We start from the raw sequence: 125,724 nt of genomic DNA, 5'->3' as shown, positions 1-125,724 counted from the left end.
GGACATCAAACGGAACGTACAGACGCCCAACTGGACACTGTGGGGGAGGGGGATCCGTACGTGACGCCCGCTCGATGTCCGCGTCCACCTCCCATACCACCGGTGCCACCAGGCAAGAAGCTGGAATTATGGGAGTGGGATCCGCGGACCTCTCCTCCGTGTCATACATCCGGGACAGTCCGTCTGCCTTAACGTTCTGGGAACCTGGTCTGTAGGATAGAGTGAAAACAAAGCGGGTGAAAAACATGGCCCACCTCGCCTGGCGAGGATTCAGTCTCCTAGCTGCCCGAATGTACTCCAGATTGCGGTGGTCAGTCCAAATGAGGAAAGGGTGTCTAGCCCCCTCAAGCCAATATCTCCACGTCTTCAGGGCCCTGACAACAGCCAACAGCTCCCGGTCCCCCACATCATAGTTTCGCTCCGCCGGGCTGAGCCTCTTCGAAAAGAAAGCACAGGGGCGGAGCTTTAGTGGCATACCCGAGCGCTGAGACATGAACGCTAAGGACTATGAACGCTAAGGAGGGATCAGGATGAGCCAGCACGGGAGCCGAGGTAAACAGAGCCTTCAGCTGACTAAATGCCCTGTCCGCCTCAGCTGACCACTGCAGCCGCACCGGTCCCCCCTTCAGCAAGGAGGTAATGGGAGCCGCTACCTGACCGAAACCCCGGATAAACCTCCGGAGGTAGTTGGCAAACCCTAAGAACCGCTGCACCACCTTTACCGTGGTTGGAGTTGGCCAATTACGCACGGCTGAAATGCGGTTATTCTCCATCTCTACCCCTGACGGGGAAAGGCGGTACCCTATGAAAGAGATGGACTGTTGGAAGAACAGACATTTCTCAGCCTCGACGTACAGGTCATGCTCCAACAGTCGACCAAGCACCTTGCGCACCAGACACATGCTCGGCGCGTGTAGTGGAGTATATTAGAATATCATCTATATACACCACTACACCCTGTCCGTGCAGGTCCCTGAAAATCTCATCCACAAAGGATTGGAAGACTGATGGAGCATTCATTAACCCGTACGGCATGACGAGATATTCATAGTGCCCAGATGTGGTGCTAAATGCCGTCTTCCACTCATCCCCCGCTTTAATACGTACCAGGTTGTACGGGCTCCTGAGGTCCAATTTTGTGAAGATGACTGTGCAATGACTCTGTCATACTGGCTATGAGAGGTAGTGGGTAACTGTATTTTATCGTGATTTGATTCAAACCTCGATAGTCAATACACGGGCGCAAACCTCCATCCTTCTTCACAAAAAAGAAACTTGAGGAGACAGGTGAAATGGAAGGCCGAATGTATCCCTGTCCAAGAGATTCCCATAGCCGCCGTCTCCTCCTGTGACAGAGGATACACGTGACTCTTGGGAAGTGCAGCGTCTACCAGGAGATTTATCGCACAATCCCCCTGTCGATGGGTGGTAATTGAGTCGCCTTCTTTTTACAGAAGGCGAGTGCCAAATCGGCATATTCGGGAGGAATGTGCATGGTGGATACCTGGTTTGGACTCTCCACCGTAGTGGCACCTAAGGAAACACCTACAAACCTCCTTGAGCACTGACGGGACCATCCCTTGAGAGCCCTCTGTTGCCACGAAATAATGGGATCATGAGAGGCCAACCAGAAAAGGCCCAACACAACAGGATACGCAGGAGAGTCGATCAGAAAGAGACTAATTCTCTCCTCATGACTCTCCTGCGTTACCAACGGAGTGGAGCTGTGACCTCCCTGATTAGCTCTGACCCCAAAGGACGACTATCTAAGGCATGTACAGGGAAGGGAACATCAACAGGAACAATAGGGATCCCTAAACTAAGTGCAAAAGTACGGTCAATAAAGTTCCCAGCTGCGCCTGAATCTACTAGCGCCTTATGCTGGGACCACTGGGAAAACTCAGGAAATGCGATATACAACCACATGTGTGTAACAGGGAGCTCTGGGTGAGGTGTGTGCCTACTCACCTGAGATGATCCACCAGTGCTCCGCCTGCCACCTCTACTCCCTGGAGAACCTCACCAGCACCGACCAGCAGTGTGTCCTCTGCGGCCACAGGTGGTGCAGGGAATGGTTCCCCCTCCGGTCCCCCTCATAGCAGCACCTCCCAGCTCCATCGGGGTAGGATCAGAGGTGCTGGGGGATGGAACTGACGGACCCCGATCCGGACGTCCGCGGGAGGCCAACAGGTTATCCAACCGGATGGATAGGTCTACCAGCTGGTCCAGGTTAAGGGTGGTGTCCCTGCAGGCTAGCTCCCTACGAACGTCCTCTGGTAAACTACACCTGTAGTGGTCGATCAGGGCCCGCTCATTCCATCCCGCGCCGGCGGCCAGAGTTCTAAAGTCCAGGGCGAACTCTTGAGCGCTCCTCATCCCCTGTCTTAAATGGAACAAGCGTTCCCCCGCCACTCTCCCTTCAGGTGGCTGATCGAAAACCGCCCGGAAGCGGCGGGCGAAATCTTCGTAGTTGTCCAACGTCGGGCCTTCTCTTCCCCAGATGGCTTTGGCCCAGACCAGTGCTTTTCCAGTCAGACAAGAGATGAGGGCGCTCACTCTCTCGCGTCCCGAGGGGGCCGGCTGAACAGCTGCCAGGTAGAGTTCCAGCTGGAGTAGGAACCCCTGGCACCCGGCAGCCGTTCCATCATACGTTCCCGGGAGCGAGAGCCGAATCCCACTGGATCCTGATGAAGGTGGTGTGGACATCTGGGTCGGTTGTTGTGGGAGCTGGAGAGGTGCTGATGGGTTGACCGGAAAACCCCCTCTCTCCCATCGTTCCATGGTTTGCAGCACGCGATCCATGGCTGTACCCAGACTCTGTAACATGGCCGCATGCTGCTGAACACGCTCCTCCATTGGGAGAGGAGGGCTGCCTGTACCTGCTGACTCCATTTGATGGTGCGTTATTCTGTGAGGGTGTTGGTGAATGGAGAAAGGTGGAGTCAGGCGCAGGACACAGTGATGAGTATAGTCCGACAGTTTACTCAAAAATTAAGAATAATATTCCAACACGGAAAACACAAAAATCCAAAACACAAAAATCCAAAACACAAGAACACGAACCCACATGACAAACAATAACGCACAAAACAGAGAGGGAAGCCAGAGGGTTAAATAAGGAACATAAATAATGGAATAGAAATCAGGTGTGTATAATGAAGACAAAACCAAACACAAATGAAACATGGATCGGTGGTGACTAGAAAGCCGGTGACGTCGACCGCCGAACGCCGCCCGAACAAAGAGAGGGACCAACTTCGGCGGAAGTCGTGACATTTAGTGTTATTAATATCACATTAAGGGGCTGACTTGACCTGAAATGATGGATATCAATCAATCAATCAAATGTATTTACATCAGCCGATGTCACAAAGTGCTGTACAGAAACCCAACCTAAAACCCCCAAACGGCAAGCAATGCAGATGTAGAAGCAAGATGTACCATTCTTATTCTTCCCATCATAACTAGCACTCTTCCCATTGAGTTGACAGTTTAAAAATGACTGTACAGTGTAACACTTCATTATTAAGATCAGCCAGTGTCTGTGTTTCAGTAAATCATGCATTTCAAACAGCTAACTTAGCTGAAATTATTCAAGATTCTATTTTTGGGGGTTTGTTCTAGGAACCCTTGATTACATTGCTTGCATTCAACACTTCTAATATACAGGACCTCCCAACGGAACAAAGGTTCATGTAAAGTATGTTTCATGCTTTAACCTTGTGCTCTGGGTCTGAATGAGTGAGTTGGCAAGCTGGGCCAGTGCGCATGGTGCCTTCTTGGGATTCAAGGCAAGGGAAGATGCAGCATATTAGCATAGTTTGCCAGTGCACAAGTTATGGTCATTTTTTTGTCAGTATTATAAGGCACCGATGAGATCTAGAATGGTCATTTGGTTTGATTGTCAATGAGGTTGTCCAAGAGATTTATATTTAGGGTGGATGAGTGCAGAGCGTTGGGACTACTCTGCCAGGTCTTGGGTACCTTGGTCGGGCTTGAGAGAGAGCCCAGCCTTCCTGTTGAGGTAAGCTCAGTGCGGGAGAATGCATACATCATTGTTATCATGCAACAGCTCTTCAGTACTCATCTCTGTTATGCAGTGGCAACCCATCATTCAGGGCAGGTGGGGCTCGTTTAGCTAAAAAATATATATATATATTATTAAACAAATGTTTTGCCTGTTTTACATGTTATTTTGGCATTCATACATGTCAAGAATTAGTTTGCCAACAATGTAAAAAATATAAATATTTGTGTTAATAAAGCTGCATACAAACTGCAGCTGTTTCAGCCTTGCTCAGTGCTTTCTGTGGTGGTGGGGCAGCCAGCGGTAAAATACGAAGCATAGGGGTTGCTAATGTTCTCTAGTTGCACCGTGATTGTCTCAGTGTTCTGTCACTCATGGGGACACTACGTCACCGCAAAATCTACGGGTAGAGCTCGAAAATTCAATCCCATTTGGGTGCTGCCATAGAGTTACAGTGGGAAACAAAGTATGTGAACCCTTTAGAATTACCTGGATTTCTGCATAAGTTGGTCATAAATTTTATCTGATCTTCATCTAAGTCACAACAATAGACAAACACAGTCTGCTTAAACTAATAACACACAATTATAATTTTTCATGTCTTTATTGAATACACCGTGTAAACATTCATAGTGCAGGTTGGAACAAGTATGTGAACAGGTTGACCCTCCTTTGGCAGCAATAACCTCAACCAAACGTTTTCTGTAGTTGTGGATCAGACCTAAACAACAGTCAGGAGGAATGTATTTTCTACCGTAGCATTGATTGGACAGATCATGTCAACATCATACTTTCAAAATCTTAGCTAGCAAGCTAGACAAGCAGTCATCGTCATGAATCAAGTCGACAATCTACTGGCAAATCCTTTTCAATCCTTGTCATATGAAGAGAAATTATAGATAAAATGTATCGGTGCTCATCGGACATTGGACATAAACATTACACAACAAGTTGGAAATCACAAATTCAACAATGAGTGGTTTGGAACGAATCAGTGTCAAGAGTTGCAAAGCAATCACTAGCCTGCTATTCAGTGGAGTGGGTGTGTGGTCATTAAAGGTCTCTTTTCCAAGCTTAAAAGGATAAACATTCAACACCATGGGCCAGAAAAGGTTGAATACATTGGCAATGTTGTCAATCCAGGATGATTTCTGCTGCGTTCAAAACAACTGGAAACAGGGAAATCATATACATATGCAACCAAGGTTAATCCTATTCCACCAAGTAGCCATCTCGTTATGGCTCGGATAACACTACATTAAATTGCTCCTATACCTGCGCACTGTAATTACCACATTGTGCACTTGTGAAACAATAGCGGAAGTGCATAACGATGGCGCCCCCCAGGCACTTAACGCAAATCCTCGTTTTGTTAAATTCGCCGTAGTTTACGTTACTTTTTTGTACGGTCATTAGCACAGTATTATCCCAATTTTAGCTTCAAGACACCTGCAATTAGAACAACTGAAGAAGTAGCCTAGATTGTGCTGATTTATTGGCACATTGAACCATATCGCGTGCTCTAGATTTAAAAACTCAGTAGATAGTGCTAAAATAATTAAATGAGAGGGTTTACTCTGCCCAAAATCTGCCTATGTTAAGAAGATCCTTAATTATTAAGGCAAGTGATGAGTTTTGTATGGGGGGCAATGAGAGTGTACTGCTATTTTGATCTAACAGAACTTTCGTAAAGCTTAGGTTTTTAGGAGTGTACTGATAAGTGTGATGCACGTGACATCCTGGCAACTTTGAGAAAGAAAAAAAAACTTTATCGGAGTTGTCCCTGTTGAAATTCGAGACGGTCTAATCATATTCATGAGGCTAGCATCTAATTCTACATTGAATACAGGCGGTTGATGTCAACAACCCTCATCGATTATTCAAACAATGAGTTGTAACCTCTAATCCAAAGTGAGGTATATTTGTCTGGGAGCTTGACAGCCTGCCGTTCCGCTCTGTGGACAACGAATCCCGTTGTTAGGGCGGAGACACAAGCATCTCGTCATTACAGTATATCCAGTATCTCTGATGACCTCATATCTGAATTCTGCGATCTTTATGCATGTTCGCCATTGTTATTAGACAGAGCTACTGCATGAGAGCTACTTCATGTAAAGTGCTGCTTTTCCTTTTGTAAAGGGCATGCAATATGTGATATGCCAAATTTGCTAATCTGTCCATATTAAGATTTCCCCTAATGACAATCAACGTCTAGAGAAATGGAAAGTTTCAATGACAGTGCCCATGGCAACAGCATGAACTAAACCTGTAAACCAGCAAATTAAAGTCCTCAAGCCTGTGAAGCTAAATGGATGTTCTGTATTCACTCCCAGACCAGTTAACTCTTGCTTTAAACCAATATACTGACAGCTTGACAAGCTCAACGGCAATACAAGGATTACAAGCGTGTTTAATATGTTCAAATGTGTTAAAACGTGTTCTGACATTGAACAGGGACATAATCATTTTTGCTGAAATGATTGAATTAATGCTCAATGCGTTGCAGTGAAAATGTATAGATGTATTTTTTAATAACATTAATTATTTCAAATTAACCTGTAAATCTTTGAAAATTACAATTAAAATATTGAAAAGAAAATTGATTGTATGCATTATGTTTCTTATTTATACCAATATTCTACTGTATTTTGCCTGCAATTACACATGACTGTGCATTGTTGCTGTGTTTGACATTGCTTTTACTTTGTCTTTGCATAGTGCTATGACAGGTTATCAAATTATCAACACCTGATGGAGATAAGCCTATGAAAGATGAATGTATAAGCCTGTGAAGGGTCAAATCAAGGGCATGTATGAGCCGCCTCGTGCCCTTCACATCTACAATATGCTGTTTTATACAACAGGTGGGTCTAATCCTGAATGCTGATTGGTTAAAACCTCATTCCAGCCGGTGTCTATTCCACAAGTTACCTCCGGCTAAATCTATGACATTAAAATGCCTATTTACTCTGTTCCATCTAACTGCGCAATCTACTGTCCCATCAACCCAGCCAGGCAATTTATAAACTTGATCTCCACTATAAAAAGCATTTAGACATTATCTCACATTTCTTTAAGACTAACATTTAGTTTTCAACAGCGGAGATTTGTATCTCCGACATTTGCAACTTTGTTTCAATATTCAAATTCGATCGCCAGTTTTCGCATAGTAATGAACGTATCAGGAGTCGAGATCAGACAGACAGACAGGCAGGCAGCGTTTCTCAGCCATTCGAAATCATGAATCAGCATCATTTTTATGGATATATACAAAGAAATGTCAATAGAAAACAGGTCAAATGAATCAAAGTGCCGCTAGTTTGCAGTCTTTCCATCTTCACTTTGAAGTGATTATGTTAGCTGTGCTGTTGGCTAGCTCCTCTGAACAACAGTGTCCTGACGAGAGCACATTTTCAATGCCAGGTGAAATCGCTCATTGTTATGGATGTATCCAAATAAATTTCACTAGAAAAAGCTTAAACAAATACAAATACAGCTACGTTGTTTTCTGGCTGCACTGTCTGACGTGACTGTAAATTAGCCGTAGTTAGCTAGCTAGCAGGCAAGGGATAAGAATGTTGTCAGCCAGTATGGCAGTAGAACATTTAGAACGAACGATTGGGTCTCGTCCATAGATACCGAGACTGGGTCGCGTCTCTGGCAACCGAACCGATAGAACGACCAGTCAGCTTCGGTAACAACCCAAGATTTGTGTCGGGACTATATCTTGTGGTAGTAAGAATAAATTCATCCGGCCAAAAATGTTTTATGAAAATATGTAAATCATTATTTGAATATGTTGGTAACCCATTATATAAAAGTGATAACGCCCTCGAAGCCGGTGTTTGGAGGAAATAATGGCACGGTTTGCCGGCCCTCGAGGAAGCGCCAATATATATCCTCCTAACACCGGCTTCTCTGACATTGTCATTTAAATAATTCACACTAAGGTCATCAACAACTTGCTGGCATCCTGTTCCTTGAGGGAGTGCTGTGCTTGCATTATGCATGTTGACACATGATAGCTTAATACAAAACACTTTAAAAAGGTATAAAACTTGATACATGCTGAAACATGAGGTGATAGCGGCGGATGAATGGCATGACAACGGGCCTCAGGATCTCGTCATGGTATCTCTGTGCATTCAAATTGCCATCGATAAAATGCAATTGTGTTCGTTGTCCATAGCTTATGCCTGCCTGCCCATACCATAACCCCATCGCCACCATGGGGTACTCTGTTCACAACGTTGACATCAAATCTGAAATGTAAAAAATGTCATCAGCAAATGATGCTTCTTCATCCATGAAGAACACACTTCTCCAGCATGCCAGTGGCCATCAAAGGTGAGTATTTGCCCACTGAAGTAGGTTACGACTTCAGTCTGGTCAAGACCCTGGTGAGGACTACGAGCATGCGGGTGAGATTCCCTGAGACGGTTTCTGATAGTTTGTGCAGAAATCCTTCGGTTGTGCAAACCCACAGTTTCATCAGCTGTCCGGGTGGCCGTTCTCAATTCTTTAAAGCGACGTTGGAAGTGGCTTATGGTAGAGAAATGGCAAAAGCTCTAGTGGAGCATGCCAATTGCACGCTCCCTCAAAACTTGAAACATCTGTGGCGTTGTGTGACAAATCAGCTCATTTTAGAGTGGCCCTTTATTAATCCCAGCACAAGCTGCACCTGTGTAATAATCATTCTGTTTAATCATCTTGATATGCCACACTTGTCAGGTGGATGGATTATCTTGGCAAATGAGAAATGGTCGCTAACAGGGATGTAATTTGTGCACAAAATGTGAAATATCAAAAGAGAAATAAGCTTTTTGTGGGTATGGAACATTTCTGTGATATTTTATTTCAGCTCATGAAACCAACACTTTACGTGTTGCATTTATATTTTTGTTCAGTATAGATGCAAGCATCAATAGCAAAATACTTGGTCAACATGTACATTATGTCACCTTGATGAAAAGTGATACAGTATATCCTAACACTGTCCTATTGCAATGAATAGGCTACTGCACATGTACGTGTGAAAATAAAAATGTAAAGATCTAAAGATACAATATGTACATTTAACAGCCTGACCCTGCCACGTTGTGACTGATGGATGGAACAATAACCAATTTGACAAAAAATGGTCCCAGTATTTCTTTTCAAATCTATAAACAACAACATGACGTTAGAGCGAAAGGACACATAGTGATTGATGACTATCACTGCACTGCTCAATAAATGAACCCCTGTGACATCTCCGCACCGGGCCCCTCCCTCCCCGAGCCGTTAACGGGGATGTAACTGCGCGCTCTAATCTCTGACCTGAAAAAACTAGTTATTTCCGTGGCTACGGACACGGTAATCTGTCCAGTCCTCAACGAGGTTTTGGCAGGAGAGTCAGAGAAGAGCTACCTTCAGCACCTACAGTATCTCACTGGTAAGTCAAAGAGAAATGCGCTCCGCCAGGGTAGACTTAACTGCCTCCAGGTTAGGTCTATCTCATTCATGGAAGTCGGTCCATTTGTGCTTCTCGGTCTGAATTGAAAGATTGCTGCCACGTCCTAGAATATAGCTGGTGGGTTTTCATATTAAAAAGGTAGTTTCAACATAATATTTTTTTGCCTAATGATAGGCTATTCTGCGCGTGGATGACATTCAGATCAAAAAGGTCCATAGACGTACAACTCAAGTTAAATAATGTATCTGTAAAAACATTTTTGAGATTGTATTACAATCAGAAAAGTGTAAAATAAGATGTTTTTAACAGGCTAATTCGAGTGATTGCGCAGGTGATGCTGCAGCCAACTTGGTCCATCGAGGGGCTTTGAGTGCACAGAAAAAAACACTGGATGTGGGACGTCCCAGCGAATGTCGGTGTTTAAATACAAAAGAACACTCCGTCCTCTCGCATTTTCCCACGGCGTTTTCTACCAGTGTTGTCCTTGCATTGGCCGGACTGCCTGCATCCCTAAAGGCAAAACTACCTGTGGCTTGAGTTGTTATAAACTTTCAGGTAAGGCAGTCCAGCTTTAAAGACACCATCTGAGAACTGTCTTTAAAGTTTAAACTTACCAATAATTTAAACTAGCCTAAAGTGATGATCAATAGATTTACAACATCGTTTAGAGATTTTTTGTCTGATAGCAAGGATTGATACTAAGGATTTTATACTCTGTATTTATTTAATTCTGGGGGAAATACTCATTATATTGTATTCTGGAATTGTGTGTACCATAACAGATGTCTGAAGCTGCATATCTATCTTATGACGTGGTGTAATTCTATGTTTACACTGAACACTGTATTGTTCCATGGATGTACTGAACCTGCATTGATCTGGAAGTACTGATGTTGCTGCTTGTGCTGTATAATGCCCACATAATGACAACACATTGATGTGGGTAGACAGAGGACTTTACAGTGTGATGTCAGGGAGACAAAGGAATAAAAGCATGACAGCTGGCTGTGGGAGAGAGACTGAGAGGGACCAGACAGGGACAGAGCTTAAATCTTTTATCATAGTTGGTAGTAGCCAGAATTCTAGACATGAGAGAAATTGAATAGTTATTCAACATTTTGGCTTTAGCATATACTTTAAACAAATATATCTTATGCTTGTCATGTGGCTACTGTATTACCTGACTGAGTGACAGATTTTACAGATAATTTGTCTGACAGTCTTAACAGGTTCAGAGCAGTTTTCATTTGTCTATCATGGTTTTGTCTATTTGGATATCAATGGAACGGACTTCCAAAGAAGATAGTTGGGAAGGAAATGTGAGAGGTAGTGATGTCAAATTTGCTTCATACTTTCAAGATTGTTCCCTTTGTTTGTCTAGTTTCACATAGGAAAATCATCTTGCTTGTTTGTTACCATGTTCAGGATATTGTTTTTTTTTGGTCTAACAGCTACACTTTATTTCCCAAGGGTTGTTTTACATGTAGAAATTGATTGTTAATTCTGTCAAGTGCTCTGTTCCATAAATGATTGAATCCTGTCCTTGGCTTGGTTGGCCTCTTACACTGTGACTATTCCTGGCAAGGTCAGGGTCTACAGATCAGAAGTTTGTAATCTCTTATATAACGGAAACGAGGCAAAGCTACAGGGTAACTTGGCTGCATAAACTAGGCCTACCATAGCAGTAATCTTTCCCAAACAGTTTTGGTTGATCAGCCAAGTTACCTAATTCAGAACAGAAAAAAAAAAAAAAAGTCAGCTAACCTCTGTAGATATTGCATCTACAGCTGGTTTGGATGTTCACTCTGAGTTCATCTCAGAGTAATAGAGAATAATGGATGCTCAAGGACTTTACCATTGTCTGTCTATGTCAATCATCTCTCAATCAGATAACTAATGATTTAGCAGCCTTGTTAGACAGACAGCGGTGTCAGACTGTCTGGCATTATGGTGTGCTGTACACGGGCCAATGGAATACAGATCTGTTTAACATTGTGTGGCTGCAGACAATGTGTTCATTTCTCATGACTCTGAGAAATGTCATAATCCAACAGGACATTGTGAGAGTATGGGTGTGGATACAGAAATTATTATTTTTGGGGTTCGCAATAGCACTGCAGAACATATGTGAGTAGGAATCTAGGCAACATTATTATACTCGATACTGAAAACTGGTGTTTAATGACATTCCTCTGTTTTTTCCCATTGTTACAGAAATCCCTTTTAAAGAAGCAGACATGGGTCGTAAAGAAGCCGAATTTGACTGGAAGAAGACCACTGACAACATTCAGGAGGTGTTTGACTTCATGGAGGTTCTTGGATCGTAAGTACAGCCCACACCCACCTACCTACCAAAGGACATTTTTTCCTGCCTCATTAGAACATGCATGTGACCTCATTGAGGAAAGAGAGAGCGACCCTCATGACTATCCACTGGCTGAGGTGCATATCATGCAGTAGGTTTGATTGGATTACCATGAGACCTACTTTACAGGTAGGTGTCTTATAGACAAGTCACTGTGGCAGCGCTGAGGGTATCAGTCCTAGACCTTCTAATAACATCTGGTACATCAGATGGCTCATCAGATCATTCACAAAATGGCCAATAGAAGTCGTCTATGGAGCCATCTTTTGCTTGATATTCATTCAGTTTCAAATCCAAAACTGGATTTTGATTGGCTTTGGTACAATCTTGACAAAATTCCACAAGAACTCTTCAAAGATTTTTCCCCCAGCCGTTTTTGATGGCGTTGTAGAAAATGTGAGTTATTGTAACCAGTTGTGTAAAGTACTTTACGTAAAAATACTTTAAAGTACTACTTAAGTAGTTTTTTCGGGGTATCTGTACTTTACTATTGATATTTTTGACAATTTTTACTTTTACTTAAAAAATTATTTTACTCCATACATTTTCCCTGACCCCCAAAAGTACTTGTTACATTTCGAATGCTTAGCAGGACAGGAAGATGGTACAATTCACAAACTTTATCAAGATAACATCCCTGGTTATCCCTACTGCCTCTGATCTGGCAGACTCACTAAACACAAATGTTTTGTTTGTGAATTATGTCTGAGTGTTGGAGTGTGCCCTGGCTATTCGTAAATTTAAAAAACAAGAAAATCGTGCCGTCTGGTTTGCTTAATACAAGGAATGTGAAATTATTTAATACTTTTGATACTTACAGTAAGTATATTTTAGAAATTACATTTACTTTTGATACTTAATTATATTTAAAAGCAAATACTTTTAGACTTTTACTCAAGTAGTATTTTACTGGGTGACTTTTACTTGTAGTTTTCTATTAAGTTATCTTTACTTTTACTCAAGTATGACAGTTGGGTACTTTTCCGACCACTGACTGTAACTAAGTAATTTGAGTAAATGTAACTAACAGTTTCAAACTATTTAGATAGTTTGTGTTGGATAAATATTTTATATGTGCATTGATTTTGCACCAGTCAAAATAGCCTCATTTTAGTGTGTCAACCACCATGACTTAATCCATGGGGTCAATCAAATGTTCTTGACTGAGCTGTCCTGTCTTACTGAAACTGTCATGTTGAGAGGCTTAGGAAGCGGTGGTGGTGGATAATGAATCTGGGGCTGGGCCAGAGGTAAATTAAGGTGTGTAGGCTACTGCTGCCTAGAGGTCTGACGTCACTGTACTGTGGGAACACAGACTTGGCTGGACCGAGGATTGGATATGCAGATAAGAGAGGAAGCCATGTAGACGAACAACATTTGTGTGAACACATGTTTTGGAGAACATCGCCTCTTAACTAAGAAGGGATGTTCTTTTGGAATTTTCCTGAATGGAATCTTGATGTTAAAGGCAAAAATGTATGGCAGAATGAAGGCAAGTTTACTTATTGTTGCATGATAAGTGATGTAGGTGTAACTTGTTCTCAGCAGAGACCTACTTCAAAAAGTGGCAGATCACATCTGGGGAAAATATCACAAAACAGAAACGTATAAAACAAGTAAAATATAGTGAAAGCATAATGCAAGTATAAAAGTAGCATTATTTTCTCAGAATTATACAACTCTCTTCTCTTAGGGCAGGGTGATAGCTTTGCCTAGTCAGGAGGGGTTAACTTTGTTCTGCTGGTGTCAGGCTAAGGGTGATCAGGTGAAGGGCAGACTGACACTGATAATCTTTCTCTCAGATTGGAATAAGGATCAATGAGCAGAAAGAACAGGTAAACGGATGGAGAAAGCTTGGACAGGTGCTCTATAGATCCGATTACTGTACTGTGAAACACCTGTATGTAAACCAATCTCTTGTTTCCTCTCTATAGGCCTAATTTATTTCATTAGCATGCACACACAGAGTGGTTTCTAGACTACGGTGCTTGACGATAAACATATCACCCTAACAAATGAGCGCAGAGCAGTCCCTACTGTATTTCCTTCTTATGTTCCATCACAAGGATCTATCTCGGGGAATTAGGGAGATCCATTGGATGAGGCTTTATAAAGCCGAAACCCACAGAACACAACAAAAACACAGTCTAGTTTCCTGGCAATCTGACATACAGTACAGCACAGAGGCTTGCAGTCTGTTGTTACACACCCGTTTCTCATGTAGATATCATCCCTATCCTGATCGTGGCTTATTTCAGCAGTTAATGGTGTATTCTGTCTGTCTTTTGTGTTTTCAAACTGTACATGAGGAAACAACAAGCTGACAACAAGTCTGACAACAAGCTTACTAATAGCTGTCTTGCATCCCAATTAATTTCCACGGATGCTGTTTGATTGATAATATCCCTTGTGGGTCATAAGGAGAATCATGGGGTTCTCTGGGAGAAGATGCTGTGTAGTTTGGGAGAACATAAAGACGTCAGCATGTCTGACTTACGTCCTGGGGCCTACCTCTGTGCTCCATTTGAATTTAATGAGACAATGTGAGATAGTGTGAGACACAGCTGTCATAATAACTCTGCCTGCGTCCATGCTGTAAGACACGTTGGGACTTGGGACTGTCTGCTGCAGTTGAAGCAATCTCTGCTAATTATCTTTAGAATTAAGTTAGTTCAATCATTTAACCTTGCAGTGCTCTCATCTTGCATATGTGTTCCTTTATACCTTCTTCAGTGGCGTAACCCAACAAAAAGGGGGCAGCACTTTTGGGGTACAGTGTCTTCTGTCAGCCTCGCTCTCCAGGTTGTGTATGATCCAATATATGATCTGGCCGCTGCTTGGGGTAGAGGTCTATTTGTGATGTCTGCATATGCTCCGTTTGTCCACACCTCAAGCCTGCCTGCCAGTTTCTGTTGCGTAAGGGATAATCAGGCTAATCCCAGACAATGCGGAAGATAGCTCGGAAACTGTAGAGAACACTAAATTGAGTGAGCCCTTAAGCCACTCAATCCCGTCTTATAGGCCTTAATAGGACCTTTTTCCACAGTATTCTGTTTTGATATCCTGCACCTCTCTCTGCTCTAAAATCAAAGGGTGCATGTAGGCCACCTGATACCCGAAGAACAATAGAAAACATCAACGGTGTATTGCAAACATTTATAACCTACTGCAGGTCCACGATAACTGTAGCCTACATCACAGCAAAATGTAGCAATTTTGATGAAATTACAGAAAAAGAGAAGATTAATGTCAGAAAATACATCTCAGTATCTCATTTCACATACAGTATCACCTCAGTTTTATAACATCACGCCCATGAGGGCCTGACTAACGGTGCCCTTCATATTTTCTTATGGAAAATGTCAGTCTTCCTAATAGGGTAATAAGCTGATTTCCCAGATCCTATGTAGTAATTGCACTATTATAATAATGGAACCAACCCTTTGCCTATGTGTTTGTGTGTTCATCCAGGGGGGCGTTCTCCGAGGTGTTCATGGTGAAGGAGAGGAAGACAGGCAAGCTGTTTGCCATGAAGTGTGTGAAGAAGAAGCAGAAGAGTATTCAGAATCTGGAGAATGAGATTGCCGTGTTGAGAAAGTAGGAGTTCAAAACGTTCAATTGTCATTCAGCCCCATTCCAAATTGGATGACTCTTCCATACAGCTACTGTATGTTTCATTGTATTTTCATCTCACATTCTAAAAATTACCTATATTTTCTCACTCCCAGGATCAAACACGATAACGTTGTTGGGTTGGAGGATTTCTATGAAAGTCGCTCTCATTATTACCTTGTCATGCAACTGTAAGTTCAACATGTTTTACCTTCTATTACAGTAGAATGTAGAAAATATTATGATAGTTATTTCCTATAAAACCCTTGTGTACACAGAAACTCCACAAATAATAGTTATTGCCCATTGCTTTAATGACAGCCACAATGTTCTGCCTGTCTGAGTTTGGGATCAGACAGCAACTTAGCACTCAAGTCACATGGAGAAGCATAATGCTGAATGTTCCCAATGCTGAGCCTGAACATGAGCAGAAGCTCATGGATAGAAGAGCATATGTCATCCACAAATGTTAGGCTGAGCAATGTTTCCGACAATCAGTTCATGGTTAAGGTTAGGTTGAGTCAGCTTTAAGGGCTCAAGGTTAATGGCTGTTGTTGTTCTCCCGGTAGCGTTGCTGGGGGTGAGCTGTTTGACCGTATCCTGGACCGGGGGATGTACTCAGAGAAGGATGCCAGCAGGGTCATCCAACAGGTGCTCCAGGCTGTACAATACCTCCATCAGAATGGCATCGTACACCGTGACCTCAAGCCGGAGAACCTGCTGTATTACAGCCAGGATGAGAGCTCCAAGATCATGATCAGTGACTTTGGCCTGTCCAAGATGGAGGACAACGGTGTCATGTCCACAGCCTGCGGCACTCCAGGATATGTGGGTAAGGAAGGAGACATTTGGCCTCTACGGATAATTAACTGTGTGTATGGGTGATACACTGGGTCAGAAGAACCACACTCAAACACATAAGGGAGACAACAAAGACATTACAAAACCTAATAACCTGTCAAATACCATACAACACTAGTTGAGGTAAATGAACTGAACTTGGAGAATTGTTCTTACTTACTCTGTTTCCCAACCTCCAGCCCCTGAAGTCTTGGCCCAGAAACCCTACAGCAAGGCAGTGGACTGCTGGTCTATTGGAGTCATCACCTATATCCTGTGAGTATTGCTCTCATTGATGACCTCCAGATATGTCAATATTGGACCAGGTCTCTCTTGGAAAAGAGATGTTATCTCATTGAGAAAAAACGGTATAAATAAGGTAAAATAAAAAAAGATATAGTCTACTGTAAGGTATAGTTGATTGCATGTAAAGACTATGTATCTGACCAGGTCTTTGCAGGCAAGAGTGCATTTTTGGTTTTCAAGCTCGTTAGTCTAATCAAGGGTTATCTTTAGCATGATGAAGGCATAGTCATGCTAATTCATTAGTGGCACTGGGCCGTTCCCTCAACATATACTGTTACAGTGGTGGAGTTAGAGCTCCACCTTGTGGACATTTAACACAGAGACAAACACACACACACACACATTATCATTTCGTAAAGACACAAACTTACACAGCATTATTATTTGGTTTCTCTAGTCTCTGTGGATATCCCCCATTCTATGAGGACACTGAGACGCGACTGTTCTCTAAGATCATGAAGGCACAGTACGAGTTTGACTCTCCCTTCTGGGATGACATCTCTGAATCAGCCAAAGATTTTATCCGCAACATGATGCAGAAGAACCCGAAGATGCGCTTCACTACAGAGCAGGCTCTCAGGCATCCCTGGTGAGTGTCATGATCAACAACATTATTGCTTCATCTATTTTGTCTGTAACATCTACAACAACATATTCTCTGTGGTGTCCAGTGTGAGGTGTATTCAGGCTAGCCTGGAAACAGTTTCAGTTTCAATGACAGGAATGCCAGACTGAATTAGTGAGCTGAAACAAAGGTGAAATATAGCAGGATTTAGTCTAGATTACGTGGCTAGATTCAAGCTTAAACCTGTCAGGAGATTACAATGTTCTTTTCGGTTGTCTCTCCTTCAGGATCATTGGAAATACAGCACGGAGCCAGGATATTTACCACTCTGTCAGTGTACAGATCCAGAAGAACTTTGCCAAGACCAAGTGGAAGGTGAGCCTTCCTCCCATACCGCTCAGAAAGGGTTCTGGCTCTCTCCCCCATTTAAGACATAATCCCAGTGTGTTGTTTGTGTGTACGACACATCTGATCTCTTTCCTGATTAAGGGCCATGAAATACTGTAAACATCTAGGTGTTATTCAACATCTCTGATTACTCATAATCAAGTCAATATCAAGACCACTATAAAACTTCTATGCCCAAGCTTTTCCCAAATAAAAGCATATCGCCTCACTCATGATGATGGCTATCACCATGGGAGCGCATACAGTACTTTTTCTCTTAGCATGTTTCTCATCAACTGTTGTCGGTGTGTCGTTACAGCAAGCCTTTAACGCCACCGTGGCCATCAATCACATGAAGAAGCTGCAGCTGGCCCACTCTGAGCTGGTGGTCAAGGCGCAGACCCTCAACATGCCTACCATCCAGGTTATCGACGTTTCCTTCCCCGCCAATTCCCACAACCCCCTGGATCCCGATAGGCTGGAACCCAAAGGGAACCAAATTACCCTACCAATCAGCTCCAGAGACACGAAGAGCCACCAGCCCTTAAAGATCAGCCAAAGCGAGCCGGCACACGCCCATACCCTCGCAGAGACGGGCAAATACGCCTACCACTCTGAGCCTGCGAACCTTAATACGTAAGGACTAACCCGAACTCCCATATTTTCCTAAAAAGACAACTAGCCTCCATTCACTGTGCCTGAATGACCATTAAACAGTGGGGAATTTCCCAGATTTAGCCTTTGCACCATCCTCTGTAACTATCTGATGGATGACTTTGCGTCCCCTTGTTTTAGGTACAGGGCAACGGCCAACCGCAATGGCCAAGTTCTCCAGACTGGAGTGTGCTCTGTCATGTGAAGGATCTTTGGAAGGACTTTGCGTGGAATTTTTTTACTAGGTAAATATTGAACTATTACACATTACTCTTTATTTTAGTGCTGTAACGAGGTTGCGTTATGGTAGCTTATTTCTTATTAGTAATAGATATAGATCATCTGAAGGTGGGATTGTGTTTGACTAACTGTGTGTCCCTCCTCTCAAGGTCAGTCAGCTGACTTGGTCATGTCTGATTCCTTCCTGTGGGCCAGCCCAGGCACTGATACTGACAAGTGGATTCTCAGGATGGCCAGTGAGATCCAGAATCCGCCCGGGTTTCTGAAAATAATTCTGAATAGTGCCTAGAAACCTCCTTGAACACATTCTGGACATACTGTACACCGACAGACGTTCACACACATACATGTATATAACAAGGTATTCCATGATGTCCAGAATCCCAGGGAAGAGGGGCACTATGCTCACTAGGGACTGGGCGATGTATGTATTATACCATGGAGAAACAATTATTCACATAAGAATTTGTGTTAATTTGTGTTGATGTCAGGGAAAGGTTTGTTTGCGTCATGATGCGATGTGATGTGGAGCAAAGTTGAAAGTTGAAAGACAGCTAAAGAAGAAATAGGCCTACTGTGTACATGACTATAAGACTGATTTAAGTGGTTGTGCTGTTCCATGGTGTGGAGAGATGTTTGAAACAGAAGGCAGGTTTTGAGGTGGAATATATGACCAAGCAGGATTTTATCACTGGTGGGGGAAGTTGATGGGGAGCATTGAGTAACTAAACAATAGTGGTATCCATGTGCTTACTGTCAACTCATTACCAGTGTAAATACCACTCTTAATAACTTGCCAACTCACCAGCACTCATATTAACGAAAGTTGAGATTGTAAATCTAATTTATCCTTGTGCTGAAGAGATTTGGATAATATTATTATGATTCTATTACTGTATTGATAATATTATGTCTCCTTTTAATACAAGGAGGTGAGTTGCTTCTGTCCCAAGCTCAGCGGAGCTTGCTGTTGGTGTTTTGTAAATATTCTAGATTGGGGTTTTTTTCTCTGTAGCTTCATTGTAAATAAATAAAATATGTACACAAACAATCCTATGTCTTTGCTTTTTTCCCCTCTCTCTACGCTCGGTCACGTGACGCAATTCACTGACCTAGATCAGGGCTTCCAAACTTTTTTCCCCAGCACCCCTTATAAATCTGTTATTGAGATAGCCTATATTAAATAGAACACCAGCTTGATTTAGTTTAATCTGAAGTCTCAGAATAGATCATACAGTATGGTCGGCTGAGCTGCAGGGGATAACACCAGGGGTTATTGATGAGACTGGATCAATGGCTTAGCCAGATAACTTCATATTATGAAACAAGTCTATAAAGAGGTGTACACATTCTTATTGTTAAATTAGCTAAACCCACTCACTTGGCTAAACTATAATTAAGCAATAAGGCCCGGGGGGGTATATGGCCAATATACCATGGCTAGGGGCTGTTCTTATGAGCAACGCAGAGTGGCCATATACTGCAAACTCCCAAGGGGCCTTATTTCTATTATAAACTGGTTACCAACGTAATTAGAACAATACGTTTGTTTTTTGTTATACCAGTGGTATACGGTCTGATATAACACGGCTTTCAGCCAATCAGCATTCAGGGCTCGAACCACCCAGTTTATAATTAGTAATTAATTTCACAGGGGCTACAAGTGAAGGAGAAAGTGGTACAGCAGCAATACAGGACACTTCTTTTATCAGAAAACACATATGAAAGATGTTATTTGTCCCTATTACACTGTCCACCAAATCCCCCTTTTAAGGTAGCTAGCTAATGCAATGTGAAAGTACTTTTTCCTCTCATGTGGTACAGATGAGAAGGTCCTCACATGAGTACTACATGCAGCGTGTTAGCTTTCTTACCCACCCGTCCACCCCACCAACCACAAGATAGTTGACTTGGAGCACAGATAGCCGAGACAGATTGCCTATTCAGGCAAAAGAGCGTGGCACAGAACCCAGAAATATGGGGCAAAGGTCCCCAAACAGTCTAGCAGTTTTCCTAAAGTAGCAAACATGCCAGTCCAAAGCCACAGCTTACTGAAACAGGGAGTCTGTGTAGTCAGTGTGGTTCTCACCTCACACGTAATGGTCTTCCTGAAAGCGTAATTGCAGCCATATTACGCACCATCACTTCAAGGAAGTTTGCCATGGTCAAGAACCAGAAAGAGGGGAAAGGTTGAGTCTACTTTGCAAATGGCATGATAATACAGAACATGAGTGGGAATCCCAGGATTCCAGATAGTGGTATGTAACAATGGTATTTTATAGTGGACTTTACAACCTTGGTCTGACTGGCAGTCACATTTTGAAGAATGTGAGTGAGACTGGAGTGTGAAAAGTAGCCTGTTTAACAGTCATCAAGGTCTGAAAATGTGACACGTATTTTATTATTGCCATTTCAGTATTGCCGAAATGACAACACATGGTACTCTGTGACTAGTGACCAGATTATTTCACAACAGAACCAGACGACTGCCTTCCTCCTCTTGTCCTGCTTTGGGAAATCATGTCAAAGGGCATGGTGCTTCGCTCGCTCGCACACACACACACACACACACACACACGCTTATCTAGAGCAACTTACAGGGGCAATTAGGGTTAAGTGACAACACTGGACATAAACCAACCAACCACACATGATGGTCAATGTTCAGCAATATGTGTAGTGTTAGTCTTAGCTCTCTTTATTCTTCATTGTGGAGTTGTCAATTCCCTAATATAAAATAATAGTAGACATGTTGCAAAGACTCAGGAGATAGAGTATTGGAAGTGGGTTCAGGTCGAGCATAGCTACTGCTGGTATTTGTCTTATTGTTTCACAAAATACAAGTTTCACTCTTAGGATTAACTATCTGCCTAGTTCAACTTCAAAGTTTTGCAGGTAGATGAGACCCACAAAATGGGTCAGATTTTCACCTTTGACATAATTTGACTTTCTTTATTTGATGACACATCAGCAAACATTGGACTGCATTGTAGAACTTACACTCATTGCACTGTTTAGAACCAGCAAGATTGATGGGTTTCTGTAGTTGTATGAAGTAGCATCATAGACTATCACGCTGACTAGATAGTGGCTGATGAGTGATGAATGCTTTTCACGTTATAAGACTGCAGTAATATAGTAGCCTATACAGCACTACTACACTTATTAAAGATGCATTCCGGGATCCTAAGCACTTACAAATCTGTAACATATTGTACGAATTGGAATTTGTAACATATTGAACGAATTGGAATTTGTAACATATCATACGAATTGTATCCTAAGCACTTACAAATGTGTAACATATTGTACGAATTGGAATTTGTAACATATTGAACGAATTGCATAACAACTAAAAATGTCAGGACGTAACATATCCTACGAAATGGATGATGTACAGTTTTCGGGGACCGTTTTGGCTTGTGAGCACTACTTTCAAAACAACTGGCTGAAATGATACAAAACCTCTACAAAACCACACAATTGTACCTCTGTTTCATTACTAAAACACATGTAACTCACGTGATATTACTTGCACAATATATTTTGGCAAGATGGTTTTTTTTCAGTGACCTTGCCTTTGTACCGACTCTTGGCTGTTTCCAAAACAACCCTGGACAAATGCCATTATAGAGTGCATCAGATATTGAAGACATTGACTCAAAGCAGTTGACTCCAACACTGCACTTCCTCAACACCCATCATCATGAATATTCATCATTTGACACTTTGTGGGAGTTGATGTGGATCTCATTGTGTATAAAACCCAGCACCTCTCATTGCATCTTTGCTTGGGGATGCTTGACTAAGACGAAATCTAAGGAAAGCATTTAACAGGTCCCTATACACGTAAGTACATTTAAATATTTTCAGCTCTGTTCTGTGCAGTCTTCATTCAATCTTATTCAGAATTGAAGAGTGTAATCTACATTGTCTGAATATTTTAGATATTATCAGTGATATATTATTTAATGCATTATGATTATCATAAAATGTACAGCGGTCAGTACTAATAATTACGCTAATTCGTTTTAGTTTAATTACCACATTTGCAGAGCCATTAAACAGCCTATTAATTATGACATTTCCTTTTCCCTCAATAGACTGAACTTAAGACAATGGAGACCATAAACGAGATCATTCCATTCGCTAAGGAGATGCTGAGCCAGAGGCCCAGTCGAGGCATGATGAAGGTGTACCTGCTGGGCTCTACCCTGGCGTTGTTTGGAGTGGTCGGTGGGCTGGTGGAAACGGTCTGCATGCCATTTTGTGAACAGGAGCCATTAGACGAGGAAATGATCAAGCTGATCACAGAGGAGAAGAAGAGGCAAATGCTGGAGCCAGAGATAACCACTATCGAGCCTGATGTTGTGGATGAGTTGCAAACGGAGATTGATGCTAAGAAGCCACTGGAAGGTCGTCAGAGGAGGGCGTCTATCAGGTCACATGCCTGTTGAAGATGCACTGCAACACCCTCTCATGTTACACACACTAATGAAACCAACACTCAGAACACAAAATGTGGTGAAATAAGCTGTCAACCAGGCAATCAAAAGAGATTGCACTTGGTGATTTTTGTCATGATAATTTGGCCATGTTTAGGGACCCCTTGACTTATTATTAATGAGAAGAGAAGAGGCTGAATGGATGGATGGACGGACGGATGCAACAACAAGCTACAGTGATGACTGGCTGCTGGGCAGCAGAAGCTCTGTGACTGATTGAGAATTTGTATTTTCTTTTGGCTTCCTAATAAACCTATTTTAGGTTACCACTGGGTCATGAACTGGTTAATGTCAAACAGTGCTGTGAGTAGTCTACTGTAGCCTATCTAATTATGTATATAAACCCTCGACTGTTTTAAAGCCACTGCACAGCTATTTTTGTACTCCATTGTAAAAATATTTTGGAAGCTATAGAAATGCATTTATAAATGTGTACATTCGTTTTTGCTAAGTATATTCTATTACATACACATTGATGCATACATTTCAATTGTATTATGTGAACTGAACATAAAAACAAAAAATAAAGACATTAATAAAAACATTTTACTTAAAGGAGTTTTTTTCTACCGGAAATGATGCGAGTGTTTTGTTTTTCTGTCTGTCGTGTGCCTAGCTAGCTAGGCGAACACTTTTGTTGTCAGAAAGGTGTGACTTCGTGAAATAACTATTTGAGAGCAAATAAACAACCTACCGTGCAGATGGCGGACCCTGCGGTGATGGCGGGTGGTTTCAGTGCTATAGTAGGGGTAAATAAGATTGTTTGTAAGCTAACTTGGCTACAATGTTAGCTATCATCAGGCTAGCTTGTCAACATAACGTTAGGTTAACTACAATGGTTGTAAATCGCCTGTCTCTGTTCAAATTAAACTAGCACATTAAAATACACAAGACATTTTTCCAGAATTTTGCCTCCTCAAATGACATCCATTAGCTAGCTAAGTTTAAACGAATGTTTATTTTTTTTACTAGGCAAGTCAAGAACAAATTCGTATTTACAGTGAACAGTGGATTAACTGCCTTGTTCAGGGGCAGAACGACAGATTTTTACCTTGTCAGCTCGGGGATTCGATCTAGCAACCTTTCGGTTACTTGCCCAACGCTACTTCCCGCCCCCGTTGTTGACTTGCTGTTCACAGTCATGTCATGCCATTTGCAAACTGGTGTCGTTAATCCTGTATAAGCGTGTAGGTAGCTAGTTGGCTAACCATGAGAGAAAGTGTTTTCACACTGACATCTGTATGTTTTACAGCGTTCAGGGTGTGGTAAGGCGACGTCCAGCCCGGCAGAGAATTACCAGCTTGCCCGGCGTCGCACCCTCCAAGTGGTGGTGAGCTCTCTGCTGACAGAGTGTGGGTTCGAGAGCGCAGAGAAGGCCACCGTGGAATCACTGACTGAGATGATCCAGAGCTGTATGTAACCATTGTGTTTTGTTGTTTTTGAAAATGTAATTCATACATGTTTTGGATTAAACTAATAACCCTTTGCTGGCTTGAATTAAACAACAAGCCATGTCAAGTGACTAGGCCTTCATGAAATCACCACAATTGTCTGTATTACTGACCTCTCATCTGTGTCTATTCCCTGTACTTTTTCAGACATATCTGAAGTAGGTCGTTGTGCCAAGGCATACTGTGAACACACAGCTCGAATCACGCCCACCCTCTCTGACGCTGTGGTCACACTCAATGAAATGGGTTAGTTTAACCTAAGGAAAGATGCAAAATAATTACAGCTTGAATTAGGATTGGGCGGTATACTGTATTTTATGATATACCGGTATTGATGCAGGGACCAGTTTGGGTTTTTACTTTACCGGTATTTGAATGTTCGGTTTGTTAAATGTGATACGCCATGTGTAATGTCAATTTTTATAGTTTACTTTGCTACTTGAGTCATCTCTCTCCGTGCCACTTTCCACACAGACCTAGCCACGCCCCTGTCACTCAAGGAGCACATTTGATGTTCATCAACCCCGAGACACTTGTGTTCAGTCTGCGTGGTCAATTCAGCACATGCAACAATGTTGATGACAACAATGCAGTTTTCAATTTGCTTCTTAATATAAATCCACAAGCGTCCTATAATGACACTATTAGTTTTTGTTTCTTACATCAGCAAACAGCTAGTTTGTCTTTTCTTAGCAAGTTGCCCTAAATCTTGTGAGACACTAATTGTTAGCCGCTAATAAATGTACTGAGTAAGAGCAAACGTAGCTAGCTAATACAGCTTGATAATACCAGTGATGGTGTAGACCTAAATCAGCATGTTTGTGCAACAGTATCTTCTAAATCAAAGAGGAATATGCAAAGCAAGAATATGTTAGCTACATGAAGTAGCTAAGAGAAAACATTCAATGTAGCCAAAGCTTTTAGGGTCCAGTAGGAAACGCTTATCAACACTTTAGTTCCTACCCTCTCACAATAACTCCTCCCTGGCATTTTAATTCATTGTCATCTCAAAAAACACTATATTCAAAGTGCCCACTTATATTCTAACTATAGAATTAGAATAGTCATTCTATTTCCATGATTCCAACAGTTTTGCTCTAATTGGCCAGTCAAATCGCAATTGCAACATTTGGTTAAAAATAAGTCCTAGATTATTTATTATTTGCCCATATCGTGCAGCCCTATGTGGCAGTGTGGACCTTATCTCAATTGAAAAGTGGTGTAAAGTACTTAAGTAGAAATACTTTCAAGTACTACTTAAGTAGTTTTTTTTTTTGGTATCTGTACTTGACAACTTTTACTTTACTACATTCCTAAAGAAAATACTGTACTTTTTACTCCATGCATTTTCCCTGACACCTAAAAGTTCTCATTACATTTTGAATGCTTAGCAGGACAGGAAAATGGTCCAATTCACGCACTTGTCAAGAGAACATCCCTGGTCATCTACTGGCTCTGATCGGGGGACTCACTAAACACACATGCTTTGTTTGTAAATTATGTCTGAGTGTAGGAGTGTGCCCCTGGCTATCCGTAAATAAATAAAAACAAGAAAATGGTGCCATCTGGTTGCTTAATATAAGGATTTTGAAATTATTTATACTTTTACTTTTGATACTTAAGTATATTTAAAACCAAATACTTTTAGACTTTTACTCAAATAGTATTTTACTGGGTGACTTTTACTTGAGTAATTTTCTATTAACGTATCTTTACTTTTACTCAAGTATGACAATAGGGTACTTTTTCCACCACTGCAATTGAGTGCAGGAAATACAGAAATGATAAAAGTGCTGAAATTTGTTTTGGTTGAATTGAGCAGTATAAAACAATCAATGGAGAAAGACAATCAGTGAATTGAAATCACTTAATGTATGCGTTGCCACCCTAGGATCACTCACTACTCATAAAGCAAATGTAGAACTTTTATTATTCATAAACTAAAAATACCGTCATACCGTAAAAAATTGTTTTTAAATACCATGATATAATATTTTGGCCATATCGCCCAGCCCTAGCTTGAATATGAAATCCCTATTTAATTTGTCTTCATTAACTTATTTGTTTCACTTACCACCACAGGTTTCAATGTGGACACTCTGCCAGGGTATGCCAAGAGATCACAGAGGATGGTTATAACTGCTCGTGAGTCTTTACTGTTAGTAGACCCTCAAGAGGCTGGTATTTACCCTGCACCTTAGAGGCTGCTGCCCTATATACATAGACATGGAATCACTGACCACTTTAATAATGGAACACTAGTCACTAATAATGTTTACATACTGCTTTACTCATCTCATATGTATATACTGTATTCTATTCTACTGTATTTTAGTCAATGCCACTCCCGACATTGCTTGTCCTAATATTTATATTTCTTAATTCCATTCTTTTACTTTTAGATTTGTGTATTGTTGTGAATTGTTAGATACTACTGCACTGTTGGAGCTAGGAACACAAGCATTTTGCTACACCCGCAATAACATCTGCTAAATATGTGTATGTGACCAAAACTATTTTATTTTATTTAGACTACAACTGAGGACAAAACACAAGAACACTATAGAGCAAGCTAGTAACTGGTCTTAGAATGAAAGTAGAAAGACGCTTAACTGGCAATCTGTGTGTATTTTTCAGCTCCAGTGACGAATGCTCCTGTGATCCCAAAGGCCTTGATTGCTGGACAGAAACGCACTCATCCCTCCCACATCCCCAGCCACTTCCCTGAGTTCCCCGATCCTCACACTTACATCAAAACTCCAGTGAGTCAACCACACTTCTTAGTTTTCCAAGCCAGAAACATACTTGATTTAGTATTTTTTACTGACACTTTTCCGAGTGGTCTAGTGAAAAGATTTTTAAGATGAACAAATTAGTGAGTTTCCTCGGTTGTCTTTCAATCAGACGTTTCGGGAGCCTGTGTCAGATTACCAGGTGGTGCGAGAGAAGGCAGCTTCTCAGAGAAGGGATGTAGAGCGAGCACTCACACGCTTCATGGCCAAGACTGGAGAAACACAGAGCCTCTTCAAGGATGATGTCACTGCCTTCCCATGTGAGCGAGTGCTTGTTGTTGTTGTCAAGCATGATTCTCATTCATGCTGTTGAATTGAAATGCTGTACCTTCAGTTTTGCATAGTCTGCACAAAAATGCTTCTAATATGGAACAGAAGTTTACTGTTCCCGTTGATCTTATTTCCTACTAGAGAGAGTGTTGGGTACCTGTGTTTACATGGGTAATAATACTGATGCCTTTGTGATTGCCAGTGATCGCAGAGCGGCCCAGCTCCATCCCGTACCTCAGTGCCCTGCTGCCCTCAGAACTGGAGCTGCAGACTCTGGAGGAGACAGACTCCTCTGAACAGGACGACCAGACCGACAGCGAGAACACGCCAGTCAACAACCTCAATGTGAGTCAGGGACATGGGCCAAGGGAAATATTCAACCTTGAGTCTTTATGATCTGCAGTGCAATGTGGTTTGGCCTATACAGAATGAACTTCAATAGAATAATCATAGAATAATGAGGGTGTTTACAAAGCCATTCATTGTTAACAGCAAATCTATATTAAAATGTACCTGGTGTGTTGATTGCTACAAAAAAACATTTGTGAAATTAAGTTTGTTTTCCTCATCTATGCCTTTAATCAAATTTAGGATGATCCTGGAGCTGATAAGGAGAATTCCGTGCTTCCTGCTGGGGGCGTGGTTCCCTTGGTGAAGGTCAGTGAAGAAAACATGATTGACAACCCATACTTGAGGCCAGTCAAGAAACCCAAAGTGAGGAGGAAGAAATGAGAGTTTACTACACTTAGCTACTAATTTGGCCACAACGAAGAGTGAATTGTAAGAAGCAGTCAACAGCTCTGTGCCTCTGAGAAGTGGACCCACGTGGACATCTGAGGTCAGGGACTCCAACCTCTCATCTTTCTACATGGCAAATACTGCTCATTATGATACCCTTCACCAGTTACATTCATGAGAAAACAGACATTTTGCAATTTAATATTTTTCAAATTTGTGGAATGGTTCTGTCGTGAAAGAAAATATGTAACATTTGCTAAAATGTTATTTATTTTTAGCCATTTCCAAATTATGATTTCAGTCGTTTGTGAATAATGAACAGGAAATAAATGTTTTGATTTGTAATTTTAACATTAATTTACCCAAATGACACATTTTAGCCTGTCGCCAAATATACACTGAACAAAAAAATAAACACAACATGTTGGTCCCATGTTTCATGATCTGAAATAAAACATGTCCCAGTTCTTCCATGGCCTGCATACTCACCAGACATGTCACCCATTGAGCATGTTTGGGATGCTCTGGATCGACGTGTACGGCAGCGTGTTCCAGTTCCCGCCAATATCCAGCAACAACTTCAGTATCTGGTGTGAAACTGCCATTGAAGAAGAGTGGGGCAACATTCCACAGGCCACAATCAACAGCCTGATCAACTCTATGCGCTATATGAGACAAATGGTAGTCACACCAGATACTGACTGGTTTTCTGATCCACGCCCCTACCTTTAAGGTATCTGAACAGATGCATATCTGTACTCCCAGTCGTGAAATCCATAGATTAGGGCCTAATTTATTTATTTCAAATGTACTATTTCCTTATATGAAGTGTAACTCAGTAAAATCTTTGAAATTGATGCATGTAACATTTAGATTTTTGTTCAGCGTACATGAGGCAAGAATTGGGCAACTTCACTCCCCACTTCGTATACCTTGAGATATTGGTCAATTGTGAGGCTATATTAAAGCTGAGAAATACAATCACTTTATTTATGCTTACATCAGATTGACCTCCAGAAGAGTCAGGAGTAGAACATATGTAGATATGCCACCCGACTCCTTTGCTTCACAAACTCCTTGTCACAAAGCAGCTATGTATGACAAAAATGAAACAGATGTTATTGCTGACAATACCAGTATACAGTTACATCTCCATATTACTTTGTATAGTAATGCAAAGTCAAACTTATAAACCCACCTCTGTCCTCAAGGCTTTCCTCTCTAATGTGGGCAGTCTACCCCAGTCTGGGGAACCAAATTTCATAGGCCATGACACCTTCCGGTTCAGAGTAGTATCATGAGCATATGTCCCTGGGCTGCATCATAAAAACAGCTGTTAGTAGTTAATCCATTTGAAGAATGATAGCATGTACATGCTACATGATATTCCTCAAACTCAACTCTTGACTTTGAAGACAGTTCCACTGCTTTTTTTCATTGTTCCCCTCTAATCAGGGACTGATTTTGACCAGGTGGGTGCAATTAATAATCAGATGGAACAGAAAACCAGCAGGCTCCGAACCTCATAGTGTAAGAGTTGAATACCCCTGCAAGAGATAATAAGTGTTTTCCTATTATGGACAGTTTGAAAAGGGTGCCACTCCCCATTAGCATTCACTCACCCTGGTTTGAAGTCAGCTGTAACAGGCTTGGTCCTGAACCTCTTTGTGGTGGAGCTGAAGGGGATTCTGCCAGGAGGGTATACTTTAGACCAGGTTCTGTCCTGCTGATACCTCTGAGGGGAAGGAGTGATTGTCTGGGTGGTGGGAGGAAAACATTTAATGAGAGAAGGATATTCAGAGACCTAAAAACAGAAGTAAATGTTACAATATGCCTATAAGAAGATAATTTTTCAAATTGCTTTCAATGTAATGGCAATAGGTTGACTCATTTCTCACGTCGTTAGATAAACTTTAAGATTTTTCAAAAACAGGTTGGCTATCAACATAAATCATGCATATTCTCATAAGGCTTTAACATCATACCTGAGCACAGGGCAGAAACCGTGCAGATGTCCTTGCAGCAAGAGTGTATCCTTTCTTACTCTCAGGTCTCTTCTGTACATCATACAGAATGGTACCAACCTGTTGGAACAATGACTAACATGAAAAACCTCACAAGAGGATTTCCTAATGTCGTTTGAGTAGCTAGCTTCTGCAATACATTATTACCATGCGGAAAATAACCAAATTGGTTTATTTGAGATCAACAGGATAACAGATCTTTATGAAGTGTATGGATAGAAGGTCGTTGAAAGAACATGACAGTAAGCTACTCAGAAAAACTCACATGATTGTCATAGCAGCCGGGGCCACGGTGTGGGGCTCCCTCAAGTGACAGCTTATTGCCCAGCCGGTTAGGTGCACAGTGGGTCGGAAACAACTTCCGTTCCTGGCAGCTGCCAAAGGCAACGCACCGCAGGGGAGCTATAAATTCAAAGATAAGATTGGACATTTTTAATTGACGCTGATAAAAACGCAATGGGTGGACGCTAATAATTTTACCTGCATCCAGTGCCGCCATGATCCCTCTTCCTTTTGTTTACCTTCTTACCGGTAACGATGGGAACCAGGTGGATGGATGGTATAGAAGGGATCCAGTTTTTGTCAAATTAACGTCAAAGGTAGATTTTTTTGTGGCGGGGGGATTTAAACTAACCCTAAGTAACCCTTTTCTCAACCTACTACTAACCTGCTACGAAAAGTAAAATCTGACGTTATTTTGACAAAAACTGGATCCTTCTAGCCATGACAGGATGGATGCGCGGTAAATTATGCAAATACTTGGCTGGAAACTTCAGGTTGACGTGAATGGCTACTCTGTTCTCCACTTTCAACGAATGAGAATGAACTTGTTTACTTTACTTTTGCAATTTAATAATGTGACCATAATGCAATATTCATGTGATAATTATAATCAAAAATATGTTATCTGGAGGCAATGTTTGGACAGTTTGACCAGACAAATAAAAAAACGGTTACACCTGTTTAAGCAAAGGTTGTGGGACATTTTAAACTACCAAAGCAGCCGTTTTTATCTCAATATCAAATCATTTCTAGCTAACAATTAAGTACCTTACTGTGATTGTTTTCAATAAAAATGGTCAAAAAGAAGAAAAATATATATTATTAGCAAAGAGCAATTTCTCAAGCAAGAATTTTGCAAGGACTGTCTGGGAATGTTCTGAGTGGGAGGGGAAAACTGAAAACAAGCTATTATTGGCAGAGAGGTTTGGAACTCTATTGGTCTATTAACCAATGATGGTGATGACATCAAGCATGCCAAAACTCCATCCCACCAAAACAGCCTTCTACTAAATTCCAGGCAGTCTTTTCAAACAGCTCTTACACTAAAAGGGCATGTATTATTTCAACCTCATAGTGGATATTTACATAAACTACAGGAAAAACGCTTTTGACTTCACTGGGCCTTAAAGGATAGTGTTTAAGAGGCACCTTTTTTATTCTTAATAAATTGCATGAGTTGCTTCAAGATGGCAAAGCATTGAATTTGAGTATACATTTGGTTCTGTATGTGTAGGGGCATGAGGGTACCTGATAGTACCTGTAATTTCAGCATAACTTTACACTTGTCAATAATTTAAAAAAAACACAGGCTAGCATTGTGTAAAACTGTCTTTTTGGAACAAAGTGATACAAAACAATTTGCACAGCATTCTATGATCTTAAATTCATCCCACTGGCATTTCTAACAGCAATATTTAGGGTAGGCATTGTCAATAGCATAAGAATGCACACATACGTTCAACTTCATATATACATGCAATTCTTTCATTATTATTATGTTCTCTTTTTAAATTACACAGCTGAGAAACTTACAAACAAAGCAAGTGAAATACAACTAAATCAGTCCCACAACATGCTACAATCACATTAATTAAATTGGCAACAAAAGCTTCTCTCTGACGATCAGCGGTATTACTTGTACAAACAAACCCCTTAATTGGCACTCATTGAAACATGCGTGATCCGAGAATGTATCAAGGCAAAAGAGGAGTATTGACAGTACATCATGCAGTTTCCTTTGGGCAAGTGCAGATGAAGAGATGCTATGGAATGTACCGCCTTGCAAGATAAAATAACACAGACATAGAAACACATGGATGGTGTCAGAGGAACACCGGCCGTGTCAGGGGAAGGCCCTAAAAATTGTACGACTCCAGCCACCCAAGTCATAGACTGTTCTCTCTGCTACCGCACGGCAAGCGTTACCGATGTACCACGTTTGGAACCAACAGCTACCTGGACTATCTGCATTGACCCTTTTTGCACTAACTCATATGACTCATCACATAAGCTGCTGCTAATGTTGATTATCTATCCTGTTGCCTAGTCACTTTATCCCTACCGATATGTACATATCTACTTCATACCCTTGCTCATCTACTCGGTACTGGTACCAAAGTTATCATTACTCACTGTGTATTTATTCAGTTATTATTTCTCTGCATTGTTGGGAAGGGCCCATAAGAAAGCATTTCACTGTTAGTCTACACCTGTTGTTTACGAACCATGTGACGAATAAAATGTGATTTGACAAAGACTAAGAGGATGGGAATGCTCAATGCTGACAATCAGAGAACAGGGTGGAGGTGGCTAAAGCAAGTAAGCGAATGACAATAGAATATATCGAATAAGTCATGAGCAAATCAAAAGGAGGGAACATAAGTTAGGGGAGTGGAGGGGTTAGCCTGGTTCCAGATCTGTTTGTGTCGTCTGGCCAACTTACATTGTCACATGGTCAATGTCACACGACAATGGCCATAGGGGTAGGCAAGACAGCACAAACAGATCTGGGACCAGGCTCAGGGGCTTTCTCTTGTCTTCATTACTCCGACTGAGGCACTGAGATTGAGGGGCCTTTAGGGTCGTCAAAGCGGTCCATGGAGCGTAGCTGCATGATCATGTGCATGCCGTAGGTGAGGATTAGCAGCATCAGCAGAGAGGTGATCAGGCCCATCCAGATCCCTGGTGTGAAGAAGCCAGCACAGTCACTGGCATAGGAGAAATCTGTTGTCTTGTTCAGTATACTGAAGCCTTGGATCTATATGGGGAATGAGGGAAATAAGCAAAATGAGTAACAAGGAATTAAAGAGTAAAGACTAAACACATTTTGTTCAACGAACCCTCTAGAACACTGCTTATTGACGGGCGCTTTCTTTTCCGACATTCATGCATCAGTACCTGGAAGTCGGTGAAGAGAATCCTCCACTGGGTAGCATTCTGAGTGCGGGGCACAAGCAGTGCATTACGGAAGTTGTTGACATTCTGGCAGTGGAAGGAGTACTCTGCCGGGGCGTAGATGCCCCGGCTGCCATTGTAAATGGCTGTATCGGCATTGAATAGCAGTTGCACTGTGTCCAGGGTGAACCAGTTTCGTGCAGACACAGGGTAGCGCCGCTGGCTCATGGAGAAGCTAGAGAAGATGAGACTTGGTGAGTATCATGCTTTAATTAAGCAATAAGGCCCGAGGGGGTGTGGTATATGGCCAATATACCACTAAGGGCTGTTCTTGGGCACAACACGACGCAGAGTGCCTGAATACAGCCCTTAGCCGTGGTATATTAGCAATATTGAGGTGCCTTATTGCTATTATAAACTGGCAATTAGAGCAGTAAAAATAAATGATTTGTCATACCCGTGGTACACAGTCTGGTATACCATGGCTTTCAGCCAATCAGCATTCAGGGCTCAAACCACCCAGTTATGACACATTTAATGTGTGTAATCTCACGCTTAATATAGGAGTGAGAATGTACAGGAATTCATTGTTTATACATTGGACAGATCGATACATGCAAGAGCAAGGTGGTGTATTTTCATAGGAACTGATGCTCTGCACTTTGGTGTAATCTTTTATAATACTTGTTTTGCGTATTATCGTGATAAAACTACATTATAATACTTACATGAGACGGAAGGGGTTGTACGTTGGAACAGAACTTCCATAATCAAGGACAAGCCTGAGAAAGACGAGCACACGTTGTATTCAAAACATCCGCCATTATTGTATAGTGTAATAGTAATAATGTCACCAATAAACAAATTCCAAATTAATCAATCAACACACAATTGGGTAATTTGATAGTGCTAAGAGATGTAACACTTGTACCATAAGACACTAATCAACTGTACTTTGTACAGTACCAGTCAAAAGTTTGGACACACCTACTCATTCCTGGGTTTGACTTTATTTGGACTATTTTCTACATTGTAGAATAATAGTGAAGAAATCAAAACTATGAAATAACATGTAGTAACCAAAAAAAGTGTTCAATCAAAATATATTTTATATTTGAGATTCTTCAAAGTAGCCACCCTTTACCTTGATGACAGCTTTGCACACTCTTGGCATTCTCTCAACCAGTTTCACCTGGAATGCTTTCCCAACAGTCTGGAGAGAGTTCCCATATATGCTGAGCACTTGTTGGCTGGTTTTTCTTTACTCTGCGGTCCAACTCATCCCAAACCATCTCCATTGGGTTGAGGTTGGGTGATTGTGGAGACCCAGGTTACTTTATTGGTTAGTACATGATTCCATATGTGTTATTTCATAGTTTTGATGTCTTCACTATTATTCTACAATGTAGAAAATAGTAAAAATAAAGACAAACCCTTGAATGAATAGGTGTGTCCAAACTCTTGTCATGTCATAGTAAAATGAGAGTATGAAGCTCACTGTGAATTTGTTTCATTACAGAAGGACCCAGCCGTGCTCACAGAGCCACCTGGAGCAAAGGTCAATGGACCGAGGTCAATCCATTCCAGGTTATTAAAGCTGACGTTGAGATTCTGGGCCCAGAGCATGATGCAAGGGCCACTAGTAGTGTTAAACATCAAAGGAGGTTTGACCTCATCGATAACCGCCTGCAGCAAGGACCGGCCCATAGAAGACTGGCCAACCATGGATGGCTCCTCAATCACCTAGGGAACAAGAAGGTAAGTAGAACACAATAAAAAAATACAACTTTATTGATAAGGTCAGTAGAACATAACAAAAGAACACCACATCACTTTATTTGAAGTCAGGTGAGGGGACAGTAGAAACTACAATGCTGAAAACATGCTTATACACATCATGTAGATTAGAAGCATATGTATGATTATTTTAAAGTTACTTACTCGTGAGGGCTTGAGTCCAGTGTAAATAGCAGTGTAGGGAACACCCTGGGCTTTCATGATGCTCAGAACTTTACCAATGACCTCATCTAGGGCGATAGGAAAATGCACCACTCAGACATACCGTATGACACATTGTTGAGTCACAGAAATAAGTAGTTATTGAATACATAAATACCAATATATAAAACAACAACAGGATTTGGACAAGAACAATAAATGGTCAAAACTTCAACTTACCATTGCTACGCAGGACTTCCTTACAGGACAGGTAAGCACTGGAACATAAACAAAGAGCATGAATATACAATACATGCTTAAGTTACTGTACGATTGTGAATCAATCAAATAGTATTTGTCCAAAACACTGGACTCTATAAACATTTGGTTTAATTGTATTACCTAGTAGAATAGGGCAGGATGATAAGCAGCAGAGTGTTGTCTGATGCATTGAGTCGGAGATGCGCCAGTGTGTCTGGGTCTACGCTGAGTGGGGAAACACCCAGCTTCTCCTGTAGCAGACCTGGGACGGCACTAGCACAAAGCCATGACAGGGCAGGCAGCACCAACGAAGAGGAAGACTGTAATGCAGACTGGGAGAGAGAGAAAGGTCAAAGTTAGTTATCAACCTATATCTGGGTCTGAATTTATAAAGTGTCTCAAAGTAGCACTGCTGATGTAGGATTAGATCCCCACTGTCCATGTTATCTTACTCATTGTGATCTAAAACCTCTCCTCTGGGATCCCCAGCTGTTCCCTGTATGATCTATTCCAGAGCTAGCACACCTGATTTAACTTGTCAACTAATCATCAAGCCATTGAATAGGTGAATCAGGTGAGCTAGTTCAGGGCAACAACAAAATTGGGAACCGTCTGGGGGTCCCAGAGTAGAGGTTAGAGAACCACTGATCATAGATCACCACTCCAACACTGAGATGACACTTTATGAATATGGGCACTGATCATATTAGTATCCCAATACCCAGCCTCACCTCAAAGGATAGAATACTTACCTCCAAGTTGGGAAAGGCACTCTCATGATTGTTTCCAAAAACACCCCCATACCTTGTGAAGTCATCTTTGCTCAGCTATGTAAAAAACAAAACACATAACAACAATGTCAGTGTCATCTGCTTCAATATAAAAAGCTAAAACCCTTTTTCATAGTATCAATATTACTACATATCTAAAACAGATGGTCTGAGAATGGGAAGTAGTAAAGGGGAAGTGGGGCTGTGGCGCATTGTCACACCAGAATGAGAAACACCAGGCCAGGGCATCATGGGCTTCATTGCATTTCCATACAGGATTCACCCCAGTGTTTTACCCAAAAGGCTCAGACTTTTCTTTCCATCTACGTGGGCCGACACCGTGCTCACGGGGCCATGGCTCCGGCGGACCTGCTCTCACTTGGGGCCAAAGACTGCCCCCTGGTACTTTTCAGCTGTCATTTACATAACAATAGCTAACTGTGAACAATAGCTAACTGAATTCTTCACAAGTCCTCACAGTCAGCCCTAGCTATGGAAACAACTTCCCTAGTATAACATAAGTGTGTATACACTAGTGTCTACCTCTATCACTCCAGTATCCCTGCAGATAGTAAATATGGTACTGGAATGTACTGACCCTGTATATAGTATGCTTACTTTCTCATGTTCTTCTTATATCTATTTATCGTGTGTTTTTGTTCTACCTTATGTTATGTGTAGTATTATATTGTTATTGATTACTGCATTGTTGGGTTTAGAGCTAACAAGAAAGGCATTGCACTGTACTTGCGCACATGACATTAAAACAACTTATTACAGTCAAAAAGCATACTGCACTGTAGCTGGTCTAGCTCTGCACTACTGTTCCCTAAAGCAGGAGTACAGTAGGCTAATTAGAATTTGACATTACATACTAACACTGGCATTGATCAGGCTTCAAATAGTATTTGCCAAGTAGTAGACAATGTTTCATTGTACAACTGAATACAACTATGATTTATCTCAGGCCTGACCTTGTCCTGTAGGAAGAGAAGCACGTTGTGTGGGGCATACCCCAGAGCAGAATTTAGGTAGGACATCAGTTGGTCATTAGATATTATGTGACCAGCAGCTGGAGATGCCATGGGTGGCAAGGTGTACCTGGATATATGAACAAAATAGTTTTATATCAATAGAATAACAAGACATCTAACTACTACAGCTGGACACAAATCAACAACTAACATGGCAATGATTAGAAATACCTAATAAAGATCCTTTTTTTAAATTAAGGATAAATGCATTTACCCTGCTAACGTTATACGTCTTATAAAACTGAATATAGCTAACGTTACAAGGCTAGCTAGCAATCCAGCTGGAATGGTTAGTTTAGCATGCTAGCTAGTTAAACTAGCACAGTGCTTAAAATCCCTTCGCTTTCAAACTAATAATACATATTTACCCTTCACTGGACCACATTACAAGTGGTACCTGACTGCTGCAATGTCCAGTAGATAATAGGGCAAATAAAAGAGCAATAAAGGCCATGATAGTACGCAATTTACTTGACGACTCAGATCCTGCCATGGTAGGTTTTCTTTTCCGTAAAGTCCAAGTCACGTGGGGTAAATCAGCTGACTGTCATGGGAGTCAATGGAACACTTCCTTCTCACGCAGCCTGCCCTGACCCATCTTTTCACAAAGACCACATTGAGCTTTTATAAATTATTTACTGTGAATGGGAAATAATAACTCAATTCAATCTTAACCGTTTTTGGGGGCAAGCAATGTCACAAGTTGCAATATGCAAAGACATTTTTTTACCAATAAAGCCTGATTTCTTGTGGCAATTTATTTAGCATCACAATATTCGATATTTAATCTAATTACATTCGATAAAGATCTGTAACATTATAGAATCTCATTAGGTTATGGTTAGTTTATTTAAGTCGTAGCAGATGTATAGGCCTGTGATTGTATCAACTTTCTATCTGTGAACACCTGACAAAGTAATTGCAAGGCTGTTTATGCCTAATCTCAGAATATTGGTGAATATGATATGGGACTTTCAAAGTAAAACGGGCGCTATATTGTCCGAGAAACCTTTTGCGCTCTCCGTGGTCCTGAAACTTGAACCTGAGTGGCCTGTCAGAACGGGTCAACGTTCAAACAATAAACCTGGCATCCGTCCATGGTGCAGATATGAGTGACAGCTAGCGTGCGCATGTTTGCGGGCTTCATTTTCGGTCCATACAATGGAATAGGCCATATAGTAGGCTATACATACATAGGCTAGGCAGTTGGACGTTTTCAGGCGTGTCTAATCTTGAGGATATAGCCTATAGGGCTAAGATTAATGGCTTTTATATGCCACCCAAATCAGGTTGATGAACGATTAATAGGCTACACAAAGTAGCCAACATAATGCCTAAATAAGCAAGATGAATGTTATGTAACACTTCGCACAGCTGATGTTATACATAGGCTAAATACATAACTCTTTTCATAGTCTATCTGAGCTTTTTCATAACAGCAGTGTTGGCGGAGGAATACCAGTGCATCCGCAATTGCTGCACTACTTCAATGAAAAAAGGACTGAATGGGGAAATAAAAATTTAAAGTCTAATCAGTCAATAGAAGATAATTGAAAAATGTAAAACCTCCGGGAACATCATAGCATATTTATGAATACGCAAGCCTTTAATAGCATAAGTATTTAAACGTGAGTGTAGTGTGAGGAGCAGACGCAAGGGATGTGCACTACTTTCCGACGCGAAGGTATCGTTGCTGTTCCACAGCGTTCCACGGTTAGGGCCATTTTTGGTAGTTCTCGCCGGTGACAGTGTGGACCAGATTCCACTTATCAATTAAAACTGTTTATAAATAAATAAATACAAACTTAAAACGGCATACACTTGCCCAAAAGAAACGGAGATCAATTGCGTTCGTTCTTCCACTAGGTTTCTTTTCCTGCCAATTTCCTTGAAATTTCACAAGGCAAAAGAGGGCGAGACAGGAGAGACGGTGATACAACATGGATGAGGAATATGACGTGATCGTTTTGGGAACCGGACTCACAGTAAGTAATACATGTTATGTGCTTCATATTAGGGCTTGGTTTGGTGATGTTGCATAGTAAACTTAACATTTATGAAGTTTGCCTATGTTCCCTTATTCATCCAATAATGCAATGGATCAGAGCAACTGCGTCCATGGCTGACTTTAAGAAAATGTGATGATAAATAGCCTATCTGCACAAAAGCTGATACGATATCTTTCAATAATAAATAAAACGATATAGCTAGGCTATTTAATTTGATACATTTGTGTTGTCAATGGATTCTTCATTCGTTGTGCAGCATCTTTAGGCGTAACCCCTGTGTGATGATGGAGTGGGCCTTCATTGAACTGCATTTGAGCAGGCCTGAGAACGGTTTTAATTAATAGAACCTCTCCGTTGAACTGTATAATGTGTCTGTCGCCTGTTATCGCACCCTGTTCGATGATAATGTATACCGACTTTACAATGACTAAGCCGACATCTTACGAGGTGTAAGATGGATGTACAATGTCATAATATTTGTGTTTTTTTGTTTAGACAGTTAATGATATAGCCTTAGTGAATATTAACAATATAATATCCAGTACATATGTAAAGAGACCACAAGTTTATTTTCTTTATTTATACTACAATGATTTGTTTTTATGAGTAATATTATTAGTATTATTCATATGGCTGAGACATCGGCTCACGTGTGCACACATCTTGTCCCTCCCTCCTACAACCCTCCTTTCTCTCACTACTTCCTCTCCTTCTCAAACACACACACACACACACACACTTTTTCTTTCTCACTCTTTCTCTCTATCTCTATCTCTCTCTCACACACACAAACACACACACACACACAATTGTTTTTCCAATACAAATGTTGATTCATATTTTGCTTTTCATTTTGTTTAAGGAATGCATCCTCTCTGGGATCATGTCTGTGAATGGAAAGAAAGTGCTGCACATGGACAGGAACCCCTACTATGGAGGTGAAAGCTCCTCCATCACCCCTCTGGAAGAGGTACGGGCAGGGAACATTGTGGATCTAATGGTCATCACTTTATGTGTCAATATCTATTCAAATATTCAATCATATTTAATGTATTCCAATGTTTCACTCAACCCTCCATGGTCTATGTCAAATATTTATTATCTTGTACTTTACTTTTATTTATGCCCCCAGGTTAATAGTTTGCAATTTGTTAGAAAAGTAATAGTCTTCATTGATGTTTTCACTCAAGCATATATTTTCCTTCCATAGCTGTACAAGCGCTTTGAGCTGCCTGACAGCCCTCCAGAGTCTATGGGTCGTGGAAGAGACTGGAATGTGGACCTCATCCCCAAATTTCTAATGGCCAATGGTCAGTTGTGGGATTTGTTTTTAAACCATTAGATTAGCTGATTTGATGGTGTTTTAAGAGTCTTTTATGTCCAACAATAATACAAATTATATATATATACACAAAAGTTATATATACCAGTCAAAAGTTTGGACACACCTACTCATTCAAGGGTTTTTCTTTATTTTTACTATTTTCTACATTGTAGAATAATAGTGAAGAAATTAAAACTATGAAATAACACATATGGAATCACGTAGTAACCAAAAAAGTGTTAAACCAATCAAAATATATTTTATATTTGAGATTCTTCAAATAGCCACCCTTTGCCTTGATGACAGCTTTGGACACTCTTGGCATTCTCTCAACCAGCTTCACCTGGAATGCTTTTCCAACAGTCTTGAATGAGTTCCCACATATGCTGAGCACTTGTTGGAGGCTTTTCCTTCACTCTGCGGTCCAACTCATCCCAAACCATCTCAATTGTGTTGAGGTCGGGTGGCTGTGGAGGCCAGGTCATCTGATGCAGCACTCCATCACTCTCCTTCTTGGTCAAATAGCCCTTACACAGCCTGGAGGTGTGTTTTGGGTCATTGTCCTGTTGAAAAACAAATGATAGTCCCACTAAGCGCAAACCAGATGGGATGCATATCACTGCAGAATGCTGTGGTAGCCATGCTGGTTAAGTGTGCTTTGAATTCTAAATAAATCACAGACAGTGTCACCAGAAAAGCACCCCCACACAATCACACCTCCTCCTCCATGCTTCACAGATGCAGAGATCATCCGTTCACCTACTCTGCATCTCACAACCAAACGGCGGTTGGAACCGCCGGGATGCTGGCCTTCTAGGCAGAATGCCTCTGTCCAGTGTCTGTGTTCTTTTGTCCATCTTAATCTTTTCTTTTTATTGGCCAGTCTGAGATATGGCTTTTTCTTTACAACTCTGCCTAGAAGGCCAGCATCCTCTTCACTGTTGACGTTGAGACGGGTGTTTTGCGTGTACTATTTAATGAAGCTGCCAGTTGAGGACTTGTGAGGTGTCTATTTCTCAAACTAGACACTCTAATGTACTTTTCCTCTTGCTCAGTTGTGCACAGGGGCCTCCCACTCCTCTTTCTATTCTGGTTAGAGCCAGTTTGTATTGTTCTGTGAAGGGAGTAGTACACGGCGTTGTACAAGATCTTCAGTTTCTTGGCAATTTCTTGCATGGAATAGACTTCATTTCTCAGAACAAGAATAGACTGACGAGTTTCATAAGAAAGTACTTTGTTTCTGGTCATTTTGAGCCTGTAATCGAACCCACAAATGCTGATGCTCCAGATACTCAACTAGTCTAAAGATGGCTAGTTTTATTGCTTCTTTAATCGGAAACAACAGTTTCCAGCTGTGCTAACATAATTGCAAAAGGGTTTTCTAATGATCAATTAACCTTTTAAAATGATAAACTTGGATTAGCTAACACAACGTGCCATTGGAACACCGGAGTGATGGTTGCTGATAATGGGCCTCTGTACGCCTATGTAGATATTCCATTAAAAATCAAAAAATAGTCATTTACAACAAATAGTCATTTACAACATTAACAATGTCTACACTGTATTTCTGATCAATTTGATGTTATTTTAATGGACAAAAATGTACTTTTATTTCAAAAACAAGGACATTTCTAAGTGACGCTAAACTTTTGAACGGTAGTGTATATATATATACACATTATATATATATATATATATTTTTTTTGTTTAAGAAAACTTTGTGGCCAAATCAAAATCACCCGCCAGTTGGGGAACCCTGTTACAGGGTGACCAGATGTCCCCAATTTCTGGGGACAGTCCCCGATTTTGGTGTCCTCTCCCCGGCTAGAGCTGTATCTGGAAATGTCTCAGATTAGCCCTCAGAAAAACGCAACTCTGAAGTTATATTGAGGCTGATTTTTCAATAATCAAATGGTGTATCCAATCAGGCATGCATGTGAAAAATGTTGCCTGTCCCTGTAACAAACTTTTTTGCTCCCGCAGCTTTGCCGTGGACCTCATGAGAATATTTGATAAGTGATACATTGTAACCATCACATGAACAACCATGGTCATGGCTAAAAAAAGCAAAGGCTACCAAACTTGGATAATTCTAAAATTACTAGATAGGCTAAGATTAAGGAAACTGTCGAGGGATATTCCATTTCTGTGTTATAATTAATATAACTATTTGAAAGGCCTATAGCGAAAATTGATAGTCAAATATAGTTCCATACAAACCCTAAAATTGTTCTGCTTAGCCCCCCCCAATATGTTTTGGGGAATATTTCCATTTCCAAATATGGTCACCTTAGCTACTAACCTTAGCTACTAGCCTTACTCACCATATCCATATGCAGACCGTCACCACATCATAAGGATAAGATGGAAGACAGAATTTACACAATAAATAAATGTCAATCTTCATCTCCATCGTGCCTGTTGATGAAACATGGAAATCTTGGAGTAATTAAATGAAGACCACCCTTTCTGTCTGTGAATCCAATAAAAACAGGTCAGCTTGTGAAGATGCTGCTATACACAGAGGTGACAAGATACCTGGACTTCAAAGTAGTGGAGGGTAGTTTTGTGTACAAGGGAGGAAAAATCTACAAAGTGCCCTCAACTGAGACTGAGGCACTAGCTTCAAGTAAGTTTCAATGTGCTATAGATTGTGATGTGTGTTCGCTATATGTACTACAAAATCTGTGATATTAGATTTGTGATATTTAATTAGTATTGTTCTGCTTTGTATAGTATATTATGCTGAGTATTTGTCTTCATCACTTGTCCAGATCTTATGGGTATGTTTGAGAAGAGAAGGTTCCGGAAATTCCTAGTGTTTGTGGCTAACTTTGACGAGAACGACCCTAAGACCTTCGAGGGCGTCGACCCCAAAGTCACCACCATGAGAGATGTGTACAAGAAGTTTGACCTTGGTCAGGATGTCATTGACTTCACTGGCCACGCCCTGGCCCTCTACAGGACAGACGAGTAAGAGCACTTAAATCTATTACTAATCCCTAATCTCCTAATAAAATGAGGCACTATCATCCCTATCAGGAAGTAAACTGACATTCCAATTCAACATTTCTGCATTGGAATTTCAGTTTACTTCTTGAATTGAAATGGAATTGACCCCAACCCTGACTCTTATTGATCATGTGGCTCTCTATCCCCCAACTCTAGCTACCTTGATGTGCCCTGTTTGGAGACCATCAACCGTATCAAGCTGTACAGTGAATCCCTGGCCCGATATGGGAAGAGCCCCTACCTGTACCCCCTCTATGGCCTCGGGGAGCTCCCTCAAGGATTCGCCAGGTCTGTGTGTAAGATGTGTAATCCCTAAATCCTTCTGGCCTTTCTTTAGTTAGACAAAGCTCTTCATGTTGAATTGTGTTCACTCTGTCACTCTGGATTAGGATAAAATTATCTAACTGACTAAATTGTAAATGTAAAATGTCTTCAATAGTGTAGAGAGTATTTTTTTACCATATTTTATAATATAGTATAAATCATAGTCTCTCTCTCTCATACATTTTTAGACTAAGTGCAATTTATGGAGGAACCTACATGCTCAACAAACCAGTGGAGGAGATAGTAATGGAGGATGGCCATGTGGTGGGAGTGAAGTCTGAGGGAGAGGTAAAATCACCATCTAATCTGTTTTATAAAATCACAATCTCTTGACTATATAGTAAAGTGGTCAAGACGGTTGATAATACACTGAGGGAAACATATACAATTGGTAGAAGAGGGAAAATACATTATGTGAATATATTCGATTGACATTGTCTTATATATTGTCCCTCCCCTGTCAGGTGGCTCGGTGCAAACAGCTGATCTGTGACCCCAGCTACATCCAGGACCGAGTGCGTAAGGCAGGTCAGGTGATCAGGGTCATCTGTATCCTCAGCCACCCCATCAAGAGCACCAACGATGCCAACTCCTGTCAGATCATCATCCCTCAGAACCAGGTCAACCGCAAGTCAGGTGAGGAGTGGACCAAGTACAGGTTTACTAAGATGGGATGTTTCTGACTTCCTTTGGTCATGGTGTAGAGATTTTCCCTCTAACAGTAAGTTTACCTCACAGAGATGATAATAGAAGCAGTTTTTGGAGAGGGAAAAAGAGAGGAAAAGAGTGTTGGAGAGAGGAAAGTCCAATTGTAAAATCTGAATTGAATACTCAATGTTCTAACTTGTGTTCTCTCCTCCAGACATCTACGTGTGTATGATCTCCTACGCCCACAATGTGGCGGCCCAGGGAAAGTACATCGCCATCGTCAGCACCACCGTGGAGACCAGTGAGCCTGAGGCTGAGATAGAACCTGCTCTGGAGCTGCTGGAGCCCATTGACCAGAAGTACGTCTCTTCTCCCTCTTCTTCTACTGTTCTCCCTCTTCTTCTACTGTTCTACCTCTTCTTCTACTGTTCTCCCTCTTCTTCTACTGTTCTACCTCTTCTTCTACTGTTCTCCCTCTTCTTCTACTGTTCTACATCTTCTTCTACTGTTCTCCCTCTTCTTCTACTGTTCTACCTCTTCTTCTACTCTTCTCTCTGATTGTTTTGTATTGTTCAAAACTGTCTCAGCTCGTACGATGTGTGCTATCACAAATTCATTAAATGAATAGCAGTAAGGACATTTTTTGTGAATTAATAACTGATGTCTTTATCTACAGATTTGTGTCCCTCAGTGACCTCTATGAGCCCACAGATGACGGTACTGAGAGCCAGGTGAGTCAAACACATCTAGATATACACTACCTTCTATATTTCTACAAGATTATTTATGAGACATGTTTTAGGACAAGGCATTGGAGTAAAAGAAACCCTGTGGGATTTTGTGTCTCGTTCAGATATTCTCCTCGTCAGCCTACGACGCCACCACTCACTTCGAGACCACCTGCAACGACATCAAGGACATCTACAAGCGTATGACAGGCAGCGACTTTGACTTTGAGAACATGAAGCGCAAACAGAACGATGTGTTTGGGGAGGATGAGCAATGAGGAGGGAGGAGCATCAGGGAAAGGGAGAGGCGGAGAGAGGAGTGAGAAGGGGTTGTTAATAGAAAAGAGGCCATATCATAGAGGGTAGGACGGTACAAAGATAGGGCTAGGTACTATAGGGGTAGGGTACTAAGCTGGGTACTGTATTTGGGAGATAGTGGGGGAGTCTGAGTAAGTGAAGGTTCTAGGTAATGGGTGGTGATGGATCTAGGGAGTTCTAGAAGGTTCTAGGTTCTGTGGGTGTGGTTCTGACTCCTTTTGCTCATGTCCCTCCCTTTCCTGAGGTCTCCGTACTCAAACACATTTAAAGCACTCACACACACACACACATCGTTCCAAGACTCACATTCCCTATATCTATCACTGAAAAGCAGGGTTGATATGGTCTTTCATTCCATTTTTGATTATCTATAAACTACATGTCTAAACTCTTATCATTAGAGGTAGACTGATTCATTGTTGTGGCAATTTCAAAGTCTTTTTCTCATATCAAGGTCAATGACATTGCAAGAATGTCTGAATTCTGATGTAAAATAGAATGAATGAATGACTAACTGTAGAAAATGCAGAAAGTTTGAAGTGGAAACTGTTTTTGAAAAGACAGTTTGATCAAAAATAGTGATTTGCCTCTGCTCTGGGTGTGTCACCTCTAATCAACATACATGCATGCATATTTTACACATAGTAGGATTGTACATAGAACATGACGACACAGCAGCGTTCTGAAGGCTGGGCCATTCTCACACTGATCATTCCATCCTGTCAACCCTGCTTTCACTCTCGTCTAACTTACTGGTCTGTTACCCATCTTATTTATTTACACAGATTGCTCCTTTTTCAGCAAATATCTCTCTCGGTCAGACAAAATGTTTAAAAATGAAAAGTTATTGATATATCAATGGGCTGTTCTGTCAAACTGATAGTGCTCACTTTGCAGTGCTGTTGTGTTCCCTGCGCTAGCAGACAAGCTAACCGGTGGCTAACTGTTCTGTTGTCCCTAAAACCACGTTTTGTTTCTCTGTCTGTTGTGTGATGTCAAAGATACAGTTTGAATGGTTTATGTTTGTATTTACATCATTATGAGTTTTATTTCGTAATATTTGGTGCACATTTTCACTTGCTGAAGTTATGAAGTTTACTGAATTTGAAATGGAAACATAGACTGATACTCTGAAGTGGACTTTATGAGGTCAAACACTGAAAAGGTCATTTGTGGTGTAGAAAAGCGAGAGAGATTCAACTGTGAGGGTCTGTCCGGAGGTTAGGCATGTTGGTGAGGTTTTATGAGTAAGTATGGAAGAGTTTGTCATGGAATGAGAGAGTTTCAATAAAAAGGGAGGTCAGATCAGATCACTACATGTTGAGATGCGATGAAGGCGCCAAGGTGATAAGAACCAATGTAGCTAGGGAATGTCGCAGACTTGAGATCAGGAAAGTGTCACTTTTGTGTTAAAGAAGGCAGACTGAACTCTCGGCTTGTAGTGAAAGGAAGCACCAGATCATGTTATGATCTAACTAACCCTTGTTGTGTATGTCACACAGAGAGACTAATTCCCTTTGAACTCCTGCCAGGCAATCTTACAGTAGCTAGTGGAGGGAAAAACTGGCACTCCCAAAATGTAAACCACTTAACAGGATGCAGTATTACAAAAAGTCCTGAGGCCATGGTATAAAGTGCCTCCCCAGAGTATGAACCAATATGCTTTTACTTGGTTTTAGCCTTAATTTGGGGTCTTATTCAATATGTTCGGGTTCTCTAAAAATGTGATCATTTCATTATATTTAAAAACAATGTAATCTGCAGATTATTCCTGTCCTTCGAGCGATATTGATGTCAGTTGATTGACTTGATGTAGCAAATGTCCTGTGTATTTCATGACTGCTAACTGTGAACATTGTATTTCCACTAACTACTACCCACATAGTCTATTATTACATAGAGATAGAATCTTAGAATTCTAGTCAATCTATTCACATGGTATAATAACTCCAGTGGTTCTGTAGACTTGGCTGTGCCCTATGTCAGTCTCCCCCATTGTAGCTACCCTTCACCTCATTCTGTCTGTCCCTTTGGAGTTAGCTGTGTTTTCTTCATCTATGTTTCCATGTATGACATTGTTTTGAGGTTTGGATCTGCAGCATGGTTACTTTTTTACAGTACAGTACATAACAATGGTGGGCAGCAAACCTTACCCTTCAAACATTATTACAGTAACACGGTGGAAGCTAGTGTGAATGATTGCCTATCCCTTCCTGTAGTCCCTCCATAACTATATCTCTGAACTACACAGTTATCACATGTTTGGGGTGGCTTTATGTGTCTTATTATTATAATGGTCTTTTTTATTTATTTAATTTCACTTATTCAACTTGTTATTGTGGTGGAAGGTTTAAGTGAAATGCTGACTATGCTTCTCTGCTATTAATTTGTTATGTCATCATAATGGAACTGATCTGAGAGTGATGCATATATGCAGATGTCATTGTTTTTGCTTTGTTGTTATTTACTGTGTCATGTTTCACCTGATTTAGTGGTTATTATTAGTGTTACATGGGTTAAGCATTATTAACAGGCCTTATAACAGGTTGGGATGGATAATGGTAGGACGATAGCAACAGTCTCTGGCCCTCGGTCATAGGGTTCATTTCACGCTTTTAACATTTTAGACAAATTTCTACAGACTGTGCACAGTTTACACTTTGTGTGAATTTCATTCTGGAATCATGTTATCTTGGTGATACTGGAATAGTGTTAAGTTTACTCTGCAAGCTTATCTAGTTATATTTGAACCTTTTCCCCTTCCTCACCACCAGATGTTGTCTTCTCTTTTTAATTTATTTAAACAAAAGCCTACAATGTGGTTGTACTGTATTAATTTAAGAGTTTTTGCCTTTGACAAATATTATATTGATGATATCCCTTGACATTGACGAAAACATAGGTCAGTCTGAGTAGCAGACAACTTACAATCCTTTGTTTGATCACCAGTATGTGAACAATGCCTAATAATGTATTGTGTAACAAACAAATAAAATGAAACTATGAACGAAATTATAGAAAAAAAATAAAAGCACATGGCAAACCTGAAAAATCAAATCCAAAGTGTCTATGTGTTTCAACAGAAGTAAATGATTTTGTGTAAAACTACTCCAATAAGACCACGATGAGTTCCATAGACAATTTTTTATACGATTTAGTCCTTTTATAACTTATACTTCACAATAAAACTGAAACAATTAAAATACAACTCTGACCTTCTGTATATAAAATTACACATTGCTAAAATCAAATGATCTATTCATATATTTGTTATAACATTGGAATTATAAATTGCCCTTATGAAGCATATGATATTTGCGAATGACAGTTTGGATTTAGCTGTATGTCAAGATCAAGCAGAATTTGTCTGCAGAAGTATAGAAACAATTATCATATCTTACTGTTGCCACGTTAACAGCAGAAGGAGAAATCTGTCCCTGTGGTTGTTTCAAAAAGACACTGGTGCAATGACCTCATCCCATCTCCTACATTATCTTTTCATGTCTGACACCTGTGAGAATTACCTCATCATTCTTTAGCTTTCTTACTGGACTCAATCTCTGTCTCTCTCTATTTCTCTCGCTCTTTTGTCTTTGTTTATCGTTGTATCTGTCTCTTCGTGTCCCTCTCTCTGTCTCTCTCCCGCTCTCTCATTTTCATAATCATGAACATGCATTCATGCACACTTTCAGAGGAGAGAGTAATAACCCACTATGTGATGTTGGTATTGAAGGCTAGCCAGCAGCACACTAGTCCCAGTGATGTGTGTCCTTGCAGAGACACTGTAGTTTCCCATTGGCCTGAGCTGCCCAGCTTTGAGGTGTTGGTAGCTAGATGAGTGGCTCGGTTCCAATCTCTATACTAGCATACCACTTAGTATGAAGCAATGTATTAGGCATGTATATTCTAAGTAGTGTGCTAATACTGGATGGACATTTGAAAAGAGTATTTACATGTTATCTACCACGTAGCTCTGGTATGGATGACCCAACAGTTTCTCCACCTGTGCCTTGGGCACGATCCAACACCTGCCCAGGTGACGTTTCCTCACTGTGTCCTTCAGGGTCTTGTCCTGTAGGGTGATGGGTACGTGTATCGCCCCCCACCTCAGCACCCCCCTGGACAGGACCCCCTCTTTACTAGGCTGGGGCGGTGTGTCACTGGGGTCCTTCACCGGCGTCACACTCATGTCCGCATGCTGGAATTGGCCTGTTGGAAAGAGAGGACAATGAGAGGGCAATCAATCACAACATATGTATAGTATTTTCCCATAGCCTTTTATACAGCAACACTTTAGGGCCAGGTGTATGTAACAAGACAAAGAAACTGGTTTAAAGACATTAAAGAGAATGTACCCAGTAGGCCTTGGGTTGAAGGAGAGAGGCCTTGTCCATCAGTGATATAGAACCCGAGGTGCGCCATCTGCAGGTAGCTGGGCTGTTTGTAGTGGTGGAACAGAACCAGGAAACAAATATCCTTCGCCAGCTCGATCCAACAGCTCTGATGGATGTCATCTGTGGTGTCCATGGATACCGCCACGCCCTGCCTTGTTACAGATCCCTGCAGATTAGTGGGTAGGGTGTCCCGTCCCTCCCCTTCCACCACCACGGCGTCCAATGAGAGTGTGATCACTATGCCACCCAGCCCGCCGTGCCCGCCCATGGCAGCGGAGATGGTTATCTTGTCAAAGTAAGTACGGGAGCGGTCCTCTACGACTTTTTTGGACGGAGCCCACATTAGATGACCGTCCACCGTGATACCTTGAGGGGAAGAGGAAGGCATGGATTAACTGTGTGTGTGCGCATGCGCGTGCGTTCCAACAGTTACAGAATGTATGTGATCCCATTTTAATATACTGTATGCCTATAAAATGTTATGGTCCTTCTAAAGTAGATTATACGGTACATTGCTTAAATTCAATGACATGCCACTAATATAAAACTACAGTTCTGGACTTTTGTTTGTAGTAGTCTGTGCTGACTAACCTCTCTCTGGGTCTTCCAGCAGTCTCAGTACGTCGTTGGCCCTGCCGTCCACCGTGAAACATAGATTCTGTTTCAGTTTGGGGAGCTGGACCATAAAATGAGGGTCTCCATCAACTAAAACAAAAAACAAACAAAAAACATTGAACATAAAGACAAAGGTGAGAAACAGATTTTACAGCTATATGTTACGTTACTGGTTATGTTATGTTACTGGTTAAAGTGTAGGCCCCTTACCAGAAGAGGAGAAGACTCTGACAGAACTCAGTCTGGAGGTGGGGCCTGGCACTGGAAGGACAACAGGTACAACTGAGACTACGTCTTATCTTTCTGAAGCACTGAAACCGACAGATCAGAGCCTACTAACATCTCTGAAGTACATTGATCTTATGACTACACAGAAAAACAATGAAATACTTACAAAGATTTGATGCTGACTCATCCCCTGAAAACACACAAATTCCGAAAGCGTGTTAAATATCTGTATCAACTGAGAAACATACAAAGTATCCCTATTGCCAACACAACTAAATAGTTATACATATTAGTCAACTGTGACTTACAGGAATCATAGTTGAGGTCGTAGTCTTGGTCGTAGGTTGCATCATAATCTAAAAGATCCAATCATATGGTCATCATTAGACACCAGACAGACACAGTTAAAAAATATCCTCTTCCTGAGTTGGTCTGAGGGGCTTTCATCAGAATCTCTATAGGAGGAAACGACAGCTTTTAAGATACAACAACATACATGCTGTTGCAATGAATTGGTTTGTCATGGCAGGGAAGTAAGAGAGGAACTCACCTTTAACTAGGTCCATATCTAAGGTAGAGACATGGAGAAAACACAGATTGACACAGTGATACACTAAAGGACTACTTCATCACTTTTTAACCTCATCCATTATCTCTGTATTCAAATACAGCATGTATCCCTTTCAATAATTATATTTCAGGACATTTGTGCAACAGAGCTAAAACAGAACGATGAAATCTTCTGGTATGGTTGATTCACCTTTTCTATGGATCTGGATGGAAGTGGAGACATCTGGTGGAAAGAAGAGGAACATGTCACAATTCAGCCAGAAATGGTGGATTGATAGTGCCAGTGCTGCATTTGATTGTACTAATATTTCTCTGATAGACAGGTACAAGATATGAACTGTAAGTTCAATACCTGATGCAACACAATTAATATAATATGCAATAATGTTATTTAATTAAAAATGTATCCTTAAGACGAGTATTATGCAACTTTACTTTGTAGTAGTTGAAGTTCCAAGTGAGATAGACAGAGAGCGAGAAACTAATCTCATAAATGGTATCGTAGCATCTGTCAACAGACGGTGGGACGCAATGACTAACAAGGAATATTGTTCTGGTGGGCTGGTTTTTGTAATTGATGATTTGGATAAATCACGATATCACAGTGGCTCACATCTTTAACATTTTGGAAGAGGAGGGGACATTTGGCCCCTAGACTTGCAGAGAGAGAGAGGGATGGAGCTACCGCCCTACTTCCGCTCTTTTCTAAAACATCTGCCCTCAGAATTTAATCGAGCACCTGACACAATTACGTGAGATTTTAGTTCTGGGTTTCCAAGATTAGTGGAATACCAACCCAATAGTCCTGCAGCCTCCCACAGTTTAGGCCCATCTGTGATGCCTGGCATGGGGGCAAATGTGGCAGAGATAAAGGTGGCAATCTGGTCCACGTCTGAGACTGGGTCTGTGTTACTGCCCTGTGGAGCTGGAGTAGGGGAGACGGACAGAACACTGTACAGGAATGTGGTGACCTGAGGTGGATGGGTATCAGTGGCAGACATGGTGGCATTCTCTGAAGAGGAGGAGGAGAGGGATATTCTAACTGGAGGGAGGACTGTTCTAACAGAGATGGGATGGGGCGTGACAGGTTTCCAAGGCTGTAGAGCAGGGGTTGGATCGGTTCTGACTGAGGTGGTGGTGGTAGTGGAGGTGGTGGTTTTCACAGTTGTATGAACTGTAGTCTTAACTGTGGTGGGTGATGTGGTAGGGACTGTCTTTACTATGTTGGGTGGAGGGGTGGTTGTGGTTTTCCCAGGTGCAGGAGCGGCAGCTGTTTTGAGCGAGTTGGCCAGGGGGGTAGAGAATATCCTGGTGGGAGGGGCAGGGGCAGTTTTAGGAGAGCTGGGAGGAGGGGTGGGGGGTTTTCCTGAGAGAGGGGCATGGACGGTTTTGTCGGCACTGGGGCTGGGGGTGCTAGTCTTAGTGGTTTTCTTGGGGGATGGTGGAGCCACTGTTTTTGCTGGGCTGGGTGGGGTGGAGGCCTTTCTGGGTTGAGGTGGAGGTTGGGGAGGTGGATGCTTGGGGACAAGAGGGTCTGGCTTAGCTTCGTTACTCCTGGGCTTTTTCACAGGGATGGGGGAGGCTATTTCGGTGGCAGTAGTGTGGGCAACTGTGGTTGTTGTAGTAGCTCTATTAGTGGTGTTGGTGTTGGTGGTGGTGGGCTTGGTGGTGGTTGTGGTGGCGGGTTGAGCTGTCGTAGTTGACGCTGTGGTAGGAATTTCATCTGCATCAGGCTTGACTACAACAAGGGAAGTAACAGGCGTGACAAAGTTGAACTTGAGGGAGAGGTTGGTTGCCTTCTCGCCCAGCAGTTTCTGCATGGCCAGGTCGGTGCTGTTCAGTTTGGCCAGCAGCAGCTCTTTGATAGTGAAGTAAGCCCAGAGACGACGTACGAAGCTGGAGATCCCACCCATGCCCCCAGGGCAGTCCATGGAGGAGGCTGTCCCATTCTCCTCTCCTTTAGACACCAACACGTCATTCTCGACCTTCACTTTCTGCTTTGAGTCACTGGCCGTCAGAGACACCTAAGAAGAGAATAGAAGAGAAGAAAGGAGAGGAGAAGGGAAGAGAAGAGAAAGGAAGAGAAGAGAGGAGAGGAGAAGGGAAGAGAAATGAAGAGAAGAGAAGGGCATAGAGAAGAGAAGCAAAGAAAGCAAAAACTTTATCAATATCAATATTTCCCCAAAAATGAAATGTTCCATTAGACCCATGGTAAAAACAATGGACAATTACAAAATTATGTGATACCAACCTTCAGATTCCTGACCCCTGGCTTGACCTTCCCAGTGACCACCAGCTCTGAGCCCTGGAAGTAGTTAGGGAAGAAGGAGCGGGTGATGTCGAAGGCCTGGTCGTCCAAGTAGGTCAGCTGGATGTCTGACAGTAGCGGGCTGGCTACCTCATCGTAGAATCCCTTCAACTGGAGTGCGGCGTCTGTGTCCTCGTACACCATCCTCGCCATGCCACGGTTGTCCAGTGCCAGGCGCCGCAGCAAGGGGAAGTCGGCGTCGTCTCCGAAGGCCAGGCCAAACAGAGAGGCGGAGCCCAGAGCGCTCTTAGCGTTGCTAAGGATAGAGTCACCGGACGTCACGCCAATGGTAGCTTCACCGTCCGTCAAGAAGATGACCAGAGGGACACGGCGGAAGCCACCGGAAGAGGACGAGGAGGGGGAAGAGGCGGAGGGGTTGACCAGTTGGGCGGCTGAGAGGAGGGCCGCGTTGATGTTGGTCCCTGGAGGAGGAGAGAGGGACGGTGGCGTGGAGAAGAGAGGGAGATGTGGAGGAGGTGGAAGAAATGGAGGAGAGAGGATGCAGAAGAGGAGACAGAAGATGGAATACAGACAGTGTTTTAGCGGTCTTGTCAGGTTGCTGCAGATATAATGCAATTCAAGCACATCAGAATCAATCCCACTCACATCCCTCAGCGATGATCCTCTTGACAAATTCCTTAGCGTCTCGTACGTTATTCCGCGTGGCCCTCACTGTGCGACCCTTCTTCCAGGTGAGGACCTTGTCTGAGAAGGTGATGATGTTGAAGTGGTCCCCTTCACGAAGGTCTCCCAGGATAGTGGACATTGCCTGCTTTGTCTGGTCCACACCAATACAGAGCGAGAAGAGAAATGATCATTTTATTGATATAATGTAGTGTCAATGTTGTCATTCTTGTCTAAATGAATGAGGTGTAGCTGGATGCAATGTGAGAGGGGTAAAACATCTACTGTACCTGTTTGATCTTGGTGCCAATCATGGAGCCACTGACATCAATGACAAAGATGACATCCTTGGGGACCACAGGAAGCCCCCGAGGTGCAAAGTAGTGGGCAAAGTATCCATCAAACACCTGAGACAGGCCAACAGAAGAGAATAATCCCTCATTGGATTAGATTATTGCCTCGCTAGATACCGTCTTTGTACAGTATTTGTTGTGTAAGAGTTTGGGCCTACACAGTGTGTAGTGCTTGTGTATGTGTGTTGCGTGTGCTGACCTGGATGTCTCCCATGAGGTCACTGAGCTCTACATCGTACTGGATGATGTAGTCAGCGTTGAGTCCCTTAGAGGAGACACTGCTCTGCTGCTGCAGGCTGGGGTTGTAATGAACACGGGCACAACAAGGGTTCTGCTGGATCTGAGTGGAGGCTGGGGCTTCTGTCTCACCTGGATGGGAGAAGAAGACCAGAGAACACCCTGTCATTGTGCATGTTTGAGGTATACTACATGTACGTTGCATTCTACTATACAATAACTACTCATTACTGTGATTCAGATTAGTGATTATGCAACTTGCCTTGTTCAAACTGATCCCCTCAAACATGCTGCTTGTATCAACACTAGCACTACTACTTTGACAATAAACAATAACTGCTGCCTTTTCCTATGTTACCTGTGACAGTGTTGGAGAGCCGTCGGCTAGACTTCAGCGGGAGGACCTTGATGAAGCTGAGTCCTGTCCTCTCTGCTATGCTGACATCCAGGGTGAGATTAGTGACCAGTCCTCCAGGCCTCAGGCCCAGGATCAGTTCATAGCGACCCAACCTGCGAGGCAGCAGCTCCTCGTAGGACAGCAAGAAGGAAATCCGGCTTCCAGAGGGAACACTCACCGCCATGCGGAACTTCTCGATCTCCCGCTCCCTGAGATGAAGACACAGTGAGAGAGAGGTATTGGAGTGGTGGCGGTGGTAACTGGTGAAAGAATGACTTGGAAAACCGTGGTGAAATGGAAAGAATTTGAAGCAGGCAAGTACAACTGATCTGAGTAGAAGTGCTAAAAGATTTAAATTGGTGTGTGGTGGGTGACGGGTGTCCATACGTCTAGAATACAGATGTGTTGTTGTACTTTTCCCACATAAAACAAAGAAATCCGAATAAAACACATATCAAAGAGTGATTGTGGTATGAAATATTTTTTCAGACTAACTTGGTGGCAACGAGTCCAGCTGTTTTTCCTTGCTTCTTGGCTGCGTCATAGATCTTCCTGGCGGCACTCCTCTCCTTCACCTGGGCGATGTGCACTTTGCCATTGGAGGTGCTGGGGGCAGAGGAAAGAATGAGGTAACACGTGTAACTCGCAATGGTCAGACTATGTTAAGAAACATGCATTGGTCTCATGGATGGAAAATATCTAGGTTTATTTGCGGTAACAAACTTTCCTTGACTGCAACTATTTACACTATTAGTCACACGTTACAAGGCAATAACATACTTCACAGCATTTGTGTTAGACTCAGATGGAGGACAAACATGTATCATGCTGGTTTACAGATTAAGTTCAAAACAAGCTAGAGAGGAAAGGTAGAGTGAAGCGAAGGCTGAGAGGAGGGAGTCATTTCCCTCTGAAAATATGAGCTCTCTGAGCTCTGGTCCATGATTTGGTTGGGAAATGGTTCGGTGTAGGTTCTGCGGAGGCCATGAAAGGTCCTCAGGATGTTACAATATCTCTTTTCAGTAATTATGTTTGCATCCCAAATGACACCCTATTCCATATAGTAGACTACTTCTGACCTGACCCTGATGTGTTTGGATTTGAGACGCACCCATGATAACTGAAAAATAACACTCTGAAACCCCCTCCATGGCCCCTGGAGAACCTACTCTATACCCAACCGTTCCCCAACCATTTCCCAACCAAACTGGACCAGAGCTCACACACCCTAATCCAAACCATACAGTTCCTAAATTCTCACCGCCTTTCTGTCATCATGTGATGAAGTGCTAAAATAAGGTCATGTCCTTTGAAAAAATATACTTAAATAAAAACCAACAGGGACCAACCAAAATAAATCTCCAGCCTTGAAGCAGGTCTTGTTCCGGACACAAAGCAGAAGGAAATGGTGGGTTTAGCAGGGTGGAAAATATGTGTGGCTGAGAGGGAGTGGGAACTGGGAACGGCTGCACATGAGTGACCTACACACAGAACACAAGGCCCCTCAGTCCCACGTTGTGAAACGCCACTGAACTAAAGAAACACAGTCACCACAGCTATTTTCCTTCTGGGTTAATTGGTGAAGTGTTGTGTGTGTGTGTTCCAGCTAGCACATAACGTTCTGAAAACCAAATGTTTCTTAGAGCTTGGTGAGAGCGTGGTTGTCCTATGCTAATGATCCAGATACTCAACTAGTCTAAAGAAGGTCAGTTGTATTGCTTCTTTAAATCAGGACAACAGTTTTCAGCTGTGCTAACATAATTGCAAAACGGTTTTCTACTGTTCTATTAGCCTTTTAAAATGATCAACTTGGATTAGCTAACACAACGTGCCATTGGAACACAGGAGTGAGGGTTGCTGATAATGGGCCTCTGTACGCCTATGTAGATATTCCATAAAAAATCTGCCGTTTCCAGCTACAATAGTCATTTACAACATTAACAATGTCTACACTGTATTTCTGATCAAACCCAAACCCTAAGTGACCTCAAACTTTTGAACGGTAGTGTACATTCCCATAACTTCCAATGAATGTGCTAGCTGTGTGTGTGTGTGTGTGTGTGTGTGTGTGTGTGTGTGTGTGTGTGTGTGTGTGTGTGTGTGTGTGTGTGTGTGTGTGTGTGTGTGTGTGTGTGTGTGTGTGTGTGCTCGTACGTGTGACAGAGAAAGATGTGTGATATTATATGCATGCATCAGAGAGTTAGTCCGCATGTAAAACTGTCTATTTTCTAGAGTTTACATCCCCCATTTGACGACATGTAAATGGATATGTGTGTGGCGTGTGTTGGCTATGTGTGTCAGTATGTGTTTGCATGTGTGTGCGTGCAGGTTTGCGTAGCATGTGTACCTTGGCTTGTTTATATGTACCTTGGTAAACTTCGCAGGCGAGAGAGGGGGGGGTGGGGGAACAGGGCATGCTTCTGTCATTTTCTCTACTAACTTTTTGACATATTTACAAAGCATGGTATTCATCTGCTTTTAAGATCCCCCAGACTCCTCCCTCTTCTGACCCAAACCCAACCCCAGGCTCCTCGTTGGGTCTTTAATGTTGACTTATTTATCTTGTTTATATTTAGCATTTTTTAAAGGAGAGTGGCAGAGTGGTTTCCAGCCTTCTTAGTAATCAAATGATGTGTCTCCTCTCCACACCGAACGGAATGTCAGTTCCTGACATAATTCCTCTGAAGTTTATATTTTGGGGAGTTTGTCCGGAAACCGCAGACCTGACTGGCATTTGGGATTTATTTTGTTTATTTACAACCAAGCTTTACGCTCCTTTTTTATTTTTATACTTATCTTATACTTTATCCCCCTTCACAGCCAAAAATACATGTATTTCTGATCCTGAAGAATATTAGCCCAAGTGCCATTCTGTTTGTGCTATTATGCCAACTCCTTGTCACTCATCGTCAAGCAGCAAGAGTTGGCAAGAGAGAAGAAACATACTGGCACCCAGGATAGAGGGATTACATCATTCCAAGGGAAGGAACAATTAATTTGATTATTGGCCCACTACCTGAGATGAAGTGACTAAGAGAAAAATAGAAGTGAGAGAGAGAGAGAGAGAGAGAGAGAGAGAGAGAGAGAGAGAGAGAGAGAGAGAGAGAGAGAGAGAGAGAGAGAGAGAGAGAGAGAGAGAGAGAGAGAGAGAGAGAGAGAGAGAGAGAGAGAACTGGCTGGCTGGTTCTCACTCATAGCCTCTCCTGCTGCATGTGAGCTTGCGTGAGTGAGGGGTACAAAAAACAGCATTTCCTCCTCTTGGGATAATAAAGTAAACTTCACTTGACTTAAAGTGTGTGACTGACTCACATTGTGAAGTTGGAGATGAATGCTGCTGAGGGCAGATCCACCTCAAAGGCTGCCTCCTTGGTGACAGCTAGCTGGTTCCACACAGAGCTCTGGATGGTGGTGTGGGAGTAGCGAGACATGACAGAACACCTCACATGGTAGTCTGTCACCTTCAGCTGGGAACAGATTAATCCAGCAAACAGTCAGCAAAGAACATACACATTTTATCTGATGAAATCATTATATAGCTACCCAAGTACAAAGCCAATAGCGACCTCATCAAGAGCTTTGGACCTCTTGGTGTAATTGCTAAGGTGTTTGACTGACAGTTGCAGAGACACAGGTTTGAGTACTGATGGAGCTCTTTTGTAAATGAAAATCCAAGTATTACTAGGCTTTTTTTTAACCAGGCTTCAGTGCCTTGACAAGTTTAGACAAATGTTACAAAGCCACACTCTGCAAGATATCCCTCCCACCCCGTTGTTTACTTGGCTAATTCTGGGCCCTGCTGGGACCAATCTGGTCAGCTGGGCCACATTACTGCCAGGTCGGTACACAGACAGACCTGAGCTACTGAGAGACAAACAGACCTGTTCCTCGATACTTACCGGTATCAAAGACAATGGACAAGCTTTCTGATACACCGAAGACCGATTGCTTGATGATCTACATTCTATCATTAGCAACATTCAAAGCATGATTTCCTCATAACCTAATACTGGCATGTTTGATCATCATGTTCCTATCAAGATGTCATCAATGATGTCATTAAAGTCCCAGGATTGACTTATTTCAAAGGGCTTAATGTGAAGCGTTTCTTGTACTGCTAGTAAAACAATGTAGTCTTGTCTTCTCCCTTATGGGCATACAACTAGCAAAAATGAATCTCTAGCACACGTGGAGGTTAATGTCAAATCAAATCAAATTGTATTAGTCACATGTGCCGAATACAACAGGTGTAGACCTTACAGTGAAATGCTTACATATGAGCCCCTAACCAACAATGCAGTTAAAAAAATACAGAGAAGAATAAGAAATAAAAGTAACAAGTAATTAAAGAGCAGCAGTAAAATAACAATAGCAAGACTATATACACGGGGGTACCGGAGTCAGTGTGCGGGGGCACCGGTTAGTTTAGATAAAATGTACATGTAGGTAGAGTTATTAAAGTCACAATGCATAGATGATAACAACAGAGAGTAGCAGCGGTGTAAAAGAGGGTTGAGTGGGGGGGCAATGCAAATAGTCTGGGTAGCCATTTGATTAGATGTCCAGGAGTCTTATGGCTTGGGGGTAGAAGCTGTTTAGAAGCCTCTTGGACCTAGACTTGGCTCTCCGGTACCGCTTGACGTGCGGTAGCAGAGAGAACTAAGGCGTTCCTCTGACACCAGGCGTTCCTCTGACACCGCCTGGAGGAGAGGTCCTGGATGGAAGGAAGCTTGGCTCCAGTGATATACTGGGCCGTTCGCACTACCCCCTGTAGTGCCTTGCGGTCGGAGGCCGAGCAGTTGCCATACCAGGCAGTGATGCAACCAGTCAGGATGTTCTCGATGGTGCAGCTGTAGAACCTTTTGAGGATCTGAGGACCCATGCCAAATCTTTTCAGTCTCCTGAGGGGGAATAGGTTTTGTCATACCCTCTTCACGACTGTCTTGGTGTGCTTGGACCATGTTAGTTTGTTGGTGATGCGGTCACCAAGGAACTTGAAGCTCTCAACCTGCTCCACTGCAGCCCCGTCGATGAGAATGGGGGTGTGCTTGGTCCTATTTTTCCTGTAGTCCACAATCATCTCCTTTGTCTTGATCACGTTGAGGGAGAGGTTGTTGTCCTGGCACCACACGGCCAGGTCTCTGACCTCCTCCCTATAGGCTGTCTCGATGTTGTCGTTGATCAGGCCTACCACCGTTGTGTCATCGGCAAACTTAATTATGGTGTTGGAGTCATGCCTGGCCGTGCAGTCATGAGCGAACAGGGAGTACAGGAGGGGACTGAGCACGTACCCCTGAGGGGCCCCTGTGTTGAGGATCAGTGAGGCGTATGTGTTGTTACCTCCGTTACCACCTGGGGGCAGCCTGTCAGGAAGTCCAGGATCCAGTTGCAAAGTCAGATGTTTAGTCCCAAGGTCCTTAGCTTATTGATGAGCTTTGAGGGCACTATGGTGTTGAACGCCAAGCTGTAGTCAATGAATAGCATTCTCACATAGGTGTTCCTTTTGTCCAGGTGGGTAAGGGCAGTGTTGAGTGCAATAGAGATTGCATCATCTGTGGATCTGTTGGGGCGGTATGCAAATTGGAGTGGGTCTATGGATTCTGGGATAATGGTGTTGATGTGAGCCATGACCAGCCTTTCAAAGCACTTCATGGCTACAGATGTGAGTGCTATGGGTCGTTAGTCATTTAGGCAGGTTACCTTAGTGTTCTTGGGCACAGGCACCATGGTGGTTCTGCTTAAAACATGTTGGTATTACAGACACAGTCAGGGAGAGGTTGAAAATGTCAGTGAAGATACTTACCAGTTGGTCAGCGCATGCTCGCAGTACACGTCCTGGTAATCCGTCTGGCCCTGCGGACTTGTGAATGTTGACCTGTTCAAAGGTCTTACTCACATCGGCTGCGGAGAGCGTAATCACACAGTCTTCCAGAACAGCTGGTGCTCTCATACATATTTCAGTGTTATTTGCCTCGAAGTGAGCATAGAAGTACAGTTGAAGTCGGAAGTTTACATACACTTAGGTTGGAGTCATTAAAACATGTTTTTCAACCACTCCACAAATTTATTTTTAACAAACTATAGTTTTGGCATTTCGGTTAGGACATATACTTTGTGCATGACACAAGTAATTTTTCCAACAATTGTTTACAGACAGATTATTTCACTTATAATTCACTGTATCACAATTTCAGTGGGTCAGAAGTTTACATACAGTAAGTTGACTGTGCCTTTAAACAGCATGGAAAATTCCAGAAAATTATGTAATGGCTTTAGAAGCGTTTGATAGGCTAATTGACATCATTTGAGTCACTTGGAGGTGTACCTGTGCCTCTTCGCTTGACATCATGGGAAAATCAAAAGAAATCAGCCAAGACCTCCGAAAAAACATTGTAGACCTCCACAAGTCTGGTTCATCCTTGGGAATTTCCAAATGCCTGAAGGTACCACGTTCATCTGTACAAATAATAGTATGCAAGTATAAACACCATGGGACCACGCAGCTGTCATACCGCTCAGGAAGGAGACGCACGCGTTCTGTCTCCTAGAGATGAACGTACTTTGGTCCGAAAACTGCAAATCAATCCTAAAACAACAGCAAAGGACCTTGTGAAGATGCTGGAGGAAACAGGTACAAAAGTATCTATATCCACAGTAAAACGAGTCCTATATCGACATAACCTGAAAGGCCGCTCAGCAAGGAAGAAGCCACTGCTCCAAAACCACCATAAAAAGCCAGACTACGGTTTGCAACTGCAAATGGGGACAAAGATCGTACTTTTTGGAGAAATGTCCTCTGGTCTGATGAAACAAAAATAGAACTGTTTGGCCATAATGACCATAGTTATGTTTGGAGGAAAAAGGGGGAGGCTTGCAAGCCAAAGAACACCCTCCCAACCGTGAAGCACGTGGGTGGCAGCATCATGTTGTGGGGGTGCTTTGCTGCAGGAGAGACTGGTGCACTTCACAAAATTGATGGCATCATGAGGTAGGAAGATTATGTGGATATATTGAAGCAACATCTCAAGACATCAGCCAGGAAGTTAAAGCTTGGTCGCAAATGGGTTCTCCAAATGGACAATGACCCCAAGCATACTTCCAAAGTTGTGGCAAAATGGCTTAAGGACAACAAAGTCAAGGTATTGGAATGGCCATCACAAAGCCCTGACCTCAATCCTATAGAAAATGTGTGGGCAGAACTGAAAAAGCGTGTGCGAGCAAGGAGCCCTACAAACCTGACTCAGTTGCACTCTGTCAAGTGGAATGGGTCAAAATTCACCCAACTTATTATGGGAAGCTTGTGGAAGGCTACCCGAAACATTTGACCCAAGTTAAACAATTTAAAGGCAATGCTACCAAATACTAATTGAGTGTATGTAAACTTCTGATCCACTGGGAATGTGATGAAAGAAATAAAAGCTGAAATAAATCATTCTCTCTACTATTATTCTGACATTTCACATTCTTAAAATAAAGTGGTGATCCTAACTGATCTAAGACAGGGAATTTTTACTATGATTAAATGTCAGGAATTGTGAAAAACTGAGTTTAAATGTATTTGGTTAAGGTGTATGTAAACTTCCATCTTCAACTGTAGTTTAGCTCATCTGGTAGGCTCGTGTCACTGGGCAGCTCTCGGCTGTGCTTCCCTTAGTAGTCTGTAATGGTTTGCAAGCCCTGCCACATCCGACGAGCGTCAGATCCGGTGTAGTACAATTCGATCTTAGTCCTGTATTGACGCTTTGCCTGTATGATGGTTCGTCGGAGGGTATAGTGGGATTTCTTATAAGCTTCCGGGTTGGTGTCCCGCTCCTTGAAAGTGGCAGCTCTAGCCTTTAGCTTAGTGCAGATGTTGCCTGTAATCCATGGCTTCTGGTTGGGGTATGTACATACGGTCTCTGTGGGGACGATGTCATCGATGCACTTATTGATGAAGTCAATGACTGATATGGTGTACTCCTCAATGCCATCAGAGGAATCCCAGAACATATTCCAGTCTGTGCTAGCAAAACAGTCCTGTAGCTTCGCATCTGCTTCATCTGACCACTTTTTTATTGATCTAGTCACTGGTGCTTCCTGCTTTAATTTTTGCTTGTAAGGAGGAATCAGCAGGATAGAATTATGGTCAGATTTGCCAAATGGAGTGCGAGGGAGAGCTTTGTATGTGTCTCTGTGGGTGGAGTAAAGGTGGTCCAGAGTTTTTTTCCCTATTGTTGCACATTTAAAATGCTGATAGAAATTTGGTAAAACGGATTTAAGTCTCCCTACATTAAAGTCCCCGGGTACTCGGAGTGCCAGCTCTGGGTGAGCCTTTTCTTGTTTGCTTATGGCGGAATACAGCTCATTCAATTCTGTCTTAGTGCCAGCCTCCGTCTGCTGCGGAATAGTGACTGCCACACATATTGATATGATTTAGAAGGGGATCAATGTTCAGTGAATGCTATCCAATATTATCACAGCCCGTCTACACAGGCAGTTGTTGCGCGTGTGCGAAGCCGTACCAGTAAGATATCTTACTGGTTCCGGTAATGATACATTCCACTGGGACATTCAATGTAGCTCATACTCACCAACGGTTTTGCTGGTTTGCTCTGGCGTCTCACTCTCTGGGGAGAAAAACAATACAGAGAAAGTTAATAAAAGTGTAATGAATCCTAACTATAGGGTTGAGCACAGCAGAGCTATAGGTTTTGAGCGCAGCAGAGCTATAGGGGTTGAGCACAGCAGAGCTATAGGGTTTGAGCGCAGCAGAGCTATAGGGGTTGAGCACAGCAGAGCTATAGGGTTTGAGCGCAGCAGAGCTATAGGGGTTGAGCACAGCAGAACTATAGGGTTTGAGCGCAGCAGAGCTATAGGGTTTGAGCGCAGCAGAGTTACGAGGTTTGAGCGCAGCAGAGCTATAGGGTTTGAGCGCAGCAGAGCTATAGGGTTTGAGCGCAGCAGAGCTATAGGATTTGAGCGCAGCAGAGCTATAGGGTTTGAGTGCAGCAGAGCTATAGGATTTGAGCGCAGCAGAGCTATAGGGTTTGAGCGCAGCAGAGCTATAGGGTTTGAGCGCAGCAGAGCTATAGGGTTTGAGCGCAGCAGAGCTATAGGGTGTGAGCGCAGCAGAGTTTACGGGGTTTGAGTGTAGCATAGCTATAGGGTTTGAGCGCAGCAGAGCAGAATACAAGGTTGTAGTTTGTTATGTACACACCAGGGCCCTGACAGTAAAATATTGCTGGACTCCTGTAGTTTGGAAACATTTAATTAAAACAAGCTGAGGCCTTCTGAACATTGTGCAAAGCTTAAAAGCTTAAAGGTCCAATGCAGCTGTTTTTATCTCAATATCAAATAATTTCTGAGTAACAATTAGGTACCTTACTGTGATCGTTTTAAATTAAAATAGTCAAAAATAAACGAAAATAGCATCTTAGCAAAGAGCAATTTCTCAAGCAAGAATTTTGCTAGGACTACCTGGGAGTGGTCTGAGTGTGGAGGGAAAAACTGAAAACTAGCTGTTATTGGCAGAGAGGTTTGGAACTCTCTTTCTTATTGGTTTATTAACTAATTTACCACCTGGTGATGTCACCAGGCAGGCTAAAACTCCATCCCACCAAAACAGGCTGAAATTTTAGGCGGTCTTTTCAAACAGCTCTTACACAAAGATGGCATCATAATTTTTACAATTTGACAGTATTATTCCAACCTCATAGTGTGGGAATATATATAAAACACAGGTAATTGACGTTGTTGACTGCACTGGGCCTTTAATAGATTGATAACAGCTTTATAGCAGTGATTTAAGACCATACAGTTGCCCTAAAGCCATTGTAGAGGGTTGAAAAGTATTGCGTTAAAGTAGATTTAGGGTATATTGTTCATTCAAAGACTTTCAACCCGCCACACCATTATTATGTAATTTAACCTTCCACCATTGTGTGTACCCACATTTGTACTACTGTATTCTGGAAAGATTATGATTTAAAATGTAGTACATTTAGGTCATTATCTAATATAAGAAATTGTATTTAAGAGGACAACTTGTCTTGGAAAAGTAAGAAAATACTACTGTAGTTAGTTTATAAAATCCCCTCCTTTTAAATTCATCTCCAGGATCTATGTGTGGGGTTGGGTCAATATTTCTGTGTCAAAATAGGCTGAATCAAAGCTATTCATGAATGAAGGGGGGACTGGAAATAAATGCTGTCACTGTACACAGAGGGATAGTGAGGTGCACAGTGCAGAGTGCACAGGCTCGGTTTCAAATGTTCCTTTTGCTCACAAATCCCTGCTGTGTCAATCCATTATCACATATCCTGGAGATACAACACAAACAAATAACATTAGAGGGTGACTGCACTTCCTGATTTGGCCTCATTTTGAAGATTGCCCATTAAGAAATGCAAGCGGCCATGACTAAAGCCAAAATGAGAGTTATCTTGGGGCTGTGGTTTGATGTGTTTGTGTTATGTTCACATATCGTACCCTGGCAGGTACTGTTGTTTGTCCCTCCTGAGTCACCGTAGCAACAACATAGCCACTTCCTCAAAATAGTCACTTCCTTAAAATAGCCAGAATAAAAAAATCTGTAATTCATTTGAATGTTTTTGCCAAGGTGGTTTTAGTCATGCAATTTTACATCTACTGTAGCTAAGGTATTTGGTGCAGTATTTCTCAAGTAAAAAAATGTGCATGAAAAACTAGTCAGTGCACTGCATACAGTTGAGTCGGGAAAGTCTGGCTGCTCTAGCAATCACTGTCACAAAGCCACACCAGCCCCACTCGAGTTAGTTCAGAGCGAGAAAGTGTAGGCTATATAGAAATAATTACTTTAAAATTGAAAAATCATTCAATTAAATAATAAGGATTTGTAAAATCAAAGGTGTAGATTTCATCTCACAAAGGGAGAAATTTCAGTGCCCACAAAAACTGCATTTGAATTCAATATTCTTCCTTCTGTTTTCCTCTATGAAGTGCAGGACACGTTAAAAGGGAGTGTGACAAAATGTTTTATTTGGCCCCCATAAGAATATAGTTTGATAGCCTTGTCATAACCCTTCTAAGGATAGCTTTTCCACTTCCTATTTAATCTTGTGACTGACTGGGTTTGAACCCGGATCTCCTGCATGTCACAAGACTATTAGTCTACTTAGCTAAAGCCCATAGGGATGAGTTCAGGAAGCTAACACAAGTCTTCAAGTCTCCAGCAAGGTTACTCATCAAAAAAGCGTGGACCTCGGTTACATTTCACCCCCTTTTGACTCACATTCACTCCTTGAAGGAGTGATCTCCTTTACCCAGAATCGCCCAGAATGCACTGCGCGGCCCATTGACGACACTGTAATGGAAAACTGTAATGTATACGGTAATTGTAGGTATTATCAACAGTAAAAAACTCTGAAACGTTTTACTGCAGCATACTGTAAATTATGGTCATTGTGGGAAAATTGCTGTATTTCGAATGGTACTGTAATTCGACCCCACAGGTTGTAGTACCATACCGTATCTTGGGAGCGCCAAAAACCTTTTCACCATTAGTGGGTGCATGGCATTGTTGTTTCTGGATCATTAACATATTTTGAGGCGTGCCTTGTAAGAGGCTATATTTGTTGCACCCGTAAGTGAAAGCCTGGACTTGAACCCAAAATCTCTAGTGGCACAGCTAGCACTGTGATGCAGTGCCTTGGATCACTGCGCCACTTGGGAGCCCAGAGGCAGCTAGTCTTAAACCTAAATGGTTCAGCATTTTGCCATGTCCCTTTGGTCTGTTTTTCCTGTAGTTGCTGCCAGTTTGGAATCCTTTGTTAAGGCCTCTAGAAGTGAAAGTGATATAAAACCCTAAATATGAATTAATACTGTAATGTGTAAACACTTTACCTAGCAGCCAACCTGCTTGCACCAATCCCTTGTAATTACAGTTACATACTGTAAAATACAAACTCTACCCTGAATTAATATCATCCATTCAAAACTATGGTAGCATTGACTTTGTATCAGTATAATACAGTCAATTTTACGGTATTGTACTGTATGTCAGTACACAGTACATGCTTTGATACCATATTACAGAATGTATACTGTAATATTAAATATGTATTTTTACTTGCCACCGAGCTGCCTGTAAATTACTGTCAAATTCATGGTAAACCCTTAACAGTGGACCCATGGGTAACGTATAATGGGAGTAAATACGATTCCAATTGAGTTTCCCCATATAAAGTTGTAATCCATACCCAACCCTCCAGTAAATCATAAGGGATTTACAAAATTCCGTTTTGGATGAGACTGACTTTATGATCAAAAGTATGCTATTTGCACTTTGTAGTGAATTTTGACTCTAGGCTATTAATCTTTCTGACTCATACCGATGCCACATAAACCGATTAAAACCAGAGAAGTTGGTTCGAAGCGGCAGTTGACCTTTATTAAAAAGAGAGGAACACCTTTCAATGTTCAGAGGTTCATTCTGAAGCGAATTTTTTTTCTAGATTTTATTTGGTAATTGAAACTTTATTTTTAATTTATGTAAATATAGGCTTTACTGTATAGTGTAGGCTATATCATGTGTTTGTTTCCAATGCATAATTGTATTCACATCTGCCATCCATCCTATAGTAACGTGCAGTCCTGTACGTCTTCTATATAGTTTACCCCTCACTTGAGTGCAACAAATACATATTGCGTGCAAAAATGAATGTAGCCTTGTATGAGGAATACACGTTTCGTTGAACAGGGATCAATAATATGATTTTTTTTTAAACATGATTTTGTGAGGCTGTCATGAGTATGTTTTATTTTTCCAAGAGTTTCCAATATTACTCGTCCCAATAGGAAGATAAAATCATTCGCACCTGTAAAGGTATTTCTTTTGCTCCCGGGCGTGCTCCGTATTCCTCTGAACATCCCCTCTGCACTGAGATTACGAAGAAAAATAAAATACACAGGATTTTTAAATCCACTTTCCCCATGTTCATTATACGTTTTAGTCTCCCGAGATGAAAAACGTTATGTTGCCAGTGGTCTCAGGTTGCCAGTCAGTGAGAGAGATCCAGTGTAGGTACGCAGGACGAGGTAGGTCAAACTTCACATTTTACAAGTTATTTTTCAAGAGGCAGTCGACTCGTTCGTCCCCTCCCCTTAATTTTAATAGTTTTGAAACCACGTATATAATAACAGAAAATAAATCGTTTAATTATAATTTATATCTGATAGACAGATAATCAGATGAAACATTAAAAGAATATCAGTGTGCGCAAAAAATGCAGGAGTTGTGTCCCTTTGAGTTCAATAGGGTATCCCTCCTTACATACTGGAAATTTCGCGGACTGTTGCCATCGGTTAGTGAGCAGGATGAGAAATGACGAATTATTGACCAATGAATGTCGACAATTTGAAAGAAAAACATCCAATCTCTCTTTGCTATCGCCCCTTTCTCAATTCCAAAATGGGACCGTATAATATATAGGATATCCCACCCTGACATACAAATGAGACATATTAGAAAAACAACTCTTTACCATTTGACTGAATTATATTCCAACATAGGCTATCCCACTCGTTCTTGAATAGTCAGAATGTAAAAGCTCAATTGTGACCCTATACATTAAAGCTTCAATTATCTGCAAAACAGATCTCTAAAATTGGTTATGCAATTTATTTTAATTTGACTATTTCACCAATCTAGTTCCAGTCATTCTGTTTAATAAGCTCTTTGTCTAACAATTGTGCTATTTTATACGTTTGTCACAAATATACTTATTGTCAACATGTTGACGCAAAAATATGCGATCAGTACAGTGTTGCACATCTAGTCAAGCCAAGGGACTCCTGCAGAAAAGTTTAATTGCAACCAACATTGTGTTTGTTTGGGCACTGTCCATGGTTCTGACACCTAGCTACCACATAAGTATCATCAATAATCACAGAATGTCTCCAAACATAATATTTGTTTATTAATTTAAAGGCCCAGTACAGTCAAATGTGATTTCCCTGTGTTTTATATATTTCCACACTATAAGGTTGGAATAATACTGTGAAATTGTGAAAATGAGGCAGCAGGTAGCCTAGCAGTTAAGATCAAATAAAATCAAATGTATTTATATAGCCCTTCTTACATCAGCTGATATCTCAAAGTGCTGTACAGAAACCCAGCCTAAAACCCCAAACAGCAAGCAATGCAGGTGTTAAGAGCGTTGGACCAGTAACCGAAAGGTCACTGGTTCAAATTCCTGAGGTGACTAGGTGAAAGATCTGTCGATGTGACCTTGAGCAAGGCGCTTAAACCTAATTGCTCCTGTAAATTGCTCTGGAGTAGAGCATCTGCTAGAGGATAATCCCCTTTTAGTGTAAGAACTGTTTGAAAAGACTGCCTGAAATTTAAGCCTGTTTTGGTGGGATGGAGTTTGGCCTGCCTGGTGACATCTCCAGGTGGTAAATTAGTTAATAGACCAATAACAAAGCCATTTCCAAACCTCTCTGCCAATAACAGCTAGTTTTCAGTTTTCCCTTCCCCAGTCAGACCACTCGCAGACAGTCCTATCAACATTCTTGCTTGAGAAACTGATCTTAGCTAAGAATCTATTTCTGTTTCTTAAAAAAAAAAAGAATCACAGTAAGGTACATAAAATAAAATACAACTTCTACATTGGACCTATAACAGTTCACTAGAAGGTCATCCTGACCTTTTGAACTTTACTTTCACTTAAGTATGATAATTTATCCTGCAGCCTAATGTAAGAATTGCCTGAGAAAATGTTTGATTGACAACATGTTGGGCCACTTTCACAGTAGTGCCAAACTACTTCTGACACCACCTGTCTGACTGTGCTTCACTAAATGTCTGGTATGAGACACCAGGGTCAGATTGAGCAGACCGAGGAATATTGCTTGTACATTATAGGTCAATAAACAACACATGCTCATTCAGTACTTGGCTTTAGCCTATGTTGCCACAGAGGAAGAAATCAGTCAATTATCCCCCTCAGTGTTTCCATAGGCAGTGGGGTTTGTCATATTTGATCTTGTATTCATCCAGTCTTCTCCCTTGTCTTTTTTGCCCCTTTGCCACTTGCTGCCTTTGACAAGGTTTAATCTGAAAAGGTACACAGTCATAATTGATTGAAAATAAAGTTAAAAGCATCATTATGGTCCTAGAGTCCATATCCTCTAAATCAGGGGTGGGCAACTCCAGTCGAGGGCCTGATTGGTGTTACACTTTTTCTCCATCCCTAGGAAACACAGCTGATTAATCAAATTGCATTCTAAATTGAAGATCATGATTAGATGATTATTGGAGTCAGGTGTGTGGGCTGGGGCAAAACTGTGACACCAATCAGGCCCTCGAGGACTGCTATTGGCCACCCCTGCTCTAAATCATATTCAAAAGTGGTCAGGAATAGTCTTCAAGGCCTCTTCTGGGTCTCTAGATACGTCCACATTCTACAACAACAATAACACAAATGGAGTCAGTGTTAGATTTGCGGAATCTATTATACATTTTTTTTTTTATATTGTGCTTGCAATAAATTTACATGTTTTGTAAAGCTCACCCCAGGTCTCTCTCTGTGCGTGTTGACTGCCTCAACATTTAGGAAAACATGCTCCACTTTACATCCTGTATCAGGAGCAAAAGAGCCATGAGGGAAATTGAAATTCTGAAATTATTAATTTGACAACAACTTACCATATGCCACCGGTGTAAGTTTGAGCACCGTATGAAGAGGACATTTTAGGTATGGCAATTCATCTGTGGAGAGAAAAGGATGTACGTCTTAGACCTAGTCTCTCCTGACAATCTTGCAGCCAGCGCACATGCAAGATTTGGTTCTGGGTGCTGAGATCATCTTTGACCTGACAAGCTTCATTATCTTAAGACAATACCAAATAAACCCATGTATTGTTGAACTGTTGTCCAACTGTACCTGCGGTTTTGTCTAGTAAGTAGGCCAGCAGACAACGCAAGACAGCTTGGTGACACACAACCAGCACATTCTCCTGTCTCTCCAGCTCCATAATCACTGGCTCCAGACGGTGGACCAGGTCTTCATATGACTGTAGTAGAGAGAGGAAAAAGAATCGGACCAAAAAAATATATACATTTTCCCCACTATTGCACCAACCTGAACCATACCATGCACTACATTGGTAGCCCCGACCGGGACTCGAACCCAGTGGGTTCCTGCAACTGTCAGTCCAACACCTTAGCTGTTACACCGGCAGATTCAAATCTCTTGACAAGGTAGTAGCTAGGTGTTGTACTAATATCGCTAGGTGTTGTACTAATATCAATAGATGTATTAAGATCGCTAGGTGTTATTATACTAAGATCGCTAGGTGTTATTATACTAAGATCGCTAGGTGTTGTACTAAGATCGCTAGGTGTTATTATACTAAGATTGCTAGGTGTTATTATACTAAGATCGCTAGGTGTTATTATACTAAGATCGCTAGGTGTTGTACTAAGATCGCTAGGTGTTGTATTAAGATCGCTAGGTGTTGCACTAAGATCGCTAGGTGTTGTATTAAGATCGCTAGGTGTTGTACTAAGATCGCTAGGTGTTGTATTAAGATCGCTAGGTGTTGCACTAAGATCGCTAGGTGTTGCACTAAGATCGCTAGGTGTTGTACTAAGATCTCTAGGGTATGTACAGTGCTAAGGTCACTACAGTATGTTTGAGAGTAATGTACAGTGTATGTATATTTTGTGTGTATTTGGTGAGCAATGCAATGTGTGGTGAATTAAGACGGGTCCTACCTCACCCTTGGGGTAACGGTAGCGGTACTTGTCCTGGTCTCTCAGTGCAAACTCCTCTGGGTGGTTGTCCTGGATCTCCTCATACGTCATCTCCTCACACACACCCTGACAAGGAACGGACGGTGCAGGGAAGATGTCAATGAGTGGTACAGGCACGCACTATGATGAGTAACCTATCCTGAGACCCAAAAACTTCCGTTAGCTCTTCGGGGTAATGCCTTATCTTTAGCTCAGTAGGCTACTACATACAGTCTTGTGGTGTACAGGTGACCCAATTGGTCACACATTCACTGTAAACTGTATATACACGTGCGGTGCACACTCACATAAAATGTATGCTTAAACTCAGCAGTAAACACTGACTTACTGCATCAATCTCGTTGAGAGCCTTCCACTGTTCATAGGGGATCCCCAGATGCTCTGCAGTCTGGATGGTCCTCTTCATATGGCTGGTCCACACCTTCAGATCCTTTATATGCTGGCTCTTGATGAAGGTTCCCAGGGCAGTGGCATACTACAGAGACAGACCATGTTCACAGGGAGTGGGGGTGATTGTTTACATAATAATTTGCTTTATTGTCCATTTTCTTTGCGGATAATTCAATTGTATCTTTCTTCTTTCAACCCAACTCTTAGACATATTTTAAATGTCACATGCACCAAGCTTTATGGCTTTTTCTTGTCTACATAAGGGTGGGACCAATACATTAAGGGTGGGACCAATACATTAAGTCATTGGGTGGAACAATAGAATTACAGTGAATTTGGAAAGTATTCAGACCCCTTGAATTTTTCCACATTGTTACGGTACAGACTTATTCTAAAATTGATTAAATAACAAATGCTCCTCAATCTACACACAATAGCCATAATGACAAAGTGAAAATAGGTTGACACATTTTTGCAAATGTATTCAAAATAAAAACAAAAATACATTATTTACGTAAATATTCAGACCCTTTGCCATGAGACTTGAGATTGAGTTCAGGTGCATCCCGTTTCCATTGATCATCCTTGAGATGTTTCTACAAATTGATTGGAGTCCACCTGCAGTAAATTAAATTGATTGAATATGATTTGGAAAGGCACACACCTGTCTATATAAGGTCCCACAATTTACAGTGCAATATCAGAGCAAAAACCAAGCCATGAGGTCGAAGGAATTGTCCGTAGAGCTCCGAGACAGGATTTTTGTTGAGGCACAGATCTGGGGAAGGGTACCAAAAAATGTCTGCAGCATTGAAGGTCCCCAAGAACACAGTGGCCTCCATCATTCTTAAAGGGTAGAAGTTTGGAACCACCAAGACCCTTCCTAGAGCTGTCCACCCTGCCAAACTGATATATCGGGGGAGAAGGGCCTTGGTCAGGGAGGTGACCAAGAACCCGATGGTCACTCTGACAGAGCTCCAGACTTCCTCTGTGGAGATGGGAGATCCTTCCAGAAGGACATCTCTGCAGCACTACACAAATCAGGCCTTCATGGTAGAGTGGCCAGACAGAAGCCACTCCTCAGTAAAAGGCACATGACAACCCGCTTGGAGTTTGCCAAAGGGCACCTAAAGGACTCTCAGACCATGACAAACAAGATTCTCTGGTCTGATGAAACCAAGATTGAACTCTTTGGCCTGAATGCCAAGCGTCACGTCTGGAGGAAACCTGGCACCATCCCTACGGTGAAGCATGGTGGTGGCAGCATCATGCTGTGGGGATGTTTTTCAGCGGCAGGGACTGGGTGACTAGTCAGGATCGAGGGAAAGATGAATGGAGCAAAGTACAGAGAGATCCTTGATGAAAACCTGCTCCAGAGCGCTCAGGACCTCAGACTGGGGCGAAGGTTCAACTTCTAACAGGACAACGACCCTAAGCACACAGCCAAGGCAATGCAGGAGTGGCTTCGGGACAAGTCTCTGAATGTCCTTGAGTGGCCCAGCCAGTGCCCGGACTTGAACCCGATCTAACATTTCTGGAGAGACCTGAAAATAGCTGTACAGTGATGCTCCTCAATCTACTTTACAGAGCTTGAGAGGATCTGCAAAGAAAAATGGGTGAAACTCCCCAAATACAGGTGTGCCAAGCTTGTAGCATCATACCCAGGAAGACTCGAGGCTGTAATCGCTGCCAAAGATGCTTCAGATGTAAATTAAATAAATTAAAGATGTAAATTAAATATTTCATTTATGTATTTATGTTTTGCACAAAACTGTTTTTGCTTTGTCATTATTGGGTATTGTGTGTATGTGTGTGTATTGATGAAGAGAAAAAAAACGTTCAATCAATTTTAGAATAAGGCTGTAACGTGGATAAAGGGAAGGGGTCTGAATACTTTCCGAATGCACTGTATATCTGGATTAAAACAATGATGTCATATTAGTCTCTGGTGACAGCCTTAACATTAGAATGTTAGCTGATTAGGTTCTGGGTGCCGAGATGAATGTCATAAAGACAGAGCCTGTGTGGCCTACTGACCTTATGACCCCTGGGAGAGAGTCCGGAGTCTCCCCCAATGCGACCCAGCAGGTTCATATTGCTCTCCCCGTGGCGGCTCAGGTAGATGGAGCGCGGTGTGACGTGGATGTTCATGAGGTAGTAGACTATCCGGCTCTGGATATGGTCCCGCACACAGTTCACCAGGTACCTAGAGCCCACGTTGAAGATTTTGATGTAAGACAGGCGCCTTGGTAGGGGAAATATAGAGAGAGCCACATAGGGAGACAATTATTCTCTAAGACAGGTGCATGACACGATTACATGTAGGGGAAATATAGGGAGACAGAAGAAGAGATGGGTTTTTTGTTAAGCAAGTATTTTTTTCAGTTTAGTTCTTACTCTTTCTCTAATTCATGGAGAACAGCTGTTAGCGTAAAGCTTGGTCCCAGATTTGTTTGTGGCAATGACCATACAGGAGTTGGCAAGACAGCACAAACAGATCAGGGACCAGGCTAGTTGTCATAATCTGAGAAGCATCAATGACAGAACTCTACCTGTCTTTCTCATCGTCCAATGGCACGTAGGTTTGCTTGTAGCACTCGATACGTTTCAGGAAGTCTGCCAGTGCCTCCTCCTTGTCACAGTTCAGATAGTCTGGGCTGCTCACCTTCACGTCCTGGGACAAAGGTCAGTGTCACAGTGTAAAGTTTAACATCTTGTAGAGTTTAACATCTTAGAAACATAGAGCCCTCTGGTATTTGAGAGTGAAGTTTGAGAGGAGACTTTCTCACCGTAATATTCTGTGCAATGATGTCTGGATCATCACAAATGGACTCCACAAAAAATACCTGTGAGGAAAATTCAGTTGTTCAGAGAAAGTGAGTAGTGTTCATTATTCAAAAGTTTTTTTTTCTAGAGTTCAACATTTTGGTTTAATGTATATCACCATCTGAATATCTATTTAGCTGGTGCAGTTGTAGAACGGTTGTTTATTAATGATGTATAGTAGCAGTTACAGGACTGCCTGCACCTGAACCTGCCTTATAGCCTTTTTCCTTGGCAAAGCTCACAATGGATACCCTCCTCTCCCGTGTTGTGTTGGTGGCATCAAACACCTGGAGGGAAGAGGACATTCCACTCACTGTTGCAGAACTTTGTGGACTTCTGATGCTAGGAGGAACAGTGGACACAGTGTATATTTATTTAGCCATTATTTAATCTGTAACTCCCATAGTGGTCATAACCCCTTTTTACCCAGGAAGACCTTGGAAGTGTACAGTATTTGATGTCCAGTGTGTCTGTACAGTATGCGTGAAGTTCAATGCCCTGAGTACTGTAATTTTCACTCATATATGAGGTATGGTGTGTGTCTATTGACTGTCAGCTCAGAGGAACAGTTTTAAGTTGTCCTCTTACTCACAGCTACTTGTCCATGTTCCTTCGAGAAGTAGATAACTACATCTTTAAGGGCATTTGAAGCACAGGCCCTGAGAAAGAAAATACAGGGCGAAATCATTGGAATAACAAACCACAGAAAGATAAATCGTACAACACAAAAGGACATAGCAAATCAATTGTTACATAATACTACACACAAACCACCACAGTTCTAGGGAGCCTTCCTCTGCCCAGGCGTTGCTGATGCATGCCAGATCTTACAATACCTGGACAGGTATTTTATGTATCAGCTAACCACATCATATGTTATAGCAGTTTGTCAGTCGATGACACAGCTGATGACGTGACACGCAAAACATTGGTCGATGCAGTAGGAGAACGCTGCTATAGGCTGTGTCTGAATTGTCACACCACAAATTTGAGATCAGAATTTTAACAACCACAGTGTAGGAAAGCCTGTTCCTTTAAGCACTCAGTGATGACGTCCCAGCTATCACAAGCTGGCAGAGTGTTTAGTGCATTACCAAGTGCAGCTCGCCACCTACTGCTGTGAACACAAATTTCAGTTTTGGACATTATTTCCTTTCTGACCAATTTATTCATCACTGTGCGTGAGTACCAAAACTGTAAGTAAGGTATACGTTTCCCCCCTGTTTTACTGACGAAAGTTGTCAATAGTTTATTTTCAGCATTATGTGTCTCGTTTTTATGCTAGCTACATTTTCGCCTGTCATTGTTAGCTGGTTAGTCTAATGTTGCTAGCTACTTGTATTTTCGTTTCAGTCATTGGATTATTATAACAGATGAGTTGTATCTTGTTTGTTATTGCTAAATGAATGTGCCTTACCTTAGTATTGATGCCATTGTATTCATGTTTATTATTTTCAAACCACATCTTGTATGGATAAATTTCCATTTAATTGGATAATCACAGCTGAGTGACATGGCACAGAATTGCAAACATTTTTCATCTCCAATCAACATTAAAGAACCCTAAACTGAGGAACTGTCTCTTTCACCGTCTCTCTAATAGTGTAACGCCCAATGCAGGAGATGAGAAGCAGGTACAGGGAGAGAACCATTTAATATAGACGGACATGCAACAGAACAAGAACAGCGTCTGGACATAAACACGACAAACAATGCAACTACAGGGAATAACACAGAGAAACAGACATACTCTACCGTTCAAAAGTTTGGGGTCACTTAGAAATGTCCTTGTTTTTGAAAGAAAAGCACATTGTTTGTCCATTAAAATAACATAAAATGTATCAGAAATACAGTGTAGACATTGTTAATGTTGTAAATGGCTGCTGTAGCTGGATTTCTTTTTATGGAATATCTACAAAGGCCTACAGAGGCCCATTATCAGCAACCATCACTCCTGTGCTCCAATGGCACGTTGTGTTAGCTAATCCAAGTTGATCATTTTAAAAGGCTAATTGATCATTAGAAAACCCTTTTGGAATTATGTTAGCACAGCTGAAAACTGTTGTTCTGATTAAAGAAGCAATCAAACTGGCCTTCTTCAGACTAGTTGAGTATCATCAGCATTTGTGGGTTCAATTACAGGCTCAAATGTGGCTAGAAACAAAGCACTTTCTTCTGAAACTCTTCTGAGGATCTGGTGACCCATGCCAAATCTTTTCAGTCTCCTGAGGGGGAAAAGTTTTTTTTTTGTGCCCTCTTCACGACTGTCTTGGTGTGTTTGGACCATGATAGTTCGTTGTCTCGAGCCGCTCCACTACAGCCCCTTTGATGTTAATGGGGGCCTTTTCCTTTAGTCCACAATCAGCTCCTTTGTCTTTCTCACATTGAGGGAGAGGTTGTTGTCCTGGCACCACACTGCCAGTTCTCTGACCTCCACCAACAACGATGAGACAGCCTATAGGGAGATCAGGCCTACCACAGTTGTTGTCTGCAAACTTAATGATGGTGTTGGAGTCGTGCCTGGCCACGCAGTCGTGGGTGAACAGGGAGTACAGGAGGAGACTAAGTACACACCCCTGAGGGGCCCCAGTGTTGTGGATCAGTGTGGCAGACGTGTTGTTGCCTTCCCTTATCACCTGGGGGCGGCCCGTCAGGAAGTCCAGGATCCAGTTGCAGAGGGAGGTGTTTAGTCCCAGGGTCCTTAGCTTAGTGATGAGCTTTGTGGGCACTATGGTGTTGAACGCTGAGCTGTAGTCAATGAACAGCATTCTCACATAGGTGTTCCTTTTGTCCAGGTGGGAAAGAGCAGTGTGGAGTGCGTTGAGATGGCGTCATCTGTGGATCTGGGCTGGTATGCGAATTGGAGTGGGTCTAGGGTATCCGGGAGGATGCTGTTGATGTGAGCCATGACCAGCCTTTTACAGCACTTCATGGCTCCCGACGTGAGTGCTACAGGACGGTAATCATTTAGGCAGGTTACCTTCGCTTCCTTGGGCACAAGGACTATGGTGGTCTGCTTGAAACATGTAGATATTACAGACTCAGTCAGGGAGAGGTTGAAAATGTCAGTGAAGACACTGCCAGTTGGTCCGCACATGCTTTGAGTACACGTCCTGGTAATCCACCTGGCCCCGCGGCTTTGTGAATGTTGACCTGTATAAAGGTCTTGCTCACATCGGCTACCGAGAGCGTTATCACACAGTCATACAGAACAGCTGGTGCTCTCGTGCATGCTTCAGTGTTGCTTGCCTCAAAGCGAGCATAAAAGGCATTTAGCTTGTCTGGTAGGCTCGCGTCACTGGGCAGCTCGCGTCTGGGTTTCCCTTTGTAGTCCTTAATAGTTTTCAAGCCCTGCCACATCTGACGAGTGTCAGAGATTCAGTCTTAATCCTGTATTGACGCTTTGCTTGTTTGATGGTTCGTCTGAGGGCATAGCGGGATTTCTTATAAGCGTCCGGATTAGTGTCCCGCTCCTTGAAAGCGGCAGCTCTAGCCTTTAGCTCAATGCGGATGTTGCCTGTAATCCATGACTTCTGGCTGGGATATGTATGTACGGTCACTGTGGGGACGACGTCATCGATGCACTTATTGATGAAGCCGATAACTGAGGTGGTTTACTCAATGCCATTGGATGAATCCCGGAACATATTCTAGTCTGTGCTAGCAAAACAGTCCTGTAGCGTAGCATCCGCGTCATCTGACCACTTCCTTGTTGAGCGAGTCACTGGTACTTCCTGCTATAGTTTTTGTTTGTAAGCAGGAATCAGGAGGATTGAATTATGATCAGATTTGCCAAATGGAGGGCAGGGGAGAGCATTGTATGCATCTCTGTGTGTGGAGTAAAGGTGGTCTAGAGTTTTTTTTTCTTTTTTTTCTCTGGTTGCACATGTGCCTACTGGTAAAAATGTGGTAAAACTGATTTAAGTTTCCCTGCATTAAAGTCACCGGCCACTAGGAGCGCCTCTTCTGGCTGAGCATTTTCTTGTTTGCATATGGCCTTATAGAGTTGGTTGAGTGCGGTCTTAGTGCCTGCATCGGTCTGTGGTGGTAAATAGACGGCTACGAATAATATAGATGAGAACTCTCTTGGTAGATAGTGTGGTCTACAGCTTATCAAAAGGTACTCTACCTCAGGCGAGCAATACCTTGAGACTTCTTTAATATTAGATATCGCTCACCAGCTGTTATTGACAAAAAGACACACACCCCCACCCCTCGTCTTACCAGACGTAGCTTCTCTGTTCTGCCGGTGCATAGAAAATCCCGCCAGCTCTATATTATCCGTGTCGTTGTTTAGCCACGACTCGGTGAAACATAAGATATTACAGTTCTTAATGTCCCGTTGGTAGGATAATCGTAATCGTAGGTCATCAATTTTATTTTCCAATGATTTCATGTTAGCAAGTAGAATGGATGGCAGTGGGAGTTTACTCGCTCGCCACAGATTCTCAGAAGGCAGCCCGATCTGCATCCTCTTTTCCTCTGTATTTTCTTCACGCAAATGACGGGTATTTGGGCCAGTACCCGGGAGAGCAGTATATCCTTCTTGTTGGACTCGTTAAAGGAAAAAGCTTCTTCCACTTTGTGGTGAGTAATCGCTGTTCTGATGTCCAGAAGTTATTTTCGGTAGCAGAAACATTATGTACAAAAATAAGTTCCAAACAATGCAAAAAAACAAAATATCACAAATGGTTAGGAGCATGTAAAACGTCAGCCATCCTCTTCGGTGCCATCTTAACAGCGTCTCCTTTACACACCCCTGGTGTTGGTTCCCTAACAAGTTCAATTAACACTTTCAGAGTTGATGCTGTTAAACTTTCTCAGTGTTATGTGATTTTTTTGTTAGTGAATGTGTTTGAATTAAAAGTAAACCCTTTATGACCATATATTATACATTTCATAAGGCCTTTAGTTATGGCCTAGTTATTCTCAACATTTTTGTCTGAAAATCCTGGCTTACGGGCCACATCAGACATGCAAGTCACAATACACTGGTTTGTGAAGTGATTAGTCATTCCTATTGAAATCCAGGCAGAGGGAGAATATTCAACAATTGGAATATTTTATCACCCACGACCAGCATTCAAAATGGCTGCTATGGTGAAGGACTTGACAAACAAGACTACCCAACCCATCTAAACTGGAACAACCATCTCGGTAACAATAAGTCCAACCCCTACAAATTCTATTGATTAATATCAATTAATAAATCAATGTGCATGAGGAAGCACAGATATTAAAACAAATTATTATAAGAGTCAACCTGCAACCTCTGCCTGGATTTCACACTCGGAAATATGATAATGAAGACCCTCCCATGTGTTTTTCACTAGGAGAGTTTAAAAAAAGTGATTTAACTAGGCAAGTCGGTTAAGAACAAATTCTTATTTACAATGACGGCTTAGAAACAGTGAGTTAACTGCCTTGTTCAGGGACAGAACGACAGATTTTGACCTTGCCAGCTCGGGGATTCGATCCACTAGCCTTTCGGTTACTGGCGCTCTAACCACTAGGCTAGTTAACGGAAATTAACTTAACACAGTCGAGTAATAACACCATGCAGTGTTGATTCCACTGCGATTGAAAAAATACTTCATATATTCACGCATGTGGTGTCAATTTCAATCCCCCTGGTGTTAACCCCACTAGAATCAACACTCAGATATAGCACTCACAACAATTTTTACCTCAACACCGAGATTTGAACACACAGCAAATTTGCTGTGCACCCTTTTCCCTATATACTGTTGTGCACTGCTACTTTGACCACGCACCCAAGGTAGTGGAAAAGTCTAGCATTATAGGGAAATAGGGTGCCATTTCAGACGCAGCCATAGCTTCATAACATAGATAGAGCAACCCGTCGAACCTGCAGCACCACATACTTGCGAATCTGCATGGCCTCCTCATTGTCCGGTCTGAAGAACTCAAAGCTCTTGTAGCTCTGGACTGCTTCCCTGCGATACTGGCCCAAGTTGAAGACTAGCCGATAGATGATAGACAATAGGGGCCAGAGAGCGAAAGACCATCAACTCCAGTCCTCAGTGATTTGCATGGGTACTCAAGCACACCTCAGATCATTGAACTTGGCTAGTGTGTGTAAACTGACCTTTTGTGGGAACCCCTATCCAGTTGAGGTAGCGGGTGAGCTTCTTGGATATGTATGTCTTCCCCCTGGCAGGCAGTCCAACCATCACAATCAGAGTGGGGGAGTTGGTGAACTGGGGCACGGAGGCTGGGGAAAAACAAGACAAACACCATAGGAATCTATTGTACATCCCTGGTGGGTAAATAGAAGGGTTATCTATGAACACTTTGACAACGGCACAACTCAATGGTGGGAGTAAACACTACATTCAAGTGTGTGTGTGTGCGCAAACATAATGCTCACCATCTCATCAAGAGAGAGGGCACCAGGGGACAGATAGCTAAAATATCAGCTAACCAGGGCACACCTATCAGATCTGCTCCCGAGTGGAGGTGCGGTCTAAGGCACTGCATCTCAGTGCTAGAGGCGTCATTACAGATCCTGGTTCGATTCCAGGCTGTATCACAACCGGCCGTGATTGGGAGCCACATAGGGCGGTGCACAATCGGTCCAGCGTCGTCTGGGTTTGGCCGTCATTGTAAATAAGAATGTGTTCTTAACTGACTTGCCTAGTTAAATAAAGGCTGAATAAATAAAAATACAAGATCTCCCAATGGAATTGATTGAGTCATCATTGTTACCATGCTATGTCTTACCAGAGGTATACAAATGTGTTCTGCATAATAATCATGGCCCAAGTAATTAGTCAACTCCTTTGAGAGTGTAGGCCTACCTCACTATACCCTGAGCACCACAGAGTATCCCATGCAGCCAGTCACATGGTCGACAACACCACCCTGTGGACAGTACAGTACCAGCATCTTGTTCAGCATGAGATTTCATCATAGAACACAAAAACTGGAACAGAAGCGTTCCACAGGATATATTAGACCAGTCAATAAAGTCATGCTCAAACTGCATATATCCATAAACTCCAGATATAATTTCTCATATCAGAAATTTAAGCATCTCCACTTACTCTAGCCTACTGACGGTCGATACTAATAGTGGCTAATATTTAACATGATAGAAATAGGAAACAGAGAAAGTCTGATAGCCTAGAATAAATACATTCGAGAGTGCCCATCCCTGCAAGTTAAAAGGCTGTACAATTTAAATTCTGTATAATGTCACTGCATTTCATAAACTTTACTGTGGGAAAGTTGACAGGATATGCTTCAGTTTGCTGCCATAGGACTGATTTCACATTTGTCTCTAGCGATTATAAGGTAAAAGAGATCTAAAACAAGTGTCATTTATGTCAACAATTCCCTATCCAAACGGCTTACTCATTGACCGAGCTTATCAAGTTGTAAATTACATTGCATGGAGAATGGTGTAATTTCTATCAACAAATAAAAACATATTCATTATTTCCTCTCGCAGAAAGGTGGTGGAATTCTTAGGGAATTAATTCAAGGTCAGAATACAGCGCATTTGTAGACCCATCTCTGCCACACCTTCATTTCTTAGATCTCCACCCCGAACGAATAGCGGGTGAATAGCATGCTATTCTCATGCTTAAATTCAAGGTCAGAATACGTATAATGAGAACATTACTCTAAGAGGGATGATTTACAGTAGGAGAACCAGGATATATAGAAGGTGATCTATATATATATATATATATATATATATACATATATATATATGTAAAATATATATATATATATCTATATATGTAAAACCTACACTCGATCCCTCCGATGTCAACAACTACAGACCAGTATCCCTTCTTTCTTTTCTCTCCAAAACTCTTGAACGTGCCGTCCTTGGCCAGCTCTCCTGCTATCTCTCTCAGAATGACCTTCTTGATCCAAATCAGTCAGGTTTCAAGACTAGTCATTCAACTGAGACTGCTCTTCTCTGTGTCACGGAGGCGCTCCGCACTGCTAAAGCTAACTCTCTCTCCTCTGCTCTCATCCTTCTAGACCTATCGGCTGCCTTTGATACTGTGAACCATCAGATCCTCCTCTCCACCCTCTCCGAGCTGGGCATCTCCGGCGCGGCCCACGCTTGGATTGCGTCCTACCTGACAGGTCGCTCCTACCAGGTGGCGTGGCGAGAATCTGTCTCCGCACCACGTGCTCTCACCACTGGTGTCCCCCAGGGCTCTGTTCTAGGCCCTCTCCTATTCTCGCTATACACCAAGTCACTTGGCTCTGTCATATCCTCACATGGTCTCTCCTATCATTGCTATGCAGACGACACACAATTCATCTTCTCCTTTCCCCCCTCTGATAACCAGGTGGTGAATCGCATCTCTGCATGTCTGGCAGACATATCAGTGTGGATGACGGACCACCACCTCAAGCTGAACCTCGGCAAGACGGAGCTGCTCTTCCTCCCGGGGAAGGACTGCCCGTTCCATGATCTCGCCATCACGGTTGACAACTCCATTGTGTCCTCCTCCCAGAGTGCTAAGAACCTTGGCGTGATCCTGGACAACACCCTGTCGTTCTCAACTAACATCAAGGCGGTGACCCGTTCCTGTAGGTTCATGCTCTACAACATTCGCAGAGTACGACCCTGCCTCACGCAGGAAGCGGCGCAGGTCCTAATCCAGGCACTTGTCATCTCCCGTCTGGATTACTGCAACTCGCTGTTGGCTGGGCTCCCTGCCTGTGCCATTAAACCCCTACAACTCATCCAGAACGCCGCAGCCCGTCTGGTGTTCAACTTTCCCAAGTTCTCTCACGTCACCCCGCTCCTCCGCTCTCTCCACTGGCTTCCAGTTGAAGCTCGCATCCGCTACAAGACCATGGTGCTTGCCTACGGAGCTGTGAGGGGAACGGCACCTCCGTACCTTCAGGCTCTGATCAGGCCCTACACCCAAACAAGGGCACTGCGTTCATCCACCTCTGGCCTGCTCGCCTCCCTACCTCTGAGGAAGTACAGTTCCCGCTCAGCCCAGTCAAAACTGTTCGCTGCTCTGGCACCCCAATGGTGGAACAAACTCCCTCACGACGCCAGGTCAGCGGAGTCAATCACCACCTTCCGGAGACACCTGAAACCCCACCTCTTTAAGGAATACCTAGGATAGGATAAAGTAATCCTTCTAACCCCCCCCCCCTTAAAAGAGTTAGATGCACTATTGTAAAGTGGTTGTTCCACTGGATATCATAAGGTGAATGCACCAATTTGTAAGTCGCTCTGGATAAGAGCGTCTGCTAAATGACTTAAATGTAATGTAAATGTGATCCAGGTCCTCCCTGTGTACTCTGTTTGAATGGTGACTGACTGCAGCTTCGGCATAAAGTATCCAGTGGTGTAAAGAACTTAAGTAAAAATACTTTAAACACTTAAGTTTTTTTCTTTTTAGGGTATCTAATACAATTTTACTTCACTAAAGAAGTAAAGAAAATAATGTACTTTTTACATACATTTTCCCTGACACCCAAGTAAAAATTGTCCCAGTCGTGCACTTATCAAGAGAACATTCCTGGTCATCCCTACTGCCTCTGATCTGGCGGACTACCTAAACACAAATGCTTCATTTGTAAATTAATGTCTGAGTGTTGGAGTATGCCTCAGGCTATCCGTAAATACAGTTTTAACAACATTTGTGCTGTCTGGTTTGCATATTATAAGGAATTTGAAAGGATTTCTACTTTTACTTTTGATACTTAAGTATATTTAAAACCAAATACTTTTACTCAAGTAGTATTTTACTGGGTGACTTTCACTTGAGTCATTTTCTATTAAGGTATCTTTACTTTTACTCAAGTATGCCATTTTAGTACTTTTTCCACCGCTGACAGTATCCATGCCAATGATGCCATGCAGGTCACAGGACAGTGTTAAAGCAGGACAGCAGAGAGCAGCACTGTAATCCCAAGGCCCACTTATTCCATTGAGAGACAGATGCCTGCCATCAGCGTGAGAGAGAAGGAATAGAATAGATCTATGAGTGTCACAATATGAAACAATCAGTCTTAACTTCGCAACACTTGAACACTCATCCACCTGTTGTTTCAGATAACTTTCCCATGGCTCATACTAATGAATGAATTAAGAAGTTGAGAGGAAAGAAGTGAGAGAACAGAGAGGGGGAAGAAACAGGGAGAGAGAACAGAAAGCCAGACTGAGTGGTTCTTCTCACTTACAGCCTCCTGCGATTTAGCTTGCAGCCTCCTATCCCCAACCATGGCACCCAGATCTTGAGCAGCGGAGTCTGCGTTAGCTCATTCTTCTCCTGGTCTGTGGTCATGCCAGCACTCGGCAAAGCACAGACAGACAGAGTCATGCAACACAGCACTGTCCTCCCGGCCCTGTGGAGCGGAGCGAGCGTGAGCGAGGGAGGGAGACAAGAGGAGCAAGACAGAAGCTTGTTTCAATGAATTCTTGCACGGTCACCTGACTGTTGCCTAGGAGAACGAGGGGAAGTGGAAAGGGGAGGACCTCTAGGATAACGCCCCAAATGGCACCCGATTCTCTATGGTGAAACAGTTTTTTGCAAGGACAAAGGTGCCCTAAAGTAGTGCACTATGTAGGGAACATGGTGGATTTTGGGACATGATATATAGCTCTGTAGCTTAGCCATGCTGTTTCACTGCTACTCAGCAGTTAGTGAAGAACATGGCCAGAGGAAACTCAATTCTCCAGCCAGTAGGGAGGAGGATTCACACAGTCACACACATCTGTGTTGTGGTGGTGACATGGCACTGAAGCATTAAATATATCAGCCCTTTTGAGAACAAGCTCATGAAAAATGTAACTAAAGTTAACTGTTACTGTATAATGAACTGATCAGAACATTTTATGTTGTGATGCTATAGTTGATCTATTTCACTTGATACATGCTGTGTATATATATATATATATATATATCACTTGTGTTTAGAGACAGTGTGGTGTTACTCAATTATGCCACAAGGTGGCAGTTGGAAGTCAGAGTTCACAGCTCCCCTTTGAAACGTTGATCTAGACTAGAGGAATGATCAACTGGCTCTGTTACTGACACTCACTTTTCTGTAGCCTGCAGCAGCAAAAATATGGTTTTGTACATTTCTCTTGCTATCTTTAGTGCCATGTCACACACATCTCACCAGATGTGTGACTCCTCATCTCTATTGGCTGGAGATTTTAGTTTCCTCTAAAGTAGTACCCTCTGGCCATGTTCCTCACTAACTGCTGAGGAGCAGTGAAACAGCATGGCTAAGGTACAGAGCTACATCCCGAATGGCAACATATTCCCTACACAGTGCACTAGAGCCCTATGGGCCCTGGTCAAAAGTAGTGCACTGGTATATTTAAGCAATAAGGCCCGAGGTGGTGTGGTATATGCCCAATATACCACGGCTAAGGGCTGTTCTTAGGCGTCACACAACGCAGAGTGCTAGGACACAGACCGTAGCCAGGGTATATTGGCCATATATATCACAAATCCCGGAGGTGCCTTACTGCTATTACAAACTGGTTACCAACGTAATTAGTGCAGTAAAAACGATCTGATATACCACGGCTGTCAGCCAATCAGCATTCAGGGCTCGAACCACCCAGTTTATAATTACATTTAGAAACAGTGTGGTGTTCATTAATTATGCCACAAGGTGGCAGTTGAAAGTCAGAGTTCGAAGATAAACTGGCTCTATGGTTACTGACACTCGTCTGTAGCCTGCAGCAGCAAAAGAAACAGACTATGTTTTCTGCTGTCTTTCAGCTCTGGTGCAATCATTCTCATTCAGACAATATCTGACTTTGTTGACAGTAGTTCAACAAGTTACTAAGGTAGTAAGGCAACACGCTATCACAGTCTCACGTTAGAATTTGACGTTCATCTATGTATCTCAAATGTCAAATTTGGAAGTTGTTCCAAGCGTCAAATTTTAAAGTGATTAAGTTTAGGCATTAACTCCGAATGGTTAAGGTAAGGGTTAAGGTTTGGGATAGGCTTAAAACAAAAATATCAAAAACAACTTTCTATTGCTAGATTCAAACATGCAACCTTTTGAACCAGAGCCAGATGCTTACGCCCATCCACCAACCCCGTCCACAATGCCCTACCAGTATCATGGGTGACCTGCCTGAATAAGGTACTAACCAGATTAAAGAATTAGACAGCTGACAGCCTTATATGAGACATGTGCCGTCCCTGATCTGATCTCATTACAAATCAATTACTCATTTACAAGCATTTAGCTACGCTACACCCGCAATAACATCTGCTAAATAAGTGTATGCAACCAATAAAATTTGATTAAATCAAATATAATAACATTTTATTGGTCACATGCACATGGTTAGCAGATGTTGTTGCGGGTGTAGTGAAATGCTTGTGCCTCTAGTTCTAACATTGCAGCAATATCTAACAAGTAATCTAACAATACCACAACAACTACCTAATCCACACAAATCTATGTAAAAGTAATGGAATAAAAATATACACCTATAAATATATGGATGAGCAATGACCGAGCGGCATAGGCAAGATGCAAAAGATGGTATAAAATACATTATATACATATGTGATGAGTAATGCAAGATTTGTAGACATTATTAAAGTGACTAGTGATCAATTTATTAAAGTGCCTAATGATTTCAAGTCTGTATGTAGGCAGCAGCCTCACTGTGTTAGTGATGGCTGTTTAACAGTCTGATGGCCTTGAGATAGAAGCTATTTTTCAGTCTCTCTGTTCCAGCTTTGATGCACCTGTACTGACCTCGCCTTCTGGATGGTAGCGGGGTGAACAGGCAGTGGCTCGTGTGGTTGTTGTCCTTGATGATATTTTTGGCCTTCCTGCGACATCAGGTACTGTAGGTGTCCTGGAGGGCAGGTAGTTTGCCCCCGGTGATGCGTTGTGCAGACCGCACCACTCTCTGGAGAACCCTGCGGTTATGGGCGGTGTAGTTTCCGTACCAGGCGGGAATGATTCCTGACAGGAGGCTCTCAATTGTGCATCTGTAAAAGTTTGTGAGGGTCTTAGGTGACAAGCCAAATTTCTTCAGCCTCCTGAGGTTGAAGAGGCGCTGTTGCATCTTCTTCACCACACTGTCTGTGTGGACCATTTCAGTTTGTCTGTGATGTGTATACCGAGGAACTTAAAACTTTCCACCTTCTCCACTGCGGTCCCATTGATGTGGATAGTGTGGTGCTCCCTCTGGTGTTTCCTGAAGTCCACGATCATCTCCTTTGTTTTGGTGTTGAGTGAGAGGTTGTTTTCCTGACACCTCTGTCCTCTATACTGTTCCAACCTGTTATGATTGTTCAATTCAGGTTCCTCAAACACTTCACCATTACAATGTTATGAACTTTATTGTTCACATTAACATGTTGGTCATCTGTAATTCACATGTTTTACAGTGCGTATAAGTTTTTGTACTTTTTTCAGAATTGTAAATACATGTAGTAAATTTGGTATTTCCCGAAGTCCCTGTAGGCTGTCTCGTCGTTATTGGTAATCAAGCCTACTACTGTTGTGTCGTCTGCAAACTTGATGATTGAATTGGAGGTGTGCATGGCCACGTAGTCATGGGTGAACAGGGAGTACAGGAAGGGGCTGAGTACGCACCCTTGTGGGGCCCCAGTGTTGAATATCAGCGAAGTGGAGATGTTGTTTCCTACCTTCACCACCTAGGGGCGGCCCGCCCGGAAGTCCAGGACCCAATTGCATAGGGCGGGGTTGAGACCCAGGGCCTCAAGCTTAATAATGAGTTTGGAGGGTACTATGTTTGAATGCTGAGCTGTAATCAATGAACAGCATTCTTACATAGGTATTCCTCTTGTCCAGATGGGATAGGGCAGTGTGCAGTTGGATGGCGATTATATGGTCTGTGGACCTATTGGTGCAGTACGCAAATTGAAGTGGGTCTAGGGTGAAAGGTAAGTTGCAGGTGATATGATCCTTGACTAGTCTCTCAAAGCACTTCATGATGACAGAAGTGAGTGCTACAGGGTGATAGTCATTTAGTTAAGTTACCTTTGCCTTCTTGGACACAGGAACAATGGTGGCCATCTTGAAGCATTTGGGGACAGCAGACTGGGATAGGGAGAGATTGAATATGTCCGTAAGCACGTCAGCTGGTCTGCACATGCTCTGAGGACAGCATAGGGATGCCGTCTGGGCGAGGGTCGGCCACGGAGAAGGAGAGCCCACAGTCTTTGGTAGCGGGCTGCGTCGGTTGCACTGTATTATCCTCAAAGTGGGCAAAGAAGGTGTTTAGTTAGTGTGGAAGCAAGACGTCAGTATCCGTGACGTGGCTGGTTGTCTTTTTGTAGTCTGTGATTGTCTGTAGACCCTGCCATATACATCTTGTTTCTGAGCCATTGAATTGCGACTCCACTTTGTTTCTATACTGACATTTCGCTTATTTTATTGCCTTGTGGAGGGAATAACTACACTGTTTGTATTCGGCCATATTCCCAGTCAACTTTCCATAGTTAAATGTAGTGGTGTGCGCTTTCAGTTTTGCGCAAATGCCGCCATTTATCCACGGTTTCTGGTTATGGTAGGTTTTAATAGTCACAGTGGGTACAACATCTCCTATCCACTTCCTTATAAACTCACTCACTGAATCAGCGTATACATCAATATTATTCTCTGAAGCTACCCGTAACATGTCCTAGTCCGCGTGATCAAAACAGTCTTGGAGCGTGGATTCCGATTGGTCAGACCAGTGTTGAATAGTTCTTGTCACGGGTACATCCTGTTTGAGTTTCTGCCTATAGGAAGGGAGGAGCAAAATGGAGTGGTGGTCAGATTTGCCAAAGGGAGGGCGGAGGAGGGCCTTGTATGCATCGCGGAAGTTAGAGTAGCAGCGATCCGGAGTTTTGCCAGCGTGAGTGCTGCAATCAATATACTGATAGAATTTAGATAGCCTTGTTCTCAAATTTGCTTTGTTAAAATCCCCAGCTACAATAAATGCAGCCTCAGGATATATGGTTTCCAGTTTGCATCAAGTCCAGTGAAGTTCCTTGAGGGCCGTCGTGGTATCGGCTTGAGGGGGGATATACACGGCTTTGACAACAATAACGAGAATTCTCTTGGGAGATATTATGGTCAGCATTTGATTGTGAGGAATTCTAGGTCAGGTGAACAAAAGGACTTGACTTGAGTATGTTGTTACAATTACACCATGAGTCGTTAATCATGAAACATACACCCCCGCCCTTCTTTTTCCCAGAGAGATGTTTATTCCTGTCAGCGTGACGCACAAAAAATCCCAGTGGCTGTACCGACCCCGACAGCATATACCGAGAGAGCCATGTTTCTGTGAAACAGAGTATGTTGCAATCCCTAATGTCTCTCTGGAAAGCAACCCTTGCCCTAATTTCGTCTACCTTGTTATCTAGAGACGGGAAATTAGCGAGTAATATACTCGGAATCGGTGGGTGGTGTGCGCTCCGAAGTCTGACCAGAAGGCTGCTCTGTCCACCTCTTCTGCGGCGATGTTGTTTTGGGTCAGCCTCTGGAATCATTCTTGTATCTTTAGTGTCAGACCTCATACCAACTGTTACCGATTTGCCTAGTCAGCTACATTCTGGGCAAATAGAATTGTATGCCTATTGTCAGTTGGCATGTTAAAAAGGCTATGTAGCAAACGTAATATTCTGCAGTAGCCTACAGACATTGTTTATGCCTTTCAGTAATGATCACAGTGTCTAGATCTGTTTTTGTTAGTAGAGCCCAGGAGAGAGAGGAACATGTTATCCTTGCCGGCTGAGAGTTTGGCCTATTAGGAATTTAGTCTGGCCTCCCTGCTCCAAATAGAGTGACAGGGATAGACAGTACTGTAGCAGCTGAGCAATGAGCTGTGACTGGGCAGCAGCTGTAAACCCCAGCTAAGTGCAAGTGTTCCTGAAAACACTGGGACCTCTCTCTCTCTCTCTCTCTCTCTCTCTCTCTCTCTCTCTCTCTGTGCTGTCTTAGCAAGCCTTTCACAACACACTGTTCTGAAGGACCACTATTGAAAAGTTTATCTTCGAGGGGAGAGAAGAGAGAGGAGGGAGCCATAAGGGTGAGATTGAGAAAGAATGCATAAGTATCCATCATGATGTTTTAATGCTCTTCAACTCTTTGATATTTACCAGAGCTGACTTCACTAAGTCTTGTGGATAAACCCTCACATCTTGCCAGTGCTGGAGTTTCAGAGGCTGACAGAAACAAATCTAGCCTGGGGCGGCAGGTAGCCTAGTGGTTAGAGCGTTGGGCCAGTAACCGAAATGTTGCTGGATTGAATCCCTTTGCTGACAAGGTTAAAATCTGCCGTTCTGCCCCTGAACAAGGCAGTTAACCCACTGTTCCCCAGTAGGCCGCCATTGTAAATAAGAATTTGTTCTTAACTGGTTTACCTAGCTAAAAAAAAGAGAACCCAAGATTAGAGCCATAGAGAGGAACCATAATTTTCACACATTGGACAGACACTGTGGTACAGAGAAAAGCGTAAAAACACACCAGTCCATGTGAATAGAGGAAAAGCATGTCTGTATAATGTTGCATGTTCATATCTCTATCCCAATGAGAAAAACTGGTTGCAATAACGTCAAAGCAACCTTGTTTCTGGTTGATATGACTTTACAGCCAGCCTGCTGGGATATGACTTTACATACGTCTCTGGTGTATGTGCTCTAATATTTGCAAATATGTGTGTGTGTGTTTCTGTGTGCAAAGTGTGTGTGTTTGTGTGCACAGACACGTGTTCATCCCAGGTCTCTAAAGAGACAGCCGGGTGTCAATATCTCCTCCGTGGCGTCCAGACCTGACCATTCACCGCGTCCCCCCGTCCCCCTGGCCCAGAGGCCGCCTGCATCATGCTCTGGATTCAGAGCTGGTACCCACAGTGGAAAAGTCTCACTGGGGCAGCTTCCTGCTGAGGCAACATGGGGTCACAACCCTCTGTTCCCATCTTGCGTCACACATTTCTGTGTCACATACTGAGTTGTCATCATAACCTTTGGATATTGCTAGAAGGGGTTCCGACTTGCATGAATTTCACATCTATTCAGTCCTGAATGATATTCTGCTGATGTGTTGCTCTCCCTTCTTGCATGTGTTGCCTATGACAGACTGCAGGCTGAGCTGCTTGGTGTGGGACTGATCTCGATCTCTCGCTCTCTCTCGCTCGCGAACTGTAAACAGCATACAAAATGAATGTTTACTTGGAACATAATGTACTTAAGGTGGTTGAGGTTCCATTCCATATGATGGCACGAGGTAAGAGGGATCATGACATTTTGCAGTTGGTTGAGCAAGACAGACCGTCCCAGAACAGGCCCCAATGATCTGATCAGGTTCCATACGAGGAAGCATCAACATGTCAAGCATGTTTCCAGTGAGCTTGAAGCATCCTGGTTGGGCAACTGGCCAAGTGCTGCTGACTAGCTTCATTCATTCACAGATAGTCTACTAGCATACTATTCCGGTCCGTGGGTCCGTGGGGCGACGCACAATTGGCCTAGCGTCGTCCGGGTTAGGGAGGGTTCGGCTGTTAGGGATATCCTTGTCTCATCGCGCACATCCAGCGACTCCTGTGGCGGGCCGGGCGCAGTGCGCGCTAACCGAGGGAGCCAGGTGCACAGTGTTTCCTCCGACACATTGGTGCGGCTGGCTTCCGGGTTGGAGGCGCGCTGTGTTAAGCAGTGCGGCTTGGTTGGGTTGTGCTTCAGAGGACGCATGGCTTTCGACCTTCGTCTCTCCCGTACGGGAGTTGTAGCGATGAAACAAGATAGTAATTACTAGCGATTGGATACCACGAAAATTGGGGAGAAAAAATGTATTTAAAAAAATTAAAAATATATAAAAAAGAATTCAATCAATCAGCTTTTTAATATGAATCTTGACTCGTTAAAATGCCAAAATTCAGCAACCCTCTGTGACTTCTAGGAAAATTCACCCTAGTTATTTTGTTGCTTTGCCAAAGTCATTTCTGAAGATAAATCACTAATCACATTAAATAAATAATTATTTATGTCTGTCCCTCATTTTAAGGTAAATCCTGTTACATGAACTGGACTCATATTTTAATATGGTGAAACTATTCCTTTTTAAATATGCTTTACAAAAGAAACATTGAACATCTAATAGTCAAGTCATAGTGTAAAAGCAGGTGAGCTGGTTCTGCTCTTTCTGGCCATTTTGTGTTGTGGTGGAAAACTGAGCGGGTTTTCCACAACAATCAGCATACTTTATTTAAAGTGCGTTTATAGTTTTGATCTTATTTAGTTCTATTCTTTAACAAAAAAATAAATGGTTGCGATGGAGAAGTGATTCCAACATATCAATTATTAATTTGTAGACAAATGGGAATTAAAGCCAGACTAAGTCAGAGACACAGATGGAATGATCCAAGCAGAAGATCTCCTTCAAATGTTGATATTTGGTTGCGTTGACAACCAAACACAATTCAATATCCAGTTTGTCTACAAATTAATAACCAATATGTTGGATTCACATTTCCATCTCAACCAAAAAATGTAAGTTAAAGATGGAATAGATTTAGTCCTATTCTTTAAATGCACTTTAAATAAAGTTTGATTTGATTTAGTACTATTCTTTAACTTACATTTTTGGCTGAAATGAAGACGTGAATCCAACATATTAATGATTAACTTGAAGATTACATTTGAAATCAACCAAAGCTTGAAAACCTAGGCCTTTATATATTGTCTATTTTTAGTTGAAGCCTGGGTTGAACTGAAACAATACCTGTTGATGACTTTACGAATGCTATATAGGCCTAAATAGTATTATTGATGATGACTTATAAAGTATGGTTGCATTTCATTTTCTCTGTTAAACCTACACTTTGGAATGACTTCGATAGCAACAGTGAATATGTTTAGTTATTAACCTCTTGAGATGGGAAAATGTGTTTTTTATTAAGTTAAACATGTGCTCTTTATGGCAGAATGTTAAAGTCAGGTGGAATCAAGTTAAACTTCTCAAATGGCACCGACTTGGTGGAACAACCCTTCTACAGTATAAGGAAATAGAGGGAAACAACAGAAGATAGTTACCAGAGGGACAGACCTTCCCAAGTCCTTTCCCATTTGGTCTGTGTGTCCATTCTTTTTAAATTCAGGCAGCTCAACTTGAAACGCAGAGAACACGTTGTCCTGTCTGTTGTCCTCCTGTATATTGTACTGTCTGCATCACAGGGTGCACCAAGTCTATTTTTACTCGCATGTACTTCTGTGCTTCAGCACTCAGTCCCCTGAACAACATGTGCTCGTAACAACATGTGCATAGAAAGCACTAAACCAGCAGAGTAAATTTGGACTTTACTATACTATCTCAGAGCTTACTACTCCTCTCTCTCAAAAGAGATATTGCTTGTTTTTCAATGATTGGTCTCACCTGCACTGTCACAGCGGCGCCTCATGTATTCCATATTGGGCAGTTCCATCCCTGCCAATATTCTCAGTGTGTCTAAGAGAAGAGTGCACGGTTTGAAGAAGACTAGCGGATGGCTATGGAGCTGCTGCCAGATGCTCTTATCAATGTAACCAAACCTCTCTGCCAAAGCCTTTTCTCCCCCTTCACCCCCTCCTTCCTCTTTCTACGACACATGGACATATGATAGTGGCACTGGGCTTGTCCTTTAATGTTTTCCAAGTCTTGGGTTCACAGTTCACAACCTACAAACACAGACATATACACACACACACACACACACAGCCAGGGGAGTGAGCTCATAACAGGAGCAAAGGTCACCAAGGGGGTTTTAACCTTTTCAACTCTGTCGCTCCATTTATCATTCTGACCTGAGTTGAAATAATATTTGAAATCTTTTAAATACTATTAGCGTTTGCTTCAGCCTGCCTGTAGTGCCAGGTGGGAGGGGTTTACAGTTCCGTGACTCTTCTTTAGGTTCCATTGCACCGGGCAAGCTCAATCAAGCCCAGCTAGCTGACATATGGAATTGTTTTAAGATGGTCATACTATGGATCATTTAGGTAGAAAAAAATGTACTCAGGAAAATATATATACAGTGCATTCGGAAATTATTCAGACCCCTTCCCTTTTTCCACATTTTGTTACATTACAGCCTTATTCTAAAATGAATTAAATTAAAACATGTCCTCATCAATCTACACATAATACCACATAAGGACAAAAGTCAAAACAGGTTTTTAGATTTTTTTTCAAATCTAAATTGAAATAAAATATACCTGTACATAAGTATTCAGACCCTTTGCTATGATACTCGAAATTGAGCTCAGGTGCATTCTGTTTCCATCGATCATCTTTGAGATGTTTCTACAACTTGATTGGAGTCCACCTGTGGTCAATTCAATTGATTGAACATGATTTGGAAAGGCACACATCTGTCTATATAAGGTCCCACAGTTGACGGTGCATGTCAGAGCAAAAACCAAGCCTTGAGGTCGAAGGAATTGCCCGTAGAGCTCCAAGACAGGATTGTGTAGAGGCACAGATCTGGGGAAGGGTACCAAAACATTTCTGCAGCATTGAAGCTCCCCAAGAACACAGTGGCCTCCATCACGGAAGAAATTTGGAACCACCAAGACTCTTCCTAGAGCTGGCCGCCCATCCAAATTGAGCAATCGGGAGAAGCGCCTTGGTCAGGGAGGTGACAGAATTCCTCTGTGGAGACGGGAGAACCTTCCAGAAGGACAACCATCTTTTTTTGCAGCACTCCACCAATCAGGACTTTATGATAGAGTGGCTAGACAGAAGCCACTCCTCAGTAAAAGGCACATGACAGCCCGCTTGGAGTTTGCCAAAAGGCACCTAAAGGACTCTCAGACCATGAGAAACAAGATTCTCTGGTCTGATGAAACCAAGATTGAACTCTTCGGCCTGAATGCCAAGCTTCACGTCTGGAGGAAACCTAGAACCATCCCTACGGTGAAGCATGATGGTGGCAGCATCATACTGTGAGGATGCTTTTCAGCGGCAGGGACTAGTCAGGTTTGAGGGAGAGATGAACAGAGAAAAGTACAAAGAGATCCTTGATGAAAACCTGCTCCAGAGTGCTCAGGACCTCAGACTGGGGCGAAGGTTCACCTTCCAACAGGACAATGACCCTAAGCACACAGCCAAGACAACGCAGGAGTGGCTTCGGGACAAGTCTCTGAATGTCCTTGAGTGGCCCAGCCAGTGCTCGGACTTGAACCTGATCTAATATCTCTGGAGAGACCTGAAAATAGCAGTGCAGCAACGCTCCCCATCCAACCTGACAGAACTTGAGAGGATTTGCAGAGAAGAATGGGAGAAAGTCCCCAAATACAGGTGTGCCAAGCTTGTAGCGTCATACCCAAAGAGACTCGAGGATGTAATTGCTGCCAAAGGTGCTTCAACAAAGTACTGCGTAAAGGGTCCGAATAATTATGTCAATGTTGTTTTAAAATTTGAGAATAAAAATAAAAAAAGTTTTTGCTTTGTGTGTATTGATTGATGAGGGAAAAAACTATGAATCCATTTTAGAATAAGGCTATAACGTAACAAAATGTAGAAAAAGTGAAGCGGTCTGAATACTTTCCGAATGCACTGTATATCATTTTTTTATACATATTTAACCCCTTTTTTTGGTAGGCACAAAACTACCTTCATACTTCCATTAGTTTTTTAAAACCGGTACCAGTTACCAGAAGACAACACTTGTGGGGGTCGTAGAGCAAAACGGAGAACACCATTGTTTTCGTGAGAGTCTCCCCTTTCCATGTGGTAATAATTTGTCCTACGCTACAGACGTTTACGTGAGAAGACCGATTTTCGGGATGTCTTATGGTCTGACAAACACAGCTCTAGCTCTGCCACGTTTTACCACAGACATGTGACACTGGTGGATTCAGACGCATCCAATGCAAAAAAAACAGATTTCTCTAGTTTAAACTGACAGATTTTGATGGTGATTTCTTTCTTATGTCATTTAGATTGACGCACTGCTGCATCAATCGACTCTAGGCGTTAACCTGTCTCCTCCCCTTTATCTAAACTGATTGAAGTGGATTTACCAAGTGATATCAATTACTTGGATTCACCTAGTCAGTCTGTCATAGAAAGAGCAGGTGTCCTTGATGTTTTGTGAAATCAGTGTATGTCATACTGCATTATACAGCATATTACTGCATGCACATTGAAATGCATAGGCTACCATTAGCTGTATGTGTAACGTTTTCCACAAAAGCATGGTATTTCTGCAGCAAGTAGCATACACAAGCTATATTCTTGATGTGAGGCCCCAAAATAATCCAGTGAAATCTTACCGATATGCAGAAAGCAAGGTATGGTGGTTTAGTTTTGCAGGAAAGCAAAACATCTAGCCATGCCTACCTTTATAACCAAGACCCAAATATGCTGCTCCTTTTGTAAATAGTTTAGTAAAGTATTGCCTTTTGCGTTATGTTAGCCTTTTGGATTATGAACGGGCCTTTTTCTTCACTAAACATGTCTGTCTTCGTCTGTCAACATCACATTTACCAACATCCTCACCTCCCACACAGCCATGGATGGCAGCCAGCAAAACTAAAACGTATCATCATAGCTCCTCTGGTTTTCCAATATAAACCTTCTGTTGATCAGACATGTAGCTATGTAACAAAACAGAGCACCAAATCAATCAAAATAATAATTTGTTTGATTTTAATCCCAGTCACACTCAGTACTCGCTCAGGAATTTGCCTCCCTAATCTCAATAAGACAGCTAGGTGTATTATGTTGTAATGAGTTTCTGGCTGCACAATGTGTTACTGTACTGTAATGATCCCTTGGGCCACCACACAAGTATTGACATCAGATTTGATTCAATTTCATTTGGCGAGGGTTGGAAGCGAAGGAAAGATTCTTTGTTTGGATTCCCATTAGCAGACTCCTTGGCGACCGCAAGTCTTCCTGGAGTTTGAAATATATATTAACAGAGAAACTGAGAAGAGGCCCTGGGTTTGGAAATGTTGAAGTCTGAAGATTAGAGTGAAACCTTTTCAAAACAACATCCATCCAAGAGAGGAAAAGCGAGTACAAGACAGTAAGAAAGAAAGGCAGAGGAGAAGGGAAAGGGAGAGAACTGATGGGCTGCTATGTGCTCTCTGACCGTTGGATCTACTGACTGGGAGTACCCTCATGAGTGACGGACTTGACTGGCCTGAACGAAGTGCAATGGTACAGTTAAAGTATCCTTCGGGACATCCATAGATTACATATTCACTTTCAGTGTAGTTACTCATTCACTTGGAGTGAGGCTCAGACAGGATAGCTGTATGGTGGAGAAGAAGCAAAAGGATGGATTTTAGAGGTAAGGATTTACTTTGCTGTTCTGTATTTGTAAATGATAGTTTCCATTGGCAAGGCCAAATAATATTCATCCAAATACTTGAATGACTGATAATACTTGAATGACTGATGGTAAGTCCCGTTGACCATGTAGTTTGGGTAATGTAATATTTTAGCAAGATCTTTTTTGTGATATCCAATCGGTAGTTAGTCTTGTCCCATCACTGCAACTCCTGTACGGAGCAATGCGTCATCCGAAACACAACCCTGCCAAGCCGCATTGCTTCTTGACACTGCTTGCTGAACCCGGAAGCCACACCAATGTGTTGGAGGAAGGACACACCGTACAACTGGCGACACAAGTCAGCGCGCATGTGCCCGGCCAGCCAAACCCTCCCATAATCCTGACGACGCTGGGCCAATTGTGTGCCGCCTCATGGGTCTACCCGGTTCGCGGCAGGCTGCAACACAGCCTAGGATTGAACCCGGGTCTGTAGTGACACCTTAGACCGATGCTCCACTCGGGAGGCGACATCAAAGTTCTTTGTACATTACATTTTGAAATGTATTAGAGCCAATCATTTGTTTAAAATGTTATATCTCATCCTGCACATCTCTCTCTAAACCAGGTGGTTTGTGTTGAAACTTAAACATAGTGTCCTGTACAGTAATACTGTGCGTCATTAGATATAGTTTGGGATAAGGACACATCCTGCAGCATAAAGAGGTCGTGTTCCTATCTGCTGCTGAATGACTGGTAAGGAATAGGGTGGGGTGTACTTTACACAATACTTACTGAGGATTACAAAACTCTTCTTGGCAGAACAACTGTGTCACATCAAATTACAGTACATTTCATCTTTGATCTGAGGCTGGGCTGGTCTTAGTTTTTTGGGGGCCCTAAGCAAAATTTGGTTTGGGGGCCACCCACCTCACGGGTAAAACATTTTAATGGTCCCCCTCTTGAGGGCAGAGAGAAAGAAATTGAAGTTTTAAAGCACATTTTCTGCAATTCTACACATTTTGCCATGGGGCGGAGAAAAATGTTGCAGGTTTCTAACTAATTTCATGCAATTCTACTCATTGTGCCATGCAACAGGCAGAAACTGTTTCAGTTTTAAAACAAATTTTCTGCAATTCTAAAACATTTTCCATGGGATGGAGAGAATTTAGCAGTTTTTAGAACATTTTTCATGCAATTCTACTCATTTCTTCCTTGAGGCGGGGAGAAAAATATGCAGTTTTAAATCCAATTTCCTGCAATTCTACACATTTTTCCATGACTTATACCTTATACCATTCATAGATATCTGAGTGAGAGTGACTAACAAAATCAATGGGGGCACCCTGAAGGTCAGGGCCCCTGGGAACATGCCCTGCGTGCCTGATCAGTAATTCTGCCAAGAATACTACAAGGTGTATTTAGCTAGCTAGACTAACTTCCCAATTTAAAAAATGTGAGCTGACATGGGCAAGACATTTACAAGAGAAAAACTGCTAACGCGCTACCAAATTTCAAAATTGCACCTGTGTATTCTACTACTCTAACTCTCAACAGTAAGTTGAGACTCCGACTGAATTCCTAATATGCATATATCTTTTTATTTAAAAAACAGTTTGTCGCTTATGCGGGCGTGCCCCAAGGGTCAATACTGGGGCCCCTCCTGTTCAGCCTGTACATTAATGATCTGCCTTCTGTCTGTACTGGGTCTGAAGTTCAAATGTATGCAGATGATACAGTGATATATGTGCATGCAAAGAGCAAACAACAAGCTGCACAAGAACTCACTACTGTAATGGTCCAGGTTACAAAGTGTCTCAGTGACTCGTGTTTGCATCTCAATGTGAAAAGAACTGTTTGCATTTTCTTCACAAAGAGGGCAACAGATGCTACTGAGCCAGATGCCTATGTGTCAGGGTTGTATCTGATTTTAAGTACCTTGGCATCATACTTGATTCCAACCTCTCTTTTAAAAAGCATGTGAAAAAGGTAATTCAGATAACCAAATTGAACCTAGCTAATTTCTGATTTATACGAAATAGTTTGACTATAGAGGTAGCAAAACTGTACTTAAAATCTATGATACTCCCCCACTTAACATACTGCTTGACTAGTTGGGCCCAAGCTGGCTGTACATTAAAACCTATTCAGTCTGTCTACAAACAGGCTCTCAAAGTGCTTGATAGGAAGCCCAATAGCCATCATCACTGTTACATCCTCAGAAAGCATGAGCTCCTGAGTTGGGAAAATCTTGTGCAATACACTGACGCATGTCTTATATTCAAGATCCTAAATGGCCTGGCTCCCCCTCCACTCAGTATTTTTGTTAAACAGAAAACCCAAACATATGGCAGCAGATCCACAAGGTCTGCCATGAGAGGTGACTGTATAGTTCCCTTAAGGAAAAGCACCTTTAGTAAATCCGCTTTCTCTGTGAGAGCTTCCCATGTCTGGAATACACTGCCATCAGACACACATAACTGCACCACATATCACACTTTCACAAAATGCATGAAGACATGGCTAAAGGTCAATCAGATTTGTGAACATAATCCCTAGCTGTGTATTGCCGCTTTCCATGTTGTCTGTTGTCTGTAGCTTGGTGGTGTGGAAAGGTGTGGAAACACTGTTGCTTTTATGAATTTTGTCTTGCTGCTTTTTTGTTCTATGTTGCTCTGTCTGTATGCTACGTCTTGCTTGTCCTATGTTCCTCTGCTTGTGCTCACTGCTCAATGATTGTCTATATTGTAATTGTTTTTAATAACCTGCCCAGGGACTGCTGTTGAAAATTAGCCGGCTGGCTAAAACCGGCACTTTTACTGAAACGTTGATTAATGTGCACTGTCCCTGTAAAAATAAAATAAACTCAAATGCCAGAGCCCTGATCTAAGGACTCACTGACCCGTGTAAGCAAAATGTGAAAAATAACTATGGTGTGTAAAGTACATTCTTAGTTTATGGATGTCAATTTACCAGTTCTGTACTAATTTTTACTGTTGTGTCCCAGTTAAGTGTATTTCAGTGTCTTTACAATGTACAGTATTTTAGTGTATTTACAGTGTATGTCAGTCTATTTATCCCGCTCTGTCTCTCCACAGTGATGGGGTCCTGTGTGGCCTTAGTGCCTGTCCTTCTGCTCCTGTCCTCCCTGCAGCCCAGTGAGGCTGGGAGGGTCCTGGTCTACCCTGTCGACGGCAGCCACTGGCTCAACATGAGGATACTGGTGGAGGCTCTTCACACCCAGGGTCACCAGGTCATTAAGCATGAGACAATCTCATGATATGAGAACAAAACAATATGTACAATGGACTTTAAAAAAAAATGTACTGCAATACTATTTATCACATGACTGCCCGTAAAAAATACAGTTGAATTAACATTCCTATTAGGATTTATGATTTGCCATCGTTGAGAAACCTTTTGAAATGTTGTTCAAATAAAAATACAAATGCAGAGGAACGTACCGAACCAAGAACTGAGTGTACTGTCTTTCCCTTACAGGTGACCGTTCTGCGCTCCTCCACCAGCTGGTACGTGGCTGAACACTCCCCCCACTACACCTCCATTACTGTGCCCCAGGCTCAGCCCCAGAACATTGAGAGTCAGGAGTTCATGGCCCACTTCCTGAAGAGGTCGCTGGAGATCCAGCGTGGCAAGGGCTCACCCTGGGCCTTCCTGCAGTTCTGTGGGAACCTCTTCAGGTACAAATATACGCCAAAGGCAGGACTAACAGAGCCAAAACCACATTCCTTCCCAAAACAATGAAATTGAGGCCAATTTGCATTTTTGCACGAGCTAGTTCATTGTTTTATGCTGATACATGCCTGATGTTTAAATTGTGTTTTTGTCTGTTTACTTTGATTGATCTAATCTGTTCAGCATGCTGAGGCAGAACCAGGAGATGGTGGCCGAGCTGGTCGTCACCATGTTTGAGAACCAGACTCTGATGAGAGATCTGAAGGAGGCTGAGTATGACCTGGTCCTGACTGACCCAGTGTTCCCTGCCGGGGTCCTGGTGGCCCACTACCTCCAGCTCCCCCTGGTTCTCAATGTGCGCTGGGTCCTCAGCGGGGAGGGACACTTTGCCATCGCTCCCTCGCCATTATCCTACGTCCCTCAAGTATTCTCCCGCAACTCTGACCAGATGAACTTTGCACAGAGGCTGAATAACATATTCTACCACTGTCTCAGCTACTACATGTATCGTTACGTCTCCAACCCGCCTTACCAGGCCGTGTGCGACCGCTACTTTGCCCCTGATGAGGTGGACGTCATATCCCTTATCCAGGGAGCTGATCTGTGGCTGATGAGGGTGGACTTCGTCTTTGAGTTCCCTAGACCCACCATGCCGAACGTAGTCTACACGGGCGGGTTCCAGTGCAAACCCTCCAAGCCTTTACCTGCAGCTTTAGAGGACTTTGTCCAGAGTTCTGGAGAACACGGGGTGGTGGTGATGTCACTGGGGACTCTGTTGGGTGGACTGGGTCCAGAGATGACAGAGGTCATAGCCTCAGCCTTCGCCCGGCTGCCCCAGAAGGTGATGTGGAGACACCTGGGAGAGAGGCCTTTGTCTCTAGGCAACAACACCCTGCTAGTGAAATGGCTGCCTCAGAACGACCTCCTGGGTCACCCCAAAACCAAAGTGTTTGTCACACACGGGGGCACCAACGGGATCTACGAGGCCATCTATCACGGAGTCCCAGTGTTGGGTATCCCTCTCATCTTTGACCAGTTTGACAACATGGTGCGCATGAAGGCCAGAGGAGTGGCAGAGGTTATGGAGGTTACAACGTTAGAGGTGGAATCCTTAACACAGACTCTGATGGACATTCTGGATGAAGAGAAGCCCTACAGAGAGAATATGAGAAGACTATCACGGTTGCACCACGACCAGCCTATAGAACCTTTGGACAGCGCCATCTTCTGGCTGGAGTTTGTTATGCGACACAAGGGGGCAGCTCACCTACGTACAGAGTCCTATAAGATGCCATGGTATGTCTATCATAATGTGGATGTTCTAGCACTGCTGCTGGGCTCTGCTCTGCTTGTTCTGGTGTTGTTTGTGGTTTCCTGTATGTGCTTGGTAAGAGGATTACGAAAGAGGAGAAAGTCCAAGTTGGAGTGATTATGTTACTTACTTAGTTATTACACTGCTAACAATCCAACCATACAGTAGATAGATGTGGGGAAAGCAATTGCAAAACACCTGAAGGTTGTTATAATGGGATTTCCAAAGTGTGTCTGTCTCTGGTATTTTATGTAGAGAACCTTCCTAATATGTCAAGGATATAGGTTGAATCAAGGTTTTATTGGGTTATTACGATGCAATCCTGCATTTGCTGTGTATTTTCACTCATGTTATCAATTTTATAATATACAGTGTAAATTGTGAAATCTTTTAATGAAATGAGAATAAATTCAAATGATGTGGAATAAACAGCGAAAGTCTTCTTGATAACTTTGCATTTTCACTTTAGAATACTTCACAAGCAACTTTTTAAAACCTTATGTTCAGGTATGCAGCAGATCACCACACAGGAAATCCTTAAGTGGTGATAACTTTACATTTTGAAAGCAGATTTACACCTTTCGTGAAAACAACGTTTCCTGTTCTTCTGCAAATGCATTCACAGCACTTTGTGTTTTCACATGGCTCTTATCGTATCCTTAATACAAAGCGCCATAAACCAATACAGCCTACTGTGTGCTTAGTTGCAACTGTCTGACAATATTATACATTTACAACATCTTTACATCTATCAGTTGAATATACTGTATATTTACATCTCTTAGATACAATGAACAACCAGGAATGTACATTCATGCAGATGACCATGCAAGGAATACAATGTACTTTCCATATCCGCATATTTATAGTACAGCTCAGTAAACACACAAGAGACCTATAGAAATCTGGGAACTGTACTTTGAACTTCCCTATTCAAACAATAATATGCACAGTAATAAACACATTAGAACTTGCTGAGAGAAAAGCAGAATGACTCAAGAAAGCAAACAAAGCTACACTGCTATTTCAATGTGAGTTCATAATGGTGGGGTTTGTGTCTGGATGCGATGGTTGAATAGCCGAGGCACAGACCGACGCGCTCGTTCCCAAAGCCTGGTGATATGTACGAGCAGGTTTTCATTGCTGTGGATGTAAACCAATGGGTTGATGGCACTGTTTAGACACACGAGTGCTCGGCTGACTTGGTGAGCAATGTAGATGCCAGCAAACCAATCCTCACACGTGCCTTTGCTTTTCAAAATCCTAGTCTTCAGGTTTAGATTTCTGAATATGTGATACGGTATGTAGCAGACTGAGAAGAGTAAAGTCACAATGAACACCAGTTTTAGGCATCTCTGCTTCATCACTTGGTCAATGTTGGGGTTGTTTAAGAGGACCACAGCCACATGTCCATAGCAACCCAATATGATGAGCAGAGGGATGAAAAATCCAGATACTGTCCACGCAATACTGTAGTCCAGGTATTCCTTGGTAGAGAAGTTGGAGGTGGTGTCAACGCATTTGACATTCCCTGAAGAAGAGTTGAGTAATGTTTTGTCAAAGAACATATCAGGAATACTCTCAATGCAGACTAAACCCCAAATTACAGCTGTGATGACTACAGAGTGGCCCCTTGTTATCCTGCCCATCACTCTCAGTGGGTGGACAATGCTCAGGTACCTGTATACACTAATACACGTGAGGAAACCAATACTGCCATACAAGTTCAAATTGAAGCAGAATCTTGTAATCTTGCAGAAGACTTGTCCAAAGGCCCAGTGACTGCCTGCTGAGTAGTACGTAAACAGAAATGGAAGAGTGAGCAAATACAGAATATCTGCAACTCCAAGGTTCAGAACAAAAATGTTGATATTTCCGAATTTCTTCCAATTCGCAAACAAGGATTTTAGTCCCCAGCAGTTAGCAACAAGACCGACAATAAACACTGACATATACACTGTAGGTAAAAACGTGTGAGTGAATTCCATGTTAATGTGTCCACAGGAAAAGTTTGTCTTCATTTTCTTTCCTCCAAAAATATTTGATTATGAACAGGTCTGTCTTGCCAAAGATATTGTAGCTGGATGAGAATAACCTCTATAAATAAAGGTCAAGTTGAATGAAGTCAGTTCTTCACATCATTGTTTTCTATTTAAACTTGTTTGACATTGCCTTGTGGTCTATGGTTTCTCGGTAGGCATGCAGAAGAGCAGACACACCCAACTACAAACAGGAAACCCATGTACGTCCACACACACACACACACACACAAACACAATGATAAGACAGCCTATAGGAAGGAGGTCAGAGACAACAAGCTCTCCCTCAACGTCAGCAAGACACAGGAGCTGATAGTGGACTGCAGGAAATGGAGGGCAGAGCACGCTCCCATTCACAGGGCTGTAGCGGAGCGGGTCGAGAGCTTCAAGTTCCTCGGTGTCCACATCACTAAGGATCTATCATGGTCCACACACACCAACACAGTTGTGAAGAGGGCACGACAACGCCTCTTCCCCCTCAGGAGGCTGAAAAGATTTGGCATTGGCCCTCAGATCCTCATAAAGATCTACAGCTGCACCATCGAGAGCATCTTGACTGGCTGCATTACCGCTTGGTATGGCAACTGCTTGGCATCTGACCGCAAGGCGCTACAGAGGGTAGTGCATACAACCCAGTACATCACTGGGGCCTCCCTCCCTGCCATCCAGGACCTCTATACCATGCAGTGTTAGAGGAAGGCAATACAAAGTGTCAAAGATTACAGTCACCAAAGTCATAGACTGCTTTTTTAAAACTCATATCTCATTGTAACTATATTTGCACTGATACTGTGAGTCCAATGGAAGTCATTAGATACTGCAAATATGAAGATACTGTACATGGCTTTCTGACTTTGGGAAGCTACATTGTATATTGTCGATGTTGAAAGCTATCAAATCACTAATAAGTCATAAGGAGTTTTAAGGGAAAGTTACAGCACAAATTACAACAATCGAATCTCAATGTAGTAATATCATTAATGAATAATATGCAATATACAAAGGAGCTCAAGCTTTACATAAAAAGGCATTGGGAATGGAAAACAGTTTGGACAAAGTATAAAATCAGTGATACAATTGTACAATATTTCAAAAAAGCATTCGAATAGTTTATATTTACAGCAACATTGAAAATAAGTGCAATTTCATCTGACTAAGAACACAAAATAGAGACATTTATAAACAAACAAACAAACTGATATAACAGATGGCATTTGCATGTCAAGATACAGTATCTATCAACTCAAAGGTTGGTGTCACTCTGCAAAATAAATTCACTCAAATGAAAGTAACAACACTTGAGTCTTATCCACTCAACTACGTCAGGTCACGTGGTCAGGAGAAACTCTGGGGCCTAAAATGAGTCAAGAAAGACAACAAATGACTGTCATCTGGTCTTCTACATACAGCATAAGACTACAGTTGGTCAATTAGTCCAAAATAAATTTGTTGTGTTACAGTATTTAACTTCTATATGCTAGATAGAGGCTAGTATTTTTCTGCTCTCTTGCAAACTCCTTGTGGAATTGTCATGCCTAATGTTTGGCTTGACAATGACTCTGTTGTAGAGAGAAACCAGGCTAATATCTGGGGTCAGGGTAGCTAACTAGGGTTTCCTGACCTATTCTTTTCCTCATGAGGTCACCTTATGAGATGTGATAGAGTGGAATAGAGTGGAGGTCTTAGTGCAGACGGAGCTTGTCCATTCATATCAGGGCTTTCTTCCCCCGACTCAGTCACAGTTTATCACCTAGAAGATCTTTTCACTTCCCCCATCTATCCTATGAAGTGGGCTACACCTGCTGGATCAAGCCATGATAGACAGAGGCTCTGTTCAAATATTCATACTGGTATACCACTTAGAAGGAGTGCACTTGTATGGACATTGGAACACAGCAAAAGTGTTGCTCCCAGGTCCTGTCTGGACAGGTCTCAGTATGAGCCTGTCAGTACATGGAGAGGGGTAGGATAGGGCTCTAGATCTCGACAACAACTTAGTAAAGTGGAGCCATTCAGAAAAGATTGAGGTGGAGAGCCATGGTGGACGCCCTAGGTTCTCAAGGAGGCATAGGACCCAGAGGATTGACTCGAACGTCAAGTCTAGCCCCACACGGCAGGGCTCCGTTGAGGGCGCGCGGACCCTGAATAGGGTGCAGCTGCATAGGGTCCTGAAGCTGAGTAGGGGCAGTTGTAGTGACAGACACAGGACTGGATCATCATGACTGCCCGGTGAAAGAGCCTGCCGGTAGGGCACCGAAAGGCCACCGTGGCCGTGCTGATCCGGTAGGGGGTACAGCAGCGGGCATCGGTGCACTGACCGCAGTACCGGGGCCGGTAGACCCGTGTGCTGTAGCAGCCCTGGTGCACCAGTCTCACTGGCACCACTGACCTGTAGCTGGGCTCACAATGCCGGGCCCACTGGGAAAACAGATCAACGTTAGGCTGCTAGATGAGCTCATGGTTGCTGAGAATAGAGGTTCATGTATGTATTATTAGACTAGGAATGAACTCAAATGCACTTATTGAAGAAAATACATTAACCATAATACATCTACTGTACACATTCTTATATCTGTGAGAGGTATTTTTTCCACCACAAGCATTTTCCAGTATGACCATTTCACAGACTGAGCAATGGGCACTTTACACCAATATAGTAGTCTAGGTGACCGGAACACACATTTTAACACATACACGAGGCTTACGTATGGCTCCTGTTAACATAACCTATTAACCCCAAATACACTTGAGGATGGGGTAGACGTGGAGTTAGGGTACGGGGGTAGAGACGTAGGGCAGAGAGTCTGGGAAGATATCAACTCACCATGGGGTTCCTGCGTGGCTGGAATGCCTGACAGGGTCGGACCTTACAAAGACGGCTCTGCATCTCGAGCCGGCAGGCTGGGTTCTTGTTGGAGACCCGTGTGGAGACCCCGGCGCCACAGGTTTGGGAACATGCGCTCCACTCTGTACTCTGGTCTATACAGTTAGAGGGACCCGACAGGCCTGGCCACAAACTGGAGGCTGGAGAGAGGAAGCCAGGATAAAAATGAGACCGAATGGTGAATTTCCTGAAGAAAACTTGAGTGCTTGCTTCAGCTGTCTAAAATAAGAATAATAAGTATGGGGAATAACAGTAGTGTGCTTCGAGCAAACACACTAATGGGACAATGAGGAATGAGTGACTTGTCACGAGATCCAGCTGTTAACAACTCAATCAGAGCCAAACTAACTCATCCGACATGACTTCCCTGGTTAATAGATTTTTATCAGAGTGTCTCAGATGTCATAATGTCTCTTAATGACTCAATTGGCCTAAACTTGTACGGGAACTTTTCGTAGCACAGAAAGGCAGTGCTATCTGGATGGAGATCAATCCCTAAGATAGCAGCTCCGGTCGGATCTAAGTCATAATAATCAGCAGTTTCTTTGGCATTGTTTCTGTAACACAGCACCAAAAAAAAAATCTAGGCTTTGAATTCAAGAACACTTAGAACAAAATGTTCCATTGCTATTGACATAGCTTGACTGTGTGACAGTGTCAGACATTTCAGATGTTCTTTTTTCCTTAGCGGTTTTATTTTCCTAACACGTTTTTGGGACTATTTCCGACTCCTTGGGCTTATTGTGTTTAATTGTTGCGTCGCCTAGCCATGGGTCTTGTTATGAAACTAGGCATTGGTCCCAAAATGGCACCATATTCCCTATATAATTCACTACTTGGTTACAAGTAGTGCACTACATATGGAATAGGGGGCCATCTGGGACGCAGCTTTGGAAACAGGGTCGGTGTTGGAACAGGGCTTGTTATTTTGACAATAATGTGCATTTTCATCTGGCCAGACTTTTCCAATGAAATGCGGGGGTTATATTTGGACATTGTGCATTTTTATTTGGCTAGACTCACCACAATAAAATGCAAAAGATCCCTCAATAAAAGACCTCAGACTATGCGCGTCAGTGGCAAAGCTCATATAAACGTGGGAAGCTAAATATTGCCCTACAGCTTGATTGACGGAACAACATTTGTCATCCTTATAAAAGTGCTATGTATAGTTAGCTAACATCTAAGCTGGACAAACACCATATTCTTCATGAATGTCAAGCTAACACCAAAAATAATGGTTTAGGATCCACAGGGAAGCATTTTATTGGTTCCCTCTCAAGATGGTCCAATCGAAATACGTAGCAGAAACCTAGAGGATGACTAGCCTGGTCCCAGATCTGCATATAGTAGCTAATGCCAACCACCATAAGGAGTTAGCTATACAGCACAAACATATCTGGAACCAGGCTAGAATATGACTGTTAAACTAGACTGGTGTCTCAGTTACCTGTGATGGCATCCTGAACGACTGTGTTGTCCATGTTCTCACAGACCCACTCCTTGCAGCACTTCCCAGGCAGCTGTACCTGTTGGGGGTGTGGGCAGTCTGGGTTGGGAAGATGGACGTCCTCAGGGCACAGGGGCACGCAAGTCACCCCTCCCCCCAGGCAGCGGCACTGGGTGGCACAGGAGGGCTGGAACACCTGGCCATCCTGGTAGGAGACCCCGTTCAGCTCACAGCCCAACTCCTCCTGACCTGGAAGGTGGAAACAGAACAGACCTGGTTTCAAATACTATTTGCCTGCCTGGAGTGCCAGATGGGTAGGGTTTGCATTTTGGGACTATTGGATTACTTCATCAAACCATGCAAACTCAATCAAGCACAGATATTTCAACCCAGGTCTGGGAACAGGACAGAGAGACCCTCTTAGAGGCTCTTTACCCTGGACTGGCAGCCCCACCCTAACTCTAACCCATACACATACCCTGTACCATGGACCCTACTCTGTTCTGGAAAAAAATAAAATTACTCACAGAGAGAGAGAGAGAGAGAGAGAGAGAGAGAGAGAGAGAGAGAGAGAGAGAGAGAGAGAGAGAGAGAGAGAGAGAGAGAGAGAGAGAGAGAGAGAGAGAGAGAGAGAGAGAGAGAGAGAGAGAGAGAGAGAGAGAGAGAGAGAGAGAGAGAGAGAGAGAGAGAGAGAGGGGTAAGGACACAAGAGGATCATGTCTACTACCAAGCCTCTAAGGTTGTTATGTGATGTTATGGGAAACCAGGCTTTCCCAAATGGAACCCTTTCCCCTATTTAGTGCACTACTTCTGGTCAAAAGTAGTGCACTATGCAGGGAATAGGGTGCCATTTGGGATGCACACAGTCCTGAGGAGACTGAGGAGTCTGTTTTCCAATCCGTGTGTGTTGTCTCGGCAATGTATCATTCTCGATGGGCAGTCAGAGGAAATGTGTCAACACCACCACTGAAAATAGAGGTTCAGATGTTTTGGAGTACAGTCAAACTAGAGCCCCTGCGCTCTGCGGCTGGCTGGATCAGTATATGCCCTAAACAGATTGTCTGTTTGTCCCTCTCATACAAACAGTCAGACATAGACTTCAGCTCCATGTGCCATCCCTTTCTGTGTTTTTTGTCTGCTAGCCTAGTTGTTTAGAAAAGGGTGACACTGTGCAGAGCCTGTGGTCCAGTGGCAACACTTCCGGCACAAGCACATGTGTTATGACCCTGGAGACCCTGGAGACCAGGCAGGATTCAATCCCTGTGTCCACCCTTCCCACTGTTTATCCTTCTCATCTAACCCCCCCTTCCGTTTACATTACTGTCAGTAATAAAGCCTAAAAAAACAGGAGGAAAAGGCTGGCACTCACTGACACACTCTCCAGGGTCGCCGGGGAAGCTGGCGCTGTAGTCACACTGTAGTCCTCTCTGGCTGTCACACACATACAGGTCGCTGCAGGCCTCGCCCTGCTGCCGGGCACACACCTGGCAGCACTGGCAGCCGTCCAGGACCAGAGAGACTCCTGCTGGGCACTGGGGCACGGGGTTGGGGCACTGGCATGGTCCTGGGCACAGCTGACACCACACCTAGAGTAACACAGGGGGCAGAGGTTAGAGGTTAAATCAGGCTGAGGTTAGAGCAAGAGGAGTAGGAGGTCAATTGGTTGTTGTTGTCGTCATTGTCATCATAGTCTTCATCATTACGACCATTATCATCATCATCATAATCATCCTCATCACCATAGTTGAAAAATGCTGCCGTTATGTTCTGAAATAAAACAGCCTTTCCTTGACAAATTGTAAGCACATTAATATTTGGTAGAAGTACTTTGTTTGGGGAACACTATGTCCAACACTGTCTGGTCAAAATAGTCCTGTTTTCAATTACATGCAGTTAATGGAGCCAAGCCACAGCAGGCAGCCTTTGGACATACTGGCCTCAATTATTCACTGGTGGAGCAATGTCTACGGCAACTATGCAATGCAACATCAAACATTCCGAATATTCATCATTCATCAATATTTCTAAACATTTCTCATTAATATTCATGATGATCTGTATAAAGTGTAAAAAAAAAAATGACAAAACACAAAATAATAAAGTACTTAGCAGTGTACAATACTGTTACATCATGCCATGAATAGCTAGCTACTTGTACGTATATTACATATTGGCTATGCAGTAAGTTACAAATATGGTAAATTGACTATAGAGTAAGTTACAAATAAAAACAACAGCAACAACATAAAAACAAAATCAGTTCTATCAAAACAATCTTCAACCACAGCCACCTGAAAGCTTCTGATAGATCTTTCCGTGGAATCAATGGAATCGATCAATGGAATGCAGTCTCGTTGATCTCCACAGACAGTTCACATCCTGAGCAACAGGTGTAAGCTACAGGTACAGTTCACCTCCAGGTACACACAAATAGAAGAGCAGAATAGTAGTTTGGCCTCACCTGCAGTGCACCCATACAGAGCAGCAAAGCCAAGGCTATCACATTGTCACTGAGTTGTCTTGAAATTTCCATTGGAACGTCTGTAGGTTGATTGAACTGCTCTGTTTGTCTGTCTGTCTAACCTCTTAAGTGTGATGGTAGTGGTGCCTGCTAGCTAGCAGTGCTGCTTGCTGTTTGCTGACTGCTCATTCCTCTGCATGGCTGACATTTATCGAGTCTCTGCTGTGATGTCACAGGCTGACCGCCGTGTAAACAGTCACTGGAGCGGGAGCAGAAATGCTTCACATTCCTACTCCCTGTTGCCCATTTCTACTTTCAGACCTTTTTCTCCTCCTATCTCCCTCCCATCTCTCTCCCCCTCTAGCTGTTATAGATTGAAACAGGTAGTTGTTCAGTATTTCCTCATTTCAAAACCTCATCAAATGCAACTGAATTCAATTACTTATTCTAAGTCAACCTGCAGTTGTAATAATGAGCCTCTTACAATTCCAACCTCGTCGTCCTCTGGTTGCCATTGTGCTGCAGCAGCATGTCTGATGTGAGGCTGAACTTGAGTCGCTGTGACCTGTCCCATTGTGAAAGAGAGGAACTCAAACAGAAACACTAGAGTAAAGTAAAGTGAAAGTAAACACTGTCAGAGAGTTCCATCCTCAGAGACCATGAGGACACAAAATGTGCCCAGCAACCACAGCAAAGAAGCAGAAAACACTAACATCTAGCCTAAATTAGAGGCTGTTATTATGAAGGTCACAGATAAAACATAGCAGCATGACTGGAGAGAATACTTGGGCCGGGTGAAAATTTGTTCTGTAAAAGTCTAGATTATTCGCTTCTTTTATCAATGAAATAGGCCTACCATTACATACCATTAGTGTTGGGGAATAGTGAACTACATGTAGTTGAACTAGTAATTAAACTAAGTTTTCCAGTAGCTTGGTGGTATTTGAACTAAATTCAAATATTGGTAATTTCAGTAGTTAATTGCTTTATTGCTATGTAGCAGTGTAGCTAATTACTGGAACTACACACTTCTTTTTTAGCATAAATGAAATACAATTTGTGTTTAATACACATTCTGTTAACATCTGATACCAGAGTGATCTGTTCTTGCAATTTTTTGTCTATGACATTTCAGATTTAGATATGATACTTTTTTACAAAGTAGCTTGGATGTAACTACTTTTTCAAAGTAACTTCAGTTTAATAAACTATATTTTTCTTAAGGGTAGCTTTAGTGAAGCTTCTTCCAGTGTGAAGTAATTGGTACTTTGGTCAACTATGATTTCAGAGTAGCTTCCACAACACTGTATACCATTGAAATATTTTTGGTAAAGAAATGAATCTGATAATACTTTGAATACTACTTGGGCATGAGTATTCAGGATTAATTACTTGGTCCATTCTCAATCATGAGAATTGATGATAACAGTTCACATGGAGAAAGAAGGGACTAGGGAATGAAAGGAAAGGAAAAGAGATGGTTTAAAAATAGAATGAGACAGATGAAAGTATGCATGTCCAATACAGGTGGGAGCCAGGTGGTTAGCCAGTTACAGCAGACCAGACATGAACTGATCGCCAGTTTGCTCTAAACTTTGTTCTCCCCACATTTTTATTTACTTTTCATACTGTCCAAGAAATACAGGATTTGGAATGCCCCCAAGCTTATAGGCAAGGCAATAGCCCTGCTGTAACCCACAGCGCACATTGGACATTTGGAGGAGACCTTGCTTCAGAGGCAGAAAACAAAGGGCCTACAGTATTCAACTTGTGGCAATAGTGTCAGGGTTGGGGAGTAACTGATTACATGTAAAGTAGTCCAATTACTTAATCGTATTATATTACTGAGTTTAGGTAATCCAAAAGTTACGTTATTGATTCCAATTTTGGACAGGTAACTAGTAACTGTAACGGATTACATTCAGAAAGTAACCTACCCAACCCTGAATATTGTTTTGTTTTTCTAATAAAGTATGTATATTTCAAACAATGCTTTTTCAAACATACAGGTGTAGCAAAGATATTACAATGTTCAAGTTTACGTTTAAGTTGATTGGAAATGTCATTATTTGTCTTACTGTATGCGGTAATAAAAGGATTAATTCAAGTGATGACAAAAAATACTTGCTTAAAAAAAAAATACAATCAAAGGAGCAAAACAATGCCAACGTGACCATCAAATTATCAATGATATACTTAAGTAAAATGTATATCTACAAATACCAAAGGATTGTGAAAGCCAAGTAAGCCCTACAACCAATCTATCTTTCCAAAACCCACAGGGTTTGGTTGGAAAGCTAAAGGATAATAAAGTATTACTGTGACTGAGTCCCTCAGGGCTCAATACAATGACCCCATTCAGTTTAAGAGTGATATTGTTTTGCTATGTAATGGTATACAGGAGCCCTATTTGATTAAATGTTGATTCAATCACACATGGACTGTAGGGCAATGCCATGAAAATATTATGGCTCCTATAAATGTAGAAAAGAAAGCATTGATCAAAGTGTTGAGAAATATAAGTGAATCTAGCCTACTGTACCAAATCTGCCACTATGGAGCTAGAATGGCCAACATATTTTCAAGGAAAAGGTCCATCCAATGTTCAGTGAATTTCTAAAAACGGCATTGAGTATTCAATAATGGTCCAACATAAAAACACAGTAACATACAAAGTAGACGAAAAAGAGAGTTGCGTAAGCCATAATTGCATCCATTTATTCCACCGTAAATCAAATTTTCTCACCTCTCATATTTCTCTCATCAGCTAACCAAGCGAGTTGAGGTCTGCCAGCTTTATGGTTAGTGGGTTTGGGTGGCACTCAGTTGGTGTGCTCTGAGGGATCTGAATGTGAATGAAAGTCAATAAGCTGTGGCCAGCAACAGTCACAAATAATACATCTCACCTCTCCCCCAGGGCAGTATCTGACACACACGCACACAAACACACACACACAGCGCCAAGTGCACTCTGAAGCTGGTGTCCTGAGGTTTTGGCACAGGTGCATCTCTGAACCAACAACCTCAGGCTTCCGAGCAGCGCCATGTTTAAGCTGTCAAGACTGGCAGATATGCTTGTATCTTCAAGATGCGGAAGACACATTGTGTGTGTGTGTGTGTGTGTGTGTGTGTGTGTGTGTGTGTGTGTGTGTGTGTGTGTGTGTGTGTGTGTGTGTGTGTGTGTGTGTGTGTGTGTGTGTGTGTGTGTGTGTGTGTGTGTGTGTACGTGTTTAACTATTCTTGTGGGGACCAGAAGTCCCTACAAGAATAGTAAACAAAGTAAAAATTGACCAACTGGGGACATTTTGTTAGTCCCCACAAGGTCAAATGCTATTTCTAGGGGGTTTAGGGTTAAGGTTAGAATTAGTGTTAGGGTTAGAATTAAGTTAAATATTAAGGTTAGGAGCTAGGGTTAGTTGTAGGGTTAGGGTTAGGAGCTTGGGTTAGGTTTAGGGTTAGGATAAAGTTTAGGTTTTTGGGTTAGGGTTAGGGTTAGGGTTAGGGTTAAGGTTAGGGTTAGGGTAAGAGTACGGGTTAGGATTAGGGTTAGGTTTAGGTTTAGAGTTAGGGGTTAGGGAAAATAGGATTTTGAATGGGACTGAATTGTATGTCCCCACAAGGTTAGCTGTACAAAACTGTGTGTGTGTGTGTGTGTGTGTGTGTGTGTGTGTGTGTGTGTGTGTGTGTGTGTGTGTGTGTGTGTGTGTGTGTGTGTGTGTGTGTGTGTGTGTGTGTGTGTGTGTGTGTGTGTGTGTGTGTGTGTGGTAATATGAGTTCAGAAATAGCAAAAGTGGTCCAGCTTCACGTTACAGAATGCTAAGCGTGTGCAAAGCTGTCATCAAGGCAAAGGGTGGCTACTCTGAATAATATAAAATATATTTAGATTTGTTTAACAATTTTTGGTTACTACATGATTCCATATATGTTATTTCATAGTTTTGATGTCTTCACTATTATACTACAACGTAGAAAATAGTAAAAATAATGAAAAACCCTTGAATGAGTAGCTGTGTCCAAACTTCTGACTGGTACTGTACATTGACTCATTATTCCAGTAAAGCTCATGGCAGAGATGATGCCCGACATCGCGGTCTTACTGGCAACTTCTAAACTAAAGAGAATCTCACAGGCGGAGTATTCCTGATTAATTGAAAATAAGCCTTAGCTCTTCCACATTCTTCACTCAGTCTGGAAGAATAAAGCACAATGAATGATGTGAAAGATGTGTTTTCCTCCCAAGGTTTACTGTAAATTCATCCAACTTCAACATTGAAACAATGTGTTCTTTCTTAACTGTTTAAGCTCTGAAATGTTACCAAATGACTAAGTCTAAATCACTGTCGACCAAGACTTTGTAGTATACATGATTACTGCAATGCATGAAGCCTCTCTTTATGTCTTTCCACCAAGCTAAAAGGTGCAGCAAACAGAGCATCAGCAGGAAAGGTGGAGGTCTCAGACTACACATGGATCTGAACAACCTGGTTAGGAATCTTCCACGGAGGAGAATAAGGAGGTTGCAGGTGCAAAGTTTGGCAGGCCAGAAAGACATTAGCATAAAGTAATGCACACCAGCTGGAGAGAAATACTATTTTAAGTTCGGGATGTACTGTACTACAAGTGTGGCCCTGGAAATGTGTTCCTGCATGAAGATTGCTTGCTGACCTCTTGAAATCTATAAGAAATGCTACAGTTGCATATTTGTTACATCATGCTATATTGTCTGTATATTGTCTAAAATTGGCACAGTACTGTCAGAAAGCACAAAGAAATACTTTTCTGGTAACTGACATTTAACTAAGAAGAGGGAAAACAAAACAAGCAATGATACAGTATCAAAACAGGTTTAATAAAGCCACATTTTGTCAATCTTTAATCCCAGCTGTGGTCCAGATGTGCTTAGACAGTTCAGCTATGTAGACACAGAGAGCTCTCCAACTCTCCAACATGGAGGGATAGTCTCCGGCAGCCAAGATGTTTTGCTATTGAAGGAAATGACACCTAGATTCCAGGCATTCCAGGTCAATGTGTGAAAATCACATAGGCCTGTCACAGACACTCCGGAACAACTAAACATTCTGATAAGGACAGTGTCCTGACCAGAAGGTCACCTGGTGACGTCAGTAGGGTGGGGCACTACACTCTCTCCCAGGTTTTGTTCCAAATGGCACCCTATTCCCTATTTAGTGCACTACTACGGGCCCTGGTCAAAAGTAACCCATTACATAGGACATAGGTTGCCATTTGGGACGCAGTCCTAGTCTGTCGGCTAGGAAACTCCTGTTGACTACCAAACTCCTGTCGACTACCGGGAAGCACCCGCCCACCCACCTTGATAGCCGCAGTGGCAGGTTTATTAGCTAGGAAGGTAGGAAGGCAACACTGTCTGTCTCATCTGGCACTGTCTGAGCAGCAGCATGGATGGAAATACTTTTGTTCAGGCCTGTGAATGACAATCTGTGTAAACTATGATTTGTCCTGTAATATATAGGGAGTATATAGAAACAGGACGATTAGAACAAAACCATGACAAATAACTTGGACGCCAACCAACAAGCTAGTCATTTTGGGCAGCCAGGGTTCTCAATTATTCATTTTAACATCTTACAGTGGGATTCACAGAATCTCTAAGCAGCTCGAAGAACCAATCACACAAGTCTGTTGAGTCGAGTGGCAAATGAGTGAGCCTCTCCCCTCATAATAAAGTGCCACTCGCTTGCCCTCTGGTCATTTTCACCCCCCTTCCTCACAGAAAAGTTCTACTCTAGCTCTCCTCAGCACGAGTTGATCTGTTTTCCTGTTCAACTGGAAGGCTACGCCGACGAGCGCAGGTTTTTCAGCTTTCGTCTTTCACAGAAAGGAACCTTTTCGATTTGGGTAATCAGCTTTTCCGCTCTTTTTTCCTTTTGTCTCCTGTGGTGGCTATCGTGAGACTTGGCTAGCTAAGCTGCAAGGATAGCTATTCTACAACAACAACAAATTCTACCTGGAAGGGTGGAATTACTAGCGCTCTCTCATTTAGGTCAACCCACTGACGTTTCGCATTGAATAGACTGACCGTCTGCTTATCAGTCGAGAGCCACACTTTGGTTCATCGCAAGACCCACATGGTGCTAGCTTCTCTGGCTAGCACTGTGCTAACTAGCTAGGCTATTAGCTCAGGTGGCAAAGGGGAAGGGGACCTCAACGATGACGATGGCATGAAAGACCCCCTCCAGGCAGCGGAGGAGGAAGAGAACGAGGAGGCGCAAGCCATTACCTCTAGACCCTCTTCTGCCTTTAGCGGTGCACCTGTGGCAGATGACAGATATTCACTTATCGATGTCTGCAAATGAACAGCCGCCAGACTCAGCGTTGAGTGACCTGAACCCATGGCAGTGCAGAGAGGGACTGGTATGATGGGAGGAAACTCCCCTCTCGTACCCTCCCAGGCAAACAACTCCTCTCAGCTATTCCAGATTGTGTGGCAGATGCCAAACCTAATTGGGACAAACCCTTGACTGGCAAGGTCCAAACCTGACTTTTTGACAGCATGAATGTTAAAGACATGGAGGAGCTGGGCCACGGCAAGCCAACGGTGGTCGAGCTGTCACTGGCCAGCCACCTCAAACCTAGTGCCTTGTCACTGACAGGCAACTCTCGCCCTGATAAGACGGACCGCTTCTCCGCGTCCTTCTACCAAAAAGTCGATGTTTCTGCTGCACGTTCTGTACGGCTGTTGAATGTTACATCCCTACTGCTGGCTTACCAGGCTGATTTAATGCTAGAGATTCACAATCTCCTAGTTGTCTGCAAGCCTAACCCAGACATTTGGGATGAGATCTGTGTCATCACAGTGGTGCCATGCAAGGCTTTGGCAGTGCCATGAGCCTTGCGGTGTTAGGGGAGAGAACCTTGTGGCTCAACTTGTCCAGCCTGTCTGACAAGTAGAAAGCAGATTTCCTTGACGCTCCTGTCGAGCCAAAGGAACTGTTTGGGCCAGCTGTCGCAGCCATTACGTCAGAAGTGCAAACTTCGAAAGAAGGAGGTTGACGCCTTCAACTTCTGGCTGCCCTGTAGACCTGAGAATCATGGCTACCTGGCGTACACCTCTGTTGTATTCAAGCGTATTGCCAAGGACACCGAGCAAAAATACAGAGGGTGCTGCGGCACCACTAGTGATTGAGAGTCTATCAACCTGTGGGCTACTCACCACCAGAGCTGGCGCTCATGCGCAGTCCAGCCTTGGATCTGTTCCACGGTTATGAAGGGGTAGAGACAGCAGTTCGCTCTTCGAGTCCACCCGCTTTCAGTAGCAACTGGCGACTCCACACGCATACTAGAGCAGGATGGCTCCTCTTTATTACACAAAGTTGCTATCAGGGTGATACCAGCTGCAGAGAGCCACCTCGGCTTCTACTCCTGGTACTTCCTGGTTCCCAAAAAGGGGGAAGGGGCTCTCACCATTATGCTTACGTTCAACGTGCTGTCTCTCTCTATTTGTCAACGCAACTGTTTCCTCTCAGTTGACATGTGGGACAATTCAAATAAGCATCCTGCCAGCACACATGATATTTTTAAGGTTTGCTTTTCAAGGCACAGCCAACAAATACCTCGCTGTCCAATTCGGGCTGGCGCTAGCTCCCAGAATGTTCATCAAGTGTATAGAGACAGCTCTCACACCACTGGGAAACAAGGGGCTGAGACTCTCCGTCTACATAGACAATCACCTGCTTTGCTCCCCATCCCGGGAGCAAGTGTTACGAGACACGACTATCCCACGTCTCCAAGCCAGTGTTCAATGTCAATCAGAAAAACAAATGTTTTGTGCCAAAACAGGGAATAGAAGACCTAGGCGTGATGCTGGATTCTCTCTCTTATCAGGCAACACCCTCTGGCGACCGCATCGGGTCGTCCCCACGTTTCCTCTCCCTGTTCCACAGGGGGAGCTCGGTCACATTCAGTACCTGCGTCCGAGTGCTGGGGTTGATGGTGTCCTCCATCTCAGTAGTACCCCTTGGCCTACTGAGGATGAGAGACTTCCAGTGCTGCCCAGCATCTGTGTACACAGCATCACCTCAACCGTCAGATAGAGGTGACCTCTGCTTGTCTTTCAGCTCTCTGTCACTGGAAGAGCCCGTTGATCTTTGTTTTGGGCACTCCCCTAGGGGTAGTGGCAACGGAGGTAGTGGTGACGCGTTACTTACGGGCTGGGGCGCTGTTCAAGAGGGGAATGCAATAAACGGACTGTGGATCCCACAATGCTGCATTTCTCATTTAAACTACCTTGAATTGCTGACAGTGTTTCTTACTCTGAGACACTTTCGACCCTCCCTTCGGAATCACGCCTTGATTAAAACAGACAATATGACTGTGGTGGCATACATTAACTGCCAGGGTGGCACTCTCTCCCTGCGCTTACACAGACCATCAATCAGAATTATTCTGCTGAGCAAAGCACACCTACTGTCACTACACTGCGCGACTCATGTCCTAGGCATACTTAACGTAGGAGTGGACTTATTGTCCACAGGGAATCTCCAACAAGGGGAATGTAGATTCCATCCTCAAGTGGTGAAACAAATCTGGGAGAGATATGGACAAGAATCAATAGATCTCTTCACATCGCAAAGAAAACGTGCACTTCCCGGCGCTAGCAGGAGACGCACCTCTGGGGGTGGATGCACTGGCACACCCTTGCCAGTGCGAATGCTTATCCCTCATCTTGGTAGCCCCTCAATGATAAGGCATGCTCTGGATAGGGGAGATGTTAATGCTGGATGCGACAGGCCTGTCTCTCTGTCATGTAGACTTTCCAGAGTGCTAGGGTTACTTCGCCACACTCACGTATGGAAAAAGTTGGTGCGTTTTTGAGAAGTGGTGTGACCAAAAACAGATCATTCCTTTCCAATGCTTTGTATCTGAGTTTTTATGCTTTCTGCAGAACATTTTGTACAGAGGGAGGGCGTTCTCCACTGTTAAAGTCTACATAGTCGCTATCACCGTCTGTCATATAGACTTTGACAATAAGAATGTGGGTAAACACCCCTTGTTATGTCATTTCGTGAAGGGAGAGCGTTGCTTACATATCTATTCTTTAAGACTGGTTTACTGGTTGCCCTTCCATCCGCAAAGTGAGCAACACGCACTGTCAGCTCACCTCACCGTTCGTACCTGCCTTTATACCTAAGGTCAGCAGCAATTACAATTGCCATTGCCTCGCCTGTTTAAGGGCATTTCCTTGCAGGAGATTTGCGATGCGGATTGTTGGGCATCCCCTCATACTTTTTTTCTGGTTCTACCGGCTAGAAATCACTACACAGTCTTTGGCGCAGTGTCCTCAGTGTCCTTTGAGGAATGATACCTTGAGAATACCTGGCTTCAGAAAGCATGTGCGATACGGGAGTTGGCCATATATCCCATATGTGAGATATTGAAAGAAATAATTGAAAGAGAATATTATAATATTATGAGTGAGATATCCCACCACATTCCCCTACTCACAAGAGTGGCTCTTTAGTATGAGGTGAGGGGCTCCCTGATTCGCCACTTGACCTGTCTGTCTCTGACAGACATGTATGATTGATTCTTCAAGCTGCTTAGAGATTCGGTGAATCCCACTGTGAGATATCTCACTCATAATATCAGAGAACTGGGGTTACGCAAATAACCTTCAGTACACAAAGGTATCTGTTTATGGAAAGATAATTGCAGTAACATACTGTAGAAATAGCCATGTGCAATGCATTCAGACACACCTAAACCAACAGCACATCCATTTCTAGCTGCAGTTACTACAAATAACTGGAGAACAAATAAATACGGTACAAGGACCAAATTCATCTGTGAGACCACTTCCTAACATGTGGTGAGCTGTGTCAATATATTTTAGCTGAGACTGTGCCCTTTACTACAGTGGTGGAGATATACTGTACTACATACAGCATACTGAAGACATCTAACACACTGAAACCACTGAGAATTCAACTGAGGTTTAGCCTTTATTACAATGCAAACCACTGCTAAAATGAATGAATATGTGATGACAGATGTGAACGGTAGTGGGCTGCTGTGAAAATGATTGACATATTGTGTGACACAGTGCACATGGAATGTTATGGGAATGTTTAAACCAACAAAGTTACTGTGAGAGAAGCTCAGCTCGGAACGTGTGTGATGGATCACAACTCTTTCGTTGCTGAGGGCCCCAGAATGACTCAAACTGGCATTGAATACAACTTGTGATTGATTCACTTACAATTTGGATGGCATTATCAATCATTCACTGTGAATTTGAAGTCAATGAGGATACACATTCAATGAGGGCCGCATCACTGTGTTATTACTGTTTTATTACTCTGAACAGGCTATGACACAGCCAGTCAATGCTTTTATGTTAATATAGTACACAGTATAATTCCAGGTCAGATGACGTTCCTTGTCTCTTGCCATGTTTTGAGTTCTTTTGTCATAAAATTGTTAAATTGATTTGGCAAAACCATTGTCAGAACTAGTATCAACAACCATAATACTTAAATATCCCGATTATTTGCGGTTTTGGCTCTCTCTTGTCTCAGCCCTCACTCCAGGGATGAGAACATGTGTACATATTGTAAAGTGTGACATTTTTTATTTAAAGGGACAGTTCACTTCTTTAAAGTTTATTTTAGATTTTTTGGGGGGTAAAAAAAGGTTAAAAAAATAGTACGATTTTCCACATTTACAACCACTATCACACGCATGACCCGACTCAATCAACTTGAACACAAAACAAATCTCTGTTTTGTGTAGAAGAAAAACAACATGAGACATATACAACTGCCACTTTGATTTATCACATAACACAGGTAAACATGTACTGTGAATAGGAAGCCTATGATGATCAGTTCATGTTGACAAAAGGTGATACAGTAGGCTACCTGTATATCAAATACTTAGGAATACTACAGTAGATTACAATGATAAAATACATCTAAAGATGATCATAATAGTAAGGCTCATAAAGTTCAGTCATACTTACTGTATCTATGCAAATGTAAAGAGTTCCTGGTAGGACTAATACTGTAAGCAGTAGTAGTATTAAGTATTTAATACTACTACTACTTATTAATCTTACCAGGAACTCTTTACATTTGCATAAATAAGTATGACTGAACTTTCAAACCAAATCAAATGTTATTTGTCACATGCGCCGAATACAACAGGTGTAGACCTTACAGTGAAATGCTTACTTTACAAGCCCCTAACCAACAATGCAGTTTTAAGAAAAAAATAAAATAATAATAATAATAGAAATATAACAAATAATTAAGGAGCAACAATAAAATAACAGTAGCGAGGCTATATACAGGGGGTTCCGGTACAGAGTCAATGTGCGGGGGCACAGGTTAGTCGAGGTAACTGAGGTAATATGTACATGTAGGTAGAGGTAAAGTGACTATGCATAGATAATGAACAGAGAGTAGCAGCAGTGTAAAAATGGGGGGTGGGGCGGGGACAATGCAAATAGTCCGGGTAACCATTTGATTAGCTGTTCAAGAGTCTTATGGCTTGGGGGTAGAAGCTGTTAAGAAGCCTTTTTAACCTAGAGTTGGTGCTCCGGTACCGCTTGCCGTGCGGTAGCAGAGAGAACAGTCTATAACTAGGGTGGCTGGAGTCAATAACAAAGCATGCTCCCCGCCCCTGTTTTGGAATGGGGACTGAGAAATGTAACCCCTCTTAAACTCATAGACAGAGCTATGGCTGCAAGGACTGACCATACATGATATCAAAAGTATAGTTTTAACCATGCTTTGAGGCTATATAGCATTTGTTTAGATTTACTTTGTTAACAAACACTGGAGTAAAACAAGTTTATATTTTGGGTTCTGATGGGGTACAACAGTTGAACTAAGCTCATGAGGCATTTAGAAGTTCTATTCTTCGAGAATCAATGGGTACATGTCATTAAGTCCAATAATTGATGTAGCAACTGCTGATTTCCCCTTTAACTGCATGATTCATGGCAATTTAAATTGTGTTTTTAGACAACCTTTCTTATCTATGTTAACATACCTTGCAAACCTAAAGGGTTGAATCTTGGAGGCCCCAAGGGCATTAATGTAATACGTGGAGGAAGCATGGACAGAACTGTGAAGGAAGCAACCTGTGCCGGAGTAGAAAAAAACAACACAATTGTGAGGTTTGATGCAGGTTTGAAGTCATTGGCAGTCTAGTGTCTTAAAATGTGTATGTTTCCCATGGTACACTACAGTCACCGTTTTTTAACGGGATATACAATAGAACCATGTATAAATGAAGGCAGCCTTCAGATTACAACCACAGGGGGGTGCTACATCCTAATAGTGTTGTGAATTTCAACAACCTGTTAGTGGGTTACCCTAACGCAACACCGTTTCACTTGATTTTTATAACCTAAATAATCTCAGTGTCAAAGAATAGGCATTATACAAAATAATATGCAACTGCACCTGTTTTTTCCCCGAGTGGCACAGTGCTCTAACGCTTGCATCTCAGTGCTAGAGGTGTCACTACAGACTCTTGCTCGATCCCAGGCTGTATCACAACCGGCAGTGATAGGAGTCCCATAGGATGGCGCACAATTGGCCCAACGTCTTCCGGGTTTGGTCGGGGGTAGGACGTCATTGTAAAACAAGAATGTGTTCTTAACTGACTTGCTCAGTTAAATAAAGGTTAAAAAAATAAAACAAACAAACAAATTAATATAAACGAGCCATGCAGGCAGAACTAATTTAACAAGTGTGTATACTGCAAGGGTGTATACTGTCTGTATGGCATTAATAGCCTACTGTACCTGATGGCAATGCTGTTAGAAAGATGTCCGTTTGTAATTTTGACTATAGGATGCACCTATTTCCTGCCCAGAGACAGGAAGTGGCCCAGCACTTGATGGACATCTCAGTCAGTTTATCAAGCATAACTCACAGTTAAGACTGACAAACATGGAACCTGTCATAATATGCTCATCATGCTGATCTTTAACTCAAAGAAGAGCACATTCAATAGTGGCCCCAGGGCAGGCCCCACAAGCTCCTGTAAGAGAACCTGACACATGGGTCCCATGGATGTCCCCATTTCCCTTCACATGGGTCCCATGGATGTCCCCATTGGTGGTGACACACCACAATAC

At 42.6% G+C, this 125,724-nt stretch overlaps 11 protein-coding genes across 20 annotated transcripts; 5 read left to right on the top strand and 6 right to left on the bottom strand.

Moving 5' to 3' along the window:
- The first annotated feature begins 9,354 nt into the window (after nt 1-9,354).
- On the top strand, nt 9,355-19,502 carry camk1gb (calcium/calmodulin-dependent protein kinase IGb). Of its 3 annotated transcripts, none has more exons than XM_071347586.1 (11): nt 9,355-9,461; nt 11,697-11,805; nt 15,319-15,444; nt 15,576-15,650; nt 16,029-16,291; nt 16,500-16,575; nt 17,003-17,194; nt 17,458-17,545; nt 17,877-18,193; nt 18,353-18,456; nt 18,601-19,502. In XM_071347586.1, exons 2-10 carry the CDS (start codon nt 11,720-11,722, stop codon nt 18,414-18,416), a joined length of 1,287 nt encoding a protein of 428 aa, XP_071203687.1. In that variant the 5' UTR covers nt 9,355-9,461; nt 11,697-11,719; the 3' UTR covers nt 18,417-18,456; nt 18,601-19,502. The 3 variants fall into 3 exon arrangements, with proteins under 3 accessions (XP_071203687.1, XP_071203684.1, XP_071203686.1); XM_071347583.1 differs by lacking the exon at nt 9,355-9,461 and adding an exon at nt 9,835-10,037 and having other exon boundaries at nt 18,601-18,737; XM_071347585.1 differs by lacking the exon at nt 9,355-9,461 and adding an exon at nt 10,513-10,808.
- Nucleotides 19,503-21,478: 1,976 nt separating this feature from the next.
- Nucleotides 21,479-23,498, top strand: LOC139542312 (G0/G1 switch protein 2-like). Its single transcript, XM_071347575.1, has 2 exons — nt 21,479-22,300; nt 22,555-23,498. The coding sequence occupies exon 2, from the start codon at nt 22,570-22,572 to the stop codon at nt 22,906-22,908; it is 339 nt and encodes a 112-aa protein (XP_071203676.1). The 5' UTR covers nt 21,479-22,300; nt 22,555-22,569; the 3' UTR covers nt 22,909-23,498.
- An 18-nt stretch (nt 23,499-23,516) lies between these two features.
- On the top strand, nt 23,517-28,662 carry LOC139542310 (transcription initiation factor TFIID subunit 8-like). The gene is made up of 8 exons (XM_071347573.1): nt 23,517-23,705; nt 24,209-24,368; nt 24,555-24,653; nt 26,490-26,552; nt 27,045-27,169; nt 27,312-27,459; nt 27,672-27,814; nt 28,061-28,662. Exons 1-8 carry the CDS (start codon nt 23,658-23,660, stop codon nt 28,199-28,201), a joined length of 927 nt encoding a protein of 308 aa, XP_071203674.1. The 5' UTR covers nt 23,517-23,657; the 3' UTR covers nt 28,202-28,662.
- Nucleotides 28,663-29,169: 507 nt separating this feature from the next.
- LOC139542311 (ciliary microtubule-associated protein 3) lies at nt 29,170-30,730 on the bottom strand. Its single transcript, XM_071347574.1, has 5 exons — nt 30,497-30,730; nt 30,193-30,291; nt 29,830-29,963; nt 29,406-29,523; nt 29,170-29,298 (listed from the first exon to the last, which is right to left on the bottom strand). The coding sequence occupies exons 1-5, from the start codon at nt 30,728-30,730 to the stop codon at nt 29,230-29,232; spliced, it is 654 nt and encodes a 217-aa protein (XP_071203675.1). The 3' UTR covers nt 29,170-29,229.
- A 1,094-nt stretch (nt 30,731-31,824) lies between these two features.
- Nucleotides 31,825-37,950, bottom strand: LOC139542308 (V-type proton ATPase subunit S1-like). Its single transcript, XM_071347570.1, has 10 exons — nt 37,780-37,950; nt 37,352-37,478; nt 36,360-36,434; nt 35,749-35,939; nt 35,587-35,624; nt 35,350-35,435; nt 34,907-35,151; nt 34,137-34,190; nt 33,412-33,643; nt 31,825-33,271 (listed from the first exon to the last, which is right to left on the bottom strand). Exons 1-10 carry the CDS (start codon nt 37,902-37,904, stop codon nt 33,056-33,058), a joined length of 1,389 nt encoding a protein of 462 aa, XP_071203671.1. The 5' UTR covers nt 37,905-37,950; the 3' UTR covers nt 31,825-33,055.
- A 1,162-nt stretch (nt 37,951-39,112) lies between these two features.
- On the top strand, nt 39,113-48,834 carry LOC139542309 (rab GDP dissociation inhibitor alpha). The gene is made up of 11 exons (XM_071347572.1): nt 39,113-39,396; nt 40,283-40,390; nt 40,631-40,730; nt 43,242-43,376; nt 43,522-43,720; nt 43,916-44,047; nt 44,272-44,371; nt 44,548-44,719; nt 44,946-45,090; nt 45,408-45,462; nt 45,585-48,834. Exons 1-11 carry the CDS (start codon nt 39,352-39,354, stop codon nt 45,735-45,737), a joined length of 1,344 nt encoding a protein of 447 aa, XP_071203673.1. The 5' UTR covers nt 39,113-39,351; the 3' UTR covers nt 45,738-48,834.
- Nucleotides 48,835-48,906: 72 nt separating this feature from the next.
- Nucleotides 48,907-68,799, bottom strand: LOC139542307 (inter-alpha-trypsin inhibitor heavy chain H6-like). Its single transcript, XM_071347569.1, has 18 exons — nt 68,334-68,799; nt 64,071-64,106; nt 58,813-58,967; nt 55,999-56,109; nt 55,465-55,712; nt 55,069-55,238; nt 54,807-54,923; nt 54,499-54,670; nt 53,836-54,314; nt 52,381-53,608; nt 51,775-51,807; nt 51,565-51,582; nt 51,323-51,370; nt 51,181-51,204; nt 50,997-51,047; nt 50,763-50,876; nt 50,133-50,537; nt 48,907-49,986 (listed from the first exon to the last, which is right to left on the bottom strand). Exons 1-18 carry the CDS (start codon nt 68,454-68,456, stop codon nt 49,727-49,729), a joined length of 3,792 nt encoding a protein of 1,263 aa, XP_071203670.1. The 5' UTR covers nt 68,457-68,799; the 3' UTR covers nt 48,907-49,726.
- A 612-nt stretch (nt 68,800-69,411) lies between these two features.
- On the bottom strand, nt 69,412-94,991 carry LOC139542302 (6-phosphofructo-2-kinase/fructose-2,6-bisphosphatase-like). 6 transcript variants are annotated; one of them, XM_071347559.1, is made up of 15 exons: nt 85,688-85,874; nt 85,035-85,039; nt 81,600-81,725; nt 81,376-81,472; nt 76,083-76,149; nt 75,703-75,777; nt 75,454-75,510; nt 75,217-75,338; nt 74,702-74,909; nt 72,603-72,749; nt 72,236-72,340; nt 71,403-71,532; nt 71,165-71,227; nt 71,031-71,095; nt 69,412-70,920 (listed from the first exon to the last, which is right to left on the bottom strand). In XM_071347559.1, the coding sequence occupies exons 1-15, from the start codon at nt 85,822-85,824 to the stop codon at nt 70,861-70,863; spliced, it is 1,464 nt and encodes a 487-aa protein (XP_071203660.1). In that variant the 5' UTR covers nt 85,825-85,874; the 3' UTR covers nt 69,412-70,860. The 6 variants fall into 6 exon arrangements, with proteins under 6 accessions (XP_071203660.1, XP_071203654.1, XP_071203655.1 ...); XM_071347553.1 differs by lacking the exons at nt 85,035-85,039; nt 85,688-85,874 and adding an exon at nt 94,874-94,991; XM_071347554.1 differs by lacking the exon at nt 85,035-85,039 and having other exon boundaries at nt 85,685-85,874.
- Nucleotides 76,550-104,190, top strand: LOC139542300 (UDP-glucuronosyltransferase 2A2-like). 2 transcript variants are annotated; one of them, XM_071347552.1, is made up of 4 exons: nt 76,550-76,686; nt 101,852-102,006; nt 102,255-102,454; nt 102,633-104,190. In XM_071347552.1, the coding sequence occupies exons 2-4, from the start codon at nt 101,854-101,856 to the stop codon at nt 103,876-103,878; spliced, it is 1,599 nt and encodes a 532-aa protein (XP_071203653.1). In that variant the 5' UTR covers nt 76,550-76,686; nt 101,852-101,853; the 3' UTR covers nt 103,879-104,190. The 2 variants fall into 2 exon arrangements, with proteins under 2 accessions (XP_071203653.1, XP_071203652.1); XM_071347551.1 differs by lacking the exon at nt 76,550-76,686 and adding an exon at nt 98,317-98,774.
- LOC139542304 (P2Y purinoceptor 1-like) lies at nt 104,136-107,891 on the bottom strand. Its single transcript, XM_071347562.1, has one exon. The coding sequence runs from the start codon at nt 105,780-105,782 to the stop codon at nt 104,799-104,801; it is 984 nt and encodes a 327-aa protein (XP_071203663.1). The 5' UTR covers nt 105,783-107,891; the 3' UTR covers nt 104,136-104,798.
- Nucleotides 104,136-113,176, bottom strand: LOC139542303 (CCN family member 2-like). Of its 2 annotated transcripts, none has more exons than XM_071347560.1 (5): nt 113,080-113,176; nt 111,504-111,720; nt 110,135-110,383; nt 108,625-108,824; nt 104,136-108,218 (listed from the first exon to the last, which is right to left on the bottom strand). In XM_071347560.1, exons 1-5 carry the CDS (start codon nt 113,167-113,169, stop codon nt 107,901-107,903), a joined length of 1,074 nt encoding a protein of 357 aa, XP_071203661.1. In that variant the 5' UTR covers nt 113,170-113,176; the 3' UTR covers nt 104,136-107,900. The 2 variants fall into 2 exon arrangements, with proteins under 2 accessions (XP_071203661.1, XP_071203662.1); XM_071347561.1 differs by lacking the exon at nt 113,080-113,176 and adding an exon at nt 112,596-112,983.
- Between the last annotated feature and the right edge of the window lie 12,548 nt (nt 113,177-125,724).

The sequence above is a fragment of the Salvelinus alpinus genome, chromosome 17 (genome assembly GCF_045679555.1).
Source record: "Salvelinus alpinus chromosome 17, SLU_Salpinus.1, whole genome shotgun sequence".
Taxonomy (NCBI): domain Eukaryota; kingdom Metazoa; phylum Chordata; class Actinopteri; order Salmoniformes; family Salmonidae; genus Salvelinus; species Salvelinus alpinus.
This window is presented reverse-complemented; position numbering and strand designations above follow the sequence as displayed.

Bases quoted from the DNA above. Each gene is read 5' to 3' on its own strand.
- LOC139542312 (XM_071347575.1), top strand. From the start codon at position 22,570: ATGGAGACCATAAACGAGATCATTCCATTCGCTAAGGAGATGCTGAGC.
- LOC139542311 (XM_071347574.1), bottom strand. From the start codon at position 30,730: ATGGCGGCACTGGATGCAGGTAAAATTATTAGCGTCCACCCATTGCGT. The intron at 30,292-30,496 runs GTGAGTTTTTCT...TTGTTCCAACAG, and splicing joins CCGGCTGCTATGACAATCAT to GTTGGTACCATTCTGTATGA. The intron at 29,299-29,405 runs GTGGGTTTATAA...TGTCATACATAG, and splicing joins GGAAAGCCTTGAGGACAGAG to CTGCTTTGTGACAAGGAGTT.
- LOC139542300 (XM_071347551.1), top strand. The intron at 102,007-102,254 runs GTCATTAAGCAT...TTTCCCTTACAG, and splicing joins TTCACACCCAGGGTCACCAG to GTGACCGTTCTGCGCTCCTC. The intron at 102,455-102,632 runs GTACAAATATAC...TAATCTGTTCAG, and splicing joins TTCTGTGGGAACCTCTTCAG to CATGCTGAGGCAGAACCAGG.
- LOC139542308 (XM_071347570.1), bottom strand. From the start codon at position 37,904: ATGGCAGGATCTGAGTCGTCAAGTAAATTGCGTACTATCATGGCCTTT. The intron at 36,435-37,351 runs GTCAGGCCTGAG...TTTTTTACATAG, and splicing joins TTCTCTTCCTACAGGACAAG to CTGAGCAAAGATGACTTCAC. The intron at 33,272-33,411 runs GTACTGATGCAT...TTCCCCATATAG, and splicing joins TTCTCTTCACCGACTTCCAG to ATCCAAGGCTTCAGTATACT.
- LOC139542302 (XM_071347559.1), bottom strand. From the start codon at position 85,824: ATGACTCTGTCTGTCTGTGCTTTGCCGAGTGCTGGCATGACCACAGAC. The intron at 71,096-71,164 runs GTAAGTTGTTGT...CTCCTGATACAG, and splicing joins ACTTACACCGGTGGCATATG to GATGTAAAGTGGAGCATGTT. The intron at 70,921-71,030 runs GTGAGCTTTACA...TTGTTGTTGTAG, and splicing joins CGCACAGAGAGAGACCTGGG to AATGTGGACGTATCTAGAGA.
- LOC139542309 (XM_071347572.1), top strand. From the start codon at position 39,352: ATGGATGAGGAATATGACGTGATCGTTTTGGGAACCGGACTCACA. The intron at 39,397-40,282 runs GTAAGTAATACA...ATTTTGTTTAAG, and splicing joins TTTTGGGAACCGGACTCACA to GAATGCATCCTCTCTGGGAT. The intron at 40,391-40,630 runs GTACGGGCAGGG...TTCCTTCCATAG, and splicing joins CCATCACCCCTCTGGAAGAG to CTGTACAAGCGCTTTGAGCT.
- LOC139542304 (XM_071347562.1), bottom strand. From the start codon at position 105,782: ATGAAGACAAACTTTTCCTGTGGACACATTAACATGGAATTCACTCAC.
- LOC139542303 (XM_071347560.1), bottom strand. From the start codon at position 113,169: ATGGGACAGGTCACAGCGACTCAAGTTCAGCCTCACATCAGACATGCT. The intron at 111,721-113,079 runs GTAAGAGGCTCA...GTGTTACTCTAG, and splicing joins AGGACGACGAGGTTGGAATT to GTGTGGTGTCAGCTGTGCCC. The intron at 108,825-110,134 runs GTAACTGAGACA...TCCTCTCTCCAG, and splicing joins CGTTCAGGATGCCATCACAG to CCTCCAGTTTGTGGCCAGGC.
- LOC139542310 (XM_071347573.1), top strand. From the start codon at position 23,658: ATGGCGGACCCTGCGGTGATGGCGGGTGGTTTCAGTGCTATAGTAGGG. The intron at 27,170-27,311 runs GTGAGTCAACCA...TCTTTCAATCAG, and splicing joins ACACTTACATCAAAACTCCA to ACGTTTCGGGAGCCTGTGTC. The intron at 27,460-27,671 runs GTGAGCGAGTGC...TGTGATTGCCAG, and splicing joins TGATGTCACTGCCTTCCCAT to TGATCGCAGAGCGGCCCAGC.
- camk1gb (XM_071347583.1), top strand. From the start codon at position 9,893: ATGTCGGTGTTTAAATACAAAAGAACACTCCGTCCTCTCGCATTTTCC. The intron at 11,806-15,318 runs GTAAGTACAGCC...GTGTTCATCCAG, and splicing joins TTCATGGAGGTTCTTGGATC to GGGGGCGTTCTCCGAGGTGT. The intron at 17,195-17,457 runs GTGAGTGTCATG...TCTCTCCTTCAG, and splicing joins CAGGCTCTCAGGCATCCCTG to GATCATTGGAAATACAGCAC.
- LOC139542307 (XM_071347569.1), bottom strand. From the start codon at position 68,456: ATGAACATGGGGAAAGTGGATTTAAAAATCCTGTGTATTTTATTTTTC. The intron at 56,110-58,812 runs GTGAGTCAGTCA...CTCTGCCCCCAG, and splicing joins TTCATCTCCAACTTCACAAT to CACCTCCAATGGCAAAGTGC. The intron at 50,877-50,996 runs GTAAGGGGCCTA...TTTTTGTTTTAG, and splicing joins CAGAGTCTTCTCCTCTTCTG to TTGATGGAGACCCTCATTTT.